This window comes from Periplaneta americana, chromosome 15, assembly GCF_040183065.1.
Source record: "Periplaneta americana isolate PAMFEO1 chromosome 15, P.americana_PAMFEO1_priV1, whole genome shotgun sequence".
NCBI lineage: Eukaryota > Metazoa > Arthropoda > Insecta > Blattodea > Blattidae > Periplaneta > Periplaneta americana.
In genome coordinates this window covers 57,001,135-57,145,313 of record NC_091131.1, presented here as the reverse complement: position 1 = coordinate 57,145,313, position 144,179 = coordinate 57,001,135, and positions in this window count along the sequence as shown.

Below are 144,179 nucleotides of genomic sequence, written 5' to 3'. Positions count from 1 at the left end.
GATTCGCAAACTGTGTTCCGCGAGTTTCGAATTGAAGTAAAAATAAATATCAAATCATCATATAGTCCATATTTGGACATATCACACACAGTTCAGTCATCAGGCGTCTCCCTTCACTGTTGCCTGCAGGTAGATATCTTCCTATGCTACTCTACGCTGCCAGAGTTCCCTGTCTTGCCAGTCTTCATCAGAACAATCCATAATCCGAGGCAAATATCTAGCTTTACGAACAGAAGATGGTTTTACGTTGAATAGGTTGTCAGCCCAGACAGGAACCCCCAACCTGAGGACCAGTGGTTTTCTTTTAGGGTCCCTTCCCTTAGAGAAGTTGCCTTACTAGGCTCACGAGTCTTATCTACTCGTTTGATAGTTTTGGTCCATCCTGGGTATTTTATTTCCCAGTACCCACCATATCTGATGAGCATCCCCCTATCCGCCACCTGGAGAGGCGTCCGATGAGAGACTAGCAACTCCACATACAAAGAACAGAAAAATCTCCTTATATATATCAGGCGTTTCTCAAAAACTAAATTCCTTTATCGTACTGCGAATAACACTCGTATTACTGCTTATAGGAGCCTAATCTACGTTTTAGACATCCGTTCCTAAAAGTAGATCATTTAACGCTAAAAGTGACTACTTTACGGTAGTGAGCGAAAATTACTTTCAACACTAGTGCGAAAAGTATTTTTAACACTAACTTTCAACTGTTTACGCTAATTGTCAGTTGTCTCCCACCAGTTGTTATACGGGGCCAACCGCAACCAATGAATACGGTTAAAACAATGACAAGTCTATTTTTTAAAATGGCTGTCTTTGGTTAAGGAATGTAGGCTACACAAATTAAATAAACTTTTTCAACAACTATTTTATTGATAACTGTATAAACAATTAAGAATTAAATATATTGTAATCATAAAAAATTGGGTGCATCCGTTTTTGAACTGGGAACCTCTCGATCTATCACTGAGATATGGCACTGCCTGATTTTCACTTGATACAGTTCCGTTATTACAATGAGGGGAAATAAAGCAGTAGAAAAGTTAGAGAATTATCTCTAAAGCAGCAAGAACGAACGACTGTCTAAAAGTACTGCACGGCACACATGTTAAAAATTATTTTATTTTGTTCGTAGGGCTCTACACTCGGTCTCGGGTGTCGTTCCGCAAACATTCCTGCTCACAAACTAAATGTAATATTAACACTTGCTTCGTGAATAACTAATTTTAAACTGCCATAAGACAAACAATGATATTATTATTTACTATACACCGTAACAGAAAAAATATATTCTAGTTTTCCGGATTGCAAGCAAATGTTATAAAGAATTTGTTATTTCATTTATAAATTGTACGATTTAAGCAGATTACGTGACCAATGCTACCATTTAGACACACACTTTGTAACACTAACTGCGTCTGTGCAAATTTACTTATGTGTAACAAGATATTTTACAACTAATGAACGTTAATTTCAGAACGATGGACTCTTCTCTACCCATTTAATCTTTCACTGAAAGGAATAAAATCTTAGAGTAGAATAACAGCAAAATATAAAACTATTTTGGTCTGTATCAGTCATTTTAAAATTTATTCTTTCTTGTATACCAATCCTACTGCTTCATTACTCAGTTTATTCTACATCAAACAAAAATTAATAAAGACATTTTCTTCTGATTTGATTTGAAGTGGCCTAATACTGTATTTTCCATTTCTAAAAAATGACAATAATTTTGACTAAAACTATGTTTATTTCATGCTAATCATACTCTGATGAGTTCATTTCCAGATTTTGAATTAGAACAAATTAGGGCCCGTTTATGAGAAACAGCTGTATATACTTGGACAGACAGATAATATTCCCAAAATAAATATTTCGATACTGAAAACGCATATCATGGTGAAAATCCCGATACAGACTTTTTTTTAGTATCTTAATAGTTTCTGTTTATACATCGTGTACTGAGAATAAGACTAGTTTAGAGGAAAGTCTAAATCATGGACTTCAAAAAAAGAACACAACAAAATACATAGGTATATTTATTAAGTACGAGTATTTAATGTGCTATGTACTGTATGTATGTATGTATGTATGTACAGAGGTGTGAAAATTATTAGAATAATCTTAATTTTAAAGGTTTTTTTAATAGTTCCTTCACAAATATTAATTGAATTGATGAATATTGATATATATTACTATACTGATGTAGGATATATTTACTACTAACAATGCCGGAAAGCACTGTTGTACATTGGTATTTTTCTTATTTTACAATTGTTATGGGAATTCAGAAATTATTATATTATGTTGGCGGTATTGGAAACAAAAAATTATATGCACAAAACAGATGTATACGTTCATTTGAACCTTCACAACAATGTAAACTCAAAGAACAATTTGTTTAAAGCATTTCTTAATTAATTTTTGAAGTTTCCAATTCCGCCAACATATATAATAATTTCTGAATTCCCATAACAATTGTAAAATAAGAAAAATACCAATGCACAACAATGCTTCCCGGCATTGTTAGTAGTAAATATATCCTACATCAGTATAGTAATATTATAAACCAATATTCATCAATTCAATGAATATTTGTGAAGGAACTATTCAAAAACCTTTAAAATTAAGATTATTCTAATAATTTTCACACCTCTGTATGTACGTATGTATGTATGGACTCTATGTATGTATCTACGTATGTATTGTTCAAGACAGTCAACAAGTACAAAGACACGTACCGGTACTCGCATTTTGTACATTCGAAATACTATAGGCTATACATTTTCGAGAGAAGAAAAGAATTAAAAATATCTTTATTAATATTTGAAGTTTTAACCCAGTTTCCTTTCTCTTAGCATCTGTAGATGCAGACTTAATTCATACATAATTATCTCACCAATTATGAATGACATCTAGCTGCAGATGTGTCCAAAGCAATATAGGAAATTGCAGGATGTGGGTGGAAGTCAACGATAAATCTATTGCGTTAAAATCAACTACAATTTCTGTCCACACATATTCACGCGATCAGATGGGCTACACAATGGGTGGATGTTGTAGTCGCAATCAGGGCTACTCAACCCTTTCAGTTCACAACACGGCTTTTAATATTTTCATAAAATTCAACCCCCTCTTGTGTTCGTCCCTTGTCTCACACCCCCTTTTCATCGCTCGCTGGCCTTTGTTTCGCATCCCCTAACATCAGAGATGATTGAAAGGTGGGTGGATGAAAGAGGCAGGATTTCGGGGGTTGGGGGTGGACTTCAATATCCCACGGACCGTTCTTCTGTAGTAATCATGTCCAATTATGGCGATGGATGCTGTAGAGGGAGAAGAAGAGGGTGCGATGAAATTCACAGGGGTGGTTCCTGCAAGGTAGTACAGTTATATTGTTATGCTTGATGAAGAGAGAGGGAAGGGATGCTAAGGTTGCATTTTCAGAAGGGGAGGCAAGCAGAAAAAAAAGAATTAGAAATTTAAAAATAGGAGATTTTCATTGGGAGGAAGGGAATCACTTACACAACAAAAATTGACGTTGCTCATCTGTTTCGACCTGGCTAATTAGCGAGCCTCGATGCAACAAGCCTACTCTCCTTCAATAGCTTTGATCTGCGCCAAAGAGAACACGTGTGCAAGTTCCGTTCCCTCTTTACCAAACATCACAAGTGCTGTTATTATTTGCTAAACCTTCTACAAAAGTTTTATAGTTTAGAATTTAACTACATTCAAAAGCGATTTATTTTATCTCTAATATAGGCCTACTGATTCATGAAAAGATAGGCTTATGCATCGCTTTAGAAAATGTAGGCATATAACATGAAAGCTATTAAAAATTCAGTGGTTCAGAAGTTACTACCACCACTACTACTACCACTACCACTTCCGTCCGCTACCACCTCCGTCCGCTACCATTACCACTACCACCTCCGTCCGCAACCACTACCGCTATCACCTCCATCCGCTACCACCTCCGTCCGCTACCACTACCGCTACCAAATCCGTCCGTTACCATTACCGCTACCACCTCCGTCCGCTATCACTATCGCTAACACCTCCGTCCGCTACCAACACCTCCGACCGCTACCACTAACACTATCGTTTATTTATTTATTTTATTGGTAGTAAGTTTGAAATGAATACAAGTTAACACAATGTAAGGTAAACTAGCCCACTCCTGAATGAGTAAGACTCGTGCTCAGGAAGGGATTCCAATACAGACAAAAATAAAATTAAAATTGAGAGTGAATATAGATTAAAAAGTGTTTAATATATTTAAAACCAATACAATTTTTTTTATTAATTTGGAGAGGATTCGTGGTTAAAATAATATTAGAATAAAATTTGTTTAATAATCTGGGACCTTGACTCATGCTATGATAAAAAGCTGAATTGGTTTTACATTTAGGTTCAGACAAACGCAGAGAATTCGTATTTTTAGTTCTATATTTATGTATATACCTTTCAAAATTATTAAGATTTCTGTGAAAATATTTTAATAAAATAAAATAATAAATTTGTTTAATGTTGATAACTTTTAAATGTTTAAACAACAATTCAGTTGAGTAATCTTTCTGCTTTTTTAAACAAATTTTAATACTTTTTCCTGCAATAAAATTAACGGATAAAGGTTAGATTTATAAGTTCCACCCCAACCTATAATACCATACATAAATATAGATTGAAATAATGCTAAATAAATTATACGTAAACAGTTAATTGACAAAATATTTCTTATATCAACAAAGTAATATAATGTTTTAAGTAATTTATTACAAATATAATGAATATGATTATTCCATTTTAAATGATTATCAATAATTATACCCAAGTATTTAACCTTATTAACTTCATTAATAACTGAATAATTGCAATTTGTATGGGTACAATCAAAATTATGCATTTTAATTTGTAGTGTAGATGAAATTTGTTTATTACCTTCATTATGTAAAGAAAAGGGGATAGCTATTGTTTTATCCTTATTAATTATAAGTGAATTTAAATCGAACCATTTTTGATTAATTTACTACTGTTACTATTACACCTTCTATGAACACAACCACCACCACCACCACCACCAGCACCGTCACTAACACTGCCACTACTGCCACATCCAACTCTGTTGCCACCTTCACCACCAACAGTGTTCATATTTTAACGATTCTGAATGTTTCTTTTCCCATATTCTTACACCCACATTTCGTGATCTTCTAAGGTGCTACGATAAAAGTTGGGACGAGTTTTAAAAGAAATAGGCCATAGATCTATGCAGCCACTCATGCAGCTGCTTATGCAACAAGTTACTAAACGATAGCTTTTTAAGCACGAAAAGTGAACATTGTCTACCGATTCGAAGGAGAAGTGGGCAACACGGCGAGTGCTTAAAACGCTAGTTTCGCACGTGTTTCATACAAGATTTTCTAAACAGTCGCTCGAGAATCTTTAATATATCTATATTTTAAAGAGAATAAAATTGTTGATTCGTTCTCTCGCAATGGCGAACTTCTGATGTTAAAGACGAAGGAACAACTGGATAATACGCACGGTATAACAATTACGATAGTCGACGTTACTCGCTGGCCACTAAGTCACCAGGCCGTACCGAGCCGTGTCAAACAAAAGACAATCGAAATGGTGGTAGTAAAATTCGCGACTATATTCTTAAATAAATCACTCCATAAGTCAAGTGCAAGGTTTAAGCAGTACAACGAGATGTTTTGAATGCACCAAAAGAAAATGCATATGTAGTAAGATGTTAAAGTAGGTCATGACAACGAAATAAAGGGAAAAAAAGGTGTGTTTTACGGAATATCATTTACATAACGGAAAGTAAATTTCCGGTCATTGTTCGAAAAAGCGTTAAGCAGATACGTAATTATGACCGCGTTGCAGTTTTACTTGTGGCCTAGAGAAAACACCTAGCCTTTTACGAAAAAAAAAAAAAAGTTTAGGGGCCATGAAATTATTCACCGCTTTAATTATATTATTGTTTATCAATATTACGAAAACAACTGTCATAAATGCCATGACCAACTAGAAACATCGATACCGAAGAGATAAGCCCATTCGGTTGTGATGAAACAAAAGAAAATGAGAGAGAGATTTTAGTTCGAGATATAATGGACACACAATTTTGATGACCATACTGTTAATAATTGGAGATAACTTGTAAGATCTGTCTTAATCTTCTATGTAGAAATGTCGTCCAAACAAATTTGTGGTCCAGGGAAAAATCATTGAAATAGTTGAGAGTAACAGTGGTGCTACTCTCAGTAATGTTCAGAATGAAGGAGGTAGAAAGAAAAAGAAACAAATTTTTCTTTCTAACGACACCACAGACCAAAGTCATATTCTTATGTTGGCAATATTTTGTATTTAGTTAAATTTGGTCGTAACCGTAACGGCACGGTTCAAAGCTACCGTGCTAATTCTCCAGTTTAGCGTTACATCCGTATGGAAAGAGATAGATTCCACGGCCTTCGGATATGTAATAGGCTATGGTGATTGTTTTGCTTATTGTTAGGAATAAATAAGTAAATAGTTGGAATATATGTTTTCAGTATTTCTAATTAGTGTGCTTAAAAGTACTTTTAGTCACGAAAATTTACGCTTAGGCACGCTAATTTATGGATGCGGAAATCAATGAATTTCCGATACTAAAACGAGAATCGAAAAGTTGTCATTTTGAAACGAGAGTCTAAAAAGACATTTTTGGTGTTTTTCTAATTTTAAGCATTCCCTTTCCGGACGTAATATTTCGACTTTCGCTTGTCTTCGCGGGCCTTCTTGCATGTGGGGCTACGATTGAACTCTCAGCAAGTACATTTAGCCCTCTCCTATGTAGCCCCAGGTTCACCCCCGAGAAAGAGTGATGACTGTCACAGCGGCTAACATCTTTATGCAACTCGACCCTCAAGTAATGCCAGGGAAGCTGCTTTCATGTTCCGGATCCAGGTTTCTAATAATTTCAATCAGCTGTAATATTATCGCCACCATTGCGGCGTTCGTAATTATCATTCTTGTTTGTTACAAGTTTATTAAATTTGAAGAAATAATGATGTAAGTGTATTGTAGTTAATGGAAATATGCAGATAAATTTACCCTATATTACACTCATGGAGAATGAACACAATAAGACTTTAGATGAAATTACGTTTAGTGCCCGTGTTTTGCCTTTATATTAGCAAATGCCACTGCAACAGGTAGGTGATCAATATGTGCTTAGGCTTGAAATAACGAGCTATGTACTTCAGAAATAACGATTGCCATTTGGGCCGACAGGAGACTTCAGTAACGTTTGTCTATTATATAATATGTTCTCTAGTGCTGCTTTGCGACTTTCTCCTCCCTTCAAATTTATTAACCTAAGAGGTGACGCCAGTTTTTCGATCCTTTCTCATTCAACATTTTCTTAGTTCCTTCAGTACAGTACTAAGAACTGAGACAAATGGCCAAGTGGCTTAGAGCTGTTATAGCCTTTTAATCGCTGTACCAAGGCTCCTTGCAAGGATGAGCGATAGTGTGCCTCTTTTGCAGACCTATGGGTCATCTACATCTTTTCCAGTTATATTTCAGAAAATATCAATTGCATTTCAGATTTGTTATTTGTATTTCAGATTAGTCAATTCAATTTCAGATAGTATCAATTGTATTTCAGAAAATATTTATTGTATTTCAGATTTGTCAATTTAATTTCAGATAGTATCATTTGTATTTCAGATCAGTCAATTCAATTTCAGATAGTATTAATTGTATTTCAGAAAATATTAATTGTATTTCAGATTTGTCAATTGTATTTCAGGGTAAAAACGTAATACGGCGAACGCTAAGCTCCGCCCACGACCCCTTTCCACTTTTCCCTACTAGCTCACCACACACTCTACGTGATAGGCTAGTGTTGTGTCGAATGCACATTTCATGTGGGTGGGGATAACTTCCCCTACTGGCGTTCGCCGTATTACGTTTTCGCCTATTTCAGAAGCTATCATTTGTATTTCAGAAGTTACGGTTGGCACCTTATTCTCCAATGTTAAATCCAATCGAGATCATTTGGTGTAAAGTGAAGACGTATGTAAAAACCCATCTTGGAATTCCTGACGTCATAGCTCCTGGTGTTGTAGGCTAATTTATCTCCTGTAAAATAGAAAGTAAAATTGATGAAGCAACACACGTAATATTGTTGGTGGTGATTGTGCTCGTGCAGTGCAACTCAGTACAATTCATCAAGCTGCAGCTTTAGCTATGATAAATATGCCTGTCGGACACTAAAATGCAATAAAGTTGAGGATTTTTTAAAATCCATTTTCCATTTTTTTATATATATGTTAAAATCTCAAGTAGGCCTACATCTGTTATTTTGTGAAATAAAAGTGACTATGTAATCTTAGATGCATTGCTTATTTTCTGAATACATTTGATATCATCTGAAATACAATTGACAAAATCTGAAATACATTTGATACCGTTTCAAATACAATTGACAAATCTGAAATACAATTAATACTTTCTGAAATTGAATTGACAAATCTGAAACACAATTGATAATTTCTGAAATAAAATTGACTAATGTGAAATACACTTGATAATTTCTGAAATAGACTGATATTTTCTGAAATACAACTGGAAAAGTGTAGGTTTCGTCAAAATTGCAATCTATCAATCTCTCTTTGGTCAAACATTGAAGAAAATCCATCATGGACAAGTATCAATTCAGCGTAGTAAAAACACAAGAGGTGTCCTATTTTTCCGAAACGAATGTGATATTATAAAGAAAATTGGTGAAATTGTTGGTGAAAAACAGGAGAACCCCAACAAAACTCACCACTTCGTCTACCACAAATAGGACTTCGTCATTGCAGGGATTTCAACTCGGGTCCACGATCGTCGAAAGTTAACGTTCTGCCAAGTGAGCTACCATTCCTCAGAGTTTGTATTAAACAGAACCAAATACCCTGTATAATTGTCTTTGACGTGATATTATATCTATCAGTCTTCAGTACATACGTATGTCAGTGCTCACCATAAAGGCCTTATTTGGCTTTTCCACTTTCATACAAGGTAGAACACGTGTGGTTGAATTCTTGATTGACAGATCTCTTAATTTTGACCATCCGACACATTGCATTCAGTTTTCATTGAAACATACCCTTTGTTGCAGGAGTTATTTAGAAAAGCAGACACAAAGAGATAGATTCAAAGTAATTTTGAGAATGATTTCGTATTAAACAAATCAAATCACCAGATTTAACATTTCAAACAATTTTTACCCATACGCTCCACTTCTAACATCCCCCCAACATAATACCGTGCACTCGTTGCTATGGAAACGAATCCGCTGCAAAGAAGGAAGACGCTTCAAAGCGCCGGGAACAGTTGCCTAACATTCAGCGATATTTGGTACGGGAAATGTCCGACAGGATCCGCTGTGATCAAAGCCCAATGAGTGCAGATGGCAGCAGCAGTAGCGCATTTAATGACTTTGAATTATGTTGCACGACTGTGACCGGCAAAGCGTGAGTATTCTAGTTATCGGGTTCCTAGTTCGACTCCAGTGCGCAGTTTTTATAGAGCTAGTTCTGTTTGATGCATTAATACCATCATAAACAGAGTGATGCGGAAATTGGAAAATTTTGGTGTGCATGGGTTTTGTTGGAATTCGTTCTCGTGGTCCATGATTCGATCCTCTACAACATTTCAACGAGTTTCTGGCTTACTGAAAGGAATGACATAACAGACAATACGAAGCCATCACTACATATAGGCCTATTAGATACGATTATTTACGCCATAATCTGACAATATAAATAACATAAGGTGCAATTAATACTTTTAAAATGTACTATAAAAACCTTGTAAATGTGGGAAAGAGTGACTTATTCTAGAGGGGTGAGAGGCCTATGGCATGGTCCAAGGGTTAGCGAAGGGACTCTTGCTTCAAGCCTGTGCTTGGGCATAGGTTCGAATCCCGTTTCGGTTGTTCATCTGGTTGGGATTTTTCCAATCTTGCAAGTCGTCAAGTAACTCGGCAAGTGCTATCTCGATTCAAAGAAGTCTACACTTATCCACGATCTTATTTCACCCTCTGTTACCGAACAGACGCCAGATAGGCTATATTGTGCTATATTATAACTACATAACATTACAGTTTCTTCTGTTATTAATGAACGGGTTGGACGGCTCGTAGTGTTCTTGTACACTTTCAATATCGACCTTCAGCTTTCTATGTGAAAATGTCACTGTTACATTGTTCCATGTTATTATCTGCAATAATAAAAGAATGATATATCGATTTAATAATTAAACCATGGTTCCATTTCCATCAGATGTCACATAATAGGCAGAATAACCGCTCTGTAAGGGGAAATTTCACTTGGATTGAGCATAACTTAAATATTAATCTATTGGACCAGAATTTCACTCACATTAGTTTTAAGCCAGAGAAAATCGATTAGAGGGGTGGGAGGGAGGTATTGTAAAACTTGAAAAATAAGGATCACCCTAATATAAATTAGCCTATATATAATTCATTCATTCATAGTGTTCTGCCCGAGGGCGGGTCTTTCACTGCAAACCCAGCATTGTCCAGTCTTTTCTATTTTCTGCTTTCCTCTTTGTCTCCTCATATGATCCATATATGAGGGGCTCACAACCAGAGTGGACCAAGTCCACCAGTGATCAGTTTGCGGATTACTACAATCTCGGATGAAGAAAACTTATATTTATTCATTGCCATAACAAAGTCCATAACTCATTTGTTACTCCACAGAGGGCAGCATTTCCTATGGAAGGTGAAGGTTGCTAAGCGTGAGCCAGGAACTTTAAGACTCAATATCTCAGAACTATTCCAGATGGACTTGGTCCACTCTGGTTGTGAAACCCTCAGATCTTAATGTCGTCTATCATCTGATACTTTTCTCCCATTAACCATTCCTTCCAGCGCATCCTTCAGAAGGCAGTTTCTTCTCAACCAGTGACCCAGCCAATTCCTTTTCCTCTTTCTGATCAGTTCAACGTCATTCTTTCTTCACCCACTCTTTCCAACACAGCTTCGTATCTTATCCCGTCTGTCCAGTTCACACACTCCATCTTTCTCCATATCCACATTTCAAATGCTTCCAGTCGCTTCTCTTCACTTCGTCGCAATGTCCATGTTTCTGCCCCATACAATCCTACATTCCACACAAAGCACTTCACTAGTCCTTTCTTTAGTTCTTTCTCCAGAGGTCCGCAGAAAATGCCCTGTTTTTCTATTAAAAGCTGACCAATAATGGAATCCGAACCAGTCACCCACCGCAGCGAGTTCATATTTATAGATATAATTTTTTTTTTCTAATAGTGACTTTCCGTCATTCAGTTGCATATGCCAATTTACGAAGAGAGTCGTTGCCCAGAGAGCGCCACAGGAGGATCTACGCTACACTCGCGATGAGATGAGATAATCATGGATATTTGTTGGGATGCCACAGGGGAACAGGAGGTCCCGGAGAAAACCCCTGTGTTACCTGGACCAAGGGCTTTCCCAACACAAGTTATAAATCGAGAGCCCGCTGGAGATCGAATACCGGTCCACAGGATTATAAGTCCACCGCTCTAGCCACTGGACCACCATAGCGGCTCTAGTTATAGAATATTGAAAGTGAATACTCAGCAGTCAAATGGGGTGAGAGATAAATTTATCAGCATCTGTAGATTGTGACGAATTGTCGGTCGGTCGTCCTCGATCTGTGACATACGCCGGTCCAGTCGTTCGATAATGTTATGAACAGGGTGACGACAGGTTTGATAAGCGTATGCCTATCACCTAGCGACGACAACAGGACGATTTTCTCTCGCTCACAGGATATGGTACATGTCGCAGTATTAGCCACTTTATAAACCACAGCACTAAAATTGACTTTCGTTTAAAGTTCAATGTCATGCAACGTTCCTTTAATCAATCCCATTTCTGCGCTTATCTGTAATACTTCCAGTCTCCTAAAATTTACGTACTAATGTACTGTTTATTTCACGAATTAACAGGTGCGGAGAAAATATTTACCACCCTCGATGCTAAGTCAGAGTAGGAGTTCGCTTGCATGTCTTGACCTCATGGGGAATAGAGAATACGAACAAAAGACTGGATTGTTCCTCTTGAAGGCGAGGAAGATCAGAGCTGCAACTGTCGAAGTTTGCGACGCGAACTGAAGAAGGGATAATATCCACCCAACTGTACACTTTCATGTCTTTCAGGTTAAGATATATTATATAATGTGTTTTATTGTGTCATTTCCATTTTTAATATGTGTGTTCTTTTAGAGACTAGTTGGATGTAATTATAGGTGGGGGGGAGAACCTACAAATGAGGACTTGTTTTTGGTACAAAGCACGTACGGTCAGAAGACCCGTGCATTGGATATTAGACAAAACTATGATAATATAAAATTTGTATGTATAATATTAGTCAATAAATCCATCTATCATCTATCTATTTCACGAATTGAAACCTCCACACCAAGAAGTCTTTTTGCAAATATAGTCTTCGAACTTGAAGAATGGATTCTGTACCTACGTTAAGAATCTAAAATGAACAAACGATGTTTTAAACACTTCCAGGACGATACGCTCACAACAGTACGTCCATCAGATAATATTTGTCCACTATCTCATGTCCACAACTATTTTTCCCAAGGAAATTGTACGTCATATACGTTTTCGGCATTCTAAAACTGTAACGCAAAACTCTAAATATAAAGAAAAACATCTTTTCAGACTTAGGCTTTACCACTTTGTGACAATTTAAGTATGATTTTCCACTATTATTCTCAACCTCACCAGCATTTTAGACCTTTCCGATATTAATCCTTATTATCAGACTTAGAAACTTGATACCCGAACGTGTAGAATACCGCTGGTTCAGGTTAACTACGTCCAGAGCATTAGTTTGGCTGGTGGCATAGTCGCAGCACAGCAGTTACCCTGGGGCTTGTTGGGCAGGCCTGCTGATTAGAGTTCCGCGTCACTCAGTTAAATGTGCACATCATCACATGTGATGCTGAGATACGAGGAGATATGGGATCATTGTAATAGCAAAAAACATGCGTAATATCTTAAACTTCTTTCAGAACATTCAAAAGAGGAGTTATCATTACTTTCTGCACCAGTTTCTAATAATCACAATTTTTTTCTTGATCTCTCTGAAATGACGGTAGCTGCTAATATCCCTTGCAATAAAGCAGCCGTGGCGAAAATTTGATTCACGAGCACATTGTGGCTCGCAATGATAGTTGTGCATTTCTCTTACTTCCTGCCTTCCCCAACCCCCACCCTCTCACTCACTGGAATCAAACTCCGTTCCATTTGCTTATTTGTCTCTGACCTGCGAGTGGCGTATCGTCCAATGTCTCTCTCGAAACCAATGTACCTCTACAAAAACGAAAGTTTCAAAGTAGAATGGGAGGACGCATTTTTTTGCTGCTAATGTGATGAGAATATTAAATGTATGATTAATTGTTCACAAGTATTACGAGGAAAACGGTTGTATAACATAAGACAGCATTATACTACATGCCACTCATGAAACATTAAAAGGTTAAGTATTATTATTATTATTATTATTATTATTATTATTATTATCTCTGTTCGTCGATACTTTTTCAGCCGATGTACGAATAATGTCGTTAGACCTTAAATTTAAACTCACAAATTTACAATGTGATGTCAAATGAAAGCTAGATGTAAGGACTTGACAAATGTTGAACTTTTCAAATCTTTGCCAAAAAATAAATATCCGAAGCTTCGTTCTTTCGCTTGCTCTGTTGAAGCCATGTTCGCTACAACTTAAGTTTGTGAAAATTATTTTCAACAATGAAAATAGTAAAAACCAAATTTAGATCACGACTGATAGACAAATACCTTCGTGATCAACTACGACCGGCAGTAAGTGACATAATTCCTGATTTTGAAACTCTGTCGCAGAGACATTCTGAAGACAGTTAATTTTAGGTTGTGATAATGTGTCCTATGTATTTTTGTTCATTTCTTTCTTCGTTATACGTACTAAACATTAGTTTGTAACCTTATACTGTATAAAATTATATTTAAGTGCTTGACATAAGGAAAATGAAAATCCGTTAATAAGTCAGACAGTTGTTTCACTTTCCCTTCGGGTGTCCGCCTCCCTCCATAGGTGCTATGCACGTTGCAGGTTACACAGTGGCTCGGCGCACGATGACATTTTCGCCACGGCTGCAATAAAGTAAACAGTCCCTACTTCAAAGCTTTCATGGAGAAAAGTACTTTTAGAAAACTCCCGTCTGATGCTAGTTTAAGGAAGAGCTATTTGAAAATATGCTATGAAATTATATTGCGCAAAATAAGGCAAGTCATAGCAGACAACAAAATATGAATATCTGTAGATGAATTTCCCGACTATGTTTGGTGAACTGCCAAACATTTCAACAAGACACCAAAAACATCACTTACCGAACCAGTAAAACGGAAACTAAATAAAATTCTTTCACTAAACAGTGGCTATTTACATTTATGTGGAATAAGAGACATGCTTTTTGACAAAAATGCATCTAAAATATCTCGCATAAATATCAATAATATACTGTATTTTCGTTTTGCTCCAATTACGTCGTGTGATGTTGAGCAGATTTTTTCGCAGTATAAAAATTGTTTCACATAAAAGAGGAGAAAACTGATATTTAACACACTTAGAATGCCTGTTGTGGTTAATTGTAACGCTGTAAACATAAACTAAAAAAAGAGAAATGAAAATGAACTAGTAGTAATAGAGATCGGCTATAATATGCATATGTTATGCTATAAATTGTGTATCAGGTATGTTCTTCACCTCATGTTGTACAGGGACATCATTTTATTTTTACTTCAATTTTTATCGTACCTGAGTTTTTGAATGTACTTCACTCTCACCCCTTCTACTAATGAAGTTCAACCGTCCTCCACACGGATCCAAGACCGCATATACAGTCATAGTAGTCTTACGGTCATAGTAAACAGTACGTTCCAAAAATATGTTCGCGTCTTCCAGTGACGAAAGAGCTTTCAATATTGCATCATTTTCCATTTGCCTACGACTCATCCATGTTTCCCCCACCTACTTCTATTCGCCTCTCTGTAAATGCTAGTGGCTGGGCTGTCTTAGCTCTTTTCTGAGAACATTAATTTCTGTTAGGAATTGGACGTCTACGTAATATTATACCCATATAATTGTTTAAGATAACTTAAATAAAAGGGCCTCGTTATGTAATTAACTGTCACGTGATTTCCTCCCTTTCTATGACGCTGCGACGTAACCACTTGGACGGACAGTAGATAGCATGTCTGAGTAATTTTACCTTTTCGGATCGGGCAGAAGTGAAGATTGAATTTACAGTGCGTAAGGTACTCTTTTATAGAGTAGGTACAGAATAATTTCAATATGAGCTACTGATACGAAGTACGAACCTGGTAATTGGAATTACGTACAATAGTCTATAGTGCGATAATATGAACATTAGAACTGAAGCCTGTATCGAAATGAACGGCCACTAATTAAAAAAAATGTGTTTAAATATCCATATTATGATTATTTTTCAATTTAACTTCAGTCTCTATAGTGTACGCTAATGTTCTGTAGACAGTATAATATACACTGCAAAATGAATACGTCCGCATGGAAAACTCAGTTCGTGAGTAAAAACACTCATTGTTAATACTGTACTATATTTTGATTAAAGAAAAACCTAATGAAAATTATCAAACTCAAAATCGCGATATTTCCTAGTTTACGTAAATGGATGAACTACTTTTCTTCCCTAGTAAAGTGATTTGTTTGTATATTACGCCAGTATCATCGAACGCCAGTCGTGGAAAGGGGTAGCAAACGGTGTTTCCGGTTTTTAATCATTGACCCAAAGGTATAGCCAGGTTAATATTAGAAATGTTAGTAAAAATAAAATGATGTCCCTGTATATAGTGTATACATTGTAGCCTACATAAAATATTCCAACAATCTTTGTAATTTGTTTTAAAAATAAATAAATCGAAATCACCAACACAATATTATTTTGCTGGAGTGTACAATCTAAGTACTGTTTTTGTTGTTATGCTACAGTGTCTGTCCTTCCAACCCCCACTCGTCCACCCACTGAATCTGACGATCTCTGAATTCACTGTCTATATTACCCTCGTCATAGTTAATTCTTTTTTTTTTCTTGTACCAAGTTTCTAAGTCTGCTTATTATACAATAATTGTATTGTCCTGATTTTATAACACTCAATAATCGTATACAAAACACTGAACGTGCTTGCTTAGGCGTGTGTCAAATTCGCTTCCGCTGCCTGTACTTGAAACGCCGACTACATTCTGACCGGCGTCTTATGTTCACCTCAGACTAACACAAAGATATCGATGTCTCGGCCCTACTTATGAGGCTCCAACCTATCTTCGGACAGCTGACTGAACAACAATAACAACTTTAAACTACTTAAGAGTAAGTTTAATTTGTCTGTCGCGCCAAAGTGAAACACACTTAAATTTTCTAGAATTTAGTGTTAAATATTTAAAATTTCTTATTTTCCTCGAAGCAGTGTCCAAAATTTCCCCGGAGTGCTCCCCGGCTTGGCGAACCCCCTGTGGCACTGTGCGCAGCATTCTGCCGGAAACCCCTCGCATCCAACGTCGCTGCCTCCCCCAAATCCCCTACAGATACAAATAGCACCCCTCCATTTTTTCGCCGTCTCTCAGAAGAGGCGCTGTATGCGACGGTGTCGTTTTTACTCCACATAACAGAAAAAAGTGAAGTAGAAGACGGGGGAGGGGAGAGGGGGCTGTAAGCGGATTGGCGAGGACATGTGGGGCGCGCTGCTTTGTCTGCAGTTCGAATCCCTCCCTCCCTCCTTCCCTCTGCCGACGCTGCTTTCGTCGCAAGAATCGTACCCACCCCCGCTACAGGGATGAGAATCTAGTTAATGATTGTGCCGCCGGGGGAGGAGCACCCATACTCCGGCATGTGGGCCCGGCCGTAGCTCAGTCGCCTGACGGCTTCGCACCAAATAGATCGGGCGTAAATCCTCGTTGGTAGATCCTTGAGATTCGTGATAGAAACAAGATTGCTCAGAGTCTTCGATTTCACTTTCTACCAGGTCTTTATTAACGCCGTTCCATCATTTCCCTGACTTCAAACAGCATCTTTACAAATTCCGGACTAATCCTATGAAGTTTGAGATGTGTACAGCGGTTGAAGAAGGGTTTCACGAGTTCTTCGGTTTCCTCAACTATAATTTGGTTAAAGTTTACATCCCTGAAAGATTTGATTATTCAAAATATTTTAAAGTGCCTGATAATAACTCCCGTAATGTAAACAATAGACAGCTGGTAAGCAAGTCAGTGAGTCACTCAAAAGAGACAGCTATGTGCAAGAGGATAGGCCAAAGTTATGTTCCTGTCATTGATATTTGTCTTATGTATATTAGGCCTACTTGTCAAACGCTTCGAACATTGAAATATAGTCTGATTATGGACCATGAAGATGAATATTCATTGGCATCCATTAATGCAATGTATATTTGTAATACAGAGATACACTGAGCTTCTATTTATGGACCTGTTGTGTGAATGTGTCGGCAAATGCACATCGCTCTTTTTGTTTTAGACCATAAAATATACCTCCATATTATACGGGAGTTTATAGCATGAACATCTTATTATGAGGACATAATTATACATAGTCTACTAAACATATGCAAAGTTTTTCAATGTTAATTTTGAAAACTTACGAGGATTGTAGAAGAAATTTTAGAAATATGTACTCAGGTCAGAAAATATCTCAGTAAGTATTTGTAGTCTATAGGCCTAATAATGTAGCACTATTTGAGGTTCTGGCTGGTATGTATATTTGTTTTAAAATTTTGTGAAATGCTCCCTGAGCATGAGCATATATTCTTTCCGGGAAGCTAGAGTTATTTTTATATATAAAGATAAATATGTCTCTTTAGTCTAGCAAATTATTATTATTATTATTATTGTTATTATTATTATTATTATTATATCGTTGTTGATTTTATGAAACCTCCTATTGTGGCAGTAGAGAAAATAATTTTTCAGGAGGAAGAAAAAAATAATTAAATATCAATAGGCCTACACTGATCCTCGATGCTGTTATTTATGTCCATCATATTCACCAACGTTTTCTACCAAATTACTTCATATTCTTATGCACATAAGTACATTAAATTTGTATTATTTTTTTCTTCCTGCTGGAAAATTATATCGTCTGCTACCTCATAAGAGAATTCACAAAATCAACAGTGATATACTGTTCTGCTTTAACTGACTACACAAATATTAATATTTCAGCAATAGTCTACATGTTACTCCATCGCCAGTTTAATTTTTTCGAATTTCTTTTTACAGTTAGGCATTCTAATAAGCGTCGTTGGAAGACTTTTCTTGCTAACTGGTATTTTAGTGACTAACTAAAGAGTTTATAACTCGTAAACAAGGTATATGTAGACTTTTAGGGTGCTATTCACAGACATTTCGTAGGACGCTCTACGAGCGTACAAAGCTAGCCCCGGCTATCGACTGGTTACTTTTACAGAATTCAAATCATATCCTATCGCTAACACTGGTTTATGAATGCGAAAAACGCTGATCATCCACCGGAAACCCGCGCTAAAAATGTCTATGAATACGGCCCTTAGATATTCCATCGTGTCCTGGAACTACACAAAAATTTCAACACCAGAGCAAATTGGCACGATCTGAAGGGTGACCTACTGTTGGAAATGTTAAGTTTCAGTACACGGTGTAATATCCAGAACACTACTTTGTAAACACAATCACCGTGAAAGCCTAAAACACATGTAAACGAGGATTTTGCGGATCTGTCTCTGTATTTTAAGATTAACTTCTTCATCCCTTTCTACGAATCCTGCAATTTAACAGACACACACAAACACCCTGTATTCAGTATATGGACAATATAGATAATTAGACCTTTTCGGGTATTAGAACCTCGCGTCAGGTTCATGTCTCTGACAATGTCGTTTATTATTATCTCTACATTTACATTAGAAATGAGATAGCTTCACTGTGTTTATTTTACCCTGATGTGTGAGTAAACATTGGGATGAATATTGGGTAAGCGTTAATCTAGGTTGTTCAAGTACATCATTGTCAATTTATTGACAGTTATTTCATTACGTTTCCGATAACAGATAAATCGGTTATTTCTCAATTATTAGATAATAACATATGTCAGTAACTATACACAGACTGATTATGAAATTTATATACTTCAAAAACCGTCACATTTTTATTAGCATAGTAGGTATTCAACCGACATTGGTTCACTTTATCATGTTTTGTTGCATCAGGTTGGTTACGTCTATGTATGCAGCACTGTAGATATGATTTTCATTTGTCCGTAGCTTAGCTGTTAGGAGAAGCAAAAACACACAATAGACAACGGTTTAAGATCTCGAATAATATTACAGTATTCTGTTGATGGGATTTGTAATAAATAGCTCCGAGGCGTTAGTTATATCAAGTATCGACGCTCATTATCGAAACCGAAATCCTTTGTTACATTAAAACCCATTAGTGCTCAGCGCATAGGCGGAGTTATGGGGGGGGGGCATGGGGGACACTGCCACCCCAAACTGTCTGAACTCTTTTTTTTCTATTAACATTAGAAAATAGTGAATTCAAAAGACTTGCTTTTGTTTATGATTAAGTTTCTGTGCTTAAATTGACGAATTAATGTCTTCAGATCATGTGTCTAGACTAGAATACTTATTTTAAATTTCTGAATGTATAATTTCTGTACCTCATTTGAGGAATGGAAGCACTGTAATGTTTCTTTTGCAATAGCCAGTACTCCTTAGTTAGAAGTCTGCAGCGGCCATCTACTGAATTAGGTGTTAGTGAAAAAAACACCATAGTCCCAGGTTAAAGGAGTGAAACTTTTCAGTAATTTTCATAAAACAACCATAGTCAAAAGATTTTCTTGTGAAAACAGCCATTTCCCAGGAAGATTGTACGTTGGTAGCATTTACAAATAATATCCCATTCATAAACAAAAGCAAGAAAAGTCTTTTGAATTCAATATTTTGTAATGTTAATAGAAAAAAAAAGAGTTCAGACAAATTTGGGGGGCAGTGCCCCCACATACCCTCCCATAACTCTGCCTATGGTTATGCCCTATTATAATTTGTAGTAGACCTACAGTTGAAGCCCTATACAACTCGGCCAGAAACATCGTGGATATGGATAACATGGGAATAAGTAAATGATATCCCCCGTAACCTCGTTATATCGGGATTCTATGGTTTTGCTTTGCCCCCCCCCCAACAAGGAAACGGTTCTCTCTCCGCCTATGGCTTAGCGGCAACTTTAGTTGCCATTTCTTTTAAAAAATAAGCCTAAACATAATATTAGATTGACACTATTTTGTTGTGACGGAAGCTCTTCTAGACATACTATGTTCCTATCATCTAAGGCACAATCCTTAATTTCAAAGTCAATTGTTGTGGAGAGCAGACGCGAAATTCTGTAGTGATTTTGAGTGTGTTTACATGCTTGAAACTAAAATGTAATTACTGTTGTTAAATCTTACTTCATTATTTCAAAACTCACTAAAATATATTTCAGAATGTTTACTCATTATTTCAAAGCTAGTTTATGGCAATGGTTTCATTATGGGTATATCCTACAGTGCAGTGAAATCATGTGACAACTTTAGTTACCAGTGAGCATTACAGTATGTACAAGCGTGTGCATTTCGTTCCTTATGTCAGATGATAATTTATTCATTATGATCCAGATTTTCAGAATAAATATGGAAAATGCTTATTATTATTCGGTAGAGAAGCTTTTGTCATCCAGTCTGCTTTCAAAAAACCTGAAAGTTAGAATTTATAAAACAATTATATTACCAGTTGTTGTGTATGGTTGTGAAACTTGGACTCTCACCTTAAGAGAGGAACAGAGGCTAAAGGTGATCGAGAATAAGATGCTTAGGAAAATATTTGGAGCTAAGAGATATAAAGTTACAGAATAATGGAGAAAGTTACGCAACGTAGAACTGCACGCAATGTATTCTTCACCTGACAAAATTAGTAATATTAAATCCAGACGTTTGAGATGAGCAGGGCATGCAGAACGTATGGGCGAATCCAGAAATTCTTGTAGAATTTCAGTTGGGAGGTCGGAGGGAAAAAGACCGTTAGGGAGGCCGACACGTAGATGGGAGGATAATATAAAAATGGATTTGAAGGGGGTGGGATATGAAGGTAGAGACTGAATTAATCTTGTTCAGGACAGGGACTCGATGGTGGGCTTATGTGAGAACAGCAATGAACCTCCGGGTTCTTTAAAAGTCATTTGTAAGTAAGTATGATTCAGATTTTAAATGCCATAAAAATATTCTCCCTATTGCTCATTGGTAACTAAAGCTGCCATGAAATTTTAGCATCATCTGATGCCTATATAATTTTTTGGTATTATTCTCATTACATGAGCGATTCATAGATCAGGTAAGTTATATGTGAAGAAATGTAGAAAATTAAAACGAAAATAGTTCTGAGCACTAATGGGTTTCTTCTCAATTTCCAAAATTCTTGATTCAACTTCGAATATTTAATCTCTAGCAAGTAAATTTTGGAATGACATCAACATTGGAACATTTCCCTTAAGAATTCGGAAAAATCTTTTCGAATTCTGGTTGAAGCTTTTAACATTTAGATTCATTTTACTACCAGCCGTAGAGTAGGCTACAACGCGGCTGAAACACAGTTTTAATACTCATTTTTCACGGTCGCAGATTCGAATCTCGCCTGAGGCGTGATGTTTGCTTGTTATCAATGTGATAACTCTCGAAACAGCTCGGAAACTAAAATTTTTTCGTCCGAACATTGTGATTACTATGATCTGTACTAAGGCCGAAGTTTGCGAGTTCGAAGAAGATCAAATTGAGATTAATTATTTATGATAGGTAATAAAATGCTTAGCGTTGCTTGCTTTAGAAAGAAAGCGAAGTTCGTAGTCCCATATCTTATATGTGAGATATGTAGAGGGCATATTTCTTGATTAATGAGAGATTCAGAAAATTTTACCGCCAGATGTGCTTCTCTCACCATGTTATACTTTAGCAACCAGATATTTTAGATTAGGATCTCTACAGGACTACATCTTATGAGAACTACGAGAGCTATAAACGGTCAAAACACGAAAAAAGAGCGAAATCTAAGTGAAATGATATGGCTCTTAAATGTCGCAGTGTTCAAGATATTTACTAAAATTAAGCATTAAAAACTACGTAGGTTTAGCATTTCAGATGAATAAATCCCACGATGTTGTGTATACGATTGAAACATAAATTCAAAGCGAAATTGTTACTAGGGTACATTTCAATTTGTGAAGTAAACAAATACAATTAATAACAACTTTTACTGTTATTATTTCACTGTTAATTTCAATATCAGGTAAATGGTTAAGAATATGAGGCTTCGAATTTCGTCTACGGTATACCTATGGATTTTTGGAAGCCCCCCCCACGTCATGCCTAGCCCATAATATATATATATATATATATATATATATATATATATATAATCTCGATCTTCTTACTTTATACCCCAAGGATGAAACCTAGCCATTTCCCCGTATAATTACATATAATAGTGGATCATAGTGATTTTCTGGTTGTTGAGTTGAATTTTCTTTTACCAACTTTGATTAAAATTTCGGCTCTAACAACCGGCAGTTACTTTTTGTTAAGTTGATAGCATCGTTTGCCTTCGAAAAAGTTGCCAACATTTATGAAATCAAAACTAGATCTACTAGTGAGTGTTATTTGAAATTTGAACGTAATTAATAACATTAATAAGTAACAATTTTGTTCATGAATAAACAGTATAAATTTTAAAGTGGTATTCGATTTTCGTTCTAACCATTTCGTAAGCCAAACAAAATAAATTTTTAGGTTAGGTATCATGAATCGTGAACTGTTTAGTCAAACCAATAAATTTAATATTGCCAGACAAAATACATTTTAATAGTAAATAAATAAATAAATACATAAATGAGTAAATAAATAAATAGATGAATAAATCAATAAATGAATAAATAATTGAATAAACAAATAATTAGACAAATAAATGAATAAATCAATCAATCAGTCAATCAACCAATGAATAAATAAATAAATCAATCAATCAATGAATAAATAAATAAATCAATCAATCAATGAATAAATAAATAAACAAGTAAGTAGATGAATAAATAAATAAATAAACAAACAAACAAATAAATAAATAGATAAATAGATGAATAAATAAATAAATTAATTAATTAATTAATCAATCAATCAATGAATAAATAAGTATATCAATAAATCAATAAATGAATAAATAAATAAGTAAATAAAAATTACTTACACCCCTTTTCATGCGACTTAGTTCATGGAGATCAAAGTTTTATAGCCACCCATAACAACTAGCCATTTTTTTTAGCTTTATTGTCAGAGGCATATATGCATAGACATTGTCAATAAAATACATTGATATATTAAAATTAAAATAAGTCAAATATAAAATACATTATTCAGTTCAAAGGCCCACACGTGCATCCTCTAGACTGTAAGGACACAAATGTATTAATTTATTTTTTATACATTTCCTGAATTTAAAAGTATTACTCGTATATTTAATATCCTCAGGCAAGCTATTGCACATTTTAATACCAGAAATCATTATAAGTTCTGCTAATATTTGTAAGATGGTGTACCGGAATACTTAAAATATTTTTATTACGAGTATCGTGAGTATGAAAGTCACTATTTTGGTGAAAGAAAGATTTGAATAAATTAATTGCAATACATTAGAAATATATATGCCATAAACAGTGAGAATATTATACTGTAAAAATATTTCTTACAAGAGGTTCTACTATTAACACCCGCTACGCACCTGGCAATACGCTTCTGAGCCATAACAATGTTTTTCAACATGGTTCCAGATCCCCAAAAACAAATGCCATATGAAAGACTTGACTCAACTTGTCCAAAATAAAAAGAGATTAATTATATTCCTCAAAATTCGCGCGTAAGTAACGGTTTCTAATTGTAATGTTAATTGTACTGTTAATAAAATTATGGTAAGTCAAATATTACATGCACACAGATAAAATACTGCAGCCACAAAGAAGATGAGACGTATGAACTAAATCGAGTGAAAAGAATTATAGTATTAGTGCTTCATTGTGTTTTTACCTGATTTGGTGATATCTGGTAACACTTGGCTACATTGAAAAGACTTTCATATTATCTTCTCTGAAAATAATCTTACGTGAACCTCACTATAAAATGGAGGCCTACTGTATGTCTAGTGTTGGTCGATAAATAATCCAGATTTGAACTTGCAGTAAAATCCATCTCGTTCGTAAATCTGAGACAAGCAGAGATGATTTAGCCTTCTTTATTGTTGTAATATTTTGTATGTGATTTAATGCCTACGCACATCCAGACATTGCTAAATGTCTTTAATCTAGTGGTGTACGCCTGGGGGTGCGGAAACTTCTCCCACATCTGTGTTGGGCGGAGAGGTCTAGGTCGACAGCCTTGCGACCCAATCAACAGAATGGATCAGTGGTGGATTGCGGCACTTCAAGTGCGAACGAGGGGCAATCAATCAGGTTTCTCTGTTGATGTGCCCCAGGGACAGTTGCACACAGTGCCAGACTTCACTTTATATAACAACATTAAAGCACGCCACTGACATTTGTATGCATGAGATCTGGATATCAGACTGTCAGGTTAATTTTACTGTCGCAAATATCACCGTTGTCATCATCACCATTACCACAACCACCATCATCGTCATCGTCATCATCAACATTATCATCACGCTCCAAAGGCGTTTCCACTGTTTTGCACTACATCGAAACAAAACAATTTTGAATATCTTTATTTCCCGATTCGTTTCATTTCGAATAATATCAAAATCTGTGCCTATATTCTCAATACGCTTCTTGTAAAGAACGTAGTTTCTCTTCCTATGGAAATGTTTTCTTGTGATTAATTGCCAAAAATAAATTGAAAAATAATTTTTGCTTCCATTCAATTCACATGTTCAAGGGATTGTTGTATCATTATTATTATTATATTATTATTATTATTATTATTATTATTATTATTATTATTAATCTTCCACAGGATAGGGACCGATGGCGGGCTTATGTGAGGGCGGCAATGAACCTGCAGGTTCCGTGAAAGCCATTTGTAAGCAAGTTGTATTATTATTATTATTATTATTATTATTATTATTATTGCTATTATTATTATTATTATTATTATTATTATTATTATTATCTATACTAATAATAAATCTGTAGCCAACATTTTTCTGGTAATTTTCGATTTTCCATAAATAATTGGTGTTAACATGTATAATTAACCATCCTGAGACCGAAAATCGCTTTTTTTGACATTTTTGTTTGTATGTCTGTCTATCTGTCTGTCTGGATGTTTGTTACCTTTTCACGCAATAATGCCTGAACGGATTTCGATGAAAATTGGAATATAAATTAAGTTCGTTGTAACTTAGATTTTAGGCTATATGGCATTCAAAATACGTTATTTAAAAGGGGGTTTATAAGTGGGCCTGAATTAAATAAATCGAAATACCTCGCTTATTATTGATTTTCGTGAAATATGTTACATAACAAAAGCTTTTTTAAAAATTATTTCCGATAAGTTTTATTCTACGAAAAAGTTTGATAGGCCTGATATTTAATGAGATAAATGAGTTTTAAAATTTATATAACAACGCCATCTAAGGCGGTGTAATGAAATAAAAAACAAATGACTTCGACTATAAGGGGCCTTGGACAAAAACAAACGAAAGCTATGAAACATAGCCTACAGAGAATGTTTCTGGTGTTTGTATGAAGTAATATCGATTAAAGGATGTACAAGACTTTTAAAATAACAATACTGTATAGCCTAATACATTTTCACCGCCGCACCGCCTCAGATTATAGCGTTGTTGTTCCTGCAATAACTCCTATGTGCAAAATATAAAATTTTTGAGTAGGAAGAAAAAACACATTTATTCATTCCATGGCAATGGTACATAGGAGATCGTGAATTCATACATTTTCGAAAGAAAGAAATATAATTACATATCACTATATATGCTGTATCACTATTTTTTGAAGGGTTCAGAACCATAGTGAGCCAAGCGCCATTTACTGAGAGTTAAAATTATGTTATTACCATAATTCAATGGAAACATATAGCAAACAATATAAAGCATACACAACAAATATAAATGTCATTCTTCATTAAACTATTGTTGCATGTAATAACAATTAAGAAACATGTTAAAGGAATTGAAGGGTACACGGGAAAAACGATCAAGGTCCACCAAAAATCGAAATTGTGTTAATAATGCTATCTTACAGTGGAAAGGAAGTACTATCATGTGGTCTAGCTAGTAATAAGAAATAATCGTTTTTGACATTCCACTACGTCAATTTCTATTAAATACACACATAACAAAGTATTAAGTGCTTAAACTTTAAAATTCGTTTTCCTCGAAACTTTCTACAATGGACCTTGATCGTTATTCCCATGTACCCTTCAATTATCATTGCACTAAATGAGTGCTCTCTGGACCAAAATGATCGCATTTTAATTATTTAAATATAATTTAAATTAAGTAACATATTAAACGATTTATCCTTCTATCAAACACGAATGTTCCCAGGATCAAATGTCCTATTTTAATTATGTAATTACTTTATATTTATTTCTAACGGGTGCAGCGGAGCGCACGGGTACGGCTAGTTATTATTATTAGGCCTATTATTATTATTATTATTATTATTATTATTATTATTATTATTATTATTATTATGAAAGAACTGCAGATTGAACCGATTACGGAATACCTACAGAAATACAGACAAAACTGGAGATCACATGTCATCAGAATGCCTCGTTCTAGAATTCCACGCCACATTTTAAAAATTACCATCCTGTGGATGAGAGATCCTGGGGCAGACCGTTCAAGCGTTGGCAAGAGACCGTAACGGGCCACTAGGCCCAATACATGCAAGGATGATGATGATGATGATGATGATGATGATGATGATGATTAGTAGTAGTAGTAGTAGTAGTAGTAGTAGTAGTAGTAGTAGTAGTAGTAGTAGTAGTAGTAGTAGTGATTTATTATTAATTGCCATTGAGTGTAATTAGTTACCACTGCCACCGGGTATTTACCCATTTGCAGTGTGAATAAATGCATATAAACAATACATATTAGGCTTGTTAATCTTTCCAGGACAAAGAGATCCTATATCCCGGGTCTTTGGTGCCCAGCAAACTATTTTGAAATCTTTGGCGATAGAACTCTTTGTCATGTTTGCAGATTATCCTGATGCTTCGTAAATTAAATGGACATAGGCCAATTCAGCATCAGGGAATCCTTCAATGCGTCAAATATTAACGAGTGAGTTTCCTGCAAGGTTAACAACACCTCACCGAGACAGAATGTCTATGCTGGTGTACATATGATCGAATCATGCGTTAAAGTCTATACTGAGAGGCGTTTCATAAAACATCTAATTGTAAAAAATGCGACATGGAAGAAATTATTAGCGCAGAAGGAAAAGTAAATAAGGGTTGTTTTATAACAAATTATGCACATGTAACAATTAAATACAGGGTGGTTAAAAAAGTTTTATGAAATGCTAGGTGGTGCTCCAGAGGTTTTTGTGAAATGCTATGTAGTGAAACAGAAAACACAAATATCTTCTTTTCCAAATATTACATCATTTCAGAAGTACAATATAGTTTGAAGTGATATTATAATGCGATTTCTATTACATGAAGTTACTATTACTTAATTATGATTATAATAATATCAATACAATATTAAAGTATCACTAAATACTTAATTTTTTTAGTTAAAAATACATATTCGTACCATCAGCATTACATTAAAATTTATCGTACTGCGGAGACTTTATTCAAAGTTTCCTCCGCCTACAGTATGTTTCTGTTGCCTCTCGCTTATTTTATAGCATGAATATGTCATTACCTAAAATGCAAGTTTAACAAGAAAAGAATTAAATCAGGTTTATTCACTACTCAGAAGAGCTACTTGCATTCTCAAAGTTAGTGACCTAACTTGTCTCATTATAGACTCGAACAGCAAAGGGCGATGTTTATGTACAAAACATAACCCTCTGCAAAATCAAGGCATATGGACAGTAAAGAAAGGCTGCTAAACACGATCATTGACATCTTATGCTAGAATATTTCAACTGAGCCACCGGCGTAGCTCAGTTGGGTAAGGCACTTGCCTGGCGATTCAGAGTTGTGCTCTGGCGCGGGTTCGATTTCCGTTTGGGCTTATTACTTGGTTGGGTTTTTTTTTAGGTTTTCTCCAACAGTGAGGCGAATGTCAGGTAATCTATGGCGAATTCTCGGCGTCATGTCACCAAATACCATATCGTTATCACCAATTCTATCGACACTACATAACCGATCAGTTAATACAGCGTCGTTAAATAACCAAGTAAAAAAAATATATAGGCCTATATATTTATTGTAATTCAGCTCCATGGCGCAAGATAATGTTAATCCACAATTACATTAATTTCTACTTCAGCATGCTTCTAAAAGTTTTTTTTTTTTTTGCAACAAGATTAAACAAGCTTTATGTTGAGGAATTATGAGAACTGATAACTAAAAGCCAGAAAAATATATTATATCAATTATTATTAAATTTATTTATGAGTAATGATAACTTAGGGGAGAGTCCGTTAGTATCGGACATCGGGTAATATCGGACAGTGAGTTTCTTTCACCTACCACACGATGATAGTACCTGATTGACATTGTTACGTTTCTGTGATGTCGCGTAGAGAAACGTAACCATGTCATTCAGGTACTACCATATGGTGGTAGATGAAAGAAACGCACTGTCCGATATTAGGCTACCCGATGTCCGATACTACCCGACTCTCCCCTAAGTTTATGCTGAAGACCAATTTATGGTAACCATTATCTTGCCCCAAGGGGCTGAATTATTTCGAAAACTATTGTAAATAATGTAAGTATATTTGTTTACGAGTATTTATAGTCGTTATTCAAAATAACGTTATCTTTCATCACCTAGAATTTCATGAATGCATTTTGAATCACCCGGTATAATATGGAGACGAAGATAGAGACTGTCATTTATATACGACATTGTAGGTGTATATGGCACGTATTTCGGTACTATATGTGCACTCACCTAATATAAACAGTTCTGACTAGGATTTTATTACTTCAGTTTGGTTGCTAGGATACCAGAAAGACAATTTGTGCAATTACACCAGATAACAGTCGACCTCTCATGGTATCGTATAAGTGATTACGTATTTCATAACATCCCGAGTCGTTGCTAGGCAGCAGAGAGACAAAATGGTGTCCTGTGATGTTCACAGATTATCAATGTCGAATTATTCTTCCGCTAACACATACCAATTTTTCCAGCTAGGCGGGGTATGAATATTCATCGGACCCTTGTAAACACACTGGCTGGATGTAGTAACATCAGGGACGCTGGGGGGGAGGGGGCGACGAACGAGGGTACGGACTCCAAACTGCGACCTGCCTGACATCTGGTTGCGGCTCTGGCAAACACAGCGCCTCGCGTTTCGACTCCTATTATGAAGATGGCGAAATGAGAGGAAGGGGCCTGAAATTCACTTTAATTAAGGTGTATGAGAAAGTAAGAGCGCCGTTTATTTAGCAAAGCGACTCTTTTCAAAACATAGAGACTAACTTTTCAGCCATTAAGAGTGCTCTTTCCTTTCACTTTCTCCATGCAAGTTATTACAAAAAAGTAAGCATGAAACTCCAGTCCTATACTTTAACGGAAATGCATGTCTTTAACTCCTCTGAACATGTTCTGAGCCGTAAGTAACCAAGCCGGTATTTTTGGGCTGGAGGTCATTTTCAAAGGCTACTTAACATAAAAGTTTAAACATTTGTCAGAACAGCTATTACAACTTACCGAGGAATTGAAATTTTTCATTTAACGTTTTCTCCTTCTGTGAAGATCCGCGTATTGCGATTAAATGTATCAAACAATTCGAAATTACTTTTAACTCCTAACAGGAGATGCTATTTTTAGTCTCTCATCGGAAATTTGTGTCTGTCAGACACGGACAAGGAATAAAGTAGTGTAACTAAAAAATTTTAATACATAATAAAAAATAATGCACCTTAATGGGCTATACAATGAAAATAAGTTAAACAATATAAATAAATGTAAATTTGATTTTAAAATTACAATGCTTAAAATTTGTGTAAGTCCCGAACATTTATCACACTTAAAATTAGTATTTAGCGTGATAAGGACAAGAATTCGCCATAGATTACCCGACATTCAACTTGTGGTTGGGGGAAACCTCGAAAAAAACCCAACCAGGTCAGCGAATAAGGATTATAAAGAAAGGACACTGAGTGAATTTTACTGTGTTTTGTTTCTCTGTGCGCCGGCGTTTAGTTGCACTTTCAAGCGCTAGAGGTTAGTGTAATCGAGCATACGCTAAGATAATAATTGAGTATAGATTTGAGATACAGGATCCAAACATATCCTACATTATTGCATAATCCAGTAAAGCTTTGCTTCAAATAATTACAAGTTAACAGCTTTTCCTTCTTTCTCAATGACAAACTTCCTTCTTTCTCAATGACAAACTAGTTGTAATAATATATTTTTTTATATTTCAGATATAATAAATTATATTATAAAATAATATAATACATTATAAAATTATGTATCAAATTCGTTTAATATTTGTATATAATATAATATAGGTATATGGTTTTGTTTTTCCATTTTCAGTGCTATCAAATCATTAGGCCTACATATTTTAATTGTTGTTGGTGTCAACGTCTCAACTCTCATTATAAAGGAACTTGAGTACATAATGTACCTAGATGTATATGTGTTATATTTCCGCTGTGTCGACTGCTAGCTGGTGTGATGTCAGCGCCAACTCTAGGGGGAAAGCAGAATCTAACGCTCTAGCTGGCTTCAAGGTCATTGAAATCAGTCCGGCCACATCATAGGTACCGACGCGAAGTGTCCATACTTATGTAGTTACCTATACGCTGACTAGGTTATCAGTCCAAGTGGGAATCGAACCCATGCCTCAGCAGAACCTCGGATCAGCACACTAGTGCGCCTGTAGCTATGCTGGTGACTGCCTTCATGTATAATTTCTGAATGAGACCAATTTTACACAAAATGACACAAACAAAGCATATAAACTCTTAAAAAAAAAGTCTGTGACATGTTACACATTTGTATCCAGTGTTTCTGTTTTATTTTTCTCTATTTTTTTACCTTCTTTGTTTCGCGTTTCTCTCATCTCTGAATTATCAAATGGAAGATAAAGTAAAACTGTTTGGAATCTTTTTATAGACAGAGCAGCCTTGAACAAAGTTCTCCCAAACTGCCCGTCGAAAACAGTGAACCTACATGTCTTCGTGTCCAGATTTGTGAATGGAACATAACATTAGAAGAGCAATAAAGGCTTTTGCTATATACATACCAGTAATTTTTTTTTTAGCTGAATATTTGTTCTGTATGAATCCTGCTTCTAGCTTCAACTTGACATTTGTTCATGACGCATCAAATAAGGTCGACCAAATATCCTTGTTAGGATTTTTTCCTAAATTTCTTACATCTGTGTTTAACAAGACATCCCTCTTATCCTGATTTGCCGAGGAATATGTCGGTCCCTTGGTGGTTCTTTTGACTTCCAAACAAAATCGTTTTTTTCCGTGTAAATAAGGTCTTCATCAACATCTGAAGTGCCTGGTTTATCTACATTTTACACCTGCGCCTCAAAATTTGATATATGGTCGTATTCACTTTCGTTACATCTTCTTGGCTAGGAATAAATGAGAGGTCGATATCAGAAATATCTGAAGAAAATAACTAACTCCTCGTCTCTATATAGTTTACTGCTTGAAGTATATAAGAGGCATCCATTTCTTCAATGTATAAAATATCGCATGAAATTAAAAATAGTAAGTTCTATAAATTAATATCTTACCGGTATATTTCATGCTAAGAAGTCACTCAGAGTTAAAAAAGTAATAACTTTCGCAAAGAAAAATACCACTTCAGGAAATGCGTGTCTGACATTCACGATAATCTTATTTAGCTTTACTTACAGAAACAGAAATAATACACAAACAATTTTATAGCCACAGCTTAACACATAATATAAGCAGACATGTTCTTTGATTGAAAAACACAAGCATTAAGTGTTCCGTTATTAATTCCATACGTTACATCTCGTCCATTCTTAAAAAAAAAATCAAATTGCTTCATGTATCGTTCTTTAGATTTTCAAAGTATTAATTTACATAAAGCCTCCCCAGAACCTCTTCCTTAATATAAGAACAAAATACAATTTTTGATAAAGACATTTTGAGTTTTTGCATTGATCAGAATACACAAACCATCACTATAGCTACAACACGACATTCATGATGTTATAACTAGACCTGCTATAAAGACAATGTAGCATTAGTAGGCCGTCACTCCTAGCCTAAAAAAATTTCAATAGTTTATAATTTCTTTAATGAATATTAATTCACATATAATTTCCATGTAGTTATGCCAAAAAATATTTTACGTAGCTAGTACAAAAGTGTCTTTCGCGCACTCGTTTCGAAATTCCGTCTCACTCGTACAGAAAAGCATCACTTCCTGTTCTAGTTACGTAAATAATTATTTTCGATTGTATTTATTACCTTTCACATTTTTCTTAAGTTAGATAGGCCTATGCCTTAATAACCACATTTGGCGGAGTTTGAAATCAGAACCCACGCGACCCTCGGTTTCAGATTTTTTCCATGAAATTTCCGCAATTTTCTAAGTCATATATACATTAATTACCATGCATGGTCGAGGTTTGAAATCAGAACCCATGCAATGCTCAATTCCTGATTCTTTTCATGAACATACCGCGCTTTCCTTAAGCCAGATAAATCCTAATCACCATGTATGGCCGAAGTTCGAACCCAAACAGATCCCGCGGGATTTATGTTAACCAATACTGCGCTCTCCCAGCCATTACTGTATCAGATCAGTGACAAAACCAGAGTAGTTTTTGGTAGTGGAAAGAAGTCGTTAAAAATAAACACCTGCTTACATAGGCCTAGTAATGCATCCCCTGCGTTTTCTACGTTAATGTATTACTGTGACCTCTGGTTCCAAAACGGAACACAGATGGCAGCACCATACAAGACTACATTGGAAATCAAACAAGTTGCAGGACTTCGGAGAGGTAACCGCGTGTTTCGCGAAATGATAACGCATTAGTGCATCAATGAGAGATGAATTTATTGAATTATGTTGTTATTTTATGTGTATACAACATAAGAGCCTGGAAGGTAATAAGATCTTCAGACGAGAGAATTAAGGGGACACGGAATAGCCTAACTTGATAATGTTAAATATCTTCGTTGTTCCTGCAATAACTCCTATGTGGAAAATGTACAATTTTTGAGTAGGAGGAAAAAAAAACATTTATTCATCCTATGGCAGCCGTACATAGGAGATTGTGAATTCTTAAATTTTCGAAAAAATAAATATAATTACATATAGGAGATTTTATTATTTGCTGTATCACTATTTTAAGTTATTTAATAGAGCAAACACCTGAAAATCGATAAATATGTCATATAGGAGTTATTGCAGGAACAACGATGATATTATGTCTTACATAGGGAGCTTTTTCCCAAAAACTGTTGATGCCAGACAGATCATCTTCTAACAGATCATGAACACATAACTTGGCTTTATAATAAAATAGTAGTTTTTATTTAATTTATTTCCTCAAAGAGAAATAATTTTTTCCCCATTCTTGTATTTTTTCAACGATTTTCCGTTTATTACTCCATATAACATCCCCAAAATGTAATAGATTTTAAAAACATTGTTTCAGAACACATAAAACATGGAAATAAATAATTCGTGACAATTTCAGCTTTCTGAATTACACAGAACCTGAGAAAATGTTCGTTTTGTATGGAAAAAAAATAAACTTACGGAAAATAAGCATTATAGTATAGTCACATTACCCCCTTAATTTGTTTATGTCACAACTAAAGATTAATATACATGCACATATCTTATTTATCCAGAAGATCTGTGTATGCACCGTCGTTATCATGATATAACTGAATACGTATTTTTTTACTTATAAAAAAATATGTAATATTCAAAATCAAAAACAAATTTATTTAAATGATGATCGTCCAAAAAAATAGTGTATGATACACATGTGTTATGTGCGTAACAGAATCTCGGATAATGAAAAAACTCTGCTTGGCCTCGTTTTTTCAAACTGTTTCCTCGATTAGTCTATGTTATAATGCACTTACCATATATATTTATTTACTTACTTATTTACTTACATATTTATTTATTTTATTTATCTATTTACTTCCTTTAATTAATTAATTTATTTACTAATTTATTTATTTATTTATTTTATTGCTAGTAAGTTTCAAATGAATACAAGTTAATACAATATAATATAAACTAGCCCACTCCTGATCGAGAAGTCGCAATCTCTCGCAATATATAGGTAAGACTGAGTCACGTGACCCCTGTAATATTTTAATATTTTGCGATTAATGAATTGCAATTTTGTTGTGGCAGAAACATTCAGAAATATAAAAGAAGGGATACTTTCCACTCTTCTCACAAAAGCGATAAGTTAACATGGAAATAATTTTAGTATGATCAAATGTGATGCATCATTTTATATAGGAAAAATCAAGGGATAAATTTAAAAAAATTATATATATATATATAATTTTCGGCTCAAAATCCGAAAATTTATGAATATTAAGCAATAGTTAAACTTTGTATAAGCTATTCTTTCTCAGAAAATTAAAAAAATTAAATGGATATAATTTGAGTAGGCCTACAGTCATATTAGGCCTATGTGACATGTCATTTTAAAGAGGGAAAACTAAATACTATATTGGAAAAAAAAAATCTATTTTTTTTTACCCAAAATTCAATTCCGTTTCTCCCTAAGAAGGAACTTTTTATTGTACACTCCATATTGGAGATATTTTAAACAAGTGGGGCATGGACTCTATGGGGAAAGTGAAAACGCTAACTTGGGTATATGCGAGTAGTTCCAGTTAAATAATGAATAATGGGAAACAAGAATGGAAACAAGTACAATGTATGTTGTATATAGGTTTATTTATTTAGAGGGCCAGTCCGCTGACCGGTTCCGGATACATTACAGCATATTGATTTATTGTGTACGCTCTCACATTCTCCATTTTGTTTTCTGCTCTTTCACCAGAGACTTCTGTGGCCACACGACACATCTGTCTGCATAACGTCTGCAGTTCAGTTGTGAAATCCATTCACAACGCGAACAACTTAGTGGGAGAGACATAGGCCTACTTCGCCGATAATTATGTCTGGAGTCCTTGCAATCACAGACAGCCTTCTTCTAAAAGCAATACATTTATAAAATTAGGGAACATTTCTATGAATTTTACAAGATACTTTAGTTTTAAGCCAAAAAGGTTAAAATATTGAACATCTGAAGTTGAGATTCACCGACGAACTTGATTCGATTTAACTACAGTTCACATGTAGGAGAACATTACAAATATTACAGATACCTAATTTAATATTCAACATATTTAATGCAAAAGAACTTAGTTATTTAGTGTGTGTACCAGACGCTTGAGATGAGCAGGGCATGTAGCACGTATGGGTGAATCCAGAAATACAGGTAGAGTGTAAGTTGGAAGAACTCAGGGAAGAAGACCTTTGGGAAGATCGAGATGTAGATGGGAGGATAATATAAAAGTGGATTTGAGGGAGATGGGATATGATGGTAGGAACTGGATTAATCTTGCTCAAGATAGGGACAGATGGCGGGCTTATGAGAGGGCGGGTTCTGTAAAAGCCATTGTAAGTAAGTATAGAGAAAATGTATTAAATTATTCTGAAAACTTCCATTTTCAAATAAGACTATTCAGGGCCTCGTTAAAGGTACGTAGTTATAAATGAAATTTAAGGAAATTTGATAAAAAAAATACATCTTTAGTTTTTTATATTAAAAACTTCCAATTCGTTCTCCATCACAAAATGGTGACAATTTTCTTTAACCTCCAGGGGATATTTTGAAGTTGTTTAATTGACTCCGAATACAAGTTTGAACCTCATAAGTGACTGCAATAAGGCATTATTCATGAGGCAACTAAGCCAGAAGATAATGGAGTAGGGTGGCCAGTTCCTGTCCCCCTTCATTGCACAAATCGCTGACTAGTAACATATTGCACTAGTCAGACTTCAGATGTATACAAAGTTTTCTTCCTCTAACACATATCGTCAAGTGAGATGTACTTTACAATTCATTTTGGTTTTCACATAAATCTATTCAATATGATAAATTTATTTTAAATGCTCAATGAATATGATTTATCTATTTGCAAATTGTATTATTTGCTATTACATCTTAAATAGATATGAACTTTTTCGCCTGTACGGCATCATCAGATATTTGAAAATTGACGAAGTCTAAACTTAATCCATTAAATTGTACAAAGCAATATGCATAACAAAGTCGATTGATTTTATCATGAGTTTTATGTAGTTGAAAACTTATTGGTAGAAATGTTTAATTTTGAATTTGTGTAATTTGTTTTGTACTGCTGATAACAGATGTAGGCTACATACCAGCCATAACCTGTCCGCTCTGTATTTAAGGAACCTGAACTAGCCTACCTTACTGTTTATTCAATTCCTTGTTTTTCCTTGTGACACAATTCTTATTCGAATCTGTTGAAAATGTATTAAAATGTTGTAATAAGTGCAATGATTACAATTTTCTCTGGGTTTTTATGTCAAAAAATGCAAGTTTAAGAATTTGTTGACAGTAAAATATGTATAATTACGACATTAAAACTAAGACCGGTTTCAGTTTATACACATGCGAGATGTATTTGTGGAAGAGTTCAGTTCAATAAGATTAAAACTGATACACTCAAATGTTATATCGCCCTTTCCTTACTGGTACCCCATGTGTTGATCTGATTTAAAGACGTATTCTAGATATTTTTTGTTTGGCATCAAAATCACCTCACTAGCACATCGGAGTCAATATTTATATTTGTTTTTATATCAATTAATAATTAAACTGAAATAAACTTAAATAACTTCAGAACCAACAAACCCATATAATTCATATTACAGTGTCTGCTGGTAAGTTCAGAAACATGTAGTAAAAATTCAGTAATGATAAGTTTAAAACTATACTAGTAGAATAATTCAGTGATAGAGTAACTACTATCTTTAGGGACAAATTGAATCCAAAGTCACAATTTCAATGTAATTTCTACAGAAGAGTGTTAAAGGAGTGTTGTAAAAAAACTGAATGACCAAATCAAAACCAAAAGTTTTGTCTGGCAATCCTTGCACAACTACATGGTCTACATGGGTCTATCATTGCTCACTACGCACTTCATGTTATCAGCCATCCGTGCAACCATAGTAACACATTTACATAAACTTAAGATACAAACACACAGAGTGTTCATTTTAGTTATCTTTTTCTTACGACTTGTGTATTGCAAATAATGGATGATGAACTCACTTTACATCTAATATCTGTTCTGACCCAAAGCTTTTAGGATATATAATTTATTGTAATTTTATATCTCTTAATTATAATTTAATGTTATGTATAGTTTCAACGAGATTAGTTAAAAATTCTGCTCTAGAACAAATAAAATAAAATATGGTAAAAGGTTACGATATTGCTTAGGTATATTTGTCATAGTCATTTCCTGTAATATTTCAAATAGAGCATTGGTTTCATTCCTTCTAAGTTTTACTAACCGTGATGTAAAATCCTGCAAGATTGTTAGATTTTCTATTGCTGTTAAACTGATTACAGAGAAAGAAAATTGTCAAGTTTAAAAATATAAAGCAAGAAATATTCTAATTGCACGTCATAATGTCCGCAACGGTTCAGACAAAGGTTTGCTGCTGGAGGTCAGGTCCTTCTGTGAAAATCCCGCCTAAGAAGTGGATTTTTGTCCATGACTAATATTACAGGCTATCCTGTACTATCATAGGTATTAAAAAAACTTTGTGGTGACCTTAAGTCATAGTATCCGACCTTGTTTTACGTCTAGTTTTGAAAGAAAAAAAAATTGAATACGGGATTATGGCAATTCCTATTTGAAGCATAAACAAAACAGTTGTCGAAGTTGAAAAGAAGTGCAGTAGCACATTTTTAGAGATGAAATGTATAACACATTGGTAACAGAGACATGGCATGGCTTAAATTTCTCGTTACTTCGTAATTTCAAACTAAAAACCAATATCACAACTAACTAAATATCAATAAATATACATTTTAAAACTAGAACTGAGAATCAATACGCAGGCGGGTTTCAACGCCCTGACCCCTGAAAAACAAACTCACGCTTAATTCAGACGCTCAACCACTACTTGCACGCCATCTGGTCGAGCGTCGGCGAAGCTCGTTACTGTGTTTCCCGGCGCCGCTACCAGAGAGCATCTCTGTAGCAGTTCGATGACGGAATCGATAAAGGATGACGTCATTGTTAGAGTTAGGGTTGTTTCCAGAAGTTTTGGACGTTGGAAATCGAATGCAGGCATAAACTTGTCCGTTTCATTCCCATCGAGTCTTAGTTTGCGATCCCACCACGAGATGGCCAAGCTGACATAATACTGAGATGAAGATGAGACACCTATATTGACACGTGTGAGGGAAAGGGAATCACTCACTCAAATATAATTCATTCTTTCACTCACTTATTCTCTTCCTTATTAACATAAACATTCATTCGCTTATTCACTTATTTGTTCACTTACACATTCACTCATTCACATACCATAGGTTACTTCATATAGCATTCATTCACATATTCCCTTACTCTGTCAGTTATTCACATATTCACTGATTTATTCACCCATTTATCCATTCACTCATTCAATTAATTAGTCATACATTCAATCTCCATTCATTCACTTCCATGTTCAGTCATCAACATAGTAAATCATTTATTCACACATTCAGTCTCCTCATTGACTCACTCATTCACACATTCATTCACTTACTCAATCATCCACTAAACAATCACTTGTTCACACACTTAGACTCCACTCATTTTCTCATTCTAGCACACATTCATTCACTTACACATTCATTCATCCACTTATTCAATCACTTATTCACGCATTCAGTCTCCACTCATGCATTCACTTATGTACACATTCATTCACTTACACATTCATTCATCCACTTATTCACGCATTTAGTCTCCACTCATACATTCACTTATGTACACATTCATTCACTTACACATTCATTCATCCACTTATTCACGCATTTAGTCTCCACTCATACATTCACTTATGTACGCATTCATTCATCCACTACATAATCACTTACTTACACATTCAGTCTTCAGTCATTCACTCACTTTTTCAAACATTCATTCAAGTACACATTTATTCATCCACTCATTTAATCATTTATTCACAACAGTTAATATCCACTCATTCCTTCACTCATACACACATCTATTCACTTAGGTACTCTTCAGTCATCTTCTCATTCAATCACTTATTCACTCAATCATATATCACATATTCACTTACACGATTCAAAATTTAGTCCATCTTCCTCCCATCTCGATCACATCTTGCAGTCGAGTGGGCTTAGAATCGACTAGTCTCTCCAGTTCTCAGCTATAGCATCCCAAAGCATCCTAGACGAGCTTCCAAAAATCATCAGAACGTCTTGGAGGGGGACTGGGCCAATTCTTCCGTTTATGCTTCTTTACTTGTGCCCCCATAGCTCAGTCGGAAGAACGTCGGAATTTAGATAACTAGAATAAGGTTCGAACTCACAACCTTCGGATCATTAAGCGAACACAGTGCAGTTGCTCTACGAGACGCAGATGTGAATGACTCCTGATTGAACATCTGAGTTCCGAAACTGTTTCTATAAGCGCATGCATCATGTAACATCACCGTTATCCGAAGTGGACTTAGAAAATATTCGCTATTCACGATTGCGGTCATGTGTTTTTTTTTTTTTTTGGACAGCTGCACATATTTTGGAAAGGTACACACGGAAAAAGAAATCATGTAGTAGAAGAAGGAAGAATTTTAGACGTAAATTTAGTGGACGTCCATTACCGTGTAAAGAGACAATGTTAAGCGGTGAGTCATCTAAGAATAAATGCAGTTTCTTCTCTTACGTTGTGTTGTGTTTTACAATGGCGACATATTCAGAGTGTGAACATGTACACATTTTTTAAATTTATATACGGAAAAGGAATCGTGTGGCAGAAAAAGAAAAAACATTTGACGTAAAAAAAATTAAACAAGAAGAGAAATGCAAGCAGTATCCATATAAAGGAGATAAATCTTCACTTCCTGGTAGAAATGAAATCACTTCCGGCTGGAATTTAGGTTGTGTTCACTGTTGTAAGGGTTTTAACAAATACACTGGCCTACCGATTAACCGAATCTCGATTTTACGCATTTTCGGATTTACCGAATCCCGACGACGTGAAAAATAACATTTTGATTTTAGCATTTTGCAGGTGATACATTTGATTTACATTTTCAACTATGAACGAATTACTGGATTTTGAGAATGCTTGGAATGTTCAGTCAGTGAAATTTACTGCACTATTGAAATTCAATATTAGTTAATTGTTGAAATTCAGTTAGAAATAAATTCAAGTTAAAAACGGTGTGAGAGTAAGATATGTATCTTGTTTCCTCGCCCTTTCAATACTAGTACAGTGTTGTAATTAGTTAAAAATTAAATTTAAGTTAGAAACGTTGCGAAAGTGACGTTTGTATCTTGTTTCGGTGCCCTTCACTTCTGCGTTGTCCTTTAACCAGTTCAGTTGTAGCAATGTAGAAATCTAGCAACTTGTGTGATTTCTGTGATTATGGCGGAAAAAAATAAAGCGTGTTTTTGTGACAATGCAAAAAAAAACTGGAAGCGATAAGTCGAATGAACAAGGGTGAGTCAGTTAAAAACATTTCTATTGACTATAGAGTTGAGGCATCAACTGTTTGCGAGTGGAAAAAGAATACATCGATGGAAGATTTCTGTGAAAAAATGGTTTCAAATGACACTACAATTAAATTTAACATGTAGCTACAGCATGCAATATACTAAACTACGTAAAGAACCTATGTTTCCGGTTTAATCGAATTCTCATTTAAACCAATCACCTTTGGGTCCTATCAAATTCGGTTTAACGAGACTATGTAGGCTATTAGACTTTCACAAGTAGCGCAACTTCCTAGTTAGTTAAGAAATCACGAAGAAAGAAAACTAGTAGGGCCTACTGAAGATAATACAAAACAAACAAACGTTGATAACACATAGCCAGGTCCTAAGGCAGACACATAAATATACTCCCTGTCAAGAATAAAACGTAAAGATGTTATTCACCAGTGTTAAAAATGTGTTCAAATTTAAATGAATTATGTAAAACATGGGATCTAGATTTCAGCTTTTCTTACATGAAATATCAACATTTTCTTATTAATATATTGAAAATAGTTCATTTCAAATAATATTGCTACCTATTTGTTACTCCTTAATTTGCCATTTACAGCTACATTTTACATCTTTTGGTTATAATATCTATATTATCTATTTTTCATTTATTTTTATTTTGTGTTTTTCATTTATATTTATATCTGTGTCTTTTATTTAGGTTAGCTTTTATTACGTGAAATATCAACATTTTCTTATTAATATATTGAAAGTAGTTGATTTTAAATAACATTGCTATATATCTGTTACTCTTTAATTTGCCATTTACAGCTACATTTTACATCTTTTGGTTATGATATCTATACTTATCCATTTTTTCATTTATTTTTATTTTGTATTTTTCATTTATATCTGTGTCTTTTATTTAGGTTAGCTTTTCTTACATGAAATATCAACATTTTCTTATTAATATATTGAAAGTAGTTGATTTTAAATAACATTGCTATATATTTGTTACTCTTTAATTTGTCATTCATAGCTACATTTTACATCTTTTGGTTATGATATCTATATTTATCTATTTTTCATTTATTTTTATTTTGTATTTTTCATTTATATCTATATATGTGTCTTTTATTTAGATTAGCTTTTCTTACATGAAATATCAACATTTTCTTATTAATATATTGAAAGTAGTTGATTTTAAATAATATTGCTATTTGTTACTCTTTAATTTGCCATTTATAGCTACATTTTACATCTGTTGGTTATGATATTTATATTTATCTATTTTCATTTAATTTTATTTTGTATTTTTCATTTATATCTATATCTGTGCCTTTGGTTAGGTAGTACCTATTTGTCTGTTTTTTTTTTTTTCATTTTTAATTTGTATTTGCATTTGTATCTGTCTTATCTCTTTTTTTTGTTTTATCTCCAATTTTATGTTATATATATATATACACACAAATAAATAAATATAGCGATAAAATAGTCTAAAAAATCTAGCCAGATAAGCTACTATTTCAACAGAAAGATTCTTGTTAACGTTTCGCTTAGTTGTTTTCATATCAAACTTTATAAAATAATTGAGCAGGATTAAGTAGTACTAACACTAATGAAATGTTATTTCAGTCCCCTCTTTTTCTTCCTAAAATTTTCGAACTGTCTTGAAGTTCTGGACGAGAATTTCTAGCAGATGACTGAAGTCGTCACCGAGCACTCAAGTCTCGGCCTGGACGTGCCGTTCCGATATTTGCTCCATTCTTTTCTCTTATTTATCTGTGGTGGCAGCACCATCAGCACCCTGGTCACGTGAGCGGGCAGCAACAGGTCCCCGTCACACTCTGCAACCCGCCCGACAAGATTCATCCCGGCGGCAACAACATCGGTCACCATGACAATTAGCAGAGCCGGCTTCCTTGGCAAGCGCAGGCGGTCCCATGACGCTGCGATTCGTGATAAGAAACTGTCTGCTGCCTCAACTTTTGAACGAGCTGATACAGCTTCGGGTTCGGCTGGATGGCTTTAATTCTTACGTCATCGCTCAGTTCTTAGTTAGCATTTCACCAACTGTTGACTAGATGCTGCATTTCACCCGAGTTCGATTCTTTCTTTCAGAAGACTTGGCGGTGTGTCTATTCCTATCTTATTTGTAATTTTTAGACAATTTTTGCATGTTTAATTGCATTTTATTATAAGTTTACTAACAGAGAGGGTTTGGAATTGAACGGGTTACATCAGCTTCTTGTCTATGCGGATGACGTGAATATGTTAGGAGAAAATCCACAAACGGTTAGGGAAAACACGGAAATTCTACTTGACGCAAGTAAAGCGATAGGTTTGGAAGTAAATCCCGAAAAGACTAAGTATATGATTATGTCTCGTGACCAGAATATTGTACGAAATGGAAATATAAAAATTGAAGACTTATCCTTCGAAGAGGTGGAAAAATTCAAATATCTTGGAGCAACAATAACAAATATAAATTACATTCGGGAGGAAATTAAACGCAGAATAAATATGGGAAATGCCTGTTATTATTCGGTTGAGAAGCTTTTGTCATCTAGTCTGCTGTCAAAAAATCTGAAAGTTAGAATTTATAAAACAATTATACGTATTACTGGTTGTTCTGTATGGTTGTGAAACTTGGACTCTCACTTTGAGAGAGGAACAGAGATTAAGGGTGTTTGAGAATAAGGTTCTTAGGAAAATATTTGGGGCTAAAAGGGATGAAGTTACAGGAGAATGGAGAAAGTTACACAACGCAGAACTGCACGCATTGTATTCTTCACCTGACATAATTACGAACATTAAATCCAGACATTTGAGATGGTCAGGGCATGTAGCACGTATGGGCGAATCGAGAAATGCATGTAGAGTGTTAGTTGGGAGGCCGGAGGGAATAAGACCTTTGGGGAGGCCAAGACGTAGATGGGAGGATAATATTAAAATGGATTTGAGGGAGGTGGGATATGGTGATAAAGAATGGATTAATCTTGCTCAGGATAGGGACCGATGGCGGGCTTATGTGAGGGCGGCAATGAACCTGAGGGTTCCTTAAAGCCATAGGTAAGTAAGTAATATTCAATTATATTTTTTTCTAGGTATTTCTCCTGGTTTATAAGTTACCAAATGTCTCTATCTCTTTCTCTCTTTACAAGAATTTCTTTAATCTGCCGTCATTTTTTAAAGCGGTACATCCACCTATAAGTGTTATTTTTTTACTTGGTTATTTAACGACGCTGTACCAACTGCGAGGTTATTTAGCGTCGATGAAATTGGTGATAGCGAGATGGTATTTGGCGAGATGAGGCCGAGGATTCGCCGAAGATTACCTGACATTTGCCTTACACTTGGGGAAAACCTCGGAAAAACCCAACCAGGTAATCAGCCCAAGCGGGAATCGAACCCGCGCCGAGTGCAACTCTGGATCGGCAGGCAAGCGCCTTAGCCGACTGAGCTACACCGGTGGCTTTGAGTAACTTACTATAAATAAGGACAAAACCAGAAAATGTATTCAACTCAGAATTCGTGTGCTAAATTTAATATTCACTACCTCTACTTTAAGAAACAATATTCAGATACTAAAAATAATTTATACTGTATTTAAAGAAAAATGGATAACAGTGTAATTTGAACGTACTTCAGTTTTTAAAATATACACAAATTTAAGCTTTCTAACATAATTTGTTTTTGAGATGTGTGCAATATACAAATTTTAGAATAATTTTTCCCCTAGTTTGTAGTAGTGAGTAGTATGCACATAAACGTTTTGCCAAATAGGTTTGGAAGTAAATCCCGAAAAGACAAAGAATATGAATATTGCACGAAATGGAAATATAAAAATTGGAAATTTATCCTTTGAAGAGGTGGAAAAATTCAAATACCTGGGAGCAACAGTAACAAATATAAATGATACTAGGGAGGAAATTAAACACAGAATAAATATGGGAAATGCCTGTTATTATTCGGTTGAGAAGCTTTTATCATCCAGTCTGTTGTCAAAAAATCTGAAAGTTAGAATTTATAAAACAGTTATATTACCAGTTTTCTATATGGTTGTGAAACTTGGACTCTCACTTTGAGAGAGGAACATAGGTTAAGGGTATTTGAGAATAAGGTGCTTAGGAAATATTTGGAGCTAAGAGGGATGAAGTTACAGGAGAATGGAGAAAGTTACACAACACAGAACTGCATGCATTGTATTCTTCACCTGACATAATTACGAACATTAAATCTAGACGTTTGAGATGGGCAGGGCGTCTAGTACGTATGGGCGAATCCAGAAATGCATATAGAATGTTAGTTGGGAGGCCGGAGGGAAAAAGACCTTTGGGGAGGCCGAGACGTAGATGGGAGGATAATATTAAATTGGATTTGAGGGAGGTGGGATATGATGATAGAGACTGGATTAATCTTGCTCAGGATAGGGACCAATGGCGGGCTTATGTAAGGGCGGCAATGAACCTCCGAGTTCCTTAAAAGCCAGTAATTAAGTAAGCAAGTAAGTAAGTAAACGTTTCGCCTCACACTATAAAGTATTCCTAAATAATTCTTTAAAATGCTGTAAAAATTATATCAAATTATGACTACAAGTTTTTGTGCACCTACAGCGTAAATATGAGCAAAATCATGATTATTTTCGTACGTTTGCACACAAGTCCTCGTAAAGAAATAAGTGGAGAAATAGTTTAGTAGGACCGTACACATAGCTGACGTAGATCTACGTGATACGTAGGCGTTAAGTTAGTACAGAATGGCCCGGTTTCCTCAACCTTTGTTAAATTATAACAGTGTGTTATTCCATTTTAACTGTAAACTTAACAGTTGAAGCATTTCTTCATTACTGTTAGTACTAACAGACTGTTAAAATCTATGTTAATTTAACTGCCCGATTTCATGCAGTTAAATCATTTAACTCTCTGTTAGCATAGAAGTATCCAATATGGTTGGTGTGTTAGATGCTGAACTTATATATCTGGATTATTTAGAAAATGATATCCATGAATATATAAACAGAGGGGATGATTTCTGTGATTTGACAGACCAGAAGTTCATACAAAGTTATAGGCTATTTTCTTCCAAGCCTCACTTTTCGGTTTCAACTTAGATTCATTTGTTTGTTTGTTTATTCTCATTAATTGTTTTATACTGCGAAATAATTTCCTGCAGAAGGTTTCTTTCGAACGAAGAGAAATTAGTCCCACGATTTCTTTTTGTTCCAGTGTTTTCCATTTCATAACAGCAATACCAATACGCCGCTCCACGCTATTGTGATACAGGCGAGGAAAGAAACAGAAATCAAACCTGAGAGAATAGAAAGACTTCTATCCTCTCCGAATCAAACGGAAACAAGCGAGAATCGCATTTGTCAGAGTTCAGAAAACAGAAGTGAGCCTATACTTGGTTATAGGTTATGGTTAAACTCTAGAATCTCTGGTCCTAACAGAGAGTTAGCAAACAGAATGTTAAAATGTGAAATGTAAAGTTGAAGAAACGCAATATTTTTAACAGCAATTCATACTTTAACTTACAGTTATTTAACGTTATGTTTGGTGCATTTTAACAAAGGTTGAAGAAACCGGGCCTGTGTTTAATAACGACATTGGCAGTGTTGAATAAAGGAGAGTGAGGTGTAATGAGCAAATACCAATTCCAGCAGTGATTCTGTCATCAGCTAATATGCTTATCAGGTTATCACAGTCAAAATAAGACCGGCTCGTAATTATGAACAGCGCAGAACCCATTGGAAATTCCCTAGTCAACCAATCAAGCGCTTTTAATACTGCAAAATTAATATACATGCCAGCCTCCGATTACGCAAAGGTCAAACCTCACTGCATTAGCTTTGCGTTGGTGTAACAGTCGTGGGTTCGCATATCGGCAACAACATGCCTCTTTGTAAATTTGACCATCAGCCGCAGATGGTACACTGCACGGAGTCTCGTGTGTCCATCCAATAGCAAGTTAAAATTGTCAAAAAAATATCCTGTAGTCCTTAATCTGTCGTCTTCGAACCGGATGTCTTTTGTGTTGGAGCTTCATGTCTATAATACGTTCTAAAATAACGATCAATAGCCTTAATGCATGTTAACTCTACTAGCTATAGAATAAATGAAGGGTTCAGAACCATAGTGGGCCAAGCGCCATTTACTAAAACCGTAGAAAACAAGGGTTAAAATGAAGTTATCACCATAATTCAATGGAAACATATAGCAAGTAATATAAAGTATACACATTCAAACTAAATGATATGTCAATCTTCATTAAACTATGGTATTCACTTAACTTTAACCCTTGCTTTCTCAGTTTTTAATAAATGGCGCTTGCCCCATTATGGCTCTGAACCCTTCAAATGGCATCCTTCTCTTGTGATGTCGAAATTGTTTAATGAACTTATCCGAGATGATCAGCTGGTGCATGGACTTGAATATATAGATAAAACTTTAAGAGATTCTCTTTGCGACGGCGTAAAATGGAAGTTAATATAAGATATACTTTCTGAGAATTTTTTTATTAGTAAGACACTTTTCATCCGAAATTAGTACTAATAATAATTAGCAAATATCATACACCCATGATCTCTATTTGTAAACCGAGCACAAAATATAACAGCCAAACTAACACAACTGTAAATTCATTCATGAAACGGAGTAGCTTATTCTAAGTGCCGATTCATTCCTGATATAGCGTAGAATTTATTTTGGTACAGAATTAAAGGGAACTTATTTTAAATTTAAAACATAATTGGGAGTTTGTCCCAATCAAATTCAAACGTTTTCTACTGCGTAGGATAAAATTATAAATAAGACTGTGAAGTTATTATTAACGAAATTAATAGTTTAATGCAGAACTGGGGAAAGGAACTGGCCACAATAACCCATTATCTCCTGACTTAATTGCTCATGAGTGATGCCTCATTGGCTTCACTTATGAAGTTTCAACCTGTCCTCGGACAGTTGACTAAACAACATAGAATTATTTTACTTTTCATTGAGGATTTTCCAAGTTTTGTAAATCCCAGTTTTAATCGTTCATCTAATCCTTCTGGTTGCATATTATCACTTAATAATGGTAGATCTATTTTCTTTGCATTTGATTCGTAGAAATTACTTCTATAATGCTACTTATTGGCGTCACTAACATTTGATTATTTGAGGGGGGGACACTCAGGTTTTCTTCACACCCTTATCCGAGAGACCAGTCAGATCTTCATAAAACTTTGTAGTTTTTTACACTTCATTGAAATCATAATATACAGTAAGCTTATAAGTAGGATATTTCTCAGACCTGATTTATTTTAATTTTGTCGTAATTTTAAAATATTTTAAGATTTTCTTTGGTTCAGCTCAACTAGGTTTCGGATTGAAATAAAGATAACTCATAACTACTATTTACTACTTTAATAACTATTACTTATTTTCAATGTTATTATACTACATCAATAACTCCAGTGTTAATTTATTTTTTTTACTTGGGTATATAACGACGCTGTATCAACTATTAGGTTATTTAGATTCGATGGGATGGGTGATAGCGAGATGGCATTTGGTGAAATGAGGCCGAGGATTCGTCATAGATTACCCGACATTTGCCTTACGGTTGGAAAAATCTCGGAAAGAACCCAACCAGGTTATCAGCCCAAGCGGCAGTCGAACACACACCCGAGCGCAACTCCGGATCGGCAGGCAAACGCCACAGCCGACTGATCTACGCCGGTGTCTGTTAACTTGTTAATGCCCGTGAAATAGTAAAAGGTGAAATAGTATTTTTAGTCCCAAACACTTCCGAACATATTTTTCCTTGCATCATTATTGGAAATAGAAATATTAGCATCCTTCTTGTTGCCCGTCTCATCCAGTAGACCTAATTGTTTGTGACTGTGGTTAAGTCTTTCTTGTGTCATAGTTAACCGCAGGCAAGTTTTGAGTTTGTGTAGCGCACTGAAGTTTCTTTCTGCTTCACTGCTGGACGACGGACATATCAGTAAAAGCCGGACATTTTCCACATTTATGAATAGATAAGTACGTGGCCTCTTTCAGCATCTACTTCAAAGGTTCTTTATCATCATTTAAGCAGGAAATCTTGTTCTTTTGTGAAAGCAACTTTTAATGATGATGTGTCTATTTCAGAATAAGGTACTAACGCATCAAAATTTTCCTTTTTCATCAGGATATTTTTCAGCAAAATTTGGACCAGAGTAACAATGAGACAACTCAATTTCCTTCCCTACAGTCCTAACGGCCAAACGAGTTCACGCGCGAAGGATTATTGTCCAACGTCGTGTCACTATTCGCAGATTTCAAGTTTGTCGCAACCTTAATTAATTTCAGTACATAAGTAGGCTACATGGATAAATGGACTCCCTTTTTAAGATTAGGGCGGACTACATATTTTCAAATCACCGTGTCTCCAATTCAAAACCTATTTTTCAGCTTTTTCACTGACGAAATTATTTTCCCTCGAAACTGATTTTCGGAAAATTATAGTGAGAGAGGACGGATTACCCCCGGCTATGATGTCCATACTGTTACTAATAACTAGTATTTATAAGTGTGTGAGTCTTAAACTCTTACTGTCCCACAGGACAGGCCTCCATGTCCTGTAACAGAAATAACTTTACTTAATTTACTAATATGTTATATAAGAAGAGCAGTTTGGCTTCAGGAAGGGAAAAGGTACGAGAGATGTAATTGGACTGCTGCGAACAATCCGCGAAATATACCTAGAGAAGAATATACTCGTAGCATTTGTGGACCTAGAAAAGGCTTTTGACAGAATGCATTGGAATTCTTAAAAAAATGAGAGAAGGTTGTTCAGTAACCTTTATATGAAACGAGTTAAAGTAAGGATAGGAGAAGAAATGTCAGAAGAAAGCGAAATAGGGAGAGGAGTACGTCAAGAATGCCCTTTAACACCTACCCCGTTTAATATCTATTGGGAGGATTTATTGAATAACTGTTTTTAGAACATGGGAGGAGTAATAGTAGGAGGAAGAAGAATAAAATGTGTGAGATTTGCTGATGATATGGCGCTGTTAGCAGAAGAGGCTGTGATACTAAGAGATATGTTACTGCAGCTAAATAACAGCTCTGAGCAGTAAGGGATGAAGATAAATGCAAATAAGACAAAGATTATAATAATAATAATAATAATAATAATAATAATAATAATAATAATAATAATAATAATAATAATTTATTTATTTATTTAATCTGGCAGAGCTAAGGCCAGTAGGCCTTCTCTTCCGCCCAGCCAGACTCTAATTCTAATTAAATACATTTGCTTACATAGTTATTACATTATGAATATACGAAAAAAATAAAGAAGGTAAATTTGCGAAATCTAGACGAGACAGTAGAGCAAGTGGACAGCTTCAAATACTTGGGGTGTACTATAAGCAGTAACATGAGCTGCTGCCAAGAAGCCAAAAGGAGGATAGCAATGGCCAAGGAAGCTTTTAATAGAAAAAGAAGCATCTTCTGCGGACCTCTGGAAAAAGAACTAAGGAAGAGACTAGTAAAGTGCTTTGTATGGAGTGTGACATTGTATGAAGCAGAAACTTGAACATTATGACTAAGTGAAGAGAAGTGACTAGAAGCATTTGAAATGTGGATATAGAGAAGAATGGAGCGTGTGAAGTGGACAGACAGAATAAGAAATGAAACTGTGTCGGAAAGAGTGGGTGAAGAAAGAATGATGCTGAAATTGATCGTGAAGAGGAAAAGGAATTGGTTGGATATTTGGTTGAGAAGAAACTGCCTACTGAAGGATGCACTGGAAGGAATGGTGAACGAGAGAAGAGTTCGGGGCAGAAGAAGATATGAGATAATGGACGACATTAAGATATATAGATCATATGCGGAGACTAAGAGGAAGGCAGAAAATAGGAAAGATTGGAGATAGCTGGGTTTGCAGTGAAACATTTGCCCTTGGGCAGAACACTATGAATGAATGATATGAAATAACATTTTAGTATTTGAACGATTAATTACGATCGTCATGATTAGGGGAAGAAGAATATAAGAATCTACCTATTAATATTATCATTACTCTAAACGAAATAAAATTACAGGTCATAGAATTACAGGAAATTACATAAGAAAGAGACAATGGAATTCATTATATTAATGTTAATTTCCTCTATGCAGCATTTAAAATAAGTATTCAGTGTAAATTATAGAGTTTTCTCGAAATCGCATTTTTCACTCATGAAAAAATATAAAACAGCAGCGTAGCTAGGGCCCACACTAACAATTACAGGAAATGGAAGTTACATAATAGAATGAAAGAATATAGAAACAAGAAAGCACTGCAATTGTTATGTGACGTCGTATAATTCCTTATCTAGTTTTATGTTGATATTAAAACCAGGAATTCCATATACTTTTTCTTTCATTTCCTTTCTGAGCGTCTCCTGCGCTTATGAACCAGCTCTGGTTGTTTCCACTCGATTGCAAATTAAACGTTATCGCAATCACTCTAGCAACCAAGTCGCATAAACAATCGACGGAACAGAAGCGTTGCAAACTGCTCTCGGGCGAATGATCGCGGTAGACCCCGAATGTTAATATCACCTCCAAGAAACATAAAACTCGAGCTCAAAGAAGCGTCAAAACGTCATTATCGCACCGATATTTCATTTTGCTCGTTAGGCGCCGCCATTTTTTATTGTCGTCAGCAGTTCCATTGCAGACCGCATGGCGGCGAGCGTGATTGACCCGCTCCCTAATCTGTGTTCAGCTCATTTAGCACGGCGCATCAGCGCCACACACGAGCGCGTGCGAATTAATTAAAACCGCGGCGCGACAATGCCTGGGGCTCCCTCGTGGCCCCTCACCCACAAAACTCTCATTTGTTTTGCTTCCAAACTTTACTTGTCTCATCCACACACGCTCCCAACACGAAGCGGCACGGAGGAAGAGTTTCGTGGCTCGTTAAAGGTGATTTCCCAACATACAGAACGCTTCTACCCTTTTGTTACACTCCCACTGCTATGGAAGAGTTGTTACGCAAGTAGGTAGGCATTCCATAAGTAATCAACGTCACAATTTCGCGGCATTCTACTGGTCTCCTCCTGAAGAAGCTCCAATCGCAAACAACTTACTGCCGTTAAATGAGACGCTCAGCGCACAAATGGCCCAATCCACAATATTATATTTCCACTTTATCTCTTTGCAACAGTGCGCGAAATGCGATACACAAACGAAACTTGTGTTAAAATCTTGTGGAAAAACTGGATATGTTGATTACGCCGAGTTACACTTTGAAGAGAACAATGCGAGGAGCTTTTAAGGGGTTAGGTACAGCTTACAGCAGTAAGTTTTTGAAAATATTCAACATTTTTTTCCTCCATTACTCTCTCTTGTACAATAATGAAAAATTAGTATGTGTAAAACACAGTCCTCCTGGTATATGAAAAAAAAATATTTTTACGATAAAAAAATATAAATATTTACTTCCTCCCCCCCCCGTAAATTCAGTTCACTGTGCAGCGCTGAAGCTTTTCCCACATAACTAAAAAACTATCCACCATTCTGTGATGAAAATTTTTGTGTGTATTTATGCATGTCATATCTACAATATGATGCAATTTCACTTCTCTACCTTTGATAAATTGCCCAAAAAAAAAGAAATAAATTCATTTTTAAGAAGTGTCAAATATCAGTATTTTCTTCTAACACAAAATAAAAATATATATTATTTATTAAGGAATGTAGTTGAAAGAGCATGGTTGAGTTTCAGCAATAAAATAAAAGAGACAGAGCATGAAAAATTCACACGTTTCTGAGTTATGAGGGAAACGCTTCATCACTGCACAGTAAACAGTGAAAATTTTGAATTTTGAAAAAAAAAATATGTATAAATATTTTTTTTTTTAATCGTAAGAATATTTTTTTCACATAGCGGAAGGACAGTGCTTTACACATACGAGTTTTCATTATTGTACAAGATACAGTAATGGAGGAATAGTACATTATGCAACGAGCCTATAATGAAGGTAATTAAGAAGCGAGTATGGATATTTATGAAACGAGCGCAAGCGAGTTTCATAATTTTCATACGAACTTCTTAATTACCATTATAGGAGAGTTTCATACGACTTTTTATGCTCGACCATATTTCTAACTTGATATTATTAATTTTCTTTGTATCTGACCTTGTTGTGAGATGTGCGCAGACGCGAAAGTATTGATTTTTTCCGAGGAACAGATGTTCACATTGACCTTGCTAGGCCATAAGAACCTACAGAGATAACATTGAAATTAAATTAGACATTGAAAAACGAGATGACAAATTGAATTTATTTGAATATTATTTACAATTAACGCTAATTATTGTAGTAACAGAACATAACCTTCTGCGAAAGTATTGGATTTCCAGCCTCCGTGATTTTTCGCTAATTCTTTTTCGATTGCATATCCGAGAATAATCGATACTTGCGGTTTTATAACGGTAGAAAGCTGGCCTGTCATTGGCTGAACAGTTGTAACCTGAGTCGTCATTGGCTGAAAGACCTGACCTTTAATGAGTAGGTGTACTTTAATGACATGCATTAAAGGTCTGCTACCAGCTGTATAATTACTACATTTCGGCATGGTCGAGCAAAAAAACACTTTAAGCAATAAACTCAATGTGCAAATTTTTTTAGCTGGGTCATTTGAGCGCCTCAAATAAAAGCACAGAATAAACTAGGTCCTCAATTATGTGTGTAATTGTAATGCCTCATTAATGACAATTTCAAGTGAAGAGAAGCGACTAGAATCATTTGAAATGTGGATATGTAGAAAAATGGAGCGTGTGAAAGTGGTATACAGAATAAACGGAATTTGCTTGATTAGTGGATAAGAAGAAATTGCCTAATGAAGGATACACTGTAAAGGAAGGTGAACGTGAGAAAAGTTCTGGACAGAAGAATATATAAAATGATACACAACATTAAGATAATATAGGATCGTATGCGGAGACTAAAAGGAGGGCAGAAAATAGAAACTATTTAAAAATGTTGCGTTTACAGTGAAATACCTGCCCTTGGGCAGAAAACTATGAATGAAAAATCATAATTTCTATAGCTGTTATCAAATGTTTTCCTCGAATTTAATACTGCAGGAGACCAAGGCCGTGAAACGCTTTAAGTTAGTAATTTAAATATCTACTCTTAATTTATGCCTACAGGTACAAGTATGGATGCAAAGTGATCCAGAAGAAATCAATAATTGACGTTCATGATGACGAATTAAGTATCTTATTGAATAATGATACATGTGATCTTCTTTTAGCAACTATTTATTTATTCTTATATTCGCAAAATAGTATTATTAAATATCTCATAAGGTTTTCAGTTTCTTTCGAAAAATTCACACGAAATTATCGACGAAATAGGATATTTTTGATATTATAATATTGTTAAGTCTAAGGATATGAGAAATATGTTAACAATGACAACTGTAATTATGATTATGATGATGATGATTTGATGATAATACAGAATGTGTAAAAATTAACTTATCCCATCTCCTCTTTTCTACAGAATAGGCTACTCCTAAAGTAAGTCTGCCCGTTTTTCTTCAGAGTGATTGAACGCGTAGATAGAGAGGATTAAGCCACACAGTGTGTTCATCTTTCGCTTAGAAACGAATAGCCAGCCATTGAATTGTCGCTAATATCTCCAAAGGACTTCACCTAGCTTACGTAGTACGGTATAGCTCAAAGTTTTGTGCTGTGCTGCATTTATTGAATTAATCCAAGTATCTCGCCCCACGCCTCGTTTGGTGACCAGCTCAGTGTGACGGTCATTGTTATCTGTGATTGTTGAGAGATATCAAAATACTGGGGGGAAATAAAGTTACGTACGTCACTGCTAGTCTCAGCAAAATCTGTCTGAAATATTTGTGGTTACTAGATAGAAATTTGTGATTAATACCAAAAATAAAAATTTATGTTATGTTCATGCAAGAATCTAATTTTCTTAGATAATTTTGTTCTTTTTATGGGAAATGCCTGTTATTATTCGGTTGAGAAGCTTTTATCATCTAGTCTGCTGTCAAAAAATCTGAAAGTTAGAATTTATAAAACAGTTATATTACCGGTTGTTCTTTATGGTTGTGAAACTTGGACTCTCACGTTGAGAGAGGAACATAAGTTAAGGATGTTTGAGAATAAGGTTCTTAGGAAAATATTTGGGGCTAAGAGGGATGAAGTTACAGGAGAATGGAGAAAGTTACACAACACAACTGTACGCATTGTATTCTTCACCTGACATAATTAGGAGCATTAGAACCAGACGTTTGAGGTGGGCTGGGCATGTAGCACGTATGGGCGAACCCAGAAATGCATATAGAGTGTTAGTTGGGAGGCCGGAGGGAAAAAGACCTTTAGGGAGGCCGAGACGCAGGTGGGAAGATGATATTAAAATGGATTTGAGGAAGGTGGGATATGATGATAGAGAATGGATTAATCTTGCTCAGGATAGGGACCAATGGCGGGCTTAGGTGAGGGCGGCAATAAACCTCCGGGTTCCTTAAAAGCCAGTAAGTAAGTAAGTAAGTAAGTAAGTAAGTAAGTAAGTAAGTAAGTAAGTAAGTAAGTAAGTAAGTAAGTAAGTAAGTATGTAAGTAAGTAATTTTGTTCTTTTAGTCGAAATGGAACAATAATTTATATTCTAAAATTTAAGAAACTTTCACATCTCCTGAATAAACGTCAAATAAAATTGGAAAAAGAATATAAATGCCATGTGACTGGAGAATAAACTCACTTGAGAATGCTTCACGAAAAGGACATCTGAAATGCAATTTATTTTATTTTATTTTGGGTTTTATAATAATTCATTATAATTATTTTAAGAATTATAATTACTTATTTCCTTCTGATTAGATTACACAGATGACGTGTACTCATTTATTTATTTAACCCGGTAGAGATAAGACCATCGTGCCCTCTCTTCCCCTCTACCAGGGGATTACAACTACAATAATAAGAATACAATTAAAATTCTAATTACAATTAATATTAAATTTACAATTACGATTACAATAAAAATCAAAGTACTAAAAGATTACCTGATTAATAAAGTCTAGAGAATTTATTGTAGAATTTAAGAACAAAGAAAGACTTTTTTTTACTGGAATACAAATTAAACGTAGAATAATTAAGTTATATAATGGTAAAATTATCGAAGACTCAAGTATTTTATGCCAAAATAAGAGAACTACTGTATTTACAAGAAGCCATGTCTGAACGAGTCTATATTACCGACCAAGTGCTTAATAAGTTTACGTTTGATTTCAATTTTATTTCGACACTCAGTGATGCTAGCAGGTAGCGAACCCGGAGTCTTAGCAGATCTGTTGTGAAAGACGGTAAATATGAGATAATATCCTACCCAACAATATTTTCTAAAATGAAACGAGTTTTTTAAGTAGATTAATTTTGCTTCAGGGAGTGAAAAGGTACGAAAGATGTAATTGGACTGCAGTGAACAATCGACGAAAGAAACCTAGAGAAAAATAAAGAAGTGTATGTAAGAGGAATAGGCGATTTGCATCTTTATTAAAGGTCGTGAGTTCACGGAGACCCATTGGGTTGCGGCAGGATAAGACTTCCAACATTCCTATACTTCGTCCCATAATGTCTGACAGGGATAGACCTTAAAGAATATGAAGGTGATTTATATTCGTATGCTGATGATACTGTTTTACTTTTTAGTGGAAAAACTTGGACTGATGCTTATTATAATGCAAATTGCGGCTTAAAGTTAATAAAAAATGGTTCGATTTAAATTCACTTGTAATTAATAAAGATAAAACAATAGCTATCCCATTTTCTTTAAATAAGGTAATAAACCAATTTCATCTATACTACAAATTAAAATGCATAATTCTGATTGTTCCGATATAAATTGTAATTGTTCAGTTATTAATGAAGTTAATGACGTTAAATACTTGGGTATAATTAATGATAATCATTTAAAATGGAATAATCATATTCATTATATTTGTAATAAATTGCGTAAAACATTATGTTAATTTGTTACTCTAAGAAATATTTTGTCAATTAACTGTTTACGTGTAATTTATTTAACATTATTTCAATCTATATTTATGTATGGTATTATAGGTTGGGGTGGAACTTATAAATCCAACCTTTATCCGTTACTTTTACTACAGAAAAAAGTATTAAAAATTTGTTTAAAAAAGCAGAAAGATTACCCAACTGAATTGTTGTTTAAACATTTCAAAATTTTCAATATTAAACAAAATAATGTATTATTTTATTTTGTTAAAATATTTTCATAGAAATTTTAGTAACTTTGAAAGGTATATACCGTACATACAGTAAATATAGAACTAAAAATGATTAATTCTCTGCGTTTGTCTGAACTAAAATGTAAAACCAATGGAGCTTTTTATCACAGAATGAGTCAAGGTCCTAGATTATTAAACAAATTTTATTCCAATAATATTTCAACCACGAATCCTCTCCAAATTAATAAAAAAATAAACAAATTTTTATTGGATTTATATTTTGGGTTTAAACATATTAAACACTATTTAATCTGTATTCACTCTCAATTTTTATTTTATTTTTGTCTGTATTGGAATCCCCTCCTGAGCACGAGTCTTACTCATTCAGGAGTGGGCTAGTTTATCTTTCATTGTATTTATTAATTTGTATTCATTTCAAACTTACTAGCAATAAAAATAAATAAAATAAAATAAAAAAGTAAAGATTTAAACATTTCCGGCAGAGAAGGAAAGAAATTATAATTGCTATTCAACCAATGGCAGAGGTCTCATTCCGCGCTTGACTTGAAGTTGGGCGGGGGTGAGACCTTTGCCGTTGGTATACTTCTTTCCTCTGCCGACAATGTTTAAACCTCCTTTCAGATATTATGAAACAAAGTATGTAATTGGAGTAGGGATGTCAGTCGTACTACGTGCTTACCTCTTTTACTCCTTAGAATTCATTTTATGTTAGAGGCTGAGTGAAAGCGCAGAAGCCTAATAGAGACAAAAGTAGACTATTAAATCAATGGAGAATCTACTGCACGCTCCCTAAATATTATAATACGTTACTCATTAAAAATTAGGGGGCTTTCATATCGTTGATTCAAACTATGTTGATTATATGATACGATATTAAATCATGACAACGCTAAAACTGACAAGAAATCTGCTGTTCACTTCATTTAATTTATAATTGAACATTATAATGCATTTTGTTGTACTGCACCAGTACAATACATGTTAAATGTGTTGTGATTTATAGCATAGAAAACTGTTATCACCAAAAGTGGCATCAGGAGACCGCGGGTAGAGCCTCTGTTAGCTGCACTTGCGTCTGTCTTGCACTCTGAATAACGTGATCGCTGTTTCAAGCTGCGACGTGCGCGTCTCGTTTGTTTTCGCTGTGTTTAAGCGTGGTCGACATTAATATCACTCCTGCAGCTCCTTCCCTCTTATGAACCGGAGAAGGAAACGAATCGCAAACGGAAATAAAAGAAGTAGAAGAATGGCAGTGTGACACGAGTCGAATGCGACCCGTGCAGCAGCGGGTCCGGCGTCCTTCCAAATGTAGGTACTCCACTTTCAAATTGGAGCCACGCGTGTGACGTCATACCCGTCGCCATTTTGTTAATGACACAAGTACAGGATGGAGAAAAGTTTCGCGTCTTGATGTCTAGAGAATGATCTATATGAAAGAAGAATATACGGCGGTGATTCATTCATCGCCCGACTGGAGGAGCGTGACTCTCGGTCTGATACAGTATTCCCACATCAAAGTAGCAGTAATTAAGAAATTTCCATTTGAGGACCATTTTAACAAAACTCAACAAACGCATTTTTTTTTATTTAGAATTGCGGTTTTGATTAGATTAGATTAGATTAGATTAGATTAGATTAGATTTTATTAAAGTCATGAGTATTATACAAATACTATGGACAAAGTCATAATAAAACAGAGTGAATAAAATTATATTAAAAGCATAAGTTATTAACGGAGGACTCAAAGTATTCACGTACGGTCTTACTAATAAAAACTCTATATACAGACGTTTAACTGTCTTATACTTATACAATGAGTAGCTCGTTTATAAGTCGTGTGTAAATTCCTTACTAATAATCACTACATACGTCGTGTATAACAGTATGACTGTTACACAGCTACGTCATAGTTTCGTCATTACTTCGTTACGAAAGGTAATAGAATATCTGAGGTTCTCTATTGCATCCGGTAGAGCGCTCTAGTGTGGCGTGTTAAATATCGATAGTACAACTGGCTCTAATCGATTACCACAATACATTTTGGTCAAATAGTACAAGCTACGGCAATATTATTGTAGTAATTCTATGATCTTTGGTTTGTTCTTCTGTGGTTACAAGGTAACCATCATCATAAAATGACAGTCGATACGAACAGCTGTTAGAGGGGCGGCCATTTTTTCGCTATATACAACGCTTAAACAAGGGGTTTCGTGTATATATAACTACTGCAAAGCAATTCCCATTGTATAGTTACAGCCTGTTTATACGTCCATCGCTTATTCACGGTTTATTAGTAACGTTTTCTGTCTCAACTCTGCATAAGTCTCGCATAAAAACTATACACGGTTTATTAGTAAGACTGTAATACTATAAAAGGGATGATTAATCATCCAGCATTTTAAAACATTCTTAAATGTATTACAGCTAACAGTGTGTGCAGACTTATGTAAACTATTAAACATAGATACTGCCATGGACATAAATTGTTTTTAGTTGTTTCCAGTCTAATATTAGATTCAGTGGAGTGAAAATTGTATCTTGTATTATAATTATGATGATCAGATCTATGATAATAATTTGCTAAATTTTTCTTTACCTTCAGCAAAGAAGTGAAGATGTAAAGATTAATAACAGTCAGAATAGCCTCATTTATGAATAGTGGCTTACAGTGCGCACCATAAGCAGAACCAGTTAAAATACATAAGGTTCTTTTTTTTTTTTTTTTTTTTTTTTTTTTTGCAGATGGAGAACATTAGATACACTAGAACTATTTCCCCACACAGAAATACCATAGGTTATTATACTATTGAAAAAGGCAAAATAAGCACTTCTTACATATGTTATAGGCACCAATGATTTCAATTTGCTTAATAAATAAATAACCCTTGAGAGTTTAGTACAAACATAATCAATATGTGGGGCCCAGGATAATTTGGGATCCAGTACAATTTCTAAAAGTTTGGCAGATGGCTGAGAGTTGACGGATTCTGGTCAATTGTAATGAGAGGAAAATGATGCAGTGCTCATATCACAAAACTCAACATTTTCCGTTGGAAAGAGTGCCTCAATGTAGAGAGTTTTCTCAAAACTCAACATCTCCATTTCTTAAATTTTCACAAAACTCAACATATCCTCTAACTTAACATTTCACACTTCTATCCATCCTCTTTCACAAGCTACAATATATTGCAAGAATATAATACATTTGCATTTTGAGAACAGTGCCACACTTCGAAGCTCAAATATTATATAATCTTTTGTTGTTTCCGCGTTAATTCAGTATAAGTCTGGCCGCTGTTGTAAGTCCATGTATACTGTGAGTAGTGATGAAAAATGGATAAGAACCCTTACTATTCAAAATCTGTTTAAGGGGTTAGGTACAGCTTACAGCAGTAAAAATTTGGATATATTCAACATTTTTTCCCTGCATTACTGTATCTTGTACAATAATGAAAATTGGTATGTGTAAAACACTGTCCTTCTGCTATATGAAAAAAAAAATATACGATTTAAAAAAAATTATATTTTTTTCAAAATTCACTTCACTGTGCAGTGATGAAGCTTTTCCCACATAACTCAAAAACTATCGAACATTCTGTGATGAAATTTCTTGTGTGTATTAATGCATGTCATATCTACAATATGATGCAAGATCACTTCTCTATCTTTGATAGATTGTCTGATAAAAATTAAATTCATTTTACGAAATGGTCAAATATAGTATTTCCTTATAACACAAAATAAAAAAAAAATATTTATTGAGGAATGTAGTTGAAAGAGCATGACATTCTAAACATGAGTTTCAGCAATAAAATGAAAGAGATAGAAATTGCAAAAGTTAACAAGTTTATGAGTTATGAGGGAAAAGCTTCATCACTGCACAGTGAACTGCCACCATTTTGAAATATATATATTATACAATATTTTGTTGTTTCCCGCGTTAATTCAGTATAAATCTGGCCGCTGTTGTGGGTTGGTATATTTTATATTTATAATTTTTGGGTTTGTTATATATTCCTTTATTGGTGGGTGATTTTTATATTAATAATTTATTTTATTTGTGTATAATTATAGCATTTTCAGTTAAGATACCAATATTTTTAATTCACTTATGATTACCTAAGACATGTATTCTGTGAGTAGTGATGTAACATGGATAAGAACCCTCACTATTCAAAATCTGTTTAAGGGGCTAGGTACAGCTTACAGCAGTAACATTTTGAAAATATTCAACTTTTTTTTTCCACCATTACCGTATCTTGTACAATAATGAATATTAGTATATGCAAAAACACTGTTCTTCTGCTATATGAAAAAAATATTTTTATGATTTAAAAAAATTACTTATATATACCTCTAACGAGTGGCGCGAAGCTGTTAAAATGACTTCACACGTGTCTTCCGTACGTTCCGTTCCGGGCAGGACTCGGGACAACATCCTCTGTCGGCGATGCCACAGAGAGCCAGAAACACTTGCACATGTCCTGGGCTCTTGTCCGCACGGTGAAGTACTCCGTAACTCACGACACCATAGAATTCGTTCGATGATCGCCGAACAGTTTAGATCAATAAATTTTCAAGTGTTCGAAGAAGTTCACTGACTGGCAGACAATGGCAGTACAAGAAGAATAGACATGATTGCCATCCCGCCAAATAACAACAATGGCTACATAATCGATCCCACCGTTAGATTTTAAAAACAAAAGAGCCAACCTGAAGATGTAAATAGGGAAAAAAACGACATCTATGTACGTACCGTTCCATATTTCATGGACAAATACGGTCTACAACAAATTGAAGTAATAGGCCTTATGGTTGGAGCGCGCGGAACTATTCCCGGTTTCTTCTTCCAGACCTTGCAACGTTTCGGCCTACAGAGGAAGGCAATTGATGACATCGTTCTTGCAGCTCTGAGAGAATCAATATTTATACTCCTAAACCATCTCTACGGTCAACAGTGATCTTCAACTAATTAATTAGTAGCTACTTATTTATTCAGTAATTTCTTGTCATTGTTGTAAGACTCCCTTCAACTCAAACATATGTATATTATTTATACTTCCAACTGCCTATTGCTCAATATGCCAATATGCTCTGTCTCTGTGGCAGCCTGTTAATACAGGGAGCTGTTATCTTTTAGATAAATGAATAAATATATATATATATATATATATATATATATATATATATATATATATTTTCAAAATTCAGTTCACTGTGCAGTGATGAAGTGTTTCCCACATAACTAAAAAACTACCCAACATTCTGTGATGAAATTTTTGTGTGTATTTATGCATGTCATATCTACAATATTATGGAATATCACTTCTCTATTTTGATAGATTTTCTGATAAAAAATTAATTCATTTCAAAAAATGGTCAAATATCAGTATTTTCTTATAACACAAAATACAAAATATATTATTTATTAAGGAATGTAGTTGAAAGCGCATGATATTGTGAACATGTGTTTCAGCAATAAAATAAAAGAGATATAACATGTGAAAGTTAACAAGTTTACGACTTATAAGGGAAAATCTTCATCACTGCACAGTAAACTGCCACCATTTTGAATTTTCAAAAAATATATAAATATTTTTTTTAAATCGTGAAAGTATTTTTTCCATATAGCAGAAAGACAGTGTTTTACACATACCAATTTTCATTATTATACAGGGTACAGTACTGGAGGAAAAAAATGTTGAATATTTCCAAAAATTTTACTGCTGTAAGCTGTACCTAACCCCTTAAGCTACTTAAAGAGACAGGAAGAGTAGGAAGAGAATACGTTAATCTAAGAGTAAGAAATAGACAGTTGCGCCTAAAAATAACGACATTCATCCAAACTAAACTGTAATCATTGAGAACAGGAAAAAAAAAAGAAAGAAAAGAAAACGTGCTGCACTTCGATGTAAAATTTCAGGTAAAAAGTGAATGGTGCTGGAGGTAATAAGCAATGACGGAAGAACTAATAGAGATGCTCTGTAAGGAGAGAAGTCGTAGCTGGCGTTACCCGAGTCATCTCTATAATAAGAAGCTGTTAATGAAGTCGAAGTGTCGCCTTCAAGAAGAAGTAGACTTAACTCGTTAGAACCGTATAAATAAATAATTTACAATTTAGTTGGGGATGTTCGCTCTGAGACATGTATTTTAGACAAATAAATCCTACAAGAGGCATTTCCTTAGTGATGAAAATCTAGATATAGTCTCTTCACTCGAAGCAAGCAGTAAAAAATCCTCAAGACTTACAGCATAGCAAAGTAACAAACATTTAGACCTATAATACTATATACTGGCACATATTACATGTGTAGTTTCTTCCGTAAGACGATCGAGTCCAGATTTCTGTACAGAGAGTGATACCAGGACTCAGTTTCCAGTAACTCGATTTCCAAGATTACTTTTCGTACGATTGAAACGTGGTTTAACCAAGTTACTGTGATAAGCACTGAAGTAGCATGTGTTAAGCATCTGAAAATTCTTATGCTGTGCTTGAGAGATTTATACTTAAACGTAATAATTTTATGTATCACTTGTTTCGAAAGTCAGCTTCAACAGCAGGGAAGATCATCGTGTTAACCAAACGTTACACCTACAGTTTGAATGATCGTTCACTTCTTCTGAGGCACGTGTACGTGAGGCCAGCAGTTGGCTGATCGTCTAGGCTCTCTATGGCCGGTCGCGTCACAGAAATAAAAATTATTTATTATTGTACAACATTTCAGAAAAAAATTACTATAATACATCCTGTAAAAAAAAATCCATCTGAAGATTACTCTCTGCATTTGTTTCTTGTATATATCTATTTGTATTCTGGTGGCGTGGTAGAGAAGGACTGATGGCCTTAACTCCACCAGATTAAATAAATAAATAAATAAATAAATAAATAAATAAATAAACGAACGAACAAACAAACAAATAAATAAATGAAAAAATAAACAAATAAATGAAAAATAAACAAATAAATAAATGAACAAATAAATAAGTAAGTAAATAAAATAAATAAATGAATAAATAAATAAATAAGTAAATAAATAAGCATATAAATAAATAAGTAAATAAAATAAATAAATTAATAAATGAAAAATGAATGAATAAATAAATATATATAAGTAAATAATTAAGAAAATAAATAATTAAGTAAATGAATAATGTTGTTTTAAAACACAATCTTTGAAAGACATTCACATTACACGAGCTTAGGCAAAAATCCATTTTAAATAAAAATTGACAACGGATTTAAGGAAATGTCTACGATTGCGTGAAACGTCTGTACTCGAATTGAAGTAATAAAATGAAATACGCACTTTCTTTAACACTGTTCTGTATTGTATTTCATTTGATATTCATGTTGTACATGCATAACCCATAATTTACCTAATATATCCATGTTATTGCGCGGAAAAATGAACCAATGAATGAATGGAGAAATGGGAAGAGTAACTTAACATTTAAAAGATACACAAAAACACGTTCTTGCAAGAGAAAATTGAGGCTGAGAAGAAATATTATACATGTGGGCTCCAAGCCTGTTCGCCACTTATCAGAGAATTTTGAAGGGGAAAGTCGAAAATGAATGTAACCTAACAGCTACCAAATGAGGGGAGCGGTGAAGCATAACAGAACAGCAACAGGGCAGGATCGCTGAAGATGTTAAAAGCCTGCACACCGAGTGGGACGCCGTAGTCCTCGCAACAGAAGGGATCCGAGCCCTTGTACTGTGCGAGTGACGCTCGAGTAAGACCCGTTACACACTTGAAGAGATCTCGCTAGCCAGAAATGTGTAGCGAGAAAAGTCAAAGTTTGATAACATGGATTCAAACGGACGTCCACACACTGGAAGAGATTCTCGTTCGAGGCGAAAACCTCGAGCGAGTTTCTCGCTGAAATCGATAGCTCAGCGAATTTTCTTGACACATTTATCAAAGATGTTTGACATTTACACTCTTTATGACGACTGAATGTAGAAAAAGATGAAGTAATATCACAGGTGGCGATGAATTGTTTTTGTTTTTGTATATATGAATTTTATTATATTGTATTAATAAAATTCATACATAAAAAACGAAATAATTTTGAATTGTATTCTCATAGTTATGAAACAAAAGGTATGAATTCTTTAAGACTGTTTGAACCAAAATGCAACACTGTTACAGTATTTAATCATAGTAGTAATTTAGGCCCAAGAATATATAACAAATTTATATTTAAATATCCTAATCTTGTCAGTTATAATAGTTCTAGTGTTAAATTTAAAAAGTTATGTATGGATTTTATAAAAATTGAAAAATTGTAAATTTAAATTTATATACTATAACTGCACAGTAAACATAAGACAAATTGTATTGTATAATTATTAATTTCAATTCAGGAATCCGCCCCTGAGCACGAGTTCTACTCTTTCAGAGGCGAGCTAAAGTTTTTCTATATATATATATATATATATATATATATATATATATATATATATATTATATTTTATGTTACAATTATTAGCAAAATAATAAATAAATAAATAAATAAAAATAAATAAATTTCAGTCAGAAACTTACTAAGTTGTACGATGTTACCCGTAGGCCTATTTATATGATACACGGGATGAAAACTATAAAAACACGAAACTTGAAGAAAAAATCTGTTGGCAAATATGAGATGATCTGAAAATAATTAGGGCTGTATTTTATTTTGATGAGATTTCATAGTAGGCCTATTAATTATAATATTTGAAATAATGTATCTATATGTCTTAACAGTTTACATAATTTTAATCAGAACATAGCAAAGAACCCTCTATCATATCATGAATGGCAAAAAACTGAGGTCTATTCTACCTGAAATATCGCCTAAACATATCATCATCCAAATAGAAATCAGCGATCGAAACTCGCCCTTATCTTCGTGAGATACAATGTGATTTCCAAATATTTCTGGCTTTAATGTTAGGTCTACTTTTTCTTTTCATTAACATTTTGATTAGAATCCACGCCAAATCGCAATCTTGTATGACGAGTCCCATTCATTCCCTGAAATTTAGCAGATGATTTGCTTCATCTTATGTAAACATGAGCATATTAATTTCTTTCACTGAGTGCTAAATTAAAGAGAGGAGAAACGATCTTGTCTTTAAGGAACTTGTTGCCTTCCGATATCATGTTACTCTTTATACAGTTCTCAACAGAATGTCAGTCAGTACGCCACTGTCGAGACGTAGCGAACTCTGAAGTCTGGAAAAGGAACACTTTGTAGAGAGCGGATGGTTACGGTCTGCACTGGGCCGAGACGTCAAGCTCCCTACATGACGACAAAACGAAGGCTGAGAATTCTCGATGCGCGTGTCCGGTGAATTGAGAGCCAAGTGCATAACAGCAGCGACATCCCAATCTGTGGTATGCAAGTGCAGTCTTCGTTATACACAGTGAGCATCCACAAACAACCGTCTAAATTTGTGTGATGCTTTTGGATTAATGCATATTGTCGGGTATAGAAACATTTAACGTTTAGAGCTACGTATGTATCAGCTCTACCAACACACAAAGTGAGGAAAGAAAAATCTACAAACCGACCTGTTGGGTGCTGAAGACTAGGTTTTGATAAGGACTCCAAAAAATAAAATTTTCCTCATTTATTTCTTTGGGCGGAGAACTACATCTCTGTACTCGCCACAATAGGTCGCCAACCGCTCGATAATAATGTAAAAAAAGTGTTATTTTAGAACCCCTTACGACTTTTGAATAAATAAACATAGCGAAATGAGAACTATACTACGGTGTAGACAAAAGAATCCAGCGACAATAGGCCTAAACATTTCACCAATTCGCTATTCATTCTAATAAGAGTATGACATGGCTACATAGTTTTGAATGGTTACAGATATGTTAAGCGTTTCTGTAATTCAACCAACGCGGTGGAGTTGAATTCCATTTCTGAGCTGGGGCAAGCTGTACGACGATACGCCAAGATAACTAGCATTCTTGAATTCCGATTGCATGCATGTAAGGTGGTGTGAAAAGACGAGGTAAACCATAACGGAGAAATAAATAAATAAATAAATAAATAAATAAATAAATAAATAAATAAATAAAGAAGAGACAGAAATAAAAGAAGAAAGAAATAAAGAAAAAAGGAAGAAAGAAATCATAAAGAAAGAAAAGAGAAATATATAAATAAAAATAAAGAAAAAAGAAATAAATGAAGGAAAAAGAAAGAAAAAAGAAAGAAATGAAGGAAAAAGAAAGAAAAAAGAAAGAAATAAAGGAAAAAGAAAGAAACAAAGAAAGAAATAAAGGAAACAGAGAGAAACGAAGAAATAAATAAAGGAACAAGAAAGAAATGAAGGAAAAAGAAAGAAAGAAATCATAAAGAAAGAAAAGAGAAAGATATAAATGAAAGAGAAAGAAAAAAGAAAGAAACAAGGGAAAAAGAAAAAAAGAAAGAAATAAAGGAAAAAAAAGAAATGAAGGAAAAAGAAAGAAAAGAAGAAAGAAATAAAGGGAAAAGAAAGATATAAATGAAAAAGAAATAAAAAAGAAAGAAATGAAGGAAAAAGAAAGAAAAAAGAAATAAATGAAGGAAAAGGAAGGAAAAAGAAAGAAAAGGGAAATAAATAAAGAAAAAAGAAAGAAATAAAGGAAAATAAAAAAAAATGAAAATGAAAGAAAGAAAGACACATGTTTCACTACCAGAAAGTGCTTCCTTATGTTTAAAATCTTGCGAATCTCAATGCACAGAAAAATTAATTTGGTAATACGCGTTATCAGCAGCCATTTTAATTTATTCTAAAAAAGATCATTACAAACGAAGGTGGTCAGATGGAAAATCATCCGGGGTAGTTAGTCCCGTCATAATTGTGAGACTTTTAACCGAGCGATGTACAAAATATCGGGAGTGTGGTTTGCAGAGTCAGACTCTTAGCTCAAGAATGCAGGAGTGTCATGTTAATACAATATTAAAATGGTGATATAAGTGTTGTTTGGTCCTGTTATTCAATCAACTTTTAAGAACTGTTACCTAAAAAGTAAGCTATTTATATCATTCCTTTCATAAATAAGATCTTTTCATCCTACGTAATATGAAAATTTATGCTATTACACTCTTACTACGTCATACTACTTTTGACCAATAAAACGGTACTAAAGGACGTATTTCAACCAATCATGGCTGCTTATCGCACAATTTTATCGCGTCCCTAGCATTTGTTTAATTTTATCGCGTCCCTAGCATTTGTTTCTATGTTTGCCAACATTTGAAACTGCGCTGGTCTGGACGTCAAATATATATATATATATATATATATATATATATATATATATATATATATAATTACAAACCACTCCAGTCGATGCACAGCAGTTTCAAATATGACTCGCATTGGCATTCAAGAACAAGAATTAATAAAAGTCACTGATCATATCTATGCATCTTCTGAAATCCGATTTACAAATAAATGAAGAGCACCATTCGGAAATCCTGAAAAAGTTGAGTACACCATGTAGGCCTAAATCAACGAGTTCCACTTCTATTACGCACACGTCCAATATAACATCAATTGAACCACCAACCACATTCAAATTTGAAAATTGTACATTCAATAATTATTCCTTTTAAAATTATTCATGTTTATTTTTTATGTCATCGTTGTTAATTAAAACTTTTCTAACACTTGTGTATATTAGTTAGGTTATGTTATAGCTTCTGCTATATGATATTATGGATAGTCACGTATCAGAGATTGTTTAATATTAAGATTTATTGAAAATCATCTGTCAAGTGACGTTGATTACTGGGATTCGGATAATTGAAGTGGAATGCAACTGTTTTAATAATAAAAATGAAACTGAATCAACAAAGCCTTCTTGACTAGTAACATTGCCATCGTGTATAATAGATCGAGAACTTCTCGACGGAAGGCATTGCTCACTACTGCCATCTAGCATGCATCTATCGTAATATTTGTAATGTTGAGATGGTACAATAATACATTTGAAGACAGTTGTATTTTCGTAAGTCAATTAATATTTTATTGTATTGGAGTACTTCGTTACTTCTAATCTTTATATACTTTCTTCTAATCGTGTAATAGTCAATTAAATCCCACTCGAGTTTTGATTTTCTCTAGATAAATCAAAACGTCTAGTGAGATTACTGTTGATAAATACTTTACACATATAACATGAGATTACATGTGGGATACACTTAGTACGCGAGGAAAGGACGTCTTCGAAAAATCACCTTAAAAAACTGTGTGTAACTACACTCTTGAGAAAGATTGGCTGTATTCATTATCCAGTCTTACATTGAACAAATTCAGAAAATAGCTAACTCACCATTCACCACCATGAGCATCGGCATAAATGAACTTACCTGAAACAAAGAAAAAATATATATAAACCATTAGTTCAACAGTTGTGAAGGAAGATAAAGGAACAAAATGAAAAATACGAAGGAAAAAATGTTAGGTTACAGTATTCTAAGTTTATAATATTTTAAAACGTTTATGGACTGTTGACGTAATACCAAACAAGTTATTATAAGGTAAGTCAGAGAATTTGTTCGGTGCGATACCAGCAAAGGAAGTAAGTTCCATTGTCGTTCATGCAGCACAAATAAAAAGGATTTTATTATTGTGATGTACTGAGGTACATATGATATTTCCGTGCAGGAATTCTGCATTATCACATGATGAAGGATGGGTGGAGTGGAGAAGAATTATCTCCAGCACAGGGACTCGCACCCGGGTTTTCAGCTCTACATGCTGACGCTTTATCCAGTTCCGATGCCGGACTGAATCCTCTCAGTTTAAGTTCTACCTCTTAGTTTCCCTTTAGTGGCCAACCCTCACGCACTGTCACAGATGTGTGACAGTGGCACGATGTCCAACACACTATGTGCAGAGGTGCACTCATTACGAGTGACTAAGTGGCCGGGATCTGACGGAATGAGCGCCGTCTTAAACCACTAAGTGATTATTTACGCGTATACAGTGAACTCTCCTAAGTACGACAGAACGGAATTGAAAGTTCAGTCTAATAAGGGTAGTGGGTGTGGAAAGTGAAATGAATACAAATTCTTATTGGTTATCCATCAACGAATACAGTACTGTACTTGCATTTCCTACCCGCCCCAAGACTTGTGTATGCGCTTCTAGTACCACAGTGGGTTTCGACAGTTCCTGCTCAGAAACGGCACAATTCTCAAACAGAAAAAGAAGAGTTCATTAATTTAAAATCAGTGATCAACATGGATGTCCTAATCAATAAAATATTATGTTTTCCTTTAACAAAAGTATCACTACAAGACACAGAATCAATTCCCATTCAAATGGCAAACCCATTTCTTAGTGCCCGTATAGGGGCGTGTCAAATTCTCCTACGTAAGCAGTCGAACTATAGGATGTCGAACTTGATTTCTTTCGAACTTAAGTGCTTCCACTGTATTATCTTAAATCGCTAAGTGATTATTTACGCACATCATATTATCACAAGACGGGAAATAAAAATGGTTAGGTGAAAGAAGAAGAGACGAAAGATGAGCACAAGGAGCATGAAGAGGTGAAAAGGAGGTTAATGAGGAAGAAGATAAAGATAACAATTGTAAATTATGTTTTACTTAACGATGCTCGCAACTGCCGAGGTTATATCAGCGTCGTCGTTGTGCCGGAATTTTGTCCCGCAATAGTTCTTTTACATGCCAGTAAATCTACTGACATGAACCTATCGCATTTAAGCACACTTAAATGCCATCGACCTGGCCCGGGATCGAACTTGCAAGCACGGGCAAAGAAGGCCGACGATAAAGATAGAAAGAAGAGGGAAAAGAAGAGGATGAGATGGAGCAAAAGGGGGGTAGGAAGAAGAGGAAGGGAGAAAGAGTAGAAAATAAAGAGAAGAGATGGTAACAAGGAGGGAGGAGAACACGAAGGAGCTAGAAGGGGAAAGGGAGGGAAAGGTCAAGGATGTGTACAAGGTTTAATCTATAAAATAAATAGGTAATTATCGCAAAAATGCACAAATGAGAAATTAAATTTGTGCACATTGCAAGAAGCTTGTGCAATATTTTAAGATAAAATTAATAAGTTTTCCAGAAACAAATAGTTATGTAATTTCTTTTTCGGAGTTTTATTACTTTCAAACCATCTTACGGCACTCTAAATATAACTTATGTAAGCAAATAATTAGACGTAGGTGTATGTTTAGAACCAATACTGCTGAATTTACATTACATTAAAATACGTTACTTTATGAGCACTCTAAACATTGCAATTTTTACTAGTAGGCCCTTCAAGATTTATTGTTAGCAGAGTGCTAACTCTTTTTACTGAAAGACGGTTTCTAATTCCAGTTTTTACAAGCTTATTGCAACTAAATCCTACCTCACAATGCGATGGAATTGTATAAATCAATTAAAATAAATTGTTCACTTGACTTGTTAACTTACATGAATTCTACCAACTCTCTGAAATCCATTCCTGAACATCTATTACTCAATATCTTCTTGAACACTGCCCATGCCATTAGCATTTCATTTAAATTAAGATTCTCCAGAACTGACTACACTCTATACCAGATGTCTTTGGAGCAGATCATAACAAGGATCTCGATGCATTTCATGTTATCGCTGCGCTCTCATTGGTTGGCGAGTCATTACTTAGCTGAGAGCGTTGTAGACACTAGCGCGTGCATATCCTGGTTACAGACGGTATTCAGAGAAGCGTCCACTACTACAGTTCTATTGCGTCTAGCATCTGTGCGGTATATGAGCAGACGACATCAGTACAACTAGTGACTGATGCAAGAAGGTATGTTCAAAGACACATTACTTTAATTTTCGCTTTTGGTTATATGAACGCAATCGGTCACTTAATTCATACACAGATATTTAGTATCGTGTGAACCGCGCTCTCTTGCACTTCGTTCCGTTGTTTATATCTGCTCCAAAGACATCTGGTATAGAGTGTAGTTCATACACAACTCTCATTTCAGTTTCTCTATTATCATCTTCGTTTCTGAAGTCCAATGTGGGTGTCGCATTTTTGTACATTTACATTGAAAGTTTGTCGCATTTTTTAGAAGTAGAATAGCAAAATGTGACAAATGCGATTGTGGCTTAAACCCTGAATGTGTAAGGGAAGAGGGAAGATATAGAAAGGAGGAAGAGGAGGAAAATAAAAAAAAAATGAGGAAGAGACGAAGGAAGATAAACAGGTTGAGAACAACGTAGAGAAAGAGAAAAACGAGATGGATGGAGGGATGAAAATAAGGAGGAGTTAGAGGATGGATTGCAGGAAAGTAGGCAGATGACGAAGAGTAAGAGACGGAGAGGAAGAAGACTAGAAGATGGTGGTTGGAAACAAAGGCAGGAGGAGGGAGTGAAAATCTGTTCTGCCTCTGCTTGCTATCCATCTTACTCGGTGGGTAAAGTGGGGTGTAGCGTGACCTCACTATGACCCCTCCTCTGCCGAGTGGACAGTATTGACCTTTCCTGCTCCTCCCCCACTGTCAAGGAAACAAAAGCGGATCGCGGACGGGGGAGATGGATGGACGGACGGTTCTTACCTCGGACTTAATTCGGATGATCGATAATCCCTCTCTGAAGGGCAATGACGTCATCAACAATGACCACAATTCGCTTCTCAGTTTGGGATCTGTCCTTTGTAAGTATCCATGCAATATTAAGTTTGACTTTACTTTAAGACAGTGTGGCCAAACTTTCTTGAATCGAGGACCAATAAACCTCCCTTAATAGTAGTAAATTTACCTGTAGGCCTATTAATTAATGAAAATGCAGTACATGGTTTTTCGTATAAAGCTTACATCCTAGCTTGACACTATTTTTGTTCATGAAATATATACGTATTTCATTTAGACTGATAGCTCAGCGTGGCATGTAGCTTTGGCACAGAGGCATCATTGTAGCCTATTACAATTCGTAGAGCCTTTAGCTGTAATATGCATGCGTTGTTATTGACAGATGGTACATTTTACAAAATGGAATTTTGGCCAGTTTTTCACTGCAAATATCCCACTGTGCGTCGACATAATCTCATGGGAATTTTCTAGTTATAGACTCCTTTAAGTTTGCCATAGGCTATCGGTCTTACTAATAAACCGTGTACAGTTTTTATACGAGACTTATGCAGAGTTGAGACAGAAAACGTTACTAATAAACCATGCATAAGCGATGGATGTATAAACAGTCTGTAACTTTACAATGGGAATTGCTTTGCAGTAGTTATATACACGAAATTCCTTGTTTAAGCGTTGTATATGAAGGAAAAATGGCCGCCCCCTCTAACAGCTGTTCGTATCGAGAGTCATTTTTATGATGATGGTTGCCTTGTAACCACAGTAGAACAAACCAAAGAGCACAGAATAATTAGAATAACATTGCTGTAGCTTGTACTCTTTGTCCAAAATATAGTGTGGTAATCGATCAGAGCCAGTTGTACTATCGATACTTAACACGGCACACTAGAGCGCTCTACCGCATGCAGTAGAGAACCTCAGATATTTTATTACCTTTCGTAATGAAGTAATGACGAAACTATGACGTAGCTGTGTAACAGTTATACTGTTATATACGACGTATGTAGTGATTATTAGTAAGGAATTTACACACCACTTATAAACGAGGTACTCATTTTATAAGACAGTTAAACGTCTGTATATAGAGTTTTTATTAGTAAGACCGTATATACATAGCCTATGACAAACTTAAAGCAGTGTGTGTGTGTATATATATATATATATATATATATATATATATACATACATACTATGGCTAACAGGGTGTTACAAACGTTCAGGGATGATGGGGAAGGGAACATGTATCAATTTGAGATAAGAAACCCTGGTTCGGAAATGACTGAGTCGAAAGTTACAAGAAAAAATAGTTGTGTGGAAATGAAATAATTTTATTCCTCTGTACACCTTATTTATGTGTATTTATCTGTACATCTTACACATACTATATTCATCTGACGTTGTTTACGTTGTCTACTTACAGTATTCCATTCAGTGCGCTGTCTGAGGGGTGGGAACAGGAAACTACACTAAAGCAATGCAGATAGAGTAATATGTAACGGACATGGTCGGTCCTGATATGCACGTCTGTAGACAGCAGTGTATGTGTACAAGTTGCAGTGTCCAGTCGATCAGTCCTAGTGAAATGGAATACACGAGAGCGGAATATGCAGACCTGATTTTTGAATACGGATGAGCCAATGGAAACAGTAGATATGCTCACAGATTGTATCGGGGTAAGTACCCACGTAGCAGACATCCGGCCCATACCATCTTTCCACGACTGTTTCAAAGTTTAAGGAAAGGAGGGTACGTGGTGCGAAATTACAATTCCATTTCCACACAACTATTTTTTGCTTGTAACTTTCAACTCATACATTTTCGGACCAGAGTGCCTCATCTCAAATTGATACATGTGCCCTTCCCCATCATCCCTGAAAGTTTGTAACATCAGCCCGGAAACACCCTATACATATATAGACACTTATTATACGGAACAGTAATTTTCCTTTACTACTGCAATCATGATAAGATTACATTAAAATTTAAAATGCTAGAATTATGGAAGGAATGCATCCAGGAAACCTGTTATAACGCAGTACTTTCCACCATAATTTCCTACTCTATCTGCCAGGATTTCAACTCGGGTCTCCAACGTAAAAGTCAGGGCTTGTTTTAGCTTGAAGATTTCAGCTTGCACTATAGTTATTACAAGATGGTTGGCCGCATTGACGTTTCCTCACCCCTACGACTTTTAAATTTCATATCATTGCCACTTGATCACTTCCTAAGGCTCATAATAAAATCCCATTTCTTTTTATACTGGTCCCGCCCGTACTCGTCTTGAATCAAGAGAGAGACGAAAATAAGTGCGAATGGAAACAAATGAGGTCAGGTGTGCGGATAGATTAACAGGCGGGGGGGGTTAGGGGGGTTTCTTTTATGGAGAAAAAAACGTAATTCTTTTATTTTTCTCATTTTCTTCCCTCTTGTGAGAGAGGTAATGGAGTTTCGATCTATTGGGGGTTGGTCCCTCGCCCCTTAACTTCTTCCACCACAAACCACCCCCTCTCCCTTTCTCTCTGTCCTTAACTTTTTTGAATGGGTTCTTGCAGGGGCGTCTTACTGTTATTCCATTCGCCCTAATAGCCCGAGAAGTCCCTCGAGTCTCCGCCAGGCAGCGCTGGTGTTGTGTGGATGTAATTACCTTGGTAACTTACTCTTTAACTTCGGATGTACAGCCGCATAACCAATTCCAGGCGAGATGCAACAAGCCCGTCAGCAATTAAAAACCTTAACGCGGTCAGAACACGTGATCTGCTAGTTTGGACCGATGGTCACGAGATTATGAAGTCGTTTGGGACTCGAACTCCTTCCAAGAAGAAAGATATTATGTTGACGATTCCCGATGCTTATCTTGCAATGTTCCTGAGGAAAACTTTGAGCCAGTCTTGGGAATTAGAAAAAGTAGAAGCAAGGAAACTAATCCCTAACAAAGTTCCAGGCAGATAGAAAGGAGATTTTTTCATTCAGTCATAATTAAAGATGTCGACAATAACAGTAGCAAATGTTATGCACCACAAATATATTGCGCACACTACTTCACTCAGCTCCATCATAGAAATCACCTGACGTTTGAAGAAAAATGTAGGCTAATATAACTTTTCAGGAATAATTGAATATGTCAATAGTGATAAGAGTGTATCGAGTATCACACCTAATGAGCATCATTTAAGGAGAATGTTACAATTCATTTTGATGAAGTTTTTCAGATAAGAATTTGAAATTCAATAAGTTGATTTGATGTTGTTCCGTCAATGACCTAACATGTTACACATAAAGTATAATAGGCCTACATATTTAACTGTCCGTATTAAAGTTTTCGTCGCTTTTACTTGCGACATCATTTTTTAAATTCATAATATAATAACTCTGTAATTATACCATTATTATAAATAAAGTTAAAAGCTTAAAAATAAATGTACAAAGTTTAATATACAATTAGTAGTCTTCATTATTTAAATCTACTTAAAATACATTTGTAAATTTATTTATTTATTTATTTATTTATTTATTTATTTATGAATTTATTTATTTATGCAATTATTTATTTATGCATTTATTTATTTATACATTTATTTATTTATTTATTTATTTATTTATTTATTTATTTATTTATTTATTTATTTATTTATTTATTTATTTATTTATTTATTTATGCATTTATTTAAGGGTTTTTGAGAATAAGATGCTTAGGAAAATATTTGGGGCTAAGAGGGATGAAGTTGCAGGAGAATGGAGAAAGTTACACAACACAGAACTGCACGCATTATATTCTTCACCTGACATAATTAGGAACATTAAATCCAGACGTTTGAGATGGGCAGGGCATATGGACGTATGGGCGAATTCAGAAATGCATATAGAGTGTTAGTTGGGAGGCCGGAGGGAAAAAGACCTTTAGGGAGGCCGAGACGTAGATGGGAGAATAATATTAAAATGGATTTGAGGGAGGTGGGATATGATGATAGAGACTGGATTAATCTTTCTCAGGATAGCGACCAATGGCGGGCTTATGTGAGGGCGGCAATGAACCTTCGGGTTCCTTAAAAGTCATTTGTAAGTAAGTAATTAACGTTTTCGTCGGTCATGCCGACATCATCAAATACAAATTTTTATGCTACAATATCATCCCTTAAATAAATACATGTGCCCCTGTGATCGAAAATACAATATACATTGATGAACATAAAACATATTAAAATCAACATGGTTTGGGAACATCAATATTTCTTTTCTCATGTAAATGTGCCCTTATCGTCAATTAGTTAAAAACACAAATGTATAATTACAATACATATATAGAAAATTTGCGGTCTTCACTATATAAAATCTAAAACTGGAGAAATTCATGTAAAATACTATGTGAAGAGATGCTTACAATCATTAACCTATGTTTATCTAATTTGCTTATATCCATATTCTTGTTATCCAGTTATTATACCCCTTTTCTATGTCAGAAAGATGTATATATACAATAATATATGTGTTGAGATTGTACGTTGAAGCCTTGTTGCAAATATCATTAACAATTTTGATGAATTAAGGCATGACCGACGAAAACATTAATACAATATTAAATTATGTAGTCTAATAGAAGGACTTGTATCTTACACATATATAAAGGAAAGTCTTTGACTGGAAATAAATCTTTGTATTGTATATCACAGGCTTTTCTGAAAAACTATTCAAAATGAATTGCAATAGTAGCTTGGTGGTCTTTAATAGAAATGTTGCAATGTTTTCGGGAAGGATGAAAATTACGACTCACCTACACAGTACTACAAGATCATGGAACGCCTATTAAATTACGTTAATAGGAAAAGTATTACGGTTTCGAGTTGCAAACCCAAGAGCTGTTGCATTCACCCTTGTGAACGAATGGCTTCTTAATTCCCGGTTGAGGGTCGCTGTGGACTACCTGTTGTGACGTCATCAAGCTGATTGATTTATGACAGGTTCCGCCCCCTCCCCGCATAGTTACATAATGGGGATGATAAAATATTATCGGAACTGCGGGCTCGATACGCCGCGATCTAGCAAGTACCGATACAATCACCGACGTCAGCCGTCATTAAAATTCCATTCAGCACTCAGCAGCCATCGAATCCCTGCTTCGCACATCGTGGTCCGCAGACAGTCTCTTATGAACCTGTGGAATGCTCGACACTGCAACCATATAAGTAGACAGTGGATGCGGGATGACTTATCGTTGAATGTATGTGCACATTTGCTATATGCTGCATTTTTTTTTTCATTCAGACCATTGGCTCAACAGGTTTTAAACGTAAACAGATGACGTCAACATACTACTGTATCTCCGTACAGTTCTGACAGGAAAAGAAAAATAGCATACTGTAGTACATACCTTGCAAGGTTCAGTCCTCGTCATCATTGATGCAATTACCAGCGTTGCAGATGAATCACGACACAAAAGTAATCAACTGAAAGAACAAGTAGGCTGTGCATTTGTTGCCTACCACAGTGATAATGAAATATTTTGCAGCAAGATAAAACTGTCTCCTTATTGCACAGTTTTTCAGGCAGAACTTCTAGCAATTAATGAAACTACGAAATGGTGCATTAAGAACGAAAACACAGCGCGCATATTTAGTGACTCCCAAGCTGCCCTTCACTGCATCGCTGACAAGTACAACCGTCACCCATTAGCGATAGAGGCAAGGGAATTACTTGAGAAGTACGCACAGCACATATGCCTCACTTGGGTCCGCGGACACAATGGTGTAAAAGGCAATGAAAGAGCTGATGAGCTAGCGAAAGCTGCAGCATCCAGCAACGAAACTCCGACATTCAATTTACAACCGATATCATATATGAAGAAACAAATACGACAAGAGACTCATCAAAACTGGAATACTAGATGGATGACATGCACAACCGGATCATTAAGAAGAGACACCTACTTCCCAACAATCCACGACCGACTCAAAAGCCATCACTTCAAACCTACTTTCGTAACAACGCAGTTTCTCTCTGGATATGGGAAATTTGGTACTTACTTCGACAGATTCAACATTCCAGCAGACATCGACTCTACATGCTCCTGCGGCGAAGACCTTCACAGTGTTAAACACCTTCTATTTGACTGTCCTATTATTGAAGCAAAGAGATTTCAAATAAAGACACATCTTCTGGACTGCAACAACGAATACAGGACTCCACTATGTGAAGTAATCAAAAAACCTTGTTGCTAGAGACAATGTATAGACTTGCTAAAATTTATCTTCAAAAGACTGTAGATACATATTTCACCATTATCAGTGTAAAAATTTGTAGTATAGATAAGTAGTATACCGTAAAACAAAACTAAAACCCTAGCATACCGCTTGGTGAATTAGGGTTCTTTTCCGCGGATATTTAATAATAATAATAATAATAATAATAATAATAATAATAATAATAATAATAATAATAATAATAATAATAATAATATAATAATAATAATAATAATACCAGCGTTGCAGTAAACGACGATATATTCTCGTAAGTTGTCGAAGCTGAATCGTCTTCGCCTATCGCTTAAACAGTTTTTGTATCGAGAGAATTCCTGAACAAAACCTCGAAAATGGGGATCACTCAATTTCTTTAGAGGAATATTATTTTGTACTGAGCATCATGTTGCACGTGTCGTTAGACCCGCACAACTAAATATTAATAATAATAATAATAATAATAATAATGATGATGATGATGATGTAGATGGTTCCTCAGATTTCATTTCAGCGCATTTCCTGCGCGATGTACTGTGCAATGTTTCTCTATAGCCTGAGTTGTTCTGGTTTTTACTTCAATTTTACGCACATTACACACGATATTGTCTTCGTTAATACATAAAATGTCACTCTCATACTTCTTAATTGCATTTCGTATCTCTGAGCGAATTTAACGTTTTGCCATTATGAATGGATCAACACAACCCTATTCAACGCGTACTAAATACTTGAGCAGGATAACACAACTGCACACATTGCGTTGCAATGTTACTATGAACGGATTGGGGTTCCTTCGTTTTGTACGCTGCTGTACTCGCTAGGTACACAAAAGACGGACGGCGCGGCACGTGCTATATACTCTGATACGGAACAACTTCACTTTTCCTTAAGTCATCCCGCAACCACTGTCTACATATAAGGAATACGAGATTATGTCATAAGATAAGGTTCCTAGAACCATGAAATTTATACAGAATGTACAAAAATATCCTCTGAAATGTACAATTACGGTAGCAACCTACTGCTTAATTGACAGTTTCATTACAAAGTCAAATCGGAGAAGTACAGCATATTTCTGCAAGTTGAAATAGTATTAGTGACTCACCCTTGCTGTGGCTGAGTGGTCAGACTTTCAGACGGTCCGGGTTCAGGTCCCGGTCAGATCTGAGATTTTTCACTGAAAAATTCATAGTGACACTTGTTGCGGACAAGTTCGCAGTTGGGGTTTTTCTCGGGATTCTTGCGTTTCCTCATATTAGACATCTACATCATTTCGCCAACATGTCTCCATTTCGTCATCATTACGTAGCATTCCCGAACACCTGCTGGTGACGCACGTAGGGGGCTGGCCTAGGGACGAGCGAGGTTGCCTGTTCGAAATCTGGGTACGCAGTGGACCTTAGTGTAGTCAGCCTATGTAAATTTGGGAATGCTCTTAGATGGAGGGTTAGAGCATATATCGCATAAGGTCACAGTGTTGGGTCATAATGCTCCCATCCCGAAAATTCCATTCCATTCCAGTATTGAATCTTCGACCTAAGCATCACCATGAAATCCTCAAGAGCTATTATGCTTTGATTCGTTCCGACCGCAACTTAAATATCGTGTTGTACTGACAGGTTGCATCCCGGGACAAGAAGCCAAATCCCTCCGGCTGGAGGCAGGAAACGATAAATCCTCAGAAAAGACAAGACAAATGAATATTGTGAGGAGTCCGTCGCCAACAGGTTGATGTATCGACTGCAAACGCACTGTCCGTCGATCAGCTCTGTGAATGGCGGAATTTTATCATCTGTAACTCTATGTGTACTTTCAAAAACAGAACGGTTCGAGAGCAGCATTGGCCCAGTGAATTCTTATTTTAATTCAAAGTACGTAAAATAATTATGATATATTACATTATACTCTACTGTATTAAATAATATAATATTACATTACCTGCAAATAAATTATTTGACATTGCAGAAAGTTTAATAAGTGGCTCCCTCGTGTGAACTAAATTAAGAAAAAAAAAATGAGAGAAACCTAGGTTTAAGTTGCCTTTGAGTAACGCTATGTAGCTGACGTACCTATTATATTATGTAGTTATGTTTTGAATGTTATTAAACACACAGTAGTACTACTACCAATAAGACCAGCACCACCACCACCACCACCACCACCACATCTTTTACACTACAACTATCACTAACATTACTACTATTAGCACTACCAGTAACACTATTATTACCACTAACAATACTACTTATTTATGGCTTTTAAGAAACCCGAAGGTTCATTACATAAATTCTTACTTAACAGATTATTTGCTGACTAATATTTGTTACTTATAATGAAACTAACATGTGTCCATTCTTATTATTATAATTAATTTCTTTAAATAGATTTACAAAACCTCTAATGGCAATTACATTAATATTCTCATTGTAGAAATATATTTTAGATATATATATATATATATATATATATATATATATATATATATATCTCCCTGTATCATAGTCCTAGTAAGCTTATATTAAATTAATTTTCATCATTTTACTAGCTATCTCAAATATTAAATTAATTATAATTGATTGAATTAAATTAGCTCATAAATTAAGTTACTACTTTACCTTATAGGTTTATCTAAATTTAAATAAATACGTAGTCCACTAGTCGTTAAAACTGAAGAATATTACTGGAGAACCTTTTAAGTGTAGTGTAAATATTTGTAATTTAAATATGTATTGTATTGATTAAGGCTGGTTGAGTGGAAGAGAAGGCCTTATGGCCTTAACTCTGCCAGCGAAAATAAGACATTATTATTATTATTATGATGATGATGATGATGATGATTATTATTATTATTATTATTATTATTATTATTATTATTATTATTATTGTCGCTCTCACATAAACCCACTATCGGTCCCTATCCTGAGCAAGATTAATCTAGTCCAGTGATGGTCAGCATTCGCTGAAATGTGCAAAGGGTACGCGGTGCTGTCCCGTGTGCACCGTCGTGCAACAGGGAGAGATAGAGAGCATACCCGCTAGCAGCTACGGAGTGCACCCTAGTGCACTGCGTTTTCCGCGGGTAAGCGACTCTAGCCCCAGCGTGCTCTGTGCTGACGACCCCTGATCTAGTCTCTACAATCATATCCCACCTCCTTCAAACCCATTTTAATATTATCCTTTCATCTACGTCTCGGCCTCCTCAAAGATCTTTTTCCCTCCGGCCTTCCAACTAACACTCTATATGCATTTCTGGATTCGCCCATATGTGCTACATGCTCTGACCATCTCAAATGTCTGGATTTAATGTTCCTAATTATGACAGGTGAAGAATACAATGCGTGCAATTCTGCGTTGTTCATCCCTCTTAGTCTCAAATATTTTCCTAAGCACCTCATTCTCAAATACCCTTAACCTCTGTTCCTCTCTCAAGGTGAGAGTCCAAGTTTCACAACCATAAAGAACAACCGGTAATATAACTGTTTTATAAATTCTAACTTTCAGCTTTTTGAGAGCGGACTGGATGACAAAAGCTTCTCAACCGAATAATAACAGGCATGTCCCATATTTATTCTGCGTTTAATTTCCCCCCTCGAGTATCATTCATATTTGTTACTGTTGCTCGAAGATATTTGGATTTTTCCACCTCTTCAAAGGATAAATTTATAATTTCTATATTTCCATTTCGTACAATATTCTGATCACGAGACATAATCATATACTTTGTATTTTTGGAATTAACTTTCAAACCTATCTCTTTACTTGCTTCAAGTAAAATTCCCTTGTCTCCCCTAATAGTTTGTGGACTTTCTCCTAACATATTCACGCCATCTGCCTAGGCAAGCAACTGATGTAACCCATTCAATTCCAAACCGTGTCTGTTATTCTGGACTTTACTGATGGCATACTCTAGGGGAAAGTTAAAAAGTAAAGGTGATAGTGCATCTCCTCGTTTTAGCCCGCAGTGAATTGAAAAAGCATCCGACAGAAACTGGCCTATACGGACTCTGCTGTACGTTTCACTGAGACACACTTTAATTACTGTAATCGAACTAGTTTCTTGGGAATACCAAATTCAGTATGAATATCATAAAAAAAACTTGTCCCTTGACAGTCATACTACTACTACTACTACTACCTAGGCCTATACGACCACCACCACCACCACCACCACCACCACCACAAGCAACAACAACATTCCCTCCGTATCAAATTCTTGGAAACATGCAGAAGAGAACATTTTTTTTTTTTGTTTTGGATAAGATAATTACTGTCCGTGAAGGCAGAATAACAGAAAGAATTATATATGAGCCTACTTTACAAAGTTCCTGTTTTAAGACAATAGTATGGTAAGTGAATTGGTCAAGGATCGATCATAAGAGGGAAAGTATGTCATGGAAGTGCGTGATTAACTGCAGACTAAGTCGTAATTAAGAATGCAGATATTTATTTTAGAAATACCCTTGTGAGGCTAGTGGGGGGGGGGGTTCTGAGATACAAAGCGAGAAACAAATTAAGAATTACACGCACAATAGTTCAGGATACTTCAGTTTATCGAAGACTTTCAACTTATTTTAATACGTAAAAAAAATTGGGTACTACACACGGACAGTACGCACGATGTCCTTCTGAGGAAGTAAAATGGAACACGTGCAGTCGGTCGAGACGTACCGACCACAGCATTGTGAGGAATGCTTGACCATAGCATGTGGCGTAGATCGACGTGCTACCGTTAGGACAGACGACGACGACAGAGACGGCAGCTCGTCAGAGAGAAACGAAAATGTCAGTGGGTTCAACTTACAAATAAATAAAAAAGGGCGGAAAGTGGGGAAAAAGGGGGAGCAAGGATATGAAGGCGACGGACAATCAATCTTACATGTCTACTTCACACAACCTCCCACAGAGAGCAGCACCATCCCGCCGGACAAGAGTGGGACAAGTCCCAAAAGAAATAAGTTTTGGGAATTTGTCAGCACTGCTGTGGTGCCTTATTGTTGTATTCCGTGGCACTGTGTATATCGATCATTCCGGGGTGGTTAGGGACCGCCCGGCAACCCCCTAATGCATACATCAAGGGCTGCGGGGGCTGGACAAAGCTCGAGTAATTAACCAAGACTGTCTTATCAGAAGCACGAGACGCCCCGGGGCGCGGGGGTGTCCAGCGGCGGGCTGCGAGGATCCAATCTGGCACGTATATGAGCAGAATTGTACAAGGTTGAATGGGATCCGTGGAAAAATTGTGGAGCACACAACAAGGGAGCCCTTCTTGTGCCATATTATTGTACCGTACAGGAAATATACAGTCATAATGCGAGTTATACATACACATTAATGTATGACGTAATCACCAAACATTCTCAAAAGGAATCACTTGTATTGGGTCTCGGGCAATTCTGCGAAGACAGGAAGTAATAGTAGTAGTAATTCTAGTAGTAGTATTAGCAGTAGTAGTAGTGGTAGTAGTAGTTTTAGTAGTAGTGGTAGTGATATTGTAGTAGTACTTCTAGTAGTAGTAGTAGTAGTAGTAGTAGTAATAGCATTAGTGGTGATAGTAATAACCTACTTCTAATATTAGTAGTAGTTATAGTGGTAATAGCAGTAGAAGTAATAGTGGTGTTGGTAGTAGTAGTTTTAGTAGTAGTGGTAGTGATATTGTGGTAGTACTTCTAGTAGTAGTAGCAGTAGTAGTTTTAGTAGTAGTGGTAGTGATATTATGGTAGTACTTCTAGTAGTAGTAGTAGTAGTAGCAGTAGTAGTAGTAGTAATGGTGATAGTAGTAGTGATATTGTGGTAGTACGTCCAGCAGTAGTAGTAGCAGCAGTAGTAGTAGTAGTAGTAGTAGTAGTAGTAGTAGTAGTAGTAGTAGTAGTAATAGCATTAGTGGTGATAGTAATAACCTACTTATAATATTAGTAGTAGTTATAGTGGTAGTAGCAATAGAAGTAATAGTGGTGTTGGTAGTAGTAGTAGTGGTAGTAATAGTAGTAGTTTTAATAATAGTGGTAGCGATGTTGTGGTAGTATTTCTAGTAGTAGTAGTAGTAGTAGTAGTAGTAGTAGTAGTAGTAGTAGTAGAAGTAGTAGTAGTCTAGTAGTAGTAGTAATAGCATTAGTGGTGATAGTAATAACCTACTTATAATATTAGTAGTAGTTATAGGGATAGTAGCAGTAGAAGCAATAGTGGTGGTAGTAGTGGTGGTGGTGGTGGTGGTGGTATTAGTAGTAGTAGTGATATTGTGGTAGTACTTCTAGTAGTAGTAGTAATGGTGATAGTAATAGTAGCAGCAGTAGTATTAGTTTTCCTGCTTAACGGTGCTTCACCGAAGGAAAAGTGTAATAAAAATTTTGTTACATTCAAAATGTAGAATCACCTCTTAAATTTTGGTACATTGGTCTTCTTTCACTCTGTGTAGCTAATGGTATTTTCTAAACTCCGAACGCTCTATAGCGTCAATAGAATCTGTGACAGCGAGAGAAGTCCAGAATCTGTCACAGGATTACCCGAAATTCTCTTTACAGCTGAAAAATTTTCAAAATAAAACCAGACAGGTGATCAATCCAAGAGGCCGTTGAATAGATTTCAAAATGCGTCCATTACGTTCTATACGCGAGGTCGAGGGAAATAAAAATTACAGGAGAAGAAGCAGACATAAAGACGCAAAAACGCAAACAAGCATGCTAGTAGCTATTTTTAATATGAAGTTCAGTAAAATGATTTATTCCCTAAAAGTATTGAAATATACATTTCTGCAGCTGGAATATTTTATATGTTTGTATGTTTCACCTAATGTGAAAGCACATAATTTTGTAATTTTAAACTGCTGAACTTCAGACATATTCAGAGTAGGAGTCTGAATGCTTGCACCATTGTTTCCACCCCTTTTACCAGGAATCCTTATACTCCCTCGTCTTGAACCCCCTGAGGAGACGTTACAGGGAGGCCTACATGAAACCCATTTTATCGCAGTTTTCTGTTAGGGCCACAATTTTCATACCCCGGATGAAAGGGAGATGTAACACACGATCTGGAAGTAGCGTTTGTCATCCGCGGTACAGTCGCCTCTAGACGCGCGCTGCACTAGACCGTACAATTCCGACGACGGGAGCACTGCAACTTCACTTGCTCTGATTGCTGACCTGACTGTGACACTCTTTGTCTCATACGTTTCACGCGAAATTAAAAACGAACGGAACACCGAGGATAATGCATTTGTAATTTTAAACTCTGAAGTATGATGCGAGATTTCCATTGCAATCAACGTGATGCGAAACTTCTGGGTCTTCTGCACCATGTCGTAACGTGGACAGCTACCGGAACATATCCATCCCTTCATCGACTTTCGGTCTTACTAATAAAAACTCTATATACAGACGTTTAACTGCCTTATACTTATACAATGAGTAGCACGTTTATAAGTCGTGTGTAAATTCCTTACTAATAATCACTATATACGTCGTGTATAACAGTATAACTGTTACACAGCTACGTCATAGTCTCGTCATTACTTCGTTACAAACGGTAATAGAATATCTGAGGTTCTCTACTGGATCCGGTAGAGCGCTCTAGTGTGGCGTGTTAAATATCGATGGTACAACTGGCTCTAATCGATTACCACACTACATTCTGGTCAAAGAGTACAAGCTACAGCAATAATATTCCAATAATTCTATGATCTTTGGTTTGTTCTTCTGTGGTTACAAGGTAAACATCATCATAAAATGACAGTCGATACGAACAGCTGTTAAAGGGGCGGCCATTTTTTCGCTATATACAACGCTTAAACAAGGGGTTTCGTGTATATAACTACTACACAGCAATTCCCATTGTATAGTTACAGCCTGTTTATACGTCCATAGCTTATTCACGGTTTATTAGTGACTTTGCATAAGTCTCGTATAAAAACTATACACGGTAAGACTGTTTATGTATATTTTCTTATTCGCCCGTAAGTTTTCTTCTCTACTGTATAGTGTAGGGCTATATCCACTACAGGGAAAATCCAAATGATTGGTACCAAAAGAAATCATTCCTGTGACTGTGGTAATTAATTTATTTCACAAGTACAGATACGACATGAAAGGTTACCTCTCAAAATTAATGGACATTCACAGATGTTCGATGTGGGAGCCATTTGTGACACGGCATATACAGAATGTTTCCAAGGTGGTGTAACAAACTTTCAGGGATGATGGCGAAGGGCACATGCATCAATTTGAGACCAGGAACCATGGCCCGGAAATGACCGAGTCGAAAGTTACAAGCAAAAATAGTTGTGTGGAAATGGAACTGTAATTTGGCACCACGTGCCCTCCTTCCCTTAAACTTTGGAACAGTCGTGGAAAAATGGTATGGGCCGGATGTCTCCTACGTGGGTACTTGCCCCTATACAATCTCTGAGCTTGTCTACTGTTCCCATTGGCTCATCTGTATTCGAAAATCAGGTCTGCTTTTTCCGCTCTCGTATACTCATCCATTTCACTAGGACTGATCGACTGGACACTGCAACTTATACACATACACTGCTGTCTACGGACGTGCATATCAGGACCGACCATGTTCGTTACACATTACGCTATCTGCATTGCTTTAGTGTAGTTTCCTGTCCTCACCCCTCAGACAGCGCACTGAATGGAATACTGTAAGTAAACAACGTCAGATGAATACAGTATGTGTAAGATGTACAGATAAATACACATAAATAAGGTGTACAGAGGAATAAAATTATTTAATTTCCACACAACTATTTTTGCTTGTAACTTTCGACTCGGTCATTTCCGGACCAGGGTTCCTTATCTCAAATTGATACATTTGCCCTTCGCCATCATCCCTGATAGTTTGTAACACCACCTCGGAAACATCCTGTATATATTTTACGAAAATTTTGCGTGTTATAGCTACGGAGTTGTAGTCTATATGTTATCGCTTAAATAAATATGTTACTGTTTTCGATTTTCAACAATTTACATAAATTAATGCACATTTTAGTTGAAGTATGGCTGCTGTCGACCAGTTCTTTGTGCTCTTTTTAAATCATGTCATGCAGTCGAATGCAGTGCGTGAAAGGGCACCCTTGAGAAGCTTTTGCCAGAAAAAAATTGTCGAAATCAGGAGCTGAACGGACGAAAGCGTGGTGTGAAAGAAAGCGTACAAGTGAACCGCCGAAAATGGAAAATATAGACCAGAACGAGTGCAAAAATGCTGGGGAAGAAAAAAATACATTTTATAATATTTCTTTTTCTTTTCATTTCATTTATAATTTTTCAGTAATTTAGTGAATGTTCATAAACTACCTAAGGTCAACGAATAATCAACGACTACAATATCTGAGCCAACTTGTGTGACTGATTTAGAATCAAATTATTTGATAAAATAAAAACTTTAACTTAAAAGCGTTCACAAAATATCTGAAAACCGATTTATAATCAGTAAAGTTGCTTTTGTATGATTCACTTCTTATATCTCATTCTAAATATCATATATCAATAACGTTGCTTCATCTTTTTAATTTTAAGAAGTACTCAGTAGGCCTTATAAAAGTATTAAATTTAACCCTTATTTGACATCTCTCATTGCACGAACATTTTAAAAGATTAGTACACATTTACAGTTTAAAAAGTCTAACTTCTACTGCACGTAGAGGCTTTTAAATGAATACTTTCTTATAGGCCTACATCTTGATTACACAATTTTTAACACTGTATCACTTCGGAGTATGTATTATATATCTTTCGCGTGTTAAATATTACAATACCTGGTTAACTAGTTTCAGCCTGTTATTGGTCATCTTCAGAACTGGTTGGTGCTGGTCTTGGAGCCTTTTGTTTGTGTTTCCTGTGGGGTGTGTTTGTGTAGTGTAATGTGGAGTCAAAGAGTGTGTGTGTGTTGAGAATTTCATTTTGATGTGTTTTTGTGTGTCTATATATTTCGTATTGTTCTATTGTGTTTAGTTTCTGGCTTTTTGGTTGAATATGTAGAATTTCCATGCCTGTGTTTATGTCTCTATAGATGTGAAGTGTTCTGCACAATTATGTGGAAGTGTTTTGTAGTTTTGTTATGGCTGTAATGTGTTCTTTGTAACGTGTTTGAAATGGTCTGCCTGTCTGTCCTATGTAGAAGTTGTTCCAGATGTTACATTTGAGTTTGTATACACCTGTGTGGTTACATTTGTTTGTTTTTATTATTTGTGTCTTGAAATGCTTTTGTAGAGTAGTATTTGTTCTGTATGCGATGTTGTAATTTAATTTCTTGAATGAGGTTGCAATCTTGTGTGTGTTTTTGTTTTCGTAAGTTAGTGTGATGTGTTCTTGTGTTTGTGTTGTATTCTTATGTTTTTTGTGATTATGTTTTGTCTTTCTTATTATGTTGTCTATTATGTTGGGGTTGTATCCGTTTTCTTGTGCTATGTATTTGACTGTGTTTAGCTCTTCTTTGTAGTCTTGTTGGTTCATTGGTATGTTGAGTAGTCTGTGTACCATTGTTCGGAATGCAGCTTAGTTGTGTTGTGTTGGGTGATTGGATGTGTTGTGTAGCCTACGTGTCTTGTTGTGGGTTTTCTTTCTTTTTAATTGGTTATTTTTAATTAGTTATTTTACGACGCTTTATTAACTCTTAAGCTTATCTAGCGTCCGAATGAGATTAAAGTGGTAATGCCGGCGAAATGAGTCCAGGGTCCAGCGCCGAAAGTTACCCAGCATTTGTTCTTAATGGGTTGAGGGAGATCGCAGGAAAAAACCTTAACCGGGTAACTCGTCCCAGCCAGGATTTTAATCAAGGCCCGCTCTCGTTTCATAGTCAGGTATACTAACCGTTACTCCTCAGAGGTGGACTACGTGAAAACTACTGTATACATCAAAATCAAATACAATCCCACAGATCGATGAAGCATAGATCTACCGAAAAATAAAAGTAATAACAATAGTGACTGTGAATTGTGGAGAAATAGTGAAATGGTCATACGGAAGACGGATATACCTCGTATAAAAATCTACACTAACACTTTCGTTCAATACATATTTCTGTCAGATTTCCACAGAACTGATCCTAATTTTCTGGCATGGGGACCTAATGGTTATAATGATTAATAGGTGAACTGTAGGAAATTGCGATAGATAGATCTCCATGTTATTTTAAGTGATCGTGCTTCATTTAATTTAGGATGCTCCTTGTTGTTGTTGTTATTATTATTATTATTATTATTATTATTATTATTATTATTATTATTAATCATTATTATTAATTATTGTTGTTTTATTAGTTGTTTTTATTAGTTGTGTTTATTATTAATTGTCATTATTGAGTGTAATTAGTTACCACTGCTATAAGTCTCGCAAGTACGGATTACCGACGGTAAGAATGCGAATCAAACACTGCGATAAGTAAGAGCGGGCGAGAGGAAAGGTCACGCGATAACTTGAATGATATTCAAGAATACAGTCGGAAGAGAAATGACATCGATAGAATCAGTCTTGCGTTGTAATAGTTACATTACGACTTTAATTTGTTCCATTGCATGTGAATGCGTGTCTTGTATCGCACGGTATTATTATTTCATTCGTAAACATATGTTGCGCGTTTAATTAGTTTCGAATTTTTCTCTTGCTACGTTCTTTATTTCCACAGCGATATCCTCATTTGTTCATCTTCTTGGAAGAGACAGTACTTCCGTCGGCTTGCACATCTCCACTCTCGGCGTGCCTACATACAGACGTCAAAACAGACAGCAACGCCACCATTGGTTTTCGGTAATCGTTTCTTGCGCGAGCTATACCGGGTATATACCTATTTGCAGTGTGAATAAATACATACATAGAATGTTTGTCCAACACAGATTACCAGGGTAGTATGTCAAATTTCTTACAGTAAAGAAATGATGATGCTGATGATGACGATGATGATGACGATAACTGGGAGGAATTGAAAAGGAAATGTGATCGCTCCCAAGAAACGCTCTCGCCATGAAACAATACTAACAATACTATCCCATCGCACCTCCTCATACTCATCCTCTTTCACAATAGCCCTGCCAAGACTCTGGAATTCTTTACCTGCTAGCATCAGGGACTGTCGAAATAAAATTTAATTCAAACGCAAACTTACTAGGCACGTGGTCAGTAATTGAAACTCGTTTAGACATAGTTTCTTGTAAATAGTTCTCTTAATCTATTACAAAATATTTCAATATCCGGTAATTTCATCACTATAGAATTTTGTTACTCTAGGTTTAATTTTTAATTCAGTAAATACAAAAATATTCTTTGTTCTTAACTTCTATGATAAAATGTCTAGCTTTCATTAATCAGGTAATCTTGTCGTACTTTAATTTTTATTGCAATTGTAATTGTAAATTTAATATTAATTGTAATTTTATTCTTCATATTATAATTGTAATCCCCTGGTAGAGGGCAAAGAAGGCCTGATGGCCTTATCTCTACCAGGTTAAATAAATAAATACATACAGACATAAATAAATAAATAAATAAATAAATAAATAAATAAATAAATAAATAAATAAATAAATAAATAAATAAATAAATAAATAAATAAATAAATAAATAAATAAGTAAATAAATAAATAAATAAATAAATAGACCTAAATCAACTATATTTCTCTGCTCAAACTGCATTGGTATACATCGGAATTTGAAGTCTGGTCTACAGCATAGAACGCCTAACTACGTTTCGTTGTAGGTTTAGAAGGGTGAGTTGTGTCATCAGTGTACACATCGTTCAATGCTGTTTGTACTACAGTGATTTCAGTCTACAACGCCGAATGAATCCATAAGACGTGTACATCGCCTGTGTATTATGTTCCCCACTTAATTTCATTTTTATGACGGCTTTGTTCACATTTCCTTCTTGGGCCCTTTGCTTAGTTATTCTGTCACCGTATGCTATGCTTTCAGCTGTCGCCGTGTGCTACGCTTTTAATTATGTACTCGTAACGTGTTTCACAATCACTTCTTCCTCTCCTTTACAGATGTCCTCTGTTTTCTCTTTATACACAGCAAATGTCCACCTTATAACTTCGTTAACTCTTTTTGTGAAATCCACTTGTATGCGTATACAGTACGTAAGTGAATGGAGAAATTTATTATTATTATTATTATTATTATTATTATTATTATTATTATTATTATTATTATGCACTATCATCTTTACTTTTTAACTTCGCTCTAGAATATGCCATTGGGAAAGTCCAGAATAATACAGAGGGTTTAGAACTGAACGGATTACATCAGCTGCTTGTCTATGCGGATGACAGGAATATGTTAGGAGAAAATCCACAAAATATTAGGGAAAACACGGGAATTTTACTTCAAGCAAGTAAAGCGATAGATTTGGAAGTAAATACCGAAAAGAAAAAGTATATGATTATGTCTCGTGACCAGAATATTGTACGAAATGGAAATATAGGCCTAAAAATTGGAGATTTATCTTTCGAGGATGTGGAACAGTAACAAACATAAATGACACTTGGGAGGAAATTAAACGCAGAATAAATATGAGAAATTCCTGTTATTATTCGGTTGAGAAGCTTTTGTCATCTAGTCTACTGTCAAAAAATCTTAAAGTTAGAATTTATAAAAGAGTTATATTATCGGTTGTTCTGTATGGATGTGAAAAACTTGGACTCTCAACTTTGAGAGAGGAACAGAGATTAAGGGTGTTTGAGAATAAGGTTCTTAGGAAAATATTTGGGGCTAAGAGGGATGAAGTTACAGGAGAATGGAGAAAGTTACACAACGCAGAACTGCACGCATTGTATTCTTCACCTGACATAATTAGAAACACTAAATCCAGACGTTTGAGAGGGACAGGGCATGTAGCACGTATGGGCGAATCCAGAAATGCATATAGAGTGTTGGTTGGGAGGCCGGAGGGAATAAGACCTTTGGGGAGGCCGAGACATAGATGGGAGGATAATATTAAAATGGATTTGGGGGAGGTGGGATATGATGATGGAGACTGGATTAATCTTGCACAGGATAGGGACCGATGGGCGGCATATGTAAGAGCGGCAATGAACCTGCGGGTTCCTTAAAAGTCATTCGTAAGTATATAAGATATTATTATTATTATTATTATTATTATTATTATTATTATTATTATTATTATAACCATCATACAATAAAATAATCTAGGCGTCCTTCAGATCCTATGTCATATATTTACGGCACATGAAAGTATTCAATGAGATGTCTCAACGTAGAATTAATAACATCCCTTTCTCCTATGTTGAAATTCGTGTTTTCTTTTGTTGTCCTCATTATAACATATGTAGCCTTAAGAGGTTTATCGTGCTTAACACGCATTACGCGAAACGCAAATTATTTTCGTTCAATAGCTAAAATGAAATACGAAAATCTTGACAAGCTAGATAGAAAAACTCACATTTCGAAAAACAATTATTAGAATGTGATAAATTTCCTCGTCTAGTACTGCTGCAGTGGTTTCCATGACAACACAGGAAGTCAGGACTCTCAGCACAAAGTCATGTACATGTCCACGCGCCATGTTTGTGTGTGTTTTGTGGGGCGGCCGGCAGGGGCGGTAGCGTAGCTTGGACATCTGCACATTTATTCTCGGCCGTCATCTGTCATCTCCAAAAGGATTTTCTCATGGAGGAAGTTGGTATGCCTGCTGGACACAGAGGTTGAGTCATGTGATACGTCTACACTCCCGACGACCTCAACTTGATATCTTGCTCCGTCCGCTCCCATTAATCACGCAATTCTATGACGTACTTCCTCTTTTATTGTGAAGCCCCTTCACCCGTTAACTCGGCTATTTATTAACTATTACGGTGTGGTATCAGGAACTGTATGGAGCGGAGTTCATAAGGAATACTTCCGTTTCCCCTAGCATCACTTCACCTTATCTAGTTAGTAATTAAATCTGAAGTTGCTTTGTATGTTGTTGCTTTCGAAGCTAAAGATCCGAGTTCTAATCCCAACGAGTTCTTGTGGCATCTGCGATTAACATCGACAGTGATTTATTATGTCATCATTTCATCTACCTTCATAATTAAAGTTCAAGTTGTTTAACTGAAGATTAGAGTTTAATTGTCAGCAAGTGCGCTCGATATTCATTATGAATATAAAATCGTTAGCAGAGGTTTTCAAAGTGAAACTCCATTAAATAGGACAAGAGCCGCCGAACGATGTGTGGAGGGGGGAATATGACGGACGTTTAAGAGGGCTTTGCGGGTTGTTCCTACGGGATTGTTTAAAAATGTTATGTTTTATTAAACGACGCTCGCAACTGCAGAGGTTATATCAGCGTCGCCGGATGTGCCGGAATTTTGTCCCGCAGGAGTTCTTTTACATGCCAGTAAATCTGCTGACATGAGCCTGTCGCATTTAAGCACACTTAAATGCCATCGACCTGGCCCGGGAACGAACCCGCAACCTTGGGCATAGAAGGCCAGCGCTATACCAACTCGCCAATCAGGTCGACTCCTACGGCATTGTGTACGTTATTATGTTACGGCGTAAGTAAAGTTGTTCATGTTAGCTGTTTTCCACCAAATTTATACAAATTAATGCATAACTTAGTGGAAGTAGGGCTGCGCCAGACAGTACGTTTTTTGTGTGGTGTTGTGAGGCTAATTGAGATTTCCCAGTCTTTGATCGGGTCAAGAACTCTGATAAAACTGATATTTAACCCTTGCGGTGAATTCAGATGACGTAGAGAGGGCCTAATTAGTTAAATCCAATATCCTCACCTTCACGCTGGGATCCCCTGGGATCTTTTGATGTGAAAGAGAGAGTGGTGTGCGGAAAGCAACGGGAAGCTATCGCATTTATCTTTTCCAATGAAAACTGCAACATTTAGCATTTGAAATGGACGGACAGAATGAGAAATGAAGCTGTATTAATAAATCTGTGTTGGAAAGAGTGAGTGAAGAAGGAATGATGCTGATTCCCTTCATATGCACTGCGGAGGGATTTGGGATTTAACCCAGACATATTGGTGCACAATTTAGTGATTAGAAGTATAAAAGAGATTTGTAAAATGCATCATAGTTTGCTTAGAATACCTTGTGGTATGATGTATGAGTGAAATAAGAATGAAGGGTAACCTCAGTACTCTGAAGAATCCTACACCACAACACAAAACTTTTCCTTCCTTAAAAGCTCACACAATCCGTCAGGAACCTAATCCTGGTGCTTTCCGTTAAAACCCGTCAGGAAACTTAACTGATTCTCGTAGGTGTGGACGCAAGTAAATAATTTAGTTTTGAATAGACTGCGATGGAGCGCCGCCATTAAGGTGGGCTCTATCATAAGTGGGAACAACAACATGGCGGCGGGCGAGACTAATGACGGTCTTCCTGCAGTTGTGTGTGCGACAGTTCGAGTCGAAAAGAATGAAGAAGGCGCAGAAAAACACGACACGCAGCTGCCTGAAAGAACGGGCCAAGTGCCGAGTTCTCAGCCTATAAGAACTGGATCCGTTTAAACAGGGCCAGTCAGAGTTGACCCCTGAAGGAAGAAGTCAATGCTCCTAACTCTTGCAGGCAGATAACGTGGCATTCTGTTTATGATACGAGTTGAAATTGCGTTCAACAACGATCTGAAAATTTAAACAAAACTTTAAAGACAATATTCTCATTCAAGTGTTAAGAGCATCGATCCCATTTCAACTATACAATTAGGCCTATGGACGAGAAAAAAAAAGATCTTAGAAGCAAAATAAAAATAATTTTGAAATTTCGCAATACTACGCTTTTAGAAAATGAGAACATAGGCCCATTAACCAGTCTTACTTTCATGATTACTTTTGGAGTAGTTTTATTCTCATATACGACATAGACATTACATAATAGTACATTATGCAACGAGCCTATAATGATAGTAGTCTAATTAAGACGCGAGGATGTTTATGAAACGAGCGTAAGCGAGTTTCATAATTTTCATACAAGCGTCTTAATTACCATTATAGGCAAGTTTCATACGACTTTTTATGTTCGACCATATTTCTAACTTGAAATTATTCATAAGTATTCATGTTATTCTCATGTGACTGGGGAGCGAACTGACCTTGTGCAATCTCGTAAATTGTGAGATGTGCGCAGACGCGAAAGTAATGATTTTTTCCGGGCAACCAATGTCGACGACCTTGATATAATCTAGTAAGATAAATGTTAAACTTGATATAACCTTGAAATGGAATTCGACATTGAAAAATGAGATGACAAATTGAATTTATTTGAATATTATTTACAATTAACGCTAATTATTATAGTAACAGAACATAACCTTCTGCGACAGTATTGGATTTCCAGCCTGCGTGACATTTTGCTAGTTGTCTTTCGATTGCATATCCGAGAATAATCGAAAACCTGAACTTTAATGAATACGTGTACTTTAATGACATGCATTAAAGGACTGCTATCAGGTGTATAATTACTACATTTCGGCATGGTCGAGCATAAAATAACAAAAAGAGCATACTGTTAGTATGACTTCTCTGTAGAAAATAAAATTAATAGGGTGTAATAATTCGCACGTATCAAGTATGCTACCTGGAAATAATGCACAATTTTTAATGTCCTGATTAGAATCTGTGCGTTAACAATTCATTTCCAACAATTGTATTTAAAATAGTGTAATAATGTGAAAGGTGAGTATAGGCTAAAGAGAAAGTGATGTGCAATTTCCACTCTTATATTGTGTATTTTTCTTGCTAAAATAAATACAATTTGTAACAATCAATGATATGATAACAATTTTGTTATTCTGTATGAATTAATATGAATGCTTATTTTTTGTTATTTATTTACAATGCTTTATCAACTGCGATGGTTAGTAAGTAAGACGAAGAGCATTGTCATAGGAAGAAAAATAAAGAAGGTAAACTTGCGAATTCTAAATGAGGCAGTAGAGCAAGTGGACAGCTTCAAATACTTGGGGTGTACTATAAGCAGTAACATGAGCTGCTGCCAGGAAGTCAGAAGGAGGATAGTAAGTTTTTAATAGAAAAAGAAACAACTTCTGCGACCTCTGGAAAAATAATTAAGGAAGTGACTAGTGAAGTGCTTTGTGTGGAATGTGGGATTGTATGAGGCAGAAACGTGGACATTACGAAGTAAGCGAATAGGAGCATTTGAAATGTGGATATGGAGAAGAATGGAACGTGTGAAGTGGACAAACAGAATAAGAAATGAAGCTGTGTTGGAAAGAGTGGGTGAAGAAAGAATGACGCTGAAACTGATCAGAAAGTGGAAAATGAATTAGCTGGATCACTGGCTGAGAAGAAACTGCATACTGAAGGATGCACTGGAAGGAATGGTGAACGGGAGAAGAGTTCGAGGCAGAAGAAGATATCAGATGATAGACGATATTAAGATATATGGCTCATATGAGGAGACAAAAAGAAAGGCGGAAAATATGAACGATTGGAGAAAGCTGGGTTTGTAGTGGAAGACCTGCCCTTGGGCAGAACAATAAATGAAATAAAGTAAATAATACATAAAAATAAATTAAATAAACAAACAAATACATAATTAAATAAATAAACAGGTCTATAGGTTAATGGAATACGAGAAAAAGAAAGAGTGAACAGTACAAAGAAAAACTTATGATTGATATGAACATAAATAAAAGGTAAAGTGTTCGCATGTACATCATTATTGCGGACAGAAGTAGGAGAGCAGTGTTCCCTGGTTCTCTAAAAGTCCGACGAAGATCAGTTAGGCCTACTCACTTTAAGTATAGATCTCAAAGCCGTTCTGTAAATTATTTTCAAAGGAAAATTAAATCCAGACTATTACATTCCTACCTGTCACTATACATGCATTTCAAAACATTTCTAAATATAATATCCCTTGCAAAATTGCGACATGTTTTGTAGACTTGATATAACAAGAAAACGAATCGAAGGTGTTAAGCTGCACAAACGATCGCTAACTGGGATGAGTTCGTTTTCATCTGTTTCCCATTCTCTGCGTTGCTATGCAACCAATTTTCTAGTAAACATAGGATACATGAGCCCCAAACACGGGCCAGAAAAGCGCAGGCCAGTTTTTGGGGGCGGTCGGAAGGGCGCGCCGGCTGAAGGGTGATGAATTGCAGGGGTGAGCAGATTGCCCGCCATGATTTATTATGTATATATGCACCCTGTGCAGAGATGCGTTGAAGAAATGAAAAGTGTGCGACAGGCCTGCCAGAGTAGTGCTGACATCTGTGGCCTGTCTGGCGAAACAACCGGAAGCTGTGCGTATCCTGACGAGTATGGGTTGAGTTCCCGGCTGGTATAGATGCGTTTGAAGTTATTTATAGTAATTAGTTTTATATTTATAATTTAGTTGGTTTCAATGTTATTTACATAATTTATTCTAGATTCCTGGCTATTTTAATTTCCTCATGTATTTATCCAGCTCTTATTTCATAGACACAATTTTTACTTTCTCCCTGTGGTTTTACATGACACTATTCCTATATTTTCCTGAACATTTCTGAGATCTAGAAAAATATTCTTTGGTGTGATCTCAGTCTAGCACAAGACTCTGTGTAGCGAGGTTTGTCTTACACTACTAGATCCATTTTATTCATATGAAATTAATATCTATGACTTTCTATTTCCATTCATATTGGTTATATTCAGAGTGTACATTACAACCGCATAAAAACTTATTCTCGAAAGTCCTTTAATTACATTTTAGAGTTATTTTATGTTCTAGCAACAATATGTATATCCAAGAAAGAAATAATCAAAATGAGCCCCTGATACGTCAATGTAAGACCACCGATGCTTCATCATAAAGATTTCCATGCTTGTTAAACAATTCTGATTGTGTGCCAAATTTGCTGGAAACTTAATTCAGCAAATATTTTAAGGTTCTCAGTTGGTTTAATAACGAATTTAAGAGGGAATCACAAGTATTAAATATGTAATTACAAAAAGTCAATATTTAATATATCGAATAATGTTATCAAAAATCTGGCATTTATTATCACGAATTAAAAAAATACAAAAAAATTTTTACTTTAAAACTACTTTTCAACTGTTGTGTATTTATTTATTTATTTGGTTATTTAACGACGCTGTATCAACTACTAGGTTACTTAGCGTTGCGTCGAGGGATTGGTGGTAACGAGATGTTATTTGGAGAGATGAAGCCGAGTATCCGCCATAGATCACCTGACATTCGCCTTACAGTTGGAGAAAACCTCGGAAAAACCCAACCATGTAATAAGCACAAGCGGGAATCGAACCCACGCCCGAATACAACCCCAGATCGGTAGGCAAGTGCCTTAGCCAACTTAGCTACGCCGATGGCGGATACAATATTAAAGAAAGACAATAATGTGAAGAAACTTTCAGTTATTACTATAAACATTTTATTAACAATAAATTCGGTTTAGTTTGCAATGTATTTGGCAGGCCCCAATACTGCGGTCATCAGCACAGTGCACCCTCGAGCTAGCGCCTCTTACTCGCAGATAAGACATTGCACTATCATGCGTCCGTGGCTACTGTTCGGATATGCTTTCTATCTGTCCATTCTGCACGAGGATGCATATTCCGATGTACTGCTTACCCGTTACCCATTTCAGAGTGTGCTGACGACCACTACTCTAGTACAATATTAAAGAAAGACAGTGTAGTGAAGAAACTTTCAGTTATTTTAATAAACATTTTATTAACAATAATTTCGGTTAAGTTTGTAATATGTTTGACAGGCTCTGGTATAGCTCTAATGTTAAAGAAAGACAGTGTAGTGAAGAAACTTTCAGTTATTTTAATAAACATTTTACTGACAATAATTTCGGTTAAGTTTGCAATATGTTTGACAGGCTCTAGTATAATGTTAAAGAAAGACAGTGTCGTGAAAAAACTTTCAGTTATTTTAATAAACATTTTATTAACAATAATTTCGGTTAAGTTTGTAATATGTTTGACAGGCTCTAGTATAATGTTCAAGAAAGACAGTATAGTGAAGAAACTTTCAATTTTTTTAACAAACATTTTATTGACAATAAATGTGGTTAAGTTTGTAATGTATTTGATAGGCTCTGGTGTAATGTTAAAGAAAGACAGTGTAGTGAAGAAACTTTCAGTTAATTTAATAAACATTTTATCAACAATAATTTCGGTTAAGTTTGTAATATGTTTGACAGGCTCTGGTATAGCCCTAATGTTAAAGAAAGACAGTATAGTGAAGAAACTTTCAGTTATTTTAATAAACATTTTATTAACAATAAATTCGGTTAAGCTTGTAATATGTTTGACAGGCTCTGGTATAATATTAAAGAAAGACAGTGTAGTGAAGAAACTTTCAGTTAATTTAATAAACATTTTATTAACAATAAATTCGATTAAGTTTGTAATGTGTTTGACAGGCTCTGATATAATGTTAATGAAAGACTATGTGGAGAAGAAATTTTCAATTATTTTAATAAATATTTTATTAGCAATAATTTCGGTTAAGTTTGTAATATGTTTGACAGGCTCTGGTACAGCCCTAATGTTAAAGAAAGACAGTGTGGTGAGGAAACTTTCAATTATTTTAACAATCATTTTATTGACAATAAATGTGGTTAAGTTTGTAATGTATTTGATAGGCTCTGGTGTAATGTTAAAGAAAGACAGTGCAGTGAAGAAACTTTCAGTTATTTTAATAAACATTTTATGAACAATAATTTCGGTTAAGTTTGTAATGTGTCTGACAGGCTCTGGTATAATGTTAAAGAAAGACTATGTTCAGAAGAAACTTTCAATTATTTTCATAAACATTTTATTGAGACTTAATAACAATAATAACAATAATAATAATAATAATAATAATAATAATAATAATAATAATAATATTATTATTATTATTATTATTATTATTATTATTATTATTATTATTAATACTTTATTGCCAGAACAAAGATACATATTGTTTTTTTTTATAAGAACGCTCTAGAACCCCCAGAAAGAGGAGGTTACATACTTGTGCTCAGGGGGCATTTCACTTAATGTTAAGACATGTGGTTAAGTTTGTAATGTCTGACAGGCTCTGGTACGAAAGGGTCTAACATCTGTGAACTTAATTATATACCAAAGAAAGACGTTTCACGCAGTCCAAGGCAATCTATAAATCTCCTATTACTTTGCTTAGAACATCATCCTATTTTTAAATGTTTTAAACAAAATAAATTCTTATTCAATTTGTGGAGTAATTTTCCAATAATTTTTTACTTAGTTTATAATTTTTCATTATTATGCAAAATGAGCTTTATACTAGTGAGGAATTACGTGTAGTTCGAAGTGAAAGTCTACTGTTGAGTTTGAAACTTGTCTATCCGATATATTTTCCTAGAACCATCTCTGAACAGAAAGAGAATTGTGTGTCTCTGGCTGAAAACCTTCACTTAATGAAGCCGCTTTTGAATCCATAGGATTCCCACAAACGCCACAAGTTGAGAGTTGATAGAGTCACTGTAGTAATCGACATTGGTCTGATACTTGCTCTGACGTTGAAGTTTCCTTTTTCATGAGTGACAGAAACGGAATTGCGAGCCCGGCACGCGCGCCTCTTTTTGCAAATCAGCGACGAAGCCTAATGCAACTCTGTAGCAGATTAAATTCCTCGCAGTTGGCAGCTCTGTCTCGACATAAGTAATGAGGGCGGTAAATGAAATTCCAGACGCGACAATGAGTTGTGAATCAGTAGCGTCTGCGCAAGTTGCATGCTTGTTTCAACATCTGTATCAGCTGCTTCAGTCAATGCCATACGAATATAAAGTTCAGTGCCTTGCAGATTGCTTCATTCTAAAAGCATGGACCTGCAATTCCATGCCCCAAATGCATCTAAACAAAACACTCTTACCTTTATTTAGCAGGCTATCAGCTACGTAGCAATCATGATCCTAAGTTCTAATTCCACCTATAAAATATTTGCCTGTTTCAACATGATTCCTATATGTTTAAGGGGTTAGGTACAGCTTACAATAGTAAAATGTTTGGAAATATTATATTATTTTCCTCCATTACTGTATCTTGTACAATACTGAAAATTGGTATGTGTTAAGCACTGTCTTTCTGCTGTATGAAAATAGTAATATACGTTACAAGAGCGGTATGTTGAAGTTTTCATGTTCGAGGAAGAGTTTGAAAAAGCGAAACATAGTTGAGCTTTTTTAATTTCCGAGAATTGAAAGAAAACATACCGTTCGTGTATCGTATATTATTTTGTGTGAAGATCGTTTATTACATACCTGAAAGAGGAATTTCTAATTAGTTGCAATAAAATCTCTATCTTGGTTTCTGTTCAATGACGGCAAATTTGCAAAACAAAAATATCTAACTTCAACACTGTTGCTTTAAAATGTTTTCTGTGTTTACTATACTCCACCAGGCCGTGATATACGTCTGTCTTTTTTCCCCAGTCTATGATGAGTCTGGAATCTTGTTGATTTTTTCGCGGCTTCCTTAATGTTACTGGCATCACGAATGCAGTAACTTTAGTGGAGTTGTAGAGTTTACTTAATTTTTGAAAATATTTAAAAACAATAATTAACAGTACAATTTAGGTGAAATTGCAGTGGTAAGTTTCCAATTTATAATTATTACTATATTGAACGTCTCTAAAAATAATATGTTAAAAGCCAAAAGCAGTAAAATCAATATGTCACTTAAGCGGTAAGAAGAGGGAAATTGTTATGTGTATTAGGTTGGGAATACTGAATGTGGAATTTTAGACTTTCCGCAGATTGGTTTTGTGCGGAAACCAAGCAAATACGCACGATCTCGCACAAAAATATTTACGATTTAAAAAAATATTTATTATTATTATTTTTTTTTTTTTTCAAAATTCAAAATGGTGACAGTTCACTGTGCAGTGATCAAGCTTTTCCCTCATAACTCATAAACTTGTTAACTTTTTCATGTTTTCTTTCTTTTATTTTATTGCTGAAACTCATATTTACAATAGCATGCTCTTTCAACTACATTGATTAATAAATAATATCTTTTTTTTTATTTTGTGTTAGAAGAATTGACCATTTTTAAAATGAATTTATTTTTTCTCAGACAATCTATCAAAGGTAGAGAAGTGATTTTGCATCATATAGTAGATATGATACGCATAAATACATAAAAAATTTCATCACAGAATGTTGGATACTTTTTGAGTTATGACGGAAACGCTTCATCACTGCACAGTGAATTTTGAATTTTGAAAAAAAAAATTAATCCTAAAAATATTTTTATCGTATAGCAGAAGGACTGTGTTTTACACAAACCAATTTTCATTAGTGTACAAGATACAGCCATGGAGAAAAAGTGTTGAATATTCCCAAAATTTTACTTCTTTAAGCTGTACCTAACCCTTAAGATGAAGATCACAAGCAAACATTCACAGGAGAAGATAAAAGAGTTAATTTTGTTTCTTTCACCAAGTTAATAATGTCATAACATGTGCTTATACAAATTTTGGCGACTCGAACGCAATTACGAGGGTCATCTAGAAAGTAAGTTTCCCTGGGGTCGTTTACAGAAAAAAATACAGTTTCATGCAAATATTTATTGGAATAGATACAGCAATTGAGCTATTTTCAACATATTCCCCACCAGAACAGACATTTGTCATAACGTGGGATAAACTTTTGTATCTCTGTGTCGTAGAAATCTGCCGCCTGGGATCGGAACCAGTGTGTGACAGCCGTCTGCATCTCTCTGTTGATCCCACGATATGACAAATGTCTCAATTACTGTGGGGAATAATTTTAAAAATAGCTCAACAATATTGCTGTATCTAAGTGTTTCGAATTGAAAAAAAAAAAAAAAAAAAAGACAAGAAAAAGAAAGAAAAAGAAAAGGGGATCTCCTTATTCCTATAAGGAAGCTCAATTGTCCGCTTATAGCTAATAAGTAGGAGCAATCTTGTTAATAAATTCATAGCCGCTACTTGATCACAATGGAGATGATGAGTGGGGTTTTAAAATGATATTGTTTGCGTAACAAAAAGGTATTTACGTAATATGAAAAATCCATTGGAAATATATAGTGATCAAGAATTTAAGAACGACGCCGTTTCATCAAGACCACTCTTAAATTTTAAATTATGGTTTATTTATCAACGATCGCAACTGCCGAGCTTATATCAGCGTCGTCGGTGTGCCGGAATTTTGTCCCCAAGGATTTATTTTACATGCCAGTAAATCTACAGATATAAGCCTCTCGCATTTAAGCACATTTAAATGCCATCGACCTGGGCCGAGATCGAACCCGCAGCTTCGAGCATAAAAGGTCAGCGCTATACCGACTACGCTACCCAGGCCGACAAGATCACTGCTGGATGTTTCGATGTCATTGATAGATAATCCAGTCCGAACAAATTACTAGAGATTCACTATTTCACCACTGTTCACGATAACTTATGGATCGCAGTGAGATTCTAAGCATCAACATCTTTTCAGGTAAATACGTATATAACCTTTCATTTTACAGTATGCTATGAGACTGCAGTAAATAATTTTATAGTAATCGGTGTGTTCAGATTTGTGTAAGTCAGCCTACCGTCAGCAGAATCATATCTGAATTTTTGCAGCCCTGTCACCTAGCATAAAAATATTTGTGAAATTTCCGTCTAGTCAAGAAGAATTCAGTATACTGCAAGTAAATTAGTCATAATTCGACATAGAGGTAAAAAAAAATAATGATTGCCAAAATAACTCTTTATTGTGTGAATTTAAATTGGTTTCAAAATCTATAAATTTCAGTTGATTTAAAAAATATTCCCTGGCAGATTGGGGCCTATAGCTCTTAGACACCAGTCTATAGTGCCTTCTGCCTTGTATTACGGGTATTTTCAACTATAAGTAATATTCTTAGCATGCAGGCTTTCATCTAACCACTGAAGATGTCTGCCGTAGAAATAGACGAAACGTCTGGTGTCAGCACCAGTAGACCACGGCATCTTAGCCCGGAAGCTCTGTTTCAACTATAAGTAATATTCATCTGTCTATGTCAACGTACTTCCACTTCTTATTGGTAGGAGAGTGATCTTCTTCCAATCTCTCTATGTCCCTGTCCACTTCTTCAAATTCAACTGTTTTCTTTGGTAGTTTCATATTGGTTTTGCTCTAGAATATGCCATAATTAGGAAAGTTCAGGATAACAGAGTGGGTTTGGAATTGAACGAGTTACATCAGCTTCTTGTCTATGCGGATGACATAAACGATTAGGGAAGACACGGAAATTTTACTTGAAGGAAGTAAAGCCATAGGTTCAGAAATAAATCCTGAAAAGACAAAATATATGATTATGTCTCGTGACCAGAATATTGTAAGAAATGAAAATATAAAAATTGGAGATTTATCCTTTGAAGAGGTAGAAAAATTTAAATATCTTGGAGCTAGAGTAACAAATATAAATGACACTCGGGAGGAAATTAAACGCAGAATAAATATGAGAAATGCCTGTTATTATTCGGTTGAGAAGCTTTTGTCATCTAGCCTGCAGTCAGAAAATATTAAAGTTAGAATTTATAAAACAGTTATATTACCGTTTGTTCTGCATGGTTGTGAAACTTGGACTCACACTTTGAGAGCAGAACAGAGATTAAGGGTGTTTGAGAATAAGGTTCTTAGGAAAATATTCGGGGCTAAGAGGGATGAAGTTACAGGAGAATGGAGAAAGTTGTATAACACAGAACTGCACGCATTGTATTCTTCACCCAACATAAATTACGAACATTATATCCAGTCGTTTGAGATGGGCAGGGCATGTAGCACGTATGGTAAAGTCCAGAAATGCATGCAGAGTATTAGTTGAGGGGCCGGAGGGAAAAAGACCTTTGGGGAGGCCGAGACGTAGATGGGAGGTAATATTAAAATGAATTTGAGGGAGATGGGATATGATGTTAGAAACTGAATTAATCTTGCACAGGATAGGGACCGATGGCGGGCTTATGTGAGGGCGGCAATGAACCTCCGGGTTCCTTGAAAGCCATTTGTAAGTAAGTAAGTTAACTTTCATATTGGCTTCACTTGTAATCCGCTCCAACATATTTTGAACAATGGTAGACATTGGTCCTGGGGAAGTCCCCGCCCATACCTGTTATATGACGAATTATCTGTGACCAATTTTTTGTGACGAATTGTCCCCAACCCTGCAAACCCTCATATTAAGACATTCCAAAAACTTAATATGAACGGGATTTTAACCAGGAGTCTACATGACGTCCTATGTTGCCTTAGAAGGATTAAAGCATAGTCTTGGAAAACCTCAGCGGATTTTGAGGATTCTGACTCTGTGGATCTTGGTAATGTATCACGAAACTGAATTTTCGTGCGATCGACGACTTCGTACCAGCGATACAAGCTACTGGCGACTGTGTCCTCGACAAAGCTCAGGGGCCACTTAATATGAAGAATGGCCCCCGACGGGGCTACACCCCACTAAGCTCTTCCGGAGACCGCCACGGCGGAGGACCGGAAGGAGTGAGAGGGTAGCCGGTCGAGACAAGAGAAAGAGCGACACAAAGACCAAGCGGGGTCACTACATTACTTGATTCTCAAGGCGACTTACAACGGTTCTTTCACATGCCATCCACTGGCTATCAAATGCAGAGCATTAAGAATGTGAAGTAACTTCAATTGCTACACTGTTCACATAAATTTAAAGCGAACATATATACTCGTATTTCCAGTAGATTCTGTAAATATATTTGAGGAACTTATTTTCAAAACGACCATTGTCCATCCGCATAACTTTGTGGAGAATAGTTTTTACGTCTAACATTTCTAGGCAAGAGACATTATGAAACCAAAGAGATTGGGTGCATTCAGAATCAAATGGGAGCTTGAGACTCTTTGATTCCAAAGCTGGAATTAATATTTTTCCGCAAATTTTCCTGTGGACAAGAGTCAGTTTGATTCCAATAGGCACTTTTACTAATTTTATATTTGCAAGAATATAAATATTGTTAAGTTCCATCAGTGCATTTTTTTAGCAATCCTAATAACTTTTGCAGATTCAATTTTGAGTTTTAAATGACCTGATTTCGGGGAAATTTTGGTCGAGAATTTCCATTTTTTTGTTCAAAATACTTAATTACTTAAATTACCATTATATTCTGTTTCCTAATGTATTTAATTTTACTGTCAAATAGTTTGTCATTATTATAACTGATATTACTATATCATCATTATCATTTCCATTCAGTTTTCCATATTTTCAGTAATTTTTACACAGATTATACAAACATTTAAATATAAATAACGTAGGAAAAACTTATTTTCGCCATATTTACAGGTTCGTAAAAACAAATCCAGTTGCTCTGCATTTGGATGAAGATTGCGGGGTACTGCGTGCGGTCATACTTTGGTACTTTGTTTCTAGAGTAGTTAAAACTTAATTTGTCAAAAACGTATAGGGTAAACATTGGTAATTTCGTGGCAGTGATTATTTCGTGATACTTTTTCTTGGCTCTTTCGTGAACTAACCAATGGTGTTATGAAATTCAAATTCCCGCCAAGGGATTGCATATGTTGTCCGGTTTCCATAAACATACAGCTACGCTTTTTGTGACTATTGTAGCTGCTTCAGTGAGCTTTTATGTTTGGAGAGAGAAAGTTAGCGTCGATTTCTCAGGCGTATAAATTTTGTGAACGTTTGTAATTACATTACAGACTTATTACTAAAGGTAAGGATATGATATTTGGTACAATGATTTATTATATCTTAATGAAATTTTATAAAATGTTTTTGGGTATTTAGATACAGCTGTAGTCGCCATATAGGCTTAGCTTTACTGTTTGAGGCGAAATTTTGTTGAGCATTAAGCGTTACATTTTATACTATTTTAAAAATTGTATTACAATACGAATTTTAGAAATCTGAAGATAAGATGTGATAACACAAAAGAAAAGGGGGACGCAATGGGTTCAGTGTAGCTTCTGTTTGATTTGTTATCATGCTAAGTACCAATGATAAGTGCTAAATGACTTACTTGCAAGAATTGTGACAGAAGATGAAACATGGCTCCACCATTTTGGACCGGAGACAGAGGCAGACAATGGAGTGGCATCATGCAAATTCATATAAGAAATAGAAATTCAAAAGTACACCTTCGGCAGGAAACGTTATGGCTACTGTGTTTTTCGATTCAGAAGGACTCTTGCTTGTGGACATCATGCCACACGGAACCACGATTAATTCTGACGCGTATGTGGCAACTCTCAAGAAACTTCAATCTCGACTGAGTCGTGTTCTACGGCATCGGGAGAAGCAGGATGTTCTGCTATTGCACGACAACGCACAGCCATATGTCAGTCACAAGACCACAGACCAGATCAGAAAATTCGGATAGACAACACTGAAACACCACCTTACAGTCCTGAACTGGCACCGTGCGATTGCCATCGCGGAACGAAGTTAGAAGATGACTCCCTTGTGCACGCTCCTAAAGAGTGATTCAGACGTGTTGGTCCAGACTTCTACCGTGCTGGTCTACAGGCCCTCGTTCCTAGGTTAAGGGGGATTATGTGGAAGAGCGACATTTTCTTCCTGATGGATGTATCTACATTCTTTGAAAATAGCAAAGCTGTAGGATAAAAATATAATTTTTAAACAAATGTTATGCATTACTTTTGGAGTTATTGGTCTTCTTCAGAACTGGTCGTTGCTGGTCTTGGCACCTCTTGTTTTGTTTTCTGTGGGGTTGTGTTTGTGTAGTGTAATGTGGAGTCAAAGAGTCTGTGTGTTCTGAAATTGAGTTGTGTGTTGAGAATTTCATTAGGGTGTGTTTTTGTGTGTCTGTATATTTCATATTGTTCTAGTGTGTTTAGTTTTTGGCTTTTTGGTCGGATGTGTATAATTTCCATGTCTGTGTTGATGTCTCTGTAGATGTGGTTAGCATTTATGATGTGTTCTGCATATGTGGAAGTGTTTTGTAATTTTGTTATGGCCGTGATGAAATTCTCAACACACACACTCTTTCAATCCACATTACAACACACAAACACACCCCCACAAGAAACAAAATAAGAGACGCCAAGACCAGCGACGACCAGTTCTGAAGAAGACCAATAAAAGGTCGAAACATGTAAACCAGATACGATAGAATTTAACACGAGAAAGTCATATAATACATTTTCCGGCAATGATATGATATATTTATTAAATATGTAGTAGTGGAATAAGTGATATTAAATAAAGAAAACGAAAGAAACACCTTAATTTTCACACGTGTCGCCATGTCTCGCTGTCCCTCAGGGAATCGTAGCTTATTTAAGTAAAGTAGGACAAAACAGAGAGTGTAAGTCGAAAAATTAGGATAATATCTTTTCCTAAACTATCTAAGACACCATAAAACTAACGATCTACCTATATGCGAACCAAAATTCCTTTGGCCAAGAAGTCGCATGGACTGCATGTCCACACAGTCTGTTACATTTGTAAGTTACAGAGATGAAAAAAAGGATTCCTGATCGCAGGGGCTACCGTTATAGCTAGAAGAATTTAATTTTCGAGCTTTTCCTCAGGAACAGAGCAAGATCGACCGTGACTGTACGCTCCGAGGAATCGACTGAGAAGAACGGCGGCATAAATCAAAGCTGCAAGGCGCGAGTTTTCCGAACACACCCTCTCCGCCTCCAGCTTTTCCATTTCCTTACTCTACATCACTGCCGACACCGGAAATAACGCGTCATAATCGTGCATCACGGTCTTCCTTTGTCTCGGCGCGACGGAGTTCCCATGGCAACCTCACACACTTGCTTGAGATGTCGGTAGGTGGCAGAAGCGGACAATTAACAGTCAACACCAACTGAAGTAATGAGTTCAATTTTTTTAACGACGTCATTATTATCTCCGTTGGCACCAATGGATGTTGAAATGCAGAAAAATGTTTGGAATGACGGATTTCGTCTTTTCTTTTTTTCGCTTATATGTACGTCAGCTTACAGGGTCTAAACTTTCTCGCAATAGAAGATTCTCTTTTAATTTCGTTTAAGATGCCAGATATTTTAGCTGACTGAACACAATACTTTCACAGTGCATGGAGTCCTTCATCAACTGTTCAAGCGTATGAAACTAGACCAACGATTTCAAGGCCTGCGAAATTAAAATTAGTGTAATATAATTTAAGACAAATCTCGCTGGATGTGCCTGACATACCGATATCGCAATTAATGGCCCACATCCAATTTGCAATCGAGAACTGAATATTCCTAGGAAGTAATTTCTAATTCATTCTACATTAGATCAATAGATTACTAGCTATTTTCAATCTTCAGATAATTCTTTCATTCCGTAAGGACTGAAGCACAAGATAGAAACGTAACAAGAAAGAAACAAAGTAAATTAGAAAATAGGATCGAAGTAAGAAAGAAACACAGAAGAGGATGAATAAAAACAAACAAGAGATAGGAAAGAAGAAAATAGTAAAAAAAACGAGACGGACCGAAGAAGAAAGAAGGAAATACTTAAAAATAAACGCGAGATAGGAAAGAAGAAAGATGAAAGTAAGTTAAAATTTACGAGCGATAGGAAAAAATAAGAAAATAGCTAAAAATAAACGGGGGATAGGAAATAAGAAAGAAGAAAATAGTTTAAAATAAACGATGGATAGGAAATAAGAAAGAAGAAAATAGTCAAAAATAAACGAGGGATAGGAAATAAGAAAGAAGAAAATAGTAAAAAAATAAACGAGGGATAGGAAATAAGAAAATAGTTGAAAGAAGAAAATAGTTGAAATAAACGAGGGGGTAGGAAATAAGAAAGAAGAAAATAGTCAAAAATAAACGAGGGATAGGAAATAAGAAAGAAGAAAATAGTCAAAAATAAACGAGGGATAGGAAATAAGAAAGAAGAAAATAGTTTAAAATAGACGATGGATAGGAAATAAGAAAGAAGAAAATAGTCAAAAATAAACGAGGGATAGGAAATAAGAAAGAAGAAAATAGTAAAAAAATAAACGAGGGATAGGAAATAAGAAAATAGTTGAAAGAAGAAAATAGTTGAAATAAACGAGGGGGTAGGAAATAAGAAAGAAGAAAATAGTAAAAAATAAACGAGGGATAGGAAATAAGAAAGAAGAAAATAGTCAAAAATAAACGAGGGATAGGAAATAAGAAAGAAGAAAATAGTTTAAAATAGAAGATGGATAGGAAATAAGAAAGAAGAAAATAGTCAAAAATAAACGAGGGATAGGAAATAAGAAAGAAGAAAATAGTAAAAAAATAAACGAGGGATAGGAAATAAGAAAATAGTTGAAAGAAGAAAATAGTTGAAATAAACGAGGGGGAGGAAATAAGAAAGAAGAAAATAGTCAAAAATAAACGAGGGATAGGAAATAAGAAAGAAGAAAATAGTAAAAAAATAAACGAGGGATAGGAAATAAGAAAATAGTTGAAAGAAGAAAATAGTTGAAATAAACGAGGGGGTAGGAAATAAGAAAGAAGAAAATAGTCAAAAATAAACGAGGGATAGGAAATAAGAAAGAAGAAAATAGTAAAAAAAATAAACGAGGGATAGGAAATAAGAAAATAGTTGAAAGAAGAAAATAGTTGAAATAAACGAGGGGGTAGGAAATAAGAAAGAAGAAAATAGTCAAAAATAAACGAGGGATAGGAAATAAGAAAGAAGAAAATAGTAAAAAATTAAACGAGGGATAGGAAATAAGAAAATAGTTGAAAGAAGAAAATAGTTGAAATAAACGAGGGGGTAGGAAATAAGAAAGAAGAAAATAGTCAAAAATAAACGAGGGATAGGAAATAAGAAAGAAGAAAATAGTCAAAAATAAACGAGGGATAGGAAATAAGAAAGAAGAAAATAGTTTAAAATAGACGATGGATAGGAAATAAGAAAGAAGAAAATAGTCAAAAATAAACGAGGGATAGGAAATAAGAAAGAAGAAAATAGTTTAAAATAAACGATGGATAGGAAATAAGAAAGAAGAAAATAGTCAAAAATAAACGAGGGATAGGAAATAAGAAAGAAGAAAATAGCAAAAAAATAAACGAGGGATAGGAAATAAGAAAATAGTTGAAAGAAGAAAATAGTTGAAATAAACGAGGGGGTAGGAAATAAGAAAGAAGAAAATAGTCAAAAATAAACGAGGGATAGGAAATAAGAAAGAAGAAAATATTCAAAAATAAACGAGGGATAGGAAATAAAAAAATATTTGAAAGAAGAAAATAGTTAAAATAAACGAGAAATAGGAAATAAGAAAATAGTTAAAAAAATTAACGAGAGATAGGGAAAAAGAAAGAAGAATATAGTTAAAATAAACGAGAAATAGGAAATAAGAAAATAGTTGAAAAAATTAACGAGAGATAGGAAAAAAAGACAAGAAAATAATTAAAATAAACGAAAAATAGGGAATAGGAAAATAGTTGAAAGAAGAAAATAGTTAAAATGAACGAGAAATAGGAAATAAGAAAATAGTTAAAAAAATTAACGAGAGATAGAAAATAAGAAAGAAGAAAATAAGTTAAAATTTACCAGAGATAGGAAAAATGAAAGAAGAAAATAGTTAAAATAAACGAAAAATAGGAACTAAGAAAATAGTTCTAAAAAATTAACGAGAGATAGAAAATAAGAAAGAAGAAAATAGTTAAAAAAATAAACGATAAATGGGAAATAAGAAAGTAGAAAATAGTTAAAATGAACGAGAGATAGTAAATAAGAAAGAAGAAGATTGTTAGAAATAAACGATAGGAAGTAAGAAAAAAGTAAATAGTTAAAAAAAAGAGAAATAGGAAATAAGAAAGATGAAATATTTAAAAATAAACGAGAGATAGGAAATAAGAAAGAAGAAAAATATTGTTAAATATACCTATATATATGGACGATAGGAAAGAAGGAAGAAAATAGTTAAAAATGGAGGCGACATAGAAAGAAACAAATAAAAGAGAAAGAAATTAGGAAACTGATAAAAGTGAGAGCGAGGCCTAGAAGAAAATTAAGGAAGGAAGAAAGCAAACATTGCAAAAGAAAGGCGAGAGGAAAATAAACAAATTAAACAGAAAAGGAGAAATGAAACTAGGACAAAGAGAAATAATAAAAGCAGGAAAAGTAGAAGTAAAGAAAGAAAAGGAAGAAAAATACAGGAAAAATACAAATAGTGAAGAAAAGAAATAGGAAGAAAACAAACGAATGTCGGGAAATTGACTTACATATTTCCTATTACATTCGAAAGATTTACTGTCTTTCTCTTTGCCAAATCAAAGTTGCCAGGAGTGATAAAGTATACTGGATAAAAATAATGACATCAGGAAATATAAAATACAGAAAAAAAGGTTTAGTGATAAGCAATAAAAATACCGTAAGGAAAATATGTAACATGTATGCGTTTCGAAGCAACACTATTCAATTTCTCTGTCATGTTGTCAACGAAGTTACTGTTCATAGTTCAGACTACATAATGTTCTTGAACTGTTGCTCACATGACATACATAAATGAAATAATTGAATATGTTACCAGTTTAGATTAGTTATATTTCCCTTTCTGGACTACACATAAAGAGACACTCTTTATAATGCAAGAAGTAAGTCATATTATGTTAATCCTACAACAATGAGACCCTCTTCACTAAGAGTAGTGACTGCTTGGTTTTATCTGACGAGGTTCGAGGTTTTTACTACTTTGACAATTTGCATCGAGAAGTATAAATAATTCCGTAATTTCTTCTAAACATAACGATCGAAGAAAATACTGCCCAAGCATTTAACTTACCTCATTGTTTTGTACTGTACTGTACAAGAAGAAAAAATGGAGCAAAATTGTTAGAGCCAATTTTCATAAAATCGTCATTTTTTAATGCCAGTTTAAATATTTTCTATGTATCTTTTGGTTTTTACACTACTTTTGAAAGAATCCAGTTCTATCTGTCCTTATACTTTTTTAACAATTTGCAAAATTCAGTGTTTTTTTTTTTTTAATAAGAAAATATTCATTTCCGAACTTCTCTGCAAATTCGTTCTGAAGCGAACAATTGGTGCTCTTAATTTTCGACATGTTTCTTAGTAATGTGAAATATAAAACAGCTAAATTAAGACTAACACAAATATGCATATATAAATAATCAAATAAATAAATGAAAAGAAATAAAACAAACTTGTTTACTCACATGATTTCAAATACATATGCTGATTGCAAGGACCCACGCCAAGCAGAATGAGAAAGCGGTAATGTAATTTCTTACGAAACTAACTTTACTCTCACAGTGCCGTAACACCCCATGTATCATGACGTCACGTATACTACGTGCTTTCCAAACTTCAGTCTCGCGAATCGGTGACCCTGGACCGCAGTCTAATTATAACACTTTCATCCTCTAAAAAACAAACTTGCATTTCTAACATGCGTCCTATATCCTCTTTGTATTTCTATATTCTGACAAAAGATAATCTGAGATAAGGTGCTATGTAAAAGAACACTACATACCACCAAAATCCACTAAGAAAATTCAATTTAAAAAATAAATTTACATACCCCTTTCATCCGCTAATGTCTTCAATTGTAGTCTTATTCTTAAAAGTGGGTGACGTATTCTACGTGCAGATATATTTCCTGCCAAAATCTCTAAGTCAAGGTTTACAGATCATAATACTTTCTCTAAACTTTGTGTAATGAGGAAGTCAAGAGAAATAAAGAATCGAAGGAAAGAAAAACGTGAAATACCGGTACCCAAAGAATATGAAACAGAATGGAAGGGGGAGAGAGAGAGAGAGAGAGAGAGAGAGAGATGAGGGCAGAACATGATATAAAAGTAAAATAGTAAGAAGGAAATAATGTACAGGAATTTTGAATGCAACTATTCCAGTAACATATACCACAAACGTTAGAGGATCTTACTGGTATCAAACCCCAGTCCTATCTGTAAGATTTCTCTTGCTAACTGAGCTACGACTGCGAAGCCAAGATTGCTGATTGAATTGACGTCGTTCAGAGAAATGACGTCATTGAAGCCTCAAGGAATGGGACACCGAGAAAATCACAAGATATGGGAGCAATGATTTCATATGTGGATAGTTAGCCGGCGGGATCTCCTTCATTTATGTGTTATAGCCCCCCCCCCTAACAACCACCCCGCGTGCTATTGCGTTTCCACCTACAAGATCCTGCCCTCCCACCCTTCCAGAAACTTTATATTGCTGGAAGAGTCGCAATTTTGGGTCCAGAAAACCGCGCTTCAAAGGAAAGGAGGAAGAAGGAGGGTGGAAAGAAACTGCGATGACATTTTCTGCTCCTTTTAACCCGAAGCCCATTCCCATTCATGAGGAGGACTGAACACACCCATGTCATTCCTCGCGAACACACAGACTCTTGTTTCTGCTGCCAACATCGCAGGAACTTCCTTCGCCGTTCAGCCACGTTTTAATTGCTTGTCTTACGCAGGACCGAGAGAAAATATTAATAGGCAGGTTGTAAAATTGGGTTTTGAGAATTTATGTACAGTTATTTTTTTAGAAAAGTACAGAATATATTTTATATTATCTTATCTATTCTGCTTCACTCTATAGGCGCAATGCTTTTGTGTAAACTATTGTGTGAGTTGTTTCATATAGAATGTTCCCTTTCGCCATAAGACCTCTAATACTTCATATATCAATCAATATTTCAAGATACAGCTTTCATAGGCACGTGTTAAAGAAAAAATTGAAAAAAGACAAAAAGACACTCTTTCAATCCCTAAATTGAGGGGTTGGGTGCAAGGAAGGCACTTCTCTCAAATGCAGGTTTTGAGAAAATTGATGTTGAAAATTCAAACGGTAATAATGTTTCCTATGCACGCCCTTACATTTCGGGTACTCCTGACCTCTATGATCACAGTATTGAACTACAACTTGGTGACCATATGCATAATAGATCAGAGAACACAATAAAGCGTTTCACTAGAAAAGGGCGCAACCTCTAAAATGCCCTTTTTTGCACCCAGCCCCTCAATTTCCAATGAAATATTTAAACGGGTACGATTTATGTCAACTTTAAAATAAATAATTAAAATTCTTTATAAACGAAGTTTGAATTGTGCGTATTTTTTTGTTCACTTTGATACTTATAAAAGTTCTACATTAAGATCACATGGCTTTTCTAATACATTTGAATACAGTTTAATAATTTTCCTTAGGCCTAAACTTAAAAGTCAGTCACAAGATACGAGGAAAATATATCAACCATATGACAGTAAATACAGCTGCATCTTTACATCAGTTATCTCAGGGTTAGGGGCTTGGCTTGACTTTGAAGTGAACTGGACATGGGACGGGTTCGTACGGTTTGACCCATTGTGCGCACTTATGCGATTGTTGTCCAAGTCCGACAGATGGCCTGGTGGTATTCGTGAATCCGAAGCTGACAGGTGGACCATCCTGCCTCAGCCCCTGATAGAGCCAGGTCCCGTCCACATGAGAGTAGCATGATGAGCCTCAGGGCACGGATCCCCAAGCCCTTCCTATATCAGCATCGGAAACCCGTACTACCCCCGGGACTTCACCTCAGCCGATTTTTACTATTGCGGATGATAGATGAAATGAGGAGGAAGTGGAGAGTGTTGTGAAATGAAACAAATGTTTCCAATTTCACTCCTGATTGTTTCTCAATTGAAATTGTAGCCTGGTTCGTTATGAATTGTTGACACCAATGCAAACGTTCTATCGCTTCACATTCTCGAGTTTTACTGTCTCGCGACCCAACAATTCGCGCCTCAACTTCCTCCCTACTGCGTATCGTTAGATGAAGTCATCCGCTCCAACTCAAGGTCACATTGGATACATTGATTCTTCATCTATCGATCGTCGTTTACTTCACTGGAACACGTCGTGTAGTTTAGAAATTATAGGAGCGACAAAGCTGACCTGAAAATTTGTCGGTTGACTTTCTAGGATATTACCCTAGTACTGGACCGAGTTTATAGACGTACTGACGTACAAAAAATCATTTTCCTTTGACTAGAATTATACTAAGTTAAGTAATTACTTACAAATGGTTTTAGAGAACTCGGAGGTTCATTGCCACCCTCACATAAGACCGCCATCGGTCCCTACACTAAGCAACATTAATCCAGTCTCTAACATCATATCCCAACTCCCGCAAATCCAATTTTAATATTATCTTTCCATCTACGTTCCGGCCTTCCCAAAGATCTTTTCCCCTCAAGTCTCCCAACTAACACTCTATATACATTTCTGGATTCACCCATACGTGCTACAACCCCTGCCCATCTTAAATGTCTGGATTTAATGTTTCCAATTATGTTAGGTAGAGAATACAATGCGTGCAGTTCTGCGTTTTGTAACTTTGTCCATTTTCCTGTAACTTCATCCCACTTAGCCCCAAATATTTTTCTAAGCACCTCATTCTCGAACACCCTTAACCTCTGTTCCTTTCTCAAGGTGAAAGTCCAAGTTTCACAACCATAGAAAACAAGCGGTAATATAATTGTTTTATAAATTCTAACTTTCAGTTTTTTTAAGCAGACTAGGTAAGTGCTATATTGCTTAAATACATCATGGCTGTTTCATAAGCTGGCTTAAGTATAGCACCGAAAACTTTACAAGTGTTATCGGGCATCACAGCTGGAAGCGGAAAATTAAATCATTTCTTTTCTAAATGGACAAAAGAGACATCTATAATTACGGAGAGTGTCCTATATAAATTATGAGTCCCAGCTGCTCCAAGCAACGAAAATTAAAACTCCCCATGATCGACACAGAGAGGACGCGCTACGAGCTGCCTTCAATTCCCATCTACGCGTTGCATGGATACCGAATCGCATCTGTACCACTTTCAAGCCAGACAACGCCTGGGTCGCTCTTGAATGCAAGCTGCACAGATGAACGTAAGTCACTATTGCGCTCATCGCTCAAGTCTTGTTGGAGATTAGACTTCATTTGCGGGCCGTCCGCCTGGCAGCAGCACTGTAGCGCACGCAATGTCAATAAAATATAGAATTCCCCAGCCTCTGGCACAGGATCTAGGGGAGGAGAGCGAACCAGGCCGGGTCCGCGACACAGTGCTACATTCCCACATCATCATCATCATCATCATCATCATCATCATCATCTTGCTGTAGTGTTCACTGAATGGATCACAACCGAGATCATCTCATTTATCTGAATACTCTGCAATTATTATTAAGTGTTAAGGCTGGTTCACAATAAACCGGGAACGAAAACGAGAACGGGAATATTGTTAAAATAAATGTATTTAAGATATAAATACATTTATTTTAACATTATTTCCGTTCTCGTTTTCCTTGCCGTTTCCGTTCTCGGTTTATTGTGAACCAGCCTTTAGTGATCTCCAGTTATTTGAATTGATATAGCAACTTCTTTTGGAAGTTGAATAAAATTATTTCTGGTGTTAGTAAAGACACTACAACAACCACTATCACAAAATGGACAACTGGGATTAGTACCACCACCACCACAAGTCTAAAACAACCACTACTGCAGCAACGATTAATACTACAGTAACAATACAAAAACTAAGACTATGCAACTTCAATAACTACTAGGTACAACTACAACTACAGCTACCGCTACCACAACCACTACGACTACCGCTGCCACCGTTACCACTACCACTACTCTACTATCACTAACGCTACCGCTACCGCTACCACCACTACCGCTACCACTACCGTTACTGCTACTACCACTTCCACTATCACTATCGCTACCGTGTCGCTGCCGCTGCCACCTTCACGCCACCACTACCACTATCATTACCCCGCGCTACCGCTGCCACTACTGTACTCCAACCAGAAGAAAGTCTCAGGGGAATGAGACGCAGCGGGGTAATGCTGTGAATGAATGTTGATGTCATAAGACGTCATAAGGTCACACACGTGGGTACACGCATCTCCATTGGCTAACTCTCAAAGCACAAACGATAACACTGATACACACATACTTATATTACCCTAGTTACAAAATTAGGTCACGGTTAATCTCCTGGTCTTTTAATCCCTCCATAAAGGAAATAACATATGCAGGAGAGCGCACGTTTTTTAAACTGACGTTACAACGGTAATATTATCTATCTACTTCGCTCCAATAGATAACGCAATAGTAAGCACATTCCTTTCACGGTTAATCTCCTGGTTGGAGAACAGTACCATTACCGCTACTACCACTACCACTACTACCACTTGATAGTCTTGAAAGAATGAATCAAAGCTTTGCAATTGCATCTAATTCAACTTGAAAGCGTCAGCAAAATATTTCATTTTTGGGTATTAGGGTAAACATTGGTAATTTCGCGGCAGTGGTTATTTCGTGATACTTTTTCTTTGCTCTTTCGTGAACTAACCAATGGCCTTACGACATTCAAATTTCCGCCAAGAGATTGCATATGTTGTCCGGTTTCCAGAAACATACAGCTACGATTTGTGTGACTTTTGTAGCTGCTTCAGTGAGCTTTTATGTTTAAAGAGAGCAAGTTAGCGTCAACTTCTTAGGCGTACAAATTTTGTGGATGTTTGTAATTACATTACAGGCTTATTACTAAAGTTAAGCATTTGATATTTGGTACAAAGGTGCATTGTATCTTAATGAAATTTTATAAAATGTTTTTGGAATTTTAGATACAGCTGTAGTCGCCATATAGGCTTAGCTTTACTGATAGAAATCTTAGCTGTTTGACGCGAAATTTTGTTGAGCATTAAGAGTTACATTTTATACTATTTTAAAAATTGTATTACAATACGAATTTTAGAAATCTGAAGATAAGGTGTGTTAACACAAAAGAAAAGGGGGACGCAATGGGTTCAGTGTAGCTTCTGTTTGATTTGTTATCATGCTAAATGCCAATGATAAGTGCTAGATGACTTACTTTCAAGAATTGTGACAGAAGATGAAACATAGTTCCACCAATTTGGACCGGAGACTGAGGCAGACAATGGAGTGGCATATGCAAATTCACCAAAGAAATAGAAATTCAAAAGTGCACTTTCGGCGGGAAAAGTTATGGCTACTGTGTTTTTCGATTCAGAAGGACTCTTGCTTGTGGACATTAATTCTGACGCGTATGTGGCAACTCTCAAGAAACTTCAAGCTCGACTGAGTCGTGTTCGACGACATCGGGAGAAGCAGGATGTTCTGCTATTGCACGACAACGCACAGCCATATGTCAGTCACAAGACCACAGACCAGATCGGAAAATTTGGATAGACAACACTGAAACACCGCCTTACAGTCCTGAACTGGCACCGTGCGATTAACATCTCTTTGGCAAACTGAAGGATACCTTCGCGGAACGAGGTTAGAAGATGACTCCCTTGTGCACGCTGCTAAATAGTGGCTCACACGTGTTGATCCAGACTTTTAACGTGCTGGTCTACAGGCCCTCGTTCCTAGGTTACATAAGGCAGTTGAAAGGGACGGGGATTATGTGAAAAAGTGAAATTTTGTTCCTAAAGGATGTATCTACATTCTGTGTAAATAGCAAAGCTGTAGGATAAAAATATAATTTGTAAACAAATGTTATGCATTACTTTTGGAGTTACCGTAGTAATATAGGCTATAGTAAAGTCCGTAATAAAAATGTTCACCCTTTCAGGACAAAGAAGATCCCTTTTAAATTTCGATTTTTACTTTGATTTCATTCTTATTATATGTTGATATGTATTTCTATGTTTTCTCGCTATGAATATTAGACAGAATTACTATGTCTGCAGTCTTGTAACAATAAATGAAAATTTCATTTGACTTTAATGAATTTTTCCACAATTCTTCTACCTCTCACGAAATTATCAATGTAATATCACGAAATTACCAAGGTTATCACGAAATAACCAATATTTCAGCTTAAGTTGTAAAAGTGGTTTTTGGCACTTGTTCAAGAACGTGTCTAATCTTTTATGTCTCCAGATTTGTACAGCAAATTATCGTCTTTTAGATGAAAAAATCGAAATAAGGATATATTTACACATTTGCATTTTAAATTTATTTTCATGAAATTATCACGAAATTACCAATATTTACCCTAATATAAGCAGATATTTCCAAACTGCGGGGTTCGCTCGTTTTAGGAAGTGGGAGTGCTTTATCAGACCGGCGGGCAATGGTTCAACGAAGTAACTTTTAACGAAATATCTATAAACATACACAGAGATATCGAAATATTTGAAGAGTAGTCGGCTATGCTCGAGGTTGCGGGTTCGGTCCCGGCCGAGGTCGATGGCATTTAAGTGTGTTTAAATGCGACTGGCTCATGTCAGTAGATTTACTGGCATGTGAAAGAACTCCTGTGGGATAAAATTCCAGCACACCGGCGACGCTGATTCAACCTCTGCAGTTGCGTCGTTAAATAAACCATAATTTTAATTTTTTTAAGAGTACCTACAGAGGAAAAACCTGATAAGTCACATTTTACTCTTTTTGCAGGAGAGCAAGTTAAAAGTTTCAAAACACATTTCAGAAAAAAGTAATAATATCAATTTTCATTACTATTCACTCTTGATCATAGCCTATTTACATCGAAAATTGTTCGTAGAATATGGTAACTTTTCTGTAGCCACAGTGAATACCATTAAGGAAATATTATGATTAAAACTATGAGTGAAAGCGTCCACCCTTGCGGAGTAACAGTTATCTGGTTTAGGTTCTTTCCGAGATTTTCTCTCAACCAATTGAAGCAGAATTGCTGCGCAACTATCAGCGTTGGACCTTGGATTCATTTCGCCATCATAATTACACTTCCCCCTCTTTTTACCATCATCATCATCTTCATTTGTTTCCAAGGTTTCGGGCTTCCTCCGATACAAAATCGGCTGCGAGCCGCCGCAAAACTTGGACCCCCTAGGATATGTGGTCATGCGTTGCTGGTGGTAGTGCTATGCATCATGTGCTCTCTACTAGACTGGTGGTAACTCGTGGGACTAGGAATAGCGGTAAGGCCTACGCGGAATGGTAAAGGGATCATGTAGGCTGTAGGGGAATTCGGAAGCGGCGTGCATGTGAATCTGTAGTGCGGAGGGCCTCATGGCATGTATACCATTCCATCCCTGGTAGCACGATGGGCCCACTCGAGTAACCTGCGTGTGAGGACAGTCCCAGTCCGTGCCCTTCCCTGAAAGGTGACTAACAGATAAATAGATGAATGTAATGAAAGAGACTGCTTTCCTATTATGTCAAGTGATTTTAATTGCGAGATGCTACTAAATTTTCCCTTGAAGAATGTATAAATTTTTAACCAGAAATATTTTTCCAGAAGCATTATGATAAATAGGTCTACAATTGAGTTATGGATCCATTCAATATTGGTTCGTCTAAAACTTATTACATTTTACTTGAAGGAATCTGCAGCGAACATTGAAAAGAAGTTTCCGCACCTCAGCAGGGAAACTATGAATGTCTTCCTTTCGGAATATCCTACCTTTGTGAGACTGGATTTTCAGTAGAGGTAGCCATCGAATGAATGTATCGTTTTATTATGAACCTGGAGCAAGACCTCAGAGCGGCCTCCAGGTACAATCTGTTACGTTCAAAGAGGCAGCCACATCAATATCAATAAAGCAGGAATGAAGGTTCAATCTTGCAAATTGAAAGAATTCAGGCACACGTATTACAGGAGAAATGTTATGTAGGCCTATTGGTTGTAAGGCCACGCGGAATTCATGTAGCGCATGTAAAGCTGGAAACCCGGGTTCGAGTCCCGGTGCCGGAGAAACTTCTTCTCCGTTCTATTCTTCATCATTTTCTTATGTAGGTTAGAGCCATTCTATTTTAGTAGATTTATTCATCGAAGTAGTGATGTTTTTCTATTCAAACTCCAAATAGCCTCATTCAGTATCCCTATGAGTGTAATACGAAATTTTGTAAGAAACTGAGAACATATACAAACTCTGAATGCTTTCAGATTTGCTTCCTATTACTTATCTTTATTCCAGAAGCAATTAATGACTGCAGAACAAGATGTCGGCCATATTTCAATCTTATAATAACAACGTATCACAGTAACAAATCGCATTATTGTGTGAAAATATTTTATTTTTATACAAATCTTACTAAAATTACAGCTTCTTCTGAAGTGTTCTGATTTATGAAAATCCGCACAAATTCGTCTGAAAAACATCACATTTACTGTATTCATCAGTAGTACTGGATTTAATTTTGTATTTGTAATAGTTTTGAGTTCTGATTCATTGCACAAGTAATGTGTTTACTGTTTATGTGTTACGTTTAGTTCATCGTCCAATAAACTTAATCTAACACCCAAATTCACGATTTCGCTGATTTAGACTGTCGGTGTCTCGACTTATGTGTCAATAATGAAGTTTTAAGAATCGCTATTCAACACCCACTTCGTGAAGGACGAACTCATCCAAATTTTGGGTTCGGTTCCTGTAACTCAGCACTGTCGATAATTAAAAACGCATGACACGGCCCTTCTGGTTAGGAAACTGTGTTTTGTAAACAAAGTGCTTAGAGATAATCTACGGCCCTAGTGTCTTCCCAAAGTTTACAATCTCTTTCAAAATTCAAAACTATCAAAGTCCCTTCTGTGGGACTCAGTATCACGAAGTGAGACAAGTGGACAATAGGCTTGGAGCTCACTTAGCTACACCAATTCATATTACAGATTTATTATTTAATTTGTCCTACAGAATAATATCTGTAATATTGACAATTAACATTTGAGGAGAAAAATTCGCTCCGGCGCCGGGGATCGAACCCGGGTCCTTGGTTCTACGTACCAAGCGCTCTGACCACTGAGCTACGCCGAATTCAATCCACAGCACAGGATCGAATCTTCCTCCTTCAATGTTTCCCTTTGTGATCTGACTCCAAGTTAGGCATATACTGTATGTTGTATATGTCCAATGTCAACTACCATTATACTAGGAACGCACTCAGCTGAGTGACTTGTTTGGCCGGGATTCCGCAGTTACGTGCACAGTAATCTGTACAAATTTTTCTCCTGAAATATTAATTGTCAATTTTACAGATATTATTCTGGAGCACAAATTAATAAATAAATCTATAATATTCTCATAGCTGCAGTGCATATATTTGTACAGATTACTGTGCACGTAACTGCGGAATCCCGGCCAAACAAGTCACTCAGCTGAGTGCGTTCCTAGTATAATGGCAGTTGACATTGGACATATACGTCAACATATATGCCTAACTTGGAGTCAGGTCACAAAGGGAAACATTGAAGGAGGAAGATTCGATCCGGTACTGTGGGTTGAATTCGGCGTAGCTCAGTGATCAGAGCACTTGGTACGTAGAACCAAGGACCCGGGTTCGATCCCCGGCGCCGGAGCGAATTTTTCTCCTCAAATATTACACCAATTCAGATACTCTTTACGAGACTTAGAACGCGCCTACTTTTTAGATTTTTTCCGCAGAAAAGGCCGTCTTTTGGCTGTCATTGTCACTTCTGAGTTTGAATAAAACCCAGCAAGTCTATTACGGACACACAGACTACTGCGTCGAAAGAGTGACGACGTGAATGTGCCCGCTCTGAAAGGAAAGCTGCGCCATTATGAAAATGTTGAGTTAAGTCTTCACTTGTAATGTATTACGGCTCTCAGCCGCTTTAGCGCTAGTTAAAAGCCTTAAACCTCCCGTACTTCAAAACCGCCAACACAAAAGGGTCTTATCAGGACTTTAATAATGAAAATAACAATAACAGTACCATCAATTCCCTCTTTATGCAGCGCATTTCCATTCCGGTCTTCTATACCTCGTCCTCTCTCCATGACCGTTCAGAAACAATGTCCCCTCTTTTAGATGTCTTCAGGAAATTTGGTACTTTATGCCAATTTTCAGTGCTGGTATATCTACACATAACAATTCTCATACCTCCTTTTTTAAAGTTGCTCCTTATCCGCTGCTACATCTCCTCCATTCTTCCTTTTCTTTTTAACTCCCTTCTTCCGAGAGAAGACATGTAGTCATGTAAAATAATGCTGTAAAATGTTATTACATCAGAGGCTAAAGGTTTTCGGATAGGAGAGAAAAGGACGCACTCTCTCGGAAGAGAAACAAAGTCTGGGAACTGCAATAACATTTTCTCCTCGAGCTGCTCTCGCGGATTTATGAACACGCCCGACGACAATTGAAAGGCGACGCCCGCACCTCCGATTAGCAGGTAGCGCCGCGATCGCTTTGCGTGAGTCGGGGGAATTACGCCCGGACTTGCAACACTTTATGGGCGGCTGTTAGGAATAAAAGTTTTTATGTCCAGCTTTAAAAATGTTTCGAATAAGCAGATAAGGGGACTGTGAGCACACGACCACTTGTTTGGGGACGCTGCAACCTCACAGCCCGAGCTGCAGACCGCCCTACAGGTTTTTAGATTCAGAAAATTCATTTAACACTCAAAGTTATGCATAGATTTATACAGGCACATAGGGGACTTATTTCTGAGGCCACTGTGACGGGAAATACTTATAATGACAAGTTCCTCGATTTCAAAAGAACACGCATAAAAACTAAAATAAAAACTTCCAAAATATAATCCTACTAAATAGTCAATATGTGCCTACATTTAATTTTCATTTCATTTTTTTTTATTTATTCTATTCTATAGATGAGAAACAGTCGACAGAAATGGATAATGAAAAAAGAATATCTACAATCCAGCCATTCCCTGTTACCTTCAGAACTGCCGACTAAAAGAGCTTGAAGTAATCGGACTATTGGTTGGAGCAAGAGGTACTGCTACTCCCTTCATGACAGATTGTTTAAAGGACGGGGTAAAATTTCGGTCTTTTTCAGTCAAACATTGCATTTTCGTTTTCTTGTAAAAAAAATTAATAAGCAACAGGCTACCTTATTTATCCGCTGAGTAAGTTTCAATGCTTTGCGGAGAAAGCATAAAAATTACGGAATATATGTATAAATGGCTCCACTCTTGAACTTCAATTCCATGAAAATTTTACAAGCTTTCTTCTTACACTTTTATGTCAGCATATTTCGTCATAGCATCAAACGAAATATTTTCTATATCAACCAAAATAATAATAGCCATAATTATTATTATTCTAACATTAGGAAAATTAGAAATAGGCCTACATAAACATGCTGAAGTCAAAAAAAGGACAAATTACCTATAAAACGAATATCTAGGTTCGAAGTGTAAAGGCTCTTACAATTTTGATGATCGGAACATGATTTTTACTGCATTTTCTACATACCGATGTTAACAAAATAGCGCATGGGTTTAGGTATGCAGTGTTTATAAACATTTCCCTCCCTTTGAAGTAAAGATATAGAAATGCGTGACGTTTTTCTTATGTCATTGGTCTTGAAAAAAAAAATCCAAAAATTTTACTGAAAAACTGAGCGAAACATTTCATTTTGAAATATACACTTTTTTTAATATTCTTACTAGTAACTCAAAAACTAATTCATTCACAGAAATGGAACTTCACCACATCATTATCTATCACACCGTGATTATGTGTACAAAAAATCAAGGGCGTAGCTTGAAACATGTAAAAACTAGAAATTTCATCCATCGCCCTCCTTAAGAAGATTTGAATACATACATACATACATACATACATACATACATACATACATACATGTGTTCTGTCCATGGGCAAGTCTTTCACAGCAAACCCAGCATTCTCCAATCTTTCCTAGATTCTGCCTTCCTCTTAGTTTCCGCGTATTATCCACATATGAAGAGTCCACTGCAAGAATGATGGATGTCATTTGGAATACATTTTGCAGGAGAAGCAATTGAAAGTTTGAAATGCTTAGCGCTCAAAGCTTAACTGTGATTTTCCGATCATTACTGGAAAATGACTGTCAGTGTTAATGCCATATAACTCTCTATGTACATTCTATATGTCTTAAGCTATGCATTGACAGTCTTGGTTCATTTTCGACAAGAAAGTGACATTCATCATTCTTGCAGTGGACTCTTCATATCTTAATGTCGCCTGTCATCTGATATCTTCTTCTGCTCCGATTCTCCCGTTCACCATTCCTTCCAGTGCATCCTTTAGTAGGCAGTTTCTTCTCAACCAGTGACCCAACCAATTCCTCTTCCTGACCAGTTTCAGCATCATTCTTTCTTCATCCACTCTTTCCAACACAACTTCATTTCTTATTCTGTCTGTCCACTTCACACTTCATCTCATTCAGACGCTAGATAACCTCCGCAGTTGTTAAAGCGTCGTAAAATAACCAATAAAAATATGATTACTGTTATGTTACTTGTGGATTTAAAAATAAAAAATTCGTAAGCTAAGGCAATGAAGTATAAAAATTGTTAACTGTATAAGTTAAGTTAGCCCTATAATTTAGTGATATAGGAAGGTTAAAAGTTTGTGAATCGAGAATCAATAATTATTTCTTTTAGAAATATTCTAGTAAGAGATCCTTTGAAAAATGTTCTTCCAAGTTTCATTTATTTTAAAAAAATCGTATGAACTTCTGAATTTACTTTCAGCCCTTCTATTACACATTCAATTTGAATTTTATATACATTTGACTGACCCTAACAATTTCGACTCGGTTGACTGGATCTTGGTAATGCTTTTTTGTTTCAATTTCCAACTTCCAGAAACATAAAGGAGAACTACTGCCGCCGTAACTTTATATGAATTGATCTGTGTATCTTTCTTTCTTAATGTTCTATGAATAGTTCCGCATATTGTTTGAAACTTATTTTTAATGTCTTTATTCCGATTGTAAGAAATATAACAACCTAAGTATTACAAGTTCGAAAGTTTTTCTGTCTTCTTTTGCTGTTGCCTACCCACTAATGGATGTTCTCGACCACTCCTCTGATCTCTTTCCGGGTTTCCACAATATAAATAAATTCTTTCATTGTTCTTAAGCTAGACCATTGTCTTACCATGGGCAACCATGCCATCACCTTCCGATCAATACTGCATCTTCCTTCATTATTTCTACAGATATGACTTGTATTTTATTGACGCTGGCTACTACCTCTGTAATCTGTTTTATTTCTTTTCCTCAACAGTATGATGGCTCGTCTTTATCCATTTCGGGGACAGCATTTTCAAAGACAATACTATGAGAGGATCTGACGTGAGACCACTAAAAGCTCTTATCCATGAGTAGCATTTATTAGGACTTATTTCCCGAATGGACGGGAACATTACAATCAGCCGCCGGTGTAGCTCAGACGGTAGCGCGTTTGACTGATGATCCGGAGTTGCGCTCGGGAGTGAGTTCGATTTCCGCTGGGCTGATTTTCTGGTTTAGTTTTTTCCGAGATTTTCCTAACCGTAATGCAAATGTCATGTAATCTATGCAGAAATCTCGGCTTCATCTCGCCAAATACAATTCCGCTGTCACCAATTCCATCACCATCCGTAGTTGACACATCATCGTTAAACAACCAAGTAAAAAAAAACACTAAAATCTAAATAAAATTCATAAAAGGGCGCGTAATAAAAATTATTTAGATTGTTTTATATGCAGCTAAAATTCTTGTAACGCATGAACTCTCTCACTGCATTTTAGTGGAATGATGATAGGCCCTAATATATTGTTTCAGCAACTTCTGAAAACTAAAAACATTAAACTTTCGGATAACGTAGCGATCTACATCATCGACATATTTTTACACAAAGTTACATAACCTATTCGTGATAATAAAATAAATAGGTTGGACTAAAATAAGTTATTAATTAAATTTACATTTTTTGAAACTACAGGTTTTTAATAAATAAATAAATAAATAAATAAATAAATAAATAAATAAATAAAACAAGTAAATAAATAAATAAACGAACAAACAAACAAACAGACAGACAGACAGACAAATAAATAAATAAATAAATAAACAAACAACAAATAAATAAATAAACAAATAAATGAATAAATGCACAATGCTGAAAACACATTGACCTTTCCTTTCTCTGGCATGATCTGTAATTGTTTCCTTTGGCGTTTCTTACATCTTTAGCACATTTAAATTCTTCATTTACAAATGGGTTAAAATTTCCTCAATATTTTCTAAAATACTTTCTATATAACTTTTGTCATCCCATTCCAAATGGTTTTCACAATGTGCTCATTATATTCATCAACATTTGATTTTCTCATATTATTACGTCAGTCTTTTAAAATTTTACGACGTGTTGAGTTGATGTTTCTCTTTTCAATTCATAATCGCGCACTTCACAGAACCGTTGAAAGTGACTCCACACATAATTTATATATACAGAGAGTCCAAAATTGATGTATACACTCTTTGAAATATTATTTCACAGCAAAGAAATGAGATAGGAATACGAATTTTGCCGTTTATGATTCAGAAGGCAGTGGAAAGTATGGAAACATGTTCGTTTATAAACAAACATGAACGTAAGTGGATACTGAAATGTTATTGGAAAGTGGAGAACACAACCACCAACAAGGCTAACTATCACAAGAATTCGAAACAAGTTTGAAGTCGATGGAACGGTGCTAGATATGTTGAAAGGGCGGTGCGGTAGAAAGAGAAGTTCCACCGATAACGAGAGTGTTGATGCAGTCATGCAGGCTTTTGCAGAATTCCAAAAGAAGTCAATGAGGCAATGTTCTCGTGAGATTGTTATCAGCAAATCCAGTGTTCATCGAATTTTGCGAGCTCAAAAATGGAAGCCTTACATTCCGAGACTTGTCCACGCACTAAATGAGGACGACCCAGAGATGGATAGGACGAAGAGGAAGTGCTGCGGAGTTCCCGCCTCGATCTCCAGATTTAATCCCTCCAGAGTTCTACCTATGGGGAGCCCTAAAGGACACAGTGTATGCTACAAAACCACAAACACTGGAGGAACTGAGAGTTCACATTGAACATGTCTGTAATGATATTCCATTAGCAACAATCCACTTGATATGTCGCTGTGTTGTACGTCGTTGTTGGGAGTGTACTGTGGCGGAAGGGGAGCATTTTTAACAAATACGGGCTTAAATACAAAACCGCAGAAATCGTATTTCTGTCTTATCTCGGTGCTGAGATATAGTGTTTCAAAATGTGTATACATCAATTTGGGACATACTGTATTTTTTTATGTTTGTGGATTTGTATTCAGAATTATGATTTAATCAATTTCATCATATGATGATTGACCAAAATGATTATAATGCCTGCCATTTTCGCCATGTTGCAGTGCATACTAAATCTTAGTGAATCCTCTTCAATGGACAAGGAAAGTTGTCATTGGTTCATGGTATATGAGGCATTCTTTGTTGTCATAGAACCACATACATACAGTTGGTTGGTAAGTATTCTGTTGCTCGATCTTTTACTTTAAGGCACTTTGGTCGCTAGAGTGGTAGAGATGCAGAATAGAGATGCAGGTCTTCATTAGGAGCTGCGTCGTTATTGGACCAGCTGAAGAAGGCTCCTTCAGTTTATATGCTTATACGACTTTGGTTCGCCCAATGCCAGAATAAAAAGAAGTTTCCCACTTCATGCACAGATGTCTCTGCAATCCAACATTTCGTTCAGGACTGCACACGTCTAAAAGGCAACAACTACTGGAACCACAGAGTAACAGACTTAGCAGGAAACAAAGTAGCAGTAGGGGGTTAACACAATAAATCAAAAGGCTGTAATGCACACTTGAATTAACAGTAGACAGGATCTGGAAATAAAGAGACCTTCTGGGCTGTAGAAACCTATGCCTTCTGCCTAACAGTTAACTCTAGAAATTAATCCATTCAGATATCTTGCATTTATGGAGTGATTAGGTCATCGCTCCGTCGGACTTGACCCCGCGGATTTATGGCCCGTTGTTTCGTTGTGTCACGTCGCATATTAATCCCGTTTATAGCAACTGGCCGGTATCCAAGTCCGGCTGTATCCTAGCAACCGTAACCTCTTCAACTATATGGGTGTCGTGGGACAATTAGGCCTCAGCCATGTGTGTCCACATGTAATTAGCTGTCGTTACGTTGGTACAACTGACTGACTAATACTGTGCTAACATCATCCATTCAGGGTCCCGACTCGCTGAAACTTCATTACGAGAAAGTCCCTTTATTTATGGCGTCCCCGGATCGTAAAGGAAACGGCCAACATTTATATCACGAATTATTCACACCGCCATTGCAAAACAGCTGCCTGCGCCCAGCCGCACTGTCAAATGTTTCATCTTCTGAGGAATTAAGTACAGGGTGTATGGAAGCGGCGTGCCGGTTGTGCTGTAGCTTACAGTTTAAATCTCCGAAACTTAACTTTTAGTTAAAATTAATCAATATTTGAAACACGGATTGTTTTGTTTCCTATCTTTCATCATAACTAGACTGAGAACTTACATTCACTAAGAACTGCCAAATTATTTATGCAACTGTGTACTGAAAACCTTAGAAATAAACTGTTAGTTATACAGTAAAATTTAAAAATACGTATAGTATTGAACGCTTTAATTCATTTTTAATGAGAGAAAAAGGTAACTTCTAAGTGTATTATTACTTTAAAAATTTTTAACAACAAATATCAAATAATTTCATTTGCAATAACAATACTGACTTTGCCTTAGTGCAATAAATTGTAATGGTTTACTTCCATGTTTGCTTTTGTGAAGAAACGTCTTTTTTTTAGTTAATACAAACATGTGAGTGAAGGTGAAATGCAAGTTCAACGCCAAAGGATGCAACTGGGGCAAACTCAAAAAGAGAGACCCTTGTAAGATCACCATTACTTAACCCAGAGTCCATCTGTACGTTCAACAGAGATGAAACTTTCTGCAAAATATGTCATAGATCACTATTTTTTTCTGGCACATTATGAAGGATTTTTTTTTTAGAAAATTTCTTCATGTTCCTTTCGGACACTCTTCTGCCTCTTCAACTACTGCCAAGGAGTCAACCCCTGGGCTCCAGTTTTCAATGGCCAAGACAGGAACGAGTAGTGTGCTAATAGGAACTCCAGTCTCTCCAGCAGATCACGCGAATCAGCGTTCTGCCCTCTATAGATGTTCGCTGGAACTTAGTCCTATTCTGCACAGTGAATAAGTTGTTTCTTTTATTCCTCATGGAGACTGGCTCAAACGAAGGTCATAAACAATTAAAAATATTGAAATTTTGGGCTATCGCCATATGTCGCGAATTCCTTGAACATGATTGTTCACTTTAAGGAACTTTTTTAAGTTTCACCTTAAAAAAAGTGTGGAAAACTCGAAAAAATGGCAAAATAGGCAATTACATGCAATATTAAAATAAATTAAACTGTGCATTTTTCACCAAAACCGTTGAAATATGCACAATCTGCAAAATAAATTGATGTTATTATATAATCCTCCGTTTGAAACACAAAGGACACCTGTCAACCATTGTATTTCCTAGAAAGGGTTCACAACCGTGAGACTTTAGGAACCTTCAAAACAAAGCTCACAAATAAAATTATTTTAGTTTGTCTTAAAGTTGCTCGTATAACTTGTGTAGCTAAGGTTTTATTCTTCTGGGTGACTATTGTCAACCACGCGACTTTCTGCGTTACGATTTCTGCAAAGTTTCGGTAAGCATTCATTACCACTTTTGTGAGTTATATACTATATCTTTAGGAATAATTTGTTCTATTGAACTTCGAAGGATTGTAGATCTACGTTTATCAAATTCCTTCAAGAGATTAGAACGCATTCTCGTGTATTACTGGGAATTCAAGCATCCCCTACGCCAGCCCCAGAAAAAAAGAAATGGATCCAGGTGCAGCTGTTAAAAATTTGTTAGATCTCGAGATAAAACGACTACAACTGATGTGTGTAATGTCCAAAACGGACATGTGCCGACCATTTGAGGGATATCTGTGTAAATTGCATGTAAATAAATAGGTTTTGTAAATACATGTCTGCAGAAAGCATTCAGGAATAAAGATTTTTGAAAGCTAATCCAAGGAAAATAGGACAATAGGGCACAAGCTATTCAGGTATTATTGCATACGAAGATTTTCATAATAAAACAAGGATTATAAACGTGTTTCAAGTGTTAATTTTGTAGGTAAATGTAGAAAGTATTTGAAATTTACATATAAATAATTGTCTATTAATTATGAATGATCTAATTCTGCTTCAAAACTATTTTTATGTTTATTTATAAATTAACTATGTATACTCCGTAGTATCACATTTATTTAACCATTCTTATTGAAAAGAATGTTCAAATTCATCCTCTAAACAAGGCTGTAACTTGGGTGACAGCTGTCTCCCAAGCGACTGAATACGTTACACGAGTACTGAAGAGTTAATAAAATATGTATTTTCATTTAAATTCTCGGTTTAATAAAAACGAACATAAATTTTAATGGAAGGACTGTTTAACTCATCCCCAAACGTAGCGATACTCTCGAAAAAAAAGAAACAAAGAAAAAAACACAAGACAGGAGACTTGCATACAGTCCCTGTAAGATGAAGAACAATCTGAACTTCCGGCTCTGAATCGAAATCGGATCTACTGAATTTGTAATTGGAAACATCTATTTTATATAATTTATATACTGATGAAACCTTAGGGTTATGAGGGTGAGCCAATTACGTTCAAGATATTAGAATAGAATGTCAGGCAATGATAAAGCCGCATCACGTTATTTGAACATACTTATCTAAACCGTAATACAATCTCATCGAGGCACATACACACGAATCCACGAATAGTTGCCATAGCAACTCGTCTATGATTTTTCCCCTCTTTGCAGAGGGTAGCGCTGTGGACTGTCTCCATTCATCTGTAATCCGAGACACTACATTTCCCCCCTTCCAATAATGTGGTCACGTGATTCCATTACGCTGACAGACCGATCTTGAAATATTAATCCATTATTTTTATACACGTGATGTACCATAGATTGTTCATACTCAATGGCACTGCATCAGCTGCTGGCATTATATTAATAATGTATAAGTTTCACTACGTAGGCCTATATATTAATTACATTACATAATTAGCATATTACATCGTATACTAAATAACACCGTTATTAGAACGACTATAACAATGGCGTTTTGCGTTCGAAAATGCTTGTGTATTTTTTTTAGTAGGTTATTTTATAAACATCTCAGGTTATATAGCGTCTGAATGAGATGAAGGTGATAATGCCGGTGAAATGAGTCCCGGGTTCAGCACAGAAAGTTACCCAGCATTTGCTCAAATTGGTTTGAGGGAAAACTACGGAAAAATCCTCAATCAGGTAACTTACCCCAACCGGGATTCGAACCCGCGCCACCTGGTTTCGAGGCCAGACGCGCTAACCGTTACTCCAAATGTGTGGACGCTTGTGTATCAAATTGAAAATTTTGAAAAAAAAAACTACCATCTTTGTTGTCAGACTTTCAGGGCACCCCAGTTTCTTTTGTCTACATTACTGAATTTTTTCCATAATCGCTATCATCATCATCATCATCATCATCATAATCATCATCCTACAATGTTGATTCGCCTCTCATGGTCCGTCGTGGGCAATGTTTGGTGGCAAAAATACTTACAGACGCATCATTCAATAATGAGCAATCAAGTATCCATAATTGAAAATACCTACGTATTTGTCTTCGATACCAGTAGCCTAAGTGGAGTACACAGTGGAATAAAGAAGCATACATAAAGACTAACTACGTCGCCATGAAAAGGAAGAGTAAGAAAAGAAATACGATTTTTTTTTGGAGAGATGCTGCGATATGTAAATTTTCATGGAGTACACCCATCTTTCCTGCTGACATTCCATCACTAAACGTAACGCCATTTCTTACACCTATTGAACAATAGAAAATGAAGAATGTTACACCAGTTTAAATTCAATTGCGCAGGAATGAATATAGAGTGTCTTTAATAAATAATTGATTATTCGAAAACTGTACCCATAGGGATGATTCTCTGACATGTTGTATATCCTTGCCAACAAAAATATTTCCTGGTACCGTACAATCAAACTAATTATAAATCTGTCGTCGATCTGCAAAAGGGGACATGTCCAAAATGACAAAGTGTTGAAAAATCGCAAAAAAAAACCATAACAGAATTTTAAAAAAATTAGGGTGCTATTCATAGACATTTCTCAGCACTCGCTACGAGCGTACTAAGCTAGCCCCGGCTATCCATTGGTTACTAGTACAGGATTCAAATCAAATCCTATCGCTAACACTGGTTTATGAATACGAAAAAACGCTGATCATCTACCGGATGCCCGCGCTAAAAATGTCTATGAATACGGCCCTAAATTTTCAAGGATCCTGGATGAATGTACCCATAGTGATCTATAGTCCCATCGCTCTTGTTTCCGACAGCCAATGACGTTGCAGATCGGCTACATTTAAACGTGTGCGCCTTATGATTCGCTTCTGATGACGTTATATACTTCCTAAGGCTCGATAAATACTTAAAATAATCATCCGCCATTTTGGCTCTTTCGTTGGCGTTCGCAAAAGCAGACGAGGACGTTATTTGCCGCTTAATTATTTGCTCAATTACAGTGCGTTTGATTATCATCATAGGAGCTGCGATATGATGGTGTTTAACGGTGCGACAAATAGATTCCTCGTCTGGTAGTTCGGCAACGAAAGAACAAAAAAGGCGAACGATACTGCCTACCTAGACTTTATACAGTCTTCACATCCTAAAACGTAACCAAAGAGGAGGAGTCACGCCGAAAATAACAGCGACACGACTATAATTAGAAAAAAAAATATGAACATTTTAATTTATTAAATTACAGTTTTTGCGATTTTCCAACACTGTTGTTTTGGACATGTCCTCATTTGCAAATCGACGAATAAATGTGCTGCCCGTTAGAAAACGCAACTTTTCCATGCGTAGTGTGCATTTGCTGTTGGTGTACCCGGTGAGTGGCATTCTATGCATTGACACATTGTTGGCGTAGAATAGACGGACAAAATGCCGAGTACGCGATTAACTCTGCTACAAACAAGACAGCTCCCTTGGTCTCCACATCGTCAGGCGTAAAAAAATTGGACTTCAATTTTGTGGGGATTTGTTGAGGATCGTGTTTATGCAACTAAACCACGAACTATTCCTGAACTGATTAAAAGGGTCGTGAATACGTTACAAATTGTCACTCCTGATATGCTTTCGAAAGTGGACGAGATGATCCATCGCTTGCACTTATGTAGGTCTATCCTTCAGGGTGAAAATCATGTTGTAAACTGTGGGCCATTAATTAGTGTATGTTTACTGTAATTTGTACACAATCCATTTATGTACCTATTCATGTTTTTCATTACAATTACTCTAAATTTTGAATTCAATAAAATTGTTTCATTCGTCACTACATGGAATAGGACGCCTTCTGGTGGGCCATGCAACAGTGCTGCCTTCTGGCGGGAGCACTCATGACCGAATCGACTGTACAGTACGATTATTTAAGTCTTGACAGTCGCCGGGGATGTGCGCCTGGGTCAGGCGAGTTCCGTTTAGTTACGACAAGGTGTGTTTGGGTTGTTCACTCGCTTGTCTTCGAAGCGATCGGATGTCATGCGTGTGGTATAGCGTTGTGTTTCCAGTACAGTTAAGCTTTAATGCATTCCTTCACCGACCGCTCGCCCCTATTTGTACCCCAGAACTCTCCCCACTCTTCCTATTACTTCCCCTCTTTCGCGTCGCTGGGCTGTCAGGACTAAATAATCGGTCTGTACGGCACAAGTAAAGGTTCCTACTAGCGTAGATTGTATAACATAGCAAAAAAATCATCCAAATTTGTCAATTTTTCGAGCTATCAATTATTGCTTATTAAAAACCTTGTACGTCCAACAATACAAAATATTCAAATTTCTTCTGGATAATAATAATAATAATAATAATAATAATATTTTGTTATTTAATGACGATGCATCAACTACCAGATTATTTAGTATCGATGAAACTGGTGGCTGCGAAAAGATATTTGACGAAATGAGATCGAGCATTCGCCATGTGATTACCTGACATTCGCCTTACAACTGGAGTAAACCCCAGAAAAACCAGGTAATCAGACCAAGCGGGAATCGAACCCACGCCCTAGCGCAACTTCGGATCGCCAGACAAACGCACCGTCGTCCGTAATAATATTATAGATAATATTTATAATAATTAGTTAATACTGTACAATAAAACTGATTTAGCATTATTTGTAATGACAGTCTAATGAGCAGGATACAAATCTTGCTTTTCCCTGCCTCTTTTGTATTCATCAACAATGATAGAAGTTCCAGCTACACTTTCACCAATGCGTTCCCACTCACTTAGGACGAGTTATTTTCATCTTCATTATCATGTAACGTGAGTGGCAATAAATTCTCAGAAATGTATGTAACATGTCTATTGTAAATTACATATTCATGGATCAACTTGCTAGAGACAAAATAAGAGAAAGTACAATCTATTTTTCCTTTTAGAATTGCATTTTTTGTTCGTTTCGTCTCCATGTAATATTAGCATGAAAGCTCACTGTCACTATTAGCGTGAATCTTTTAGAGCGTGGTAAACAGTACATAGGAGTGTGTTATAAAAGACGAACACAAAACATGCGATATTATGTCCAGGACATAAACTTGCCGATCTTCCCACTTAGCGTGAGCCACACGTAGTGATGTGGAAAAGTCTGAGGAAGATCCCGAGTGCCTGGCATCCTCTTCCAGGCCGAGTTATGACGTGTCTCAATCACAATTACATCCTCGGACCTGTTGCGTCGCGCCCTGTGAAGCCATAAAACCGTCTTTATGGAACCTCGCGTGCCGCAGTCCCTGCTTCGAACGCCGTTGTCCTACCTGCTGCATTGCTTTTTGTTTAAATGTTGCAGAGAACAAGGACAATATGACCAGTTGTAGAAAAATTCTCGGAAGTCTTTTTTGGTGATTTTGTACAAGAACAGGAAGCAAGCACATTCTTACACTGAATTTTAGTTAAGTACATATCCGGTATCATGTCTGGACTAGTATTACGGAATGAGCGCTATTTCAAGTCCTCGTTGGGGATGAAATGTTGTCATGGCATTTCGAACAGTGTAAGGCACCGGTACCCACCCAGAATCGTGATGAATTTCGAGAGTTACAATGGGAAGCGAAATGCAGTTTATATAATCACTTGTAACTGCTGGTGGAGTTATCATTCTGACCAGATCTTGCCTCCGTACTCTCTGGATGATCGTTCACCTCTGCCGAGGTATGTGAAAGGCAGACGGACGTAATCTCCTAGCAATTCTGTGATATATATAACCTGGGAGATAAAAGTAATGTCCAAACTCTTAGAATATTGTCATGTAAACTCATAGGAATTCTGTGATCTTGATAACCAGTGAGGTAAAAGTAAGTAAGAAGAATGGAACGTATGGAGTGAACAGACAGAATAAGAAATGAAGCTGTTTTGGAAAAAGTGGGTGAAGAAAGAATGATGCTAAAGCTGATCAGGAATTGGTTGGGTTACTGGCTGAGAATAAACTGTCTACTGAAGAATGCACTAGAAGTAATGGTGAACAGGAGAGAAGTTCGGGGTAGAAGAAGATATCAGATGATATAATACGTCATAAGATATGTGGATCATATGTGGAGACTAAGAGGAAGGCAGGAAATAGAAAAGATTGGAGAAAGCTAGTTTGCAGTGAAAGACCTGCCCTTGGACAGAACACTATGTGAGAAATGAACAATGAATATGATAAGATGTGAAAGAATACATAAAAAGCAAGATGAACAAGAAATTAAAATACGAAATCAGTAAAAGATATACAAAGAAGGGACAAGAAGTTTAAGCTGAAATGAAGACATAAATTGGAAAAAATATATATATAAAATAAAATAAAACGTAAAGGTACGAATGAAATAAAATAATATGAAGCTGACAAAATAAGAATAAAAGGAAAAGTACAAAGCAAAGTAATAAAGGAACACACAACCAAGAAAAATTAAGAAGTAGAACAAGGCCAAGAATATGACAAAATAGAAATAAAAATGAGACTAATAAAATAAAAAACAGAAAGGAGAAGCACGTGGAATTAAAAGCATAAAACGAGTGCACAAATAATAGAGAAAATGTGCGTGTCTAATCATTTTACGTGATTCGGGTTCCGCATACTGCGGAGAGACGACAGGACTCTGACCCATTTCCAAATCGCACACCACTTCGGCGAGCCACGTTATGAATGATGTGTGTCTGTGAACAGTTATGTCTTGTACTAGGGTGAGTGTATGTTAAGTGTTCGTGTAAGTGTAGTGTAGGGGATGAGTGAGGATGATGATGAAGTTGAGAAAGGGAGAAGGGAAAGCCCGGTGTCGGCACGTAGCCTACTCCTGTCGAATAGCGCCAAGGGGCCGCCAAGCTTAACGTCCCCATCCGACGGACGAATCACTATCAGCAGTGACATATGCCTTTTCTTCATATGCACTGCGGAGAGATTTGGGATTTAACCCAGGCATATTTGTGCAGAATTTAGTGATTAGAAGTTGTACACCGCCATCTCTTCTACAAGAAAATTTCTGACCCCACCGGGAATCGAACCCAGGCAGGCTAGTCTGGAGGCAGACTCGCTACCACAGAGCTAACTCGGCGGACTTTAATAATAGAGAAAAAAATATAAATACGATGAAGTTGAAATGCGTTGAAGGTAAATAAGTACTTGAAAATATAATAAATAAAACAAAAAGGAAAGAAAGACTAACAAAATGCTGAACAGGGAAACAAGGTAAGGAAAAAGGAGATGTAAAGAAAATCATTAAAAGCTAGAATGAGAATATCAAGAAGAGAGGGGAAACAATAAAGAGGAAAGTAATACGATGAAGAAGTCGAAGGAAAACTGACGGCAAGGTACGAGAGAGCAGGATGAGGAGAGGAGAGGAGAGGAAGAGGAAGAGGAAGAAGTGCTGCCACGTGCAATTTGGACAAAGTTGCAGCGAGGCAACATATTTTGGAAAAGAGGCCGTGTGCAAAGTATCGACGGTCTGGCCTCGGCAGCATTGTTCAGATATCCGCCAGATTAACCCGGCTGAACACAATCCCAAGGGCTTTCAATCTGAAAGAAGCCCTCGCAAAATATGAAGTCTTATCAGACAGACGGACAGACAGAAAGCTCCCATCTCTGCTTTTATTATGGGAGTGATGCGTGCACCCTGGAGATAGGGGAGGAAGAATCCGCCACATTATGTTTACTTCTGTCTAGGGGGTGGCTTGTTACAGCCAAGTACAGCCCCGAGTGCGGTTTCAAGGGTGAAGAAAGAAAACGGCTATTTGGAGAGGGAGGCGCGCGGAGACGGACGTCCGACTACAGCGGGGGAGAAAATCTGGACCCCCAGTCCTCGGTTCGTCTGTCATAAAACGGGGTCACAATCCAAGTGCTGATAACACGAGGATATTGTTCAGTGTTTCATTAACATCCCATTCTACATAATCATAGTAAGCAACGTCTTCAAAGCCTCGCGCCGTAGTTGTGTGGTCCAAGACGTCATGACTTGGATTAGCGATAAGAGTCATTATAAAGAAATAAAATGTTGTCTGGAAATGTCGGTCACTATATGGAACGAGTGTCCACCCAGCATCGTCATTAATTTGGACAGCTACAGGAAGTACAGTCCGGATCTTCTTACTTTATAACTGGATCACGGATTTTAGGTAAAATATCTTTTTTTTTTCTGTAGAGTTAAACCAAAACCAATTAAAATGGGACACACTCACGGACAGGAGAACGCGAATTCGATTATGCGCAATGTTCAAAACATACAGAGGTGAGCCTGCCTGGAGAGAAATAAAAAATAGGTTGCGGCCGCCAAATTACTCTTCAAGGAACGACCACTCATATAAATTGAGGGAAATAAAACAGAGGACGGACACTGGAAAGTTTTCTTTTCTCAATCGTACTACCAGGGGCTGGAATGCTTTACCTGCAGACTTGCTAAAGGCTTTACCAATAACCAGAAATATATTTAAAAATAGGCTTAAAGACTTTACTAATAGACGGCGGTATATTATACACACTATTTAAAGGGTGAAATTGATATTTTGTTATTGAAGTGTTGTACCAGTGAAGAGGTTTGTTGTGTCAGTGAAGTGTGTTGTGTAAGTGAAGTGTGTTTCTGTGAGTGAAGCTTCATAGTTTATAGTGGCAGTGCAAAGTATTACAACAATGAAATGTGTTTGAAGTGTTAGTGAAATGAGGGTAGAATCAGTGAAATGTGTTGTAGTTCCAATGCTGTGAGTGAGTTGTCAGCGAAATGAGTATAGTGCTGAAAGGTATTTGTGCAGGTATGAACATATCATACTCGTGAGTTTTAGTTCGAACTTATGGTTAAGATACAAATTAGATTACTTTAAATGTTATTTTAAGTGATCGTGCTTCATTTAATTTAGGGTGCTCTCTATTATTATTATTATTATTATTATTATTATTATTATTATTATTATTATTATTATTATTATTATTATTATTATTATTAATTTATTATTAATTGTATTTTTATTAGTTGTGTTTATTATTGTCATTATTGAGAGTAATAACTTACCACTGCCACCGGGTATATACCCATTTGCAGTGTGAATAAATAAATATGCCCTACATACAAATATCTCCATATTTTATATAAAATAAGAATGTTTGAAAGTGGTTTTGTGGTGCCTAAAAATGTCTACTTTGCCCATTGAGACCTTTGTTTTTTTTTAAGTTTTAACAGTCGACAGATGACAGCACGCATACGCTTTGGCATGTGCAGCATTTAGCGAAAACTTATCGAATTTCGTGTTACGATAAAAAGTGACATTTTCTCATCAATTTTATCAACAGTAATCTCACTAGAGGTTTTGATTTATCTAGAGAAAATCAAAACTCGAGTGGGATTTAATTGACTATTACATGATTAGAAGAAAGTATATAAAGATTAGAAGTAAAGAAGTACTCCAATACTTACTTACTTACTGGCTTTTAAGGAACCCAGAGGTTCATTGCCGCCCTCACATAAGCCCGCCATTGGTCCCTATCCTGAGCAAGATTGATCCATTCTCTATCATCATATCCCACCTCCCTCAAATCCATTTTATATTATCTTCCCATCTACGTCTCGGCCTCCATAAAGGTCTTTTTCCCTCCGGCCTCCTAACTAATACTCTATATGCATTTCTGGATTCGCCCATACGTGCTACATATCCTGCCCATCTCAAACGTCTGGTTTTAATGTTCCTAATTACGTCAGGGGAAGAATACAATGCGTGCAGTTCTGTGTTGTGTAACTTTCTCCATTCTCCTGTAACGTCATTCCTCTTAGCCCCAAATATTTTTCTAAGCACCTTATTCTCAAACACCCTTAACCTATGCTCCTATCTCAAAGTGAGAGTCCAAGTTTCACAACCATAAAGAAGAACCGGTAATATAACTGTTTTATAAATTCTAACTTTCAGAGTTTTTGACAGCAGACTGGATGATAAAAGCTTTTGAACAGAATAATAACAGGCATTTCCCATATTTATTCTGTGTTTAATTTCCTTCCGAGTATCATTTATATTTGTTACTGTTGCTCCAAGAAATTTGAACTTCTCCAGCTCTTCAATACAATACAATAAAATATTAATTGACTTACGAAAACACAACTATCTCCAAATGTATTATTGTACCATCTCAACATTACAAATATTACGCTAGATGACAGTAGTGTTTTATGATTAGCTGTTTTCTTGTTATCAGTTGTGCCAACTATGGAATCTTCATTGAACTCTGTGGACGGTTACTAGTCAAGAAGGCTTTGTTGATTCAGTTTCATTTATATTAAAACAGTTGCATTCCACTTCAATTATCCGGATCCCAGTAATCAACGTCACGTAACAGATGATTTTCAATAAATCTTAATATTAAACAATCTCTGATACGTGACTATCCATAATATCATATAGCAGAAGCTATAACCAGTGATCTTTATTAATTCTTGTTCTTGAATGCCAATGCGAGTCATATTTGAAACTGCTGTGCATCGACTGGAGTGGTTTGTAATTTTCTGTTTTTTGACGTCCAGACCAGTGCAGTTTGAAATGATGGCAAACAAAGAAACAAATGCTAGGGTAGTGATAAAAAAACAAACAAATGTTAGGGAAGCGATAAAATTAAACAAATGCCAGGAACGCGATAAAACTGTGATAAGCAGGCATGATTGGATGAAAGACGTCCTTTCGTACCGTTTTATTGATCAAAAGTAGTATGACGTAGTAAAACTTTAATAGCCTCTGAAAAATACGCATTCGCGTAAAACTAAAAACAATCAGTAGACATTAGATAATTAAGATCCTTAAAAATATTTATACACTGCATTATACAGTAGATAACTAATGAACAATTACAAAATATAACAACATCCTATACAAAACCTAATGGAGCCGACCCGGGTGGCGCAAGCCGTAGAGGCACGCAATGACTCTACGGCTTGGTCCGAAGGGTTGTGGGTTCGAGTCCCGCCTCGGGCATGGGTGTTGTGTTAGTGTTAGTTAGTAAACAGAAACAGAAAACTGAAAACCTGAAAAACAGAAATATTTCGGAAAATGGCCTCTGGCCGGATGTAGAAAAAAAAATGGACATAATCCACGATGATCTAATGGTTATCACGCTTATATTAGATTGCATGTTTGAAAGATGAAAATCGGATGTTTGTGTTATATTTACAAAGGGCTATAGTCTATAAATTTTATCATAAGAACGACTTTCATAGAAATTGAAACAAGGTCAAAGACAAGACGTAGATTTACAACATACAGAGTGTAAGAGGTAAAAGTGCCGTCCTTTCCACAGTCGTCGGGGACGATCTCCAGGATCATAAAATGTCTATACAACATAGGGTCAAAACTAGGAAAACATATGTATTTCTGTTGTGAAAGAGGAATGGAAGAAAATGGCGTAATGAATGATTTATACATACTGGCTGCACATTGTAGAGTTAAACGAGAAATACAACTTAAGCAAGTAAATAAATATTAAGGTTTACAATAAACTAGACTGGTTGAATCTTGCACCAAACTATACATAAGTGCAGGATAAAACAACATAAATTAAATACTTTTAAATTATATAAATTGGGTTATAAAACATGATTCCACACCCAACTACCTTGCCTCTCGGTTTACTCTCCTAGCTTCACATCATAATCGTAATACACGTTCACAGCACAAT